Source organism: Hippoglossus hippoglossus, chromosome 8 (assembly GCF_009819705.1).
Source record: "Hippoglossus hippoglossus isolate fHipHip1 chromosome 8, fHipHip1.pri, whole genome shotgun sequence".
Lineage (NCBI taxonomy): Eukaryota > Metazoa > Chordata > Actinopteri > Pleuronectiformes > Pleuronectidae > Hippoglossus > Hippoglossus hippoglossus.
Window position 1 is genome coordinate 10,512,916 of NC_047158.1, and position 144,179 is coordinate 10,657,094.

Genomic DNA, 144,179 nt, shown 5'->3' on the forward strand with positions numbered 1-144,179 from the left:
TTTTACCGAGGACTTGGCCAGATAATAAAACGGTGTTGCTCACCTCCCCTGATGTGCTAAAGTGCGACACAGCAAACACTGTTATCACAGTCTCAGTGACGACAGAAAAGCAACGACAACAATCTCTTCCAAACAAACATGCACAGACTTAGACAGACTGCAACTCCAGCGTCTTGGCTCCACCACGTCCTTCCTCCCTCCATCTGTCTGTCACCACAGACACGCACGCCATTCTAGGAAGCAGTCGCCTGGCAACATGGCTCAGCCTCTGAACATATTTTCCAGTTCGGGTAAGATATACACTTTCAGCTACAGTGTTATTTCATTAGAACAGAGCATGTGGGTTTGTGTTCCTGCATCTCCGTCTCCAGCCACCTGCTTTTATTGGAGCCTGCCCCCGGAGTGTTTGCTGGGGGAATATTAAAAAGACGACTGCCGTTGAAGGGGATATTATGACATAATTAGCAGGGGTTCCGGGCTGGCACACCACACGAAAACAGATGGCCTGCTAATTCTATTAGCAGGGCAGAAATGACCGCATCGCTTGTAGCACTGGTAGAGTGCTGTGACCTTCAAGCCCCTGGAAGTGGCCTGGTGCAGAGACCCCCAAACTATTAAAGATACTCTCACTGACCCTGGGAAACTTCTTATTAGACTTTTTTTTATAGAATAGCAGGACTTGTGCAGGGAAGTTTGTCTCTATGTCGGCCCTGTGATGGGCTGGCAACATGGCCATAATGTACTCTGCCTTTTTTTCTAGTGTCAGCAAGAATTGGATCCTGCCCCCCCACAACCCTCAAAGAATAAGCAGTATGGATAATGGACAGAGGAACAAATTGTATTGGGAAACCTTCAAACTACAGTGCTACTGTTTCACAAATACGTGCGATTAAAATTGTGTGCCTCATTCATGATGTCTTCATTTTCAAGATGTGACTGATTTGCTAAAAAATTCGTGGGAAAGGTAAAATTGCAAAAAAGTTAACGTAGAATTACAAACTGTCTCACAGTCCAGGCGACGGGAGAAACAGATCACAGCAGTGTTTCATTCATGAAAACAACAATAACAATGAAGAAGATTCAGACCCAGACGATCTGCCTGCCGACCAAAGCTCTGCTGTTAAGAGACATGTTTGAGGAGGACGAGGAAGAAGTGTGTGTGTGTGTGTGTGTGTGTGTGTGTGTGTGTGTGTGTGTGTGTGTGTGTGTGTGGGGGGGGGGGGGGGGGGGGGGGGGGGGGGGGGGTTGCACTTGGTTTAAAAGAAAATTGTTATGGCTATCAAGTGTTCTTTTATTTCACGTCTCTATCTGCTTCAGAGGCTGTGAAATTCGTTTTTGAAAATAAGGGGCCAACACTGTTAGATGTTAGCTATTCAGAAACCCCTCAGGTTTTAGAGGGTGTTTCCATTTATTGCCTTGGGTCTTAATGGGGTAAGATAAAAATGTATTTCTTGAATCCATTTGAGGTCAAAGTACTTGTTGACAGAAACGTCACCATAATGGATCCGGATTGGCAACAACATGAGCTGCTGTGTAAACATTAGTAACCTGTGTGACACTTTGACTTATCACTACAAGCAAATCGCATCTCTGTCTGTCTGTATGTGGAGCGCACATCTCCAGAACCCTTCATCTTATCAGCTTCACACTTGGTATGTGCACTGATAAGGGTCGAAGGAAGCGCAGTGTTGACTTTCTTGAGATTTGGACATGTGATACATTCAATATTAATAAACTTTGAAGAAACAGACACCCAGTGCTATGAAGCAGCAGCGACTGGGACTCATCAAGGTAAGTGACGCTGTCGATAACGACAACAGTGGTTTCACAGCGACGGCAAAAACAACCCAATTTCCAGTTCAGGGTCGTGGGTACTGAGTTTAGTTTTACGGAAATTTGGACAAACAGGTGAACAGCTCATAGTGCAGCAGTGGTGGTGCAGCTTCAGGGTCCCACAGCCGGTCTTTACTTTGCTACAACTCAATTACCGCAGGTCACTTTTACCCTTTCAGAGAGAAAGCTGCAACCAGCATCACCACAGGCCAAACAAACAGCCCATTCCAGACAGGCAGGTTTTTAACAGCCCCTGCACTAGTAAAACAAAATGGGAAAAAGTTCAATAAAGCAACAAACCAGAAAAATATAGTCAAATAAATACAGACAAAGGGAAAATAATCAAATAAAACATAAAAACTTGTTGAGACAAGTTTGTTCATGGTATAGTGGACATGGGAAAACTATAGCTTTTGCGTTTCATCCGTCAGACCAGTGTTATCTACTACAAAATTATTTAAATTCAAACTCTGCAGTTCACCATTTCTCTAAAAGTCAGCTCTAGATGGACATTTTAGCTTTTTGCCTTCATGAGAGAATGCACTGATGGCTGCAATTCTATTGAAGTTCATTTGGGTCTGAAGTTATTGTATTTTCAATGATGGTGTGACTGAGTCTGATGGTCTACGTGTCGCTTGTTTAATTGAAATCTAACCATTTAAACTGGGCTCATAAAACATCTTTTGGTCATATACTGCAAATAATGATGGTGAGTAATGTGAAGTTTCATAATAGGGTCTTTTTTAATTTATATAAAAGGGAAGATGAGACGTAACCACATAGGTTTCATCTATTTAGCATCACAATTGACAGCGGAATTAAACATATTACCAGTCTATTCCTGCAGTTTAATATATTTCATCATCTCTATTCAGTTTCACATCCATTTTGGCCAGAGAAGCACTGCAGCACTGAAACCTTATCAGAGCATGAACCATTATATTTATTACATTTTGAAATATTAAAAATATGATCTTTTATGTTTTTATTACAAGACTACATTGAAGACCATGTTCGTGTTTATGAATTTTCATTATTCAAGTAGAGTCAGGTTTATTTCTATGGTAAGTTTCATTCAATAGGGGTGGACTTGATGCCTTTTAAAGATAAAAAGCAAAGAAAAAGATGATATGTTTCTGAGATGAAAAGATTTTAGATATCTGCTTCTGAAAGGCATTCACACACATTTTTACTTAACAAAGAGTAAATCTGGTGCCTCACAGCCTCACTTAACCATAAAAAAATGGCCATCCAATATGTGATACTAGCTATACATCAGATGAGGTCTTTGACTCGGCTAACTGTAACTGTGTGTCAAGTGATATAAAATATTTTATTAGTAAATTATGTGTGAGCATAAACAGATTAAGGAGTAGTGGACTGAAAAATGACCCTTGAGGGACTCCATATGAAATGCCAACTTCAACAGAGGCAATGAAATATCTCAGAATAAGATGAGGCCAACACAGCAGAGAACTGTGCTTCCTCACTGAGGAGGAATCATGTGATCAACTGGATCGAAGGTCGAGAAATACCATGATAGAAACATCATGTTGTCTGAGCTCATTTTGTAATCATTGGCAACTCTGACCAGGGAAGTATCTCTACTGAAATACAGTTAAGAAAAAAAGACTTCTAAGAAGTTCGTATATGACAGTGGTTACATTTCTAATTATTTTAGAAAAGGTGGATTTGAACCCGGATCAGGAACTTAGGACTGTCTGAATAGAGCTCATTTAGTCAAACTCAACAGCTCACGATATTCAGATAATACCTATAATTTGCAGTCTGTGTTTTTGATAAAGCTGAGCTTGGTGGAAGCAGATTGGTTTTATACAGAACAGACTGAATCTGCACTGTTTCACAGGAGCCCCGGCTCTAACCGGCTGAACGCCGTTTGACTGACCACATCCAAACCTCTGCTCTTCTCCAAATACTGAGCGGAGTCTCAGCCTCCTGACTGTCAGTCACACACCCACTCACTTTTCATCTTCACCTCAGCGCCGACGCTCTCTCTCCCAGGTTTCAATATGCTGTCCTTCATCCTTCATTTCTCAGAAGATTCCATTTACCTTCTCTATATATTTCACTGACACCTTTTTCAGCCTTTTTTCGCCCTTTCTTTCAGCCCCCCACCACCACCCCCCCACCCTGCTGTCCCTCTCCCTCTAAAGCAATCATCTTTCTTCCTTTCTCTCTTTATTTACATGACACAGAGGTTCTCTCACAGGCAGGCAAAAGGCTGGCTTTTACAAAATGGTTCAGGTTTAATATCTTCCTCTTGATTTTCATCACAGCCCAAGAGCTTCATAGCAGAACTAACAGTCCTCTCGTAATCGCATTGTCCTTCTGTAAATATCATGGGCCCAGTCTCATCTTTATTTTATTACCACCTCTATCAGTAAAGACCCCCAGTGTAGACCAATATCGTTTAGACTGGAGGTCCAGCCGACACTGGTCTCATATCATCCACCCCTGCACAAAATACATCATCTGAAACACAAAAGGTCCTCATCAATAAGACAGTGACTCCAAAACAATAGTTTTAGGCTAATATGTCAATGTTGATCATCAATCAAGACAATACATTTTAATTATCTCAAAATAAAAACCCAGCCTTGGAAAAAAATAAGTATTATGAAGCAGTAATGGTAAATTGATCAGAATGTGTTAAAGTTACAGAAAAGGTCAAATCTGCTCAGATGTGTTGCTCAACAATTTCCCATCACTCCCGATGGTTCGATCAGTGCCTTGCATGGTAGTGTGTTGCCACTGTTGAGTAGAAGAGCGGTAAAGTTCAGTCCATCATCCAGAATATTTCAACAAATGAGCTAAAATTTAGTTTCAGAATTCAGTTTTAGCAAGACTAGTAAATCAGACAGGCGGCATTACAACCCACACTGGTTACCAGTGGCTGCCCGCATCCGTTTCAAAACACAAGTACTTGCGTACCGTGCTGTGAACGGATCGTGTCCAGTCTACATCCAGGACATGGTCAAACCTTACACCCCAGCCCGTTCACTCCGCTCTGCATCTGCCAATCGGCTTGCTGCTCCCTCACTGCGAGCTAACCACTCATCAACATCACGACTGTTTGCTGTCCTGGCTCCTAAATGGTGGAACGAGCTCCCCATTGACATCAGGACAGCAGAAGGTCTACACATCTTCCGCCGCAGACTAAAGACACATCTCTTCCGACTATACCTTGGATAAAAAAATAAAATAAAAATATTTGTTGCACTTATATGGCACTTAGATGTAGCACTCTGTAGTTTGGCTTTCTTGAATAAAATTGTACTTGCTTGAGTCTTGTTGTTCTGGGTTTGTACCCTCATGGTTGAATGCTCTTATTGTAAGTTGTTTTGGATGAAAGGGTCAGCTAAATGAAATGTAATGTAATGTACTTACACCGCCCCATAATTCAAGGTGAAGTAGCAGAGTAGAGAATAACCCTGGAAACGCCATGTTCTCTCTCAGACTAGACAAAAACAGTAGGTATCCACCGTCTCAGTGAGCTGAGATCAGTTGTGACCACGGCGTTTTAAAATATAGATTTTAAAGCGAGAGTGAAGCTTAATACAATCACGGCTTACTTTAACACATCTCATACCTAGAATTTAATATTTCAATGTATTTAAGACTTTTGAAGGCCTAAAATTCAGGTGATTACATTTTAAACTTTTTAAGACACCTTGAAAACAACAGTATGGACGATGTTCAAGTCGTCTAAATGCTGTGTGGGATTACGCTCTAAACTGAAAACACGATCAAATCTAAAACAACCCAATTACACACACACACACACACACACACACACACACACACACACACACACACACACACACACACACACACACACACACACACACACACACACACACACACACACACACACACACACACACACTTTTCACGTTATATCAACAGAAACAACAGAGAGCTTTCTTATAAATTCCCTCTACATAGATCCAGTACATACCTGTGCATCCTCAGCTCCTCTTGCTCACGTCACTTCTGCTGCAGGTGGGTTGACACCAGGTTTACACCAAGCTGTGGGTTTACACCAGGTTTACACCAGGTTTACACCAAGCTGTGGGTTGACACCAGGTTGACACCATTTCTTCCAAACATCTCAGGAGTTAAATGAGAAAATAAGTTGTGATGTTTCATGATGCTCAATTTCCAGACAGCAAACAAAGCTCCATGGCCGTCATGGATTGTCCAGTAACTCTGACAGTTCAACATGTGCAACTTCACTTTCCACACAAATTCTTCTTCTTTGGCTTTGATTGCAGTTGGCAAACCAGCTGATAAGTGAATTACCCCCACCTACTGGACTGGAGTGTGGATTAGCAAACAGTACAATTTATTTTTACCAACAAACCACAAACTTTATATGCTGCGGACATGAATGATAGATGGTTCAACATAAAGGTTGAGTTAGTTGTACTGGCAACTACTTTGATCTACTTCTACCCTTGCTTATTGTAAATATCTATGCATATGTCATGTTGGACTAAAAGAAACACGGCAGTACATACATTTATATGATGACATGTTTAAAAATGCAATTATGTTAGCCCGGCAGTTTTAAAGAATGGAAACAGGGTAAGCTAGAATTGCATCTAATGGAACACACACCTCTTCCAAGGCCAGACAGTCCACTTAAACTCAATCAAGCTGCACCAAATGGAAAGATAATCAGAGATATCAGTCTTCTAAATGGGCCTGATTTTCATCAAGTTATTCTCTGAGAAACAGTGATCCAGGAACAGTTGGGTTTCAGCTCCGTCAGACTTGTTGTTATAATGAAAACAATAAGAGCGATATTTATAGACGTATAACCTCCTTGACGGAGCTAAATATTGTACCATTAAAAAAATTGAATTACATAGTTGCCACAAAGACACATAGGAGACTGATTTTAAAAAGAGTTAAACGTTCAATATCACATTAGATATTTTGGGCACAATATAAGAAGAAACACATTTAAACTCTGGGGGCATCATAGCTATTATCCATTATATGGTTTTAGAAAAAAAGGTGTGAATGGCATCAGTCTGAGTTACAAGCAGGAAAGAAATACATGTATATAAATAATGAGAGTTGGTTTATATTAAATAAGTCAATGATTCATTCGAGTTAGAAACTTTTAGGGCTCAATCCAATGATGTGTTGTGATACTGATGTTCTGTCGTCTGAATCATCATTTGTCACATGACTGAAATGACACACTGACACATACTGTAAACTGTCTTTACGCAGACCGTGTGTTCTAAAGCAACCCGACATTAACCGGCTCCTGTGCATAACAACAGATACACAGCACATTCACACTGTGGATTTACTTTACACTCTGCCTGAACTTCTTCAGAGGCTGAACAGATGTTTTGTCCAAAAGACATCAGAGTTGAATGTTTTCCTCGGCACAGAGAGAAGAAAGATGAGGAGAGAAAAGTTGGAACAAAGCAGAGAATCCCCATGAGTCTCCATGTGAGCTGTTCCAAATAGTCCAGCCCTTCACACACTACTGGCTATCTAAAGCAGTGTGAACAACAGAAGTCTTTACTTTTGAAAAAGCCCACCGCGGACACACGTGTCACATGTTTGCATGTGTGCAATCGCGAGTGATGTCTCTGAGGTTCCCTTTGTGGGGTGTCTGTCACCACATTCAACCAGCACAGTCACTCTCTGCTGTTGCTGGTTTGTAATGTGCATCATGTCGTCAGCTGTTTATTAATAGATTCCCACCGGAGCAGCACATGCAACTCACAAACTCACTGATTGTTGCACCAAAGGACTGATTTAACCCACTTACTGTACGGCCGGGCTATGAAAGCTTTCACACTGCGCTTCAAATCTTTTCTGGGTAGAATCCTTACGTGCACAGGCAATTATGTACGTTATGTTGTGTTTGGGATTAATAGAAGAAGAAATGATGAGTCTGCGCGGCTCCAGACACCAGAAGAAGCTTCCGCAATAAAAGGAAGAAGCTTCAGCAATAATGCCAAAATTAAAAGTCATGAGATGTTATGGTTTACAGCTTTAATCTATGGTGAACATTTTAGTTTAAACTCTGAGCAGTGTGCAATTATCCTCTCTGAATGTGCAGCGATGGAGCATTTCTACATACAAGGCACTCGTAGACATTAGCCGGAGAGCGACAGTGCAATTAGGTTGATTATTCCCATCACCGCATACACACCTTTGTGCGGCTTTTGTAATTGATTCATTTATTCGTTCACAATGACTCATTTACACAACACAGAGAAATGAAACATATCCCACGAAATGTCTGTCCGTCAGAAACGGAGACGTTTTCATAAACACGCGCCTTCATAGCAGAGAGCCTCAAATGAAATAAAGCGTTTGAAGGAGAAAAGACTTTGCTTTGCTGCCATATCCAGCTGCCTCTATCAAAATGATTTTGCATGCTGGTGTGTTTATTGTGAGGCATTTCAATATTGTTTTTCATGCAAACTTTATTATCAGTTTATTTGTATAAATTACCCTTTATGTATTTTTTTTCTCCAGAATAAGAAAACAACATGTTTCGACGGATTAGATTTTAGCATAAAGTCATCATAAAACAGAAACATCCCATGCCTCTTCTGTGTATTTTAATTGTAATCTATCTTTTTAATATTGGTTTAGTCCGTTGTAGGGAGATGTGCAGTCAGAGTGGGTTGCTGCTCGAGTGCTCAAATGCAAAACACAGAGTTCCCACAAACAGTCAGGGTGAGTTACTGGCCGAGCGCTGCAGAAATATTTGTATTTTCCCCCGCTGAGAAATAACCACACCCCAGAAGCACCCGCGAGACAGAGGGAATGAGCGAGGAACAGGGAAAGACAAACTTGCAAAGCCTTATAAGTCAAGATAATTCTCGAGTGCAGCGGCGGAAATTGGCAGATTGGGGAAGAATAAGTGAGAGAAACAATCCTTTGCATTTTAATGAAAACTTTGAATTGAACGTAAATAAAAGGCACGAATACAGCGGTACATAAACAAAAGAGAGAGCAAAACAGCATCAGCTTTGGGGGTTTTGATGGAATTTTTAACCAGGCGGGATTTTTTTGTGTGTGTGTGAGATTGTTACACACTCCCGATGACGAGGTCGGACACAAACATACCTCGCTCCGGTGTGAGGAGAATGTGCGATGACTTCAGGTTTGGAGCCATCAGCTCACCTGAGCGATCGGGGACTCTTCAGGTGGAGGAGGGCAATCGGCTGCTTGAAGAATTCATGAGGTCCTGACAGAAAACGCCTCTCGCTATTTCTCCGAGTCAGCTGGACAGAGATATTTTACAAATAATGAAGGGTGATGGCCGCAGTGATGGACCAACACTCCTCTCAGTGACCTTTCAGGTTCACGGGAATGTTTGTGAGGCTGTGTGTGTGTGTGTGTGTGTGTGTGTGTGTGTGTGTGTGTGTGTGTGTGTGTGTAGACAGAACAGCACGCCCGATAAAGCGGATAGAGCAAAGCTTTTTGAAGGACGGGTGACCTCATGCATCATGCTGGCATTCCTCTGCACAGTGGTGAAATGAGGGATTTTCTGTCCCACTCCCTTCTGTCCTCTACGAACATCCAAGAAAACCCCCATCACACACGCACGCACGCACGCACGCACGCACGCACGCACGCACGCACGCACGCACGCACGCACGCACGCACGCACGCACACACACACACACACACACACACACACACACACATTTGATATTTGTTCTTCTTTGTTTGCAAGCACCCTCATTACCATAATGCTTTCCCCTGGACTCTTCCCCTCAGCTACATTCACTATCTCTAACCCTTACTTACACATATATAGCTGTGACTCTCGTAAACTCCTCCTCCTCATGAGTTTCATTGGAATGTGAAAGAGCTGCTTGTATTGACGACCCCACAGAGAAATAAGGTGATCAGTGTCCAAGCAGATTGTGCTCATTTGGATCCTGACTTCTTGTTTAATTGTTAATGAAATGTGGGTTTTGCTCAAGAACAGGGGACGTAAGGCAGCAGCAGGATTTGAACCTTCAACCTTTGGATTGGGAAATAAAGTCCTTATCCCTGAAATACTGGCACAGTCGGTGTTGACTGCGTATATTAATGAACAAAAAATATGAACGTGTGTTTTGATGTTTTTGTGCATTTCTTTAAAAGGGTTTGATTCATTAAATTTTCTTGAACAGTTTTTAGTAAGCAGATGCTTCACACTGAATTTCACAAGGATCTGACAGATTCAGACAAGTTGATAAAATCATTCAGACGGTGTAAAGAGGCGTTAAGACAAGAGTCCTTTTTTTAAAAAGTCGAATTTATTACGCAAACTGATAAAAGTGTACTCTTAGTTGTAGGGCCACCTTGAGGCCATCTGCTGCGAGGTTTGTACACTGAATATCGGAGATATATGCAGTTTTTATATTTGGAAATTCTTTCCGGAATTTCACATATAAAGAACACAGCAGGAAGCAGGAAATTTCAAGATAATGAAGATAAGGGGTGGCATCTGGGTTAGCGCATGCAGGACAGAGGATATGATATATAAATTCCACTGTGGTGATCACAAACTACTCAGCATCTTCTACATGTGTGGCTCCTCTTTTTTATCCTGAGATAGTCTTCCAGTTTCGCATCTGTTGCCTGTCATGAAGTTTCCAGACATTGTCCAACTGTATTCTCACATGTAGATGAAATTATTGAACTAAATATCTTCTCTTTTATTCTCACTCACATTCTCTCCAGAGTCTTAAATTGGAGGCTGGCAGGAAAAACTCTGGAGAGTGTCCGCAGCGACTCGTACATTTGCGTCCTCACATACGGCCCCTCTGGATCATTTCAACATCCGGTGTTCAGTACATGTCGGAAAGCAGCTGTATTAACCAGAGAGCTCCAATAGTGATGGAGGTGTTTGTTTAGATGTTTGTTTACAACTGGGCCAGAAATTTGATCACACGTCTCTCAATAATATTGGGAAATTGTGTCTTCTGGCACAGGTCAAAATCTCCTCACCTCCCAAAAATACCCTTGTGGTCAAATACTCACATAGAATGGCACAAAGATAGAGGTACAAACACACACACACACACACACACACGCAGACAGGCAGGTAGGCATACATCCCTAAAACTCAGAAGGTCAAGCTACTGTGGATTTCTGCCTGTTTCCATGACACCGCCAGCCCACAGTATGCACTCAACCTGACTATCAATCAGAACATAAACCATACACAGGACCAGGCCACTGTGGTATAGGTAAGTGGACACGCACACACACACACACACACACACACACACACACACACACACACACACACACACACACACACACACACACACACACACACACACACACACACACACACACACACACACACACACACACACACACACAGATGAATCAGTCTCCTCTCTCCCTGTTGAAGCTCTGTGTATATTAACGTGCAGCACAGCTATCAGTCAGTAATATGGAGATGTAGCCGAACCTCGTCTGAGAAAAGAACCTGCTGATTAGCTCCGGAATTATCATATCAACAGAAATTATTTCACAATGCTCAGCATACAAATGATTCACTTACAAAAGCGTCATCTGATACAACTGTGAAACTTATTAAATCATCTAATTGAGATTAAAGTGGGCTAATTTGACAAACCAGCACTAATCACGAATGACAATAGTACAGTCTCAAGGCCTGAGATATTCATTCAATAAGAGCTACAGCGAGAAAACCAGACCGATCTGTCAGCTCATATTTATTATTGCACATCCAACCCTCCTGAAACTGGTCTGACAACGATTGACGGAGGATCGTCCAATGGGAACGCCACTGAAGCATTTTCATTAACAGCCACGATGGCTGCAGCTGATGTGGAGGTCGGGTGAATCGGCTTTTTAACACAGTAAACAAACTGGAACAAACCACATTTTCTCAAAATGTTATTATATCTCATGAGAATCATTTATGAATCTTGACGAAAAACCATCAGACATGTATAGGGGACTGATATTAATGAGTTTGGTGCAGATTCACATGATCTAAATGGTCTGTATATACAGTATATGGCACCTTTCTAGTCTGGATGACCACTCAAAACTCTTTAAAGTTTTGTTTTTGCCATTCACCTACAGACAGTACATCTATGTGCAGCACGTTCTCTATTACACATCAGGCTCATAGTTGACATAGCCGTCAGGGGGAATTTGGGGATCAGTATCTCGCCCAACAACACTTCAGCATGCAGAATACTGGGCTGGAACCGCCGACCTTCTGGTTAGAGGACGACACGCTCTAACTCCCTAGTCACAGCCGCCACAATCTAGTGAGTTTAAAAGTGGTTTGATAAGGGGACTGTGGGGCCTTGGCGGAGGTATGCGGTCGCTGAGTACCATTCTAGTTGGGTTATATTTTTCAGTCACTCTAAGCTACGTCACAGATTTCGTTGCTTTGGTTGCAGGTCTGTTCGGCGCCCCCTGTATATTGAAAATGAATTGAGAGCGAATGAAGGGACAGAAAGATGAAAGTGCCCCGAGGAAGAAACACGACATATAATGATTTTTTGTGGGAGCAAAAGACAGAAGAGGTGAGATGTGTGTGTGTGTGTGTGTGTGTGTGTGTGTGTGTGTGTGTGTGTGTGTGTGTGTGTGTGTGTGTGTGTGTGTGTGTGTGTGTGTGTGTGCCACAGCAGGTCGCAGCTAAGCACCGAGACGATCAGAATAAAGACACAATTGCTGCCTGGCGAAGCAGACGCACAAAACGACGTGAGACCTGGAGATAACGCAGGAAGTAGCAGAGTGTGATTAATCAGTGACAGCTAACCACTAATTACAACCCCCAATCAATTACCTCAACGCTCATTATCTAGTCAACACACCACCTGGAGAGCACTAATGCGCTTTACTTGCTCTGGGCAGGATCAGCACATACACTTGTCTTTTGGAAGCACTGACACTGAATGGACGGTATGAGAGCTGACATTGAGGGGAAACGTGACCAGCGCGTGGTTCGACGCATGCATGAGCGAGGCGGCGAGTAAATAATCCCTGTTGTGTATTAATGTGTCTTATAAAGAAAGGTGAATATGCAAATATGTGTGTGGCAAGAGGGGAAAGTCCCTGCAGAAGAAGCCTACAGCATTTCTTTACTGTACATTTCGAGCGAGACTAAAGATTAAAGCTCTTCTCCCAGCAGCTCGCTAACAGAGCACCACCCAATTACACCTCGTCGGACCTGCACCACAAACGAAGAGTAAAGAAAGACGAGAGACAAGAGGGAATGGAGATGAGGGAGGCTGGAGGGAGGGAAGACTGGGTTGCAGAAAAAAAGGTAGGCGACTATGTCTTAGCGGGGAAAGGACTGTGAAGGAGAGATTGGTCTGAAGTTAAGGTGAGAGCAGAGTTTGAGGGATGAGTGCAATGCAAAGGGAGGTGTTAAGAACAGAAAGGGAGGGGGGGTGAAATTGAACTGAGAATATCAGAGGCGAGAGGAAAGCAATGTCAGACGTCTCCCGAGGAGATCAAATACCGTGTTTGCTTAAAAGGTGCGACTCCAAATGGCAGAAAGAGTTCACTGAAACTTAAGGACCTGAAAGAACATGAATCGTGCGTCATGCTGTCGGGAGGCAGGACGGATTCCTCGTGTTGTACGATCCGACTGGTCAGAGTCTTTAAATCACAGCGTGTCAAAAAGAGGAGCCACGCGTTCGTTTAAATGTCCAGTTTCTTATGCTGTCTGTCAGTTGGTGGTTCGCACTTAAAAATCTCGACAACTATTTGATTGATTAAATGCGGCACAGACATTCATGCTGCCCAAAGAATAATAACCTTACCACTAAACAGACTTCTCATCTAGTGCCACCTGCTGGTAACATTTTCCCACATTTTTTGTGGTTAGTACTAGTTAACAGATCAAAGCATGATAACATGAGGTTAACAAGACCGTAAATAAAGATGGACGACATGTTTACTCTTTCTTCCTTTGTACAAAAATAAAGCCTAAATATCCCAGTGCCCTCATGCGCATTTTGACTTTGCTGGGGTATCGCTCAACCAATCACGAGTCAGTCTCGGCTGTCAATCATGATGACCTGTTTTTATGGCATCAAATAACAAATTAAAACCAAAATGACAGAAACCATCTTTGAGAAACACGTTAATTTTGACTTTTTAGTTTGGTCCATGTCCCCTCTGTTAACATTCAGAGGGCGGGGTTTATGACCTAAACTGCAGCCAGCCACCAGAGGGCGATCAAGATGATTTGGCTGCACGAGCTGTCTGGGTTAGGGGATGTTCGCATTTTCATTACGTGAGCTTCTTAAGTGATAACTGTCTAATTGCACTTGTTAAATCCCTGGTGACGCATGGACGTAAAAAAGATTGTATCTAGCAGAGCGAGATAAATTCAAACTAATTTAAAGATTAATCATAACGTTACTTTACTGGAGCTCACTGCTCTACATCACAACATCATTATAGTTGCCTTCTGCTTGCTAATGAGTTTTAATGGCTCATAGCAGGTCAAGGGTCAACTGTGTCTTCTCTTCAAACATTCTTCCCAGTTCAGTAAAAACAGTTAATGCTGCAGTAAATGCACAAGACAAGCTAACATAACGTCTTCTTTAGCTGTAAATCAGAGTGTGTGTGGTGGGACTCATTTACACATTTAAGCTCAATAAAAACCCTGTATATTGAACAAATTGTGACTTTCTAAACATCAGTCTTAGTCTCGTTAGACATTTGAATCCAATCCAAAAACATACTATTTTGCACATTAGTGCCTGTTCTAAATCTGCCTGTCTGGAATGAGCTGTTCACTTGTCCTGCGCTGATGCTGGCTCCAGCTTCCTTTCTGAAACTCTACAAGTGACCCGAGGAGAACTGTGAAGCTGCTCTGAACTGCTGCGGCACAAAGAGCTGTTCACCTGTTTGTTGAAATCTCAGTGAAGCTCGAATCAGAAGGTAGAACTCTGAACTGGAGAATCACGTATCGTTGCTGTTGTCGTGATCGACGTCACTTATGTTGATGAGTCCCAGCCGCCACTGCTACAGAGCGCCGCTCGCCTGTTTATTCCAAGTTTAGTTATATTGGATGTATCCATGGGCCTGTAACAATACACAAGGTAAGTCTGATAAGATATACGGAAATAAGATATGCAAGACACATACCGGCAGACAGATCTTTGGAATGAAGGGATGAATGGATGAAGGGATGAATGGATGAATGGATGAATGGATGAATAGATGGATAGATAGATAGATAGATAGATGGATGGATGGATAGATAGATAGATAGATAGATAGATAGATAGATAGATAGATAGATAGATAGATAGATAGATAGATAGATAGATAGATGGATGGATGGATAGATAGATGGATGGATGGATGGATGGATGGATGGACCGACGGATGGATAGATGGATGGATGGATAGATGGATAGATAGATAGATAGATAGATAGATGGATAGATGGATAGATGGATAGATGGATAGATGGATAGATAGATGGATAGATGGTGGGATAGATGGCTGGATGGATGGATGGATGGATGGATGGATGGATGGATAGATGGATGGATGGATAGATGGATGGATGGATAGATGGATGGATGGATAGATGGATGGATGGATAGATGGCTGGATGGATGGATGGATGGATGGATGGATGGATAGATGGATGGATGGATAGATGGATGGATGGATAGATGGATGGACATTTCTCTTCTACAGCCCCACTTGGCTCGTGGATACATCTCCTCGACTCTTTCATCGTGACTTTAACCATCCAGCTGAGTTCCCTCTGGTTGTCAAAGAGTATTCTGCAAAATGAAGCAACTCTCTGAGTCAAGATGAAGTAAACAAGGCAGGCTGAAGGGAAGCAGCTTAAGTGAGATCAAATAAAATTCAGATTGTATTATGGATATTTGATTTTAGCACCAATCTGATAGTTTTTCCTGTCAGTGACCATACATCAGAATTCTAATACGGGCTGGCGTGCCCCTGCAGCGTGTTGCAGACTGACTAAACAGGTGCCATTTTACAAAGAAACTCAGCTGCCTTACGGAGTTTAAGGAACACAAACACTCATCTATCCTTAGCAACAAATGACTGAAACCTCCTCTTCACTTTTACTTTTTTTTTTTTTTTACTGTGAGCCTCTCAAAACGTTCAGAGTAATTATGCAGTTGGTGTTTGTACTTATCAAAGAGTTTGATGCAACAGACCCAAACAGGCAGAGACGAGGAGAAGGAGAGGAAACAGGGAATAGATTAAAAGCGGATGTCTGCTGTCTCTTCCAGCTTAACTTCCTCCAGATAGCACACACTTTACACAGAGGGAGCTGAGTTTATCAGGTCTGCTGCGGGTGACTGATGATGTTGGTTTTCAGAAACCAATACCGATTCATCTGAAAAGTTGCAAGCTTGCTTCCCTGCGAATTTTGTTCTTGGCAGGATGGAACATCATCTGGACGAACATTTGGATCCCAGGATGCTGAGGATTTTAGTTCAAGTGTGTTCCCAGGTGAGTATTGTTTTTCATTTATTATATATTCTTATATTATAATATTTATCATTTTATTAAAGCCCACAAGAGTCAATAGAGAATGACGGTCCATTTTTCTGACACATCAATAAAACCATATGTCACCGCCCATACAAGTGAATGTGCCAGTTCTGCAACTGTACACAATTTCTTTCATTATTTTAACACTGTTAACATATTTCCATTAAAATGCAAAAGATATTCACAAGAATAAATCATACCTGGTTGCTTGGCATGTCATATTACAGCAGAGACAGATTTTGATAAGGTTTAGGGTACTACAGGACTTATGGACATTTTGTTTAAAAAACATTTACCTTGCTTTCTCAGAAAATAATCCATGGATCTTGTTGGAAAAAAAAAGTCGGTGAAATTTGCTGCAGATAAAAATAAAAATCCTGGATGACTGTTGGGCCTCAGTGGAGGTATGTGTTCCACTGAGTGCCTGTCTAGCTTTAATCCTGTGAGTAGGTTTACCATAAAATGTATTTTATTTAATGATTAAAAATATTCACAGAAGTAAATCACGACTGGTTGCTTGGCATATCATATTACAGCAGAATCTATAAATAAGCTAGATTTCACATTTGATAACGTTTGTGATACATCAGGTTTTCATCAGATCTGCAGATGGAACTCACTTGTTGGTGGGTTTATGGGCCAAAAAGCCAAGAGGACTCACACAAGCACATTAATGGAAAACACAAATGCAAAAGTGACAAAACAAACAAAAATGAGCAAAAATGGAGGTTGACCATGAAACATGCTAAGTTACTTATTTGGTCAGCGTTGTTTAAGACGTCTTGGCAACCGTACAAAACCATGAGCTGAGCGGAGTTGGTGATAAGTGTTTGTCACCATGGATACTTTAACATCACACTCCTGATTCATTTATCCATTGTTAATATACCTGGACTCTGACGTCTCTTACATAAGATCCAGGCAGAACATTAAACATATTTCTATCTGTGGAATCAAAGCAAAGCAGAAAACTCGCCCAGTATTAATCATTTCGATGCAGAGGCGCAGTTCATATTGTTAGCAGTGTCACTGTCAGTCTATGAGCATGAGCCTGAATGAAGATCTTCTCCCCCCCACCTCCCTCCCTCCCTCCCTCCCAGTGGCAGCCGAGGTAAAAGGCTAAATAAATAAGGCATGGCTGTGAGGGTCGCTGAGCCATGACCTTTCGGCCCATTTGCTTCTGCAGGCGCAGGAGTGCCGCTTCAGCTAGCCGCTCCCCCCCCCCCCCCCCCCCCTGAACTCCAGAGGGTGAATTTTAATCAGCGGCGTGCTGATGGCTGAGGCCGTGCATCATGCTTAACGAGGCTAAGAGAGGGCTTTCATCTACCCGAGCACAGGTAACAAATGGACCACAGTGCACAGAAGACAACCCTGTCCCCCCCCCCCCTTCCTGTGATGTCCTTTACTGCATCTCTCTCCTGCTCCACAGCTCATCCCGCCTCACAGACTGTGTCATTTATAAACTTTATACACTGTTGCTTTTTATTTTTCGCCCTTTCCACTTGAGCACTGTTTTTTTTTCTTCTTTAACTCTTCACACATTGGTTTTTATTTTATTTTGTGCAAAGCCATTTCAATGTTTGGACCAAGGCTCTAACGGGTTTGCTGTGTATTTGTTTTACAGTGGGGGTTTAGAGTTTATTAGGTGCTCCTTTACAGTCTGATCCAATCCAGCACAGCAGCCCTGCAAAACACACCCGCTCTAATGTGAAACTTTTGTTGACTCCTTGTCGGAGAGGAGTTGATTGAATTCTGTGGTAATAGCTGAATCTATCCAGCAGTTAGTGGGGGAGCTGGATTGGATTGTATTACACTGGAAGAGTTTTTAATATTATAGACCATCGTTCTCTCTGTGGGTCTGCGCATTTCTACTTTGGCCCAAAACCCGTCCGTCACTTTGGTCCAAGCTGAAATATCTCAGAAACTATTGTATGGATTGGCATGAATTTTACAGATATCCATGGAGCCCAGACAATGAATCTTAATAACTTCGGTGATCCCCTGACTTCTCATCTTGTACCACCAGCAGGTCTGCCGAAGTAAAGCCTCACAGAGCTGGAAGCCGTAGGACCAGAGCTCCTGAGAGTGTCTAGACAATTTTCTAGACAGTCTTTCTCAGGATTTCGTCTTCGAACATATGAAGAACGCAGCATGAAGGAACTCGAATCTACGTGTGCGGCTCCACTTTTTCATCCTGAGATATTTAAATTCTTTGGAAATGGATAATGTTGGATAATTTCAGGAAAATGTCCGGAGTCAACTGCATGTCTGAAAGCAGCTTTGGTATTGTTTGTATCTATTGTGTTTTTTCTATTACTGAGTTTATACATTTACTGTTTGACTGTAAACCAAATTGTGCCTCAGGGTCATAAAAGCCCTCGAATACTTTACTCGTCCCATCCTTCCTCTGGTCTAATGCATGCTGGAGCGGGCCCCCATTTATTTTCCATTCATCTCTCCTTCCATTATACTGTATATCTTCAGCCTTATTTGGACAGGATTAATACTCCAGAGGGAGACGGGTAGTAAAATATTTCCCCTGCTTAGTAACTGAGCTAATAATTCCACAGGGAATTCAGCACAGGAGGAAGCTTCGAGGAGAGGACATCGCCTCGAAAAATGATGTGAATGGATTTTCAGAAATAGATCCAAACAAAGAAAAGGAGGTTGAAAGTCAATAATAAGGTTAAGACAAAAACTGGTGAAAATATCTTGCTTCTAGTGGCCTTTCCACAAATCAACATGGCTTTTTAATTTCTACCTCTCCCTGCTACTTCTCTCTACTTCTCTCTGTTGTGATGATGAACTCCTTTTCGCCCCGGCTCCACAGGTCTCATTACAGCCAGGCCAATGGGGAACGCTCTAATAAACAGATGAAGATGACACTCTTACAGCCTGCGCGCACAAACACACACACACACACAACCTTGAAAAAGATTACACCAGGGACAAGTACAAAATAAAAACCTTTCACTTGATTATTTCAGGCAAAATAAATCTGAGTCCTCAGACACACTCCAATCTGAGAGCAAGAAAAAATGTGATACAATAACATCCGCCGTGAGAGATCGAACAAACACGCAGATGCAGATAACAGCGCTCCTTGTTACAGGGAAAATAATGGACACACACATGCACATTCAAACACACTTGAATAATGAAACACATACACCGCGTGGACCTTCCTCTGTTGCGCTGTGCACAATAAGTCTTGCTTCATTAAAGCCAAATCTCATCCACTATCAGTTTACAACCACAGAAGTCGTTTGAACCGCCGGGGAAATACAATTCCATTCTGTTTCGGGGTTATCTTAATATATGAGCTTGTCTCCGTCACATTGGTCTGCGGTTATGAGCTGGGCAAACACCCACAGCACCGCAATATTGCACCGGCACATTCACAGGACAGATTGGTGCACACAAAGCAATTAGCGGCTCATATGTGTGTAATTGTGTCTGCGTCTGAGTGTGTGTGTGCATAATTCAGCTCCCACGTCTGGTTCTTCTTCTCCTCTAATTTCTACATCCGCTGTTATTAGCAAACAGTTTATTGTGGATTGCAGTTTGTTTGTGCACTTCCCCCCTATAATCCTTGAAACAACCCCCTGAGAAAGGAGGAGAAAGGACAACACTCAGGTACAGTACGCCGCCGCCACCTTGTCAAGAGTAAATCGTTCTATGAGTTGTAACTCGCTCGGACACAGCGGCGAAGGAGAAACAAGACAAATGGGGCACAAAGAAGACAAATCTCTCGACGCTGTCAATGTCTGAGGGGCTCCGGCCATCCATCCTCCATCGCTCCTTCATTCTCCATCTGTCTGGCCCCTATCCCACCTGTATGACACACGATCACTCTTCATCCCTCCATCCATCCATTACCCCTGTCACGTCATCCCTCCATTTCTCTGCCCCAAGGCCCCGAGCTCCCCTTTACCTGTCACAGATGATACCATCTAAGTGGATTACTTCGGATATCATGAGGGATATATGGTCAAATATCTCCACACAAAGGTTACAATATGCCTTTGCTGCATTCAGCCGTGACGTACTGACACCCTGATGACAGGGTATCATTTTTTTTTCAAGTACGCACAGTTTTATTTTTACTAATTATTGTATTATTGTTACCAAATCACTTCATAACACCTTAAGGTTTGACGGCCAGTTAGAAAATGCATACATCTTTAGTAAACAGTGTTTTTTTGTCTCTTTTAATGATTCAAAATTAAAGTAATTAATAAAGGCTTCATCCAGTAAAGTCATCAGTCAAGTCTGAGTTTAAAAACATTTACAAGATAAGGAGTCAATAAAGAAAAGCTGTGGTAAACGCTTTGCATCTTTTCTTCCAGCAGATATGTGGTTAAACAGTCCACTCAAGATGATTCATGATGAATTTAGAAAAGATGTAAAAGTTAAGAAAAAATACTGAAACCACCCGATGAATTTTCACAACCTGGCAACATAAAAATTGTCCTTATCAATGTCTTACTGATATTTCTGATTAATCTTTGTCTTATTTACCATCATCACTGCCATTCTGAGTATAGAACGCCTCATTAGGTGGATTTAAATTCATGCAATGTACAGCTGTTAATCTGTATTCTTTTATTAAAAAATTGATCTATGAACATGACTTTGTGGATATAGTTTGTAAAATTGTTTGAATTATTGCTTAGAATGACAAAGCAGTTTGGGTTTTTACAGCCTGAGATTTTACTGCTTTGTTTCTGTCTCAGTGCTCTCATCTGTCTTGTTTCAAGCAGCGGCAGAAAGCTCCCATAAACCCACTGTACGCTGCCTGTCCCGCACCAAACAGTGGACAGATAAAAGTGCAGGTGGAGACACAGAAATAACTTGTCGGAGAGAATCGGGAGGGTGGGCAAAGCAGACAATTGCGTGGGACCCCGAAAGTTGAGAGAGGTACCAAGGAGAACGAATGATTAAATTAGTTCATCGCAATGACAATTTCCTGAGAACCCCCGTAAATCCCCTTAAGTCCCTTTAAAACACTGCTGATGGATGCTAATGTTTCTGCGTGTTCGCGACATTCGTGTATCACCATAACAACTTTATAAGGTGATAATACGCTAATACCGAGTTTACAGTTTAATGTGCTGCCCCCAAGTGGTTTAAAACATTTAATGAACGCAGACGGATAACTGACAATCCAATAGTTGTTCTTATTAGTGTCTTACTAATTATCAACAATTGCTTTGAATGTAAAGATATTTGCTTTCCAGAACTCAGGCATCAATCAGCGTGTTTACGTTCAACTACGTAATGATCATCTAAACATCATGTAATATGAACACCTTGTTCCTGAAACTGGAGAGGGGGGGGGGGGTTGGATTGTGCAAAGCGGATTTCTCCAGCTCGATTTCTGTAACCTCAGTAAACCGAGTGAGTTTGTGATGATTGACACAAAAACATCAAGAGAAAATTAAACATATGGCGTTGGCAAAGCCCAGAGTTGTTGGAAAGCACTACAGCAAAAATATTTAGTTACTGGGTTGGTGGGTGGAGCTGACATTAAAATACCTGGTTTAGATTTCGAGCCTTTGAACTCATAACCCTAAAAATAACCTTCTCTCCCCGATCCCTTGTCCTCCCTCGTCCTCCTCGCCGGGCGGTGCAGACCAGCAGGCATCAATCTCTGGCCGGCTCTCCCTCCTCTTTTGTGATGGCGGCCTGACAAAGGCGCAGAGCTTGTCACAGTCTTTCACAGCATTGACCTGCCACACCTCGGTCTCCCATCTCCTATAAAAGGAGGAGTGAATGATGGGAAGGCGAGACGGAGGCATGAGAGGAAGAGTTAGGAGGATGGTGGGGGGAGTGACAGACTCATACAGCATGCATAACAACTGAGCACGCCTCTCCACATGCATGGCTCCATCTATATGCCTCCCCTGACTGTCTCATCTAAGGCCAGCGGAGACACACGAGTGCAGAGATACACACACACACACATCGTTACAAAGATACAGAAGGTTGGCTGCAAGCTGCTACACAAGCTGACTATCAAAGCTCGGGGAAAAAAAAAAACCTATCACACCCCGATGCCTCAGATTTCAGCTCATATGAGGAGGGTCACACTGGCCCGACTGCAGTTAACAAAGCCTCTTTCCATCTGAGGGACAGTCCTAAAGAAGCTCACAGTGCTGACATGCATGTCCACTCAGAGAGCACCGTATGCCCGCCATGTTCACACGTTCTTTCATGCACACACACCTTGACCTTTACTGGGGGAAACTCTCCAACTCAGGAGAATTGGCTGCAGGCAGAGTTATCATGCATTACAGAGTACAACTTATCAAACCCTGTTCCTCCTTTTCTGTCTACAGCTTGATTTTATAGTCTCATATACACGAGGCTCAGTGTGATATGGTTTTGTATAATTCTACGTCCACATTAGAGAGTCCAAGGAAATGCATTTTAACATTGTTTGTCATATTGTGACTCATGTCAATAGCCACAAATATACTCATTGACATTGTTGATCATGAATGCTGTGAAAAGGCGTGATCAGTTTAGAACGGCCGAACGTTAGCGTGAGCATCGTTAGCTCTCGCAGGACTAAGCCCAGCATGTCGGTCCAGCGTGGCTAATGCTTGTAGGCTAGTACTAGCTATTCAAGTGTTTTGCATCCTCTGATGCAGAGCCTGGTGTCTTAATTAATCTGTTTTTGAAAAGTGTACTTCTTGGTTCACGCAGGCTAAACAATCGTCCATTGCATCTACAGTCACCTTTTGCTGCGCCTCGACTGTCTCACGTCCTGCATACACATTGTTGAAGTGGTGAAACACACACTCACCTCGTTTGTCCTTGGCTTTTAAAAGTAATCAGTCAATCTGTGAATCTATAGTAGTGTAAATTAAGTCATTTAGTTTGGGATGGAGGTAACTCAAACCTCCATCCCATCCGTTCTTTTTAATGGTGTATGAACTGAACTTTGAGCGTGTTCTTGTTTGGTGCCCATTAATATGTGTACTGGTTTCAGTCATATAATGTGATCATATTTTAGCTTTATGGTTGATCAGGATAACTGGCAGGAATTACATTTTGTACACGATGCAGAGAAAATTTTGACCTCACTTCTCATTATCAGTGATTTATTCTGGTAATGCACAATAAATAATTCTGCTCATATATGGGCGCTGATTCGCAGTATGTCACATATGGCAGTGAATGAATCGCAACATGAATTCCAATGTCTCCAGGTTCAGTCCTGTGCTTCATGTGGTTCCCATCTTTTCCTCTCTCCTCGTTTCCTATCATCTCCCCTCCGCCGGCTCTCAAATTAAAGAAATACAATTCCACCGAAAACAGTACATTTATATATAGCTTTAAAAAATGATGTGTTGATTAACTCCATCATGATGATGCATGATGAAATTGAATCAGACGTCCCACTGACGCTGCATGTGCTCCATCATAAAGCTACACTTTGCTCTCTGTATCCCAAACTGTGGCTTTCCATCAGTTTGATGAGTGCCGGGACGACGGCAGAATATCCCCACAGATCAGCGGTCAAGGCCGACTGTTGGATGAGCAGCGATTTGCAGGGCTCAGGAATGAGCTTCCCTAAGGTCCCGCTGGGCCTCAACTTTGGTCAACACAGAGAAATCCCTGTTAAAATAGTGTCCGAGAGAAAGGGCCAAGTCTCTCGGAAGTGATTACAACCTAGATGTTCTCTAAGCAAGCCCTCGGAGATCAAGTCAAACAGGCCTGTGGCCATGAGCGAGGGTGAGTCCACACAGTGCACTGCTGGGTATGAGCCCCTGTGATCAGACAGGGGGAACAGCACGTGCACTGGGGATTGAACTTTGATCATGACTAGATTAAGCTTGAAACTGAAATGTGTTACTCTCACACACACACACAGATCTGGCAGCAAGTTGAAGGGGGGGGGGGGGGGGGGGGGGGGGGCATTAATGAGTCACTAACTGACCAAACTGCATAATGAGCAATAGTGAAGATATCAAAGATGAAAAAGACACTGTCACAGCCAGATAAAGTCAAAGAGCCTGTATTTTACAGGTTCACTAGACAAAACGTTTTTTCAGGCCTTGTCTACAACACTGCGGGTCTTTTTTTGAACAGAAATTTTGCCATTTGTTTAAAAAAAAAATTCCATCCATACATCCATCATTGTACAAAATATGTTTATTTAGACAAGAACGCAAAAACGAATACAAACGCTCAAACAAGCTTGTCAGGCCAGCAGGTGGCGATGAAGGCTTAATCGACGGTCCGTCAAATACCAGAGAAGAACATTGTGAGCATGCTCAGTGAGCTTTGGTCCAAGTGAAATTGGTTGAGGCCGACACCTGCGAATGCCACTGATGTGGAGCAGTGATGATTGATTTAGTTGCAGACTTAGCGAATCGTAGAGACGGTGGTATATAGCCGCCACTGTTGTTGTTTCTGGTGCATGTTTTTTACACAAAGCAGCATTCGGCATGCGTAGAGTAAACTGTGATGTCATCGCTTCCCAAGAACTCAGTTTTACATGAACACAGAAAGCATTTTGGAAGGTGTTTGTAAAATCGTTGTTTTAGTGACTTAAAAACGCTGTTTGCATGTGAACGAGAGGCTTAAACACAGAGGGAAAAAAACTGTTCTGCAAAACATCTGCATGGCAGGGTGTCAGTAAGAGGAAATGAACTGTTAATTAACAGGTAGATTAAAAGATTGTTTATTTGATATGTTTCTTAAAGCTTGGCAGACACTGTGCTTTTCTTTTCCAATCCTCTAGGTTGTGTTAACTCAAACTGCACGATTTAATCAAATCATTTCAAAGAGAGAAATCCAGCATTTCTCTGTGTAATTCCACTACGAGTGGAAAGTAAAATGCTGTTTTATATCACAGCACCGTCTCGATTAAGACAACAGTTTTAGCCACAACATGTAAACACTGCTACAACCACATTCAAACATCAAACAGCCCTGTAAGAAAGTGAAGTGTGGAACTTCTTAAAGTGCAAGATGGCCGACTTTCTGAATGTCGGACCTGAACAGATCGCACAGGAGACAGTTCATTGATCGTTTGGATCATTAATCAGGTGTCGTGACCGCCCTCAAACTGCATGTCGAACTGCGATTGATCTGAAAGATATTCAACTAGATTTTTAAATTAAACTCAGGCTTTATCCATACACTGTCTGCCCATTTTAAGACATGTTCAGACCAGTCCTCTTTCACTCAAACTGAGAATTGATTATGCCCCAGAAGAACAGCACTTTGCACAAACATCACTTTCTGGATGGTTGATCCTCTTCACTCGGCTTTCATGAGCAGTTTGGGCTTCAAAACTCCAGACGTCGTACGAGACAACATGCCACAGAATTCAATTTACAGGGACTCAACATTGACTTTTCTGTTTCGAGCCAGGAGAAGTTTTCTTTACGTGACCGACTCCCAGATCAAGGCTCCAGCTTTCCAATATCACAGTGAGAGAATATGAATATTCACTTCATTCCCATCTACAGAGATCTGTATTACCTCCTCTGCAGCATCAGTCCCTGTTCTTCCAAGCTGAGTTTTCCTTTAAGTCATATCGAGCCAAGTCCTTTGGGAATCAGTCTTTGGTGTCTCTGGATGCCGTAGGAGCGAGAGGAGGACTGGGAGGCAGGAGCAGTGAGGTCGCTGGTACAGAAGGACCCAGCAGGACTGAGGAGTCACTCTCCAGACCACTAGGACTGTTTGAGGCGTTTCCGTGGGGGGCCCAGGAAGGGGCACTGGGCCGAGGCCAGGGAGTGATATGCTTCTGCCACGAGGTGCGGTTGAGAGATCACCATGGACTTCCAGCCTGACGTGTCCATCACATCCGCTGCGTGACTGCGAGAAGAAGAGGGCAACAAGAGGAGGTATGAAGTAGAAGAAAGTGACTAAATGTTCAGAGAAAACAAACTTAATGGACAAAGTAACGGCACAAACAACTCAAGAGTTGGAGATTATATGACTCCATCTGTGTGGAGTACAGCTCTGAGACATTAAGGATTTGTCATACCAGCTGGCAGGGCTGTTATTTACTTAATATTTTTAAATATTTAACCCCAGAGGTCATCCTTGAGAGAAAAAAACAAAACGCAAATAAAAAAGGCACCAGTCAAAGACCATAAATATGTGGGCATGTGATGAGCAAGTGTGTTTAGTCACAGTTGTGTCACATCACATCACGTCATTTCTCTTTAGAGCCCTGGTTGAATCTTTTCCTTTATGATGACTATTTGCAACCCCCCATCGCACATTACATATGGTTATGAGCTGTGAACACTTCAACCAAAAGATTATATTCCCTTCACACATTGTTTCATTCTTATAGTTCTTTCGAGTTCAGAGGAGGTAAAAACTCGACAGCATTTTACACAGAAGAAAAGGGAGGAAAACTGCAACAAAAAACAACATATGCTTCTAATGATAATTTTATTTTTTATAGTTTTTTTCCCCAGGCTTTTTCTCCCATCTCTCCAACACTGTTAATTACTTCACAGCCCCTTGGATTTTGTTTGCAACCCTTTAGGGGAATCCTAACTGACTTTGAATGAATTTATTTTGTCAGGATTTGTAAACCAGCCTTAACTTTTTTTGATATGGTGGAAATATCATATATTAAGTATTGCAACTAAGATATTTGTACTCTACATATTTCAATATTTACAGTGGATGATACTTTACATTTCCACTCCACTAGATTTCAAATGTACTTTTTTATTTTGCTACTTATACTTTTGCTAATTATGATTATTCAAAATATACAATGTGAAGCTTTATTAAGATTAACTATCAACTACCTACCGCCTAACAACATAAGACAGTAAAAAATGACATCATCTCTACTGCAAATGGAAATGGATTAGTTTTAGACTGCAGCTGTTTCTGCTTTTACAAACAATGGACATTTGAATACTTCAATCTGAACAGCGAGTCCTGGTGTCAGGTAATAAACAGTATTTGAGGTGATGCTGGAAGCAATAAGCTGGTGATTGTGCAAAAAATCAACACACAAACTACTAATTGCAGATTCTTAATTGACATTTTTTCATGATTCTTTGTAGGTTATGGCCATTTTAAAGCTACAGGACTATTTGGATTACCTGTGTTTGTGGGGAAATAAAAACTAACGGAAGCCACACAGCCCAAGAAAGTTGGAAAAATCTTGTAATTAATTGCTGAAAAGTTTGACTGGTGGTCATCATCTCAGACACTGTGGCAGTCCTGACCCCCCCAACACCCTGAGGGTGCTGGGCTGCACTATCACGCGATCCACTGTGTGGCCTTTAATGACATTCTCCATGTTTCATTTTGAGTAAATACACAACAGTGTTTGTGTGTTCACATATATTTATGTCTTGGCATGTCTACCAAAGTGTGTTTCTGTGTGTGTGTTTGTGGTCACACGCTCTCCACACAGCAGCTCCAGACCTCCAGCCAACCTCTGACCCTATTCTCTGTGGAGGATGTGAACCCCTGCTTACAGTAATGGCTCGTATGCTGAGGCTGAGGCAGCGGGCCAGCGAAAGGGCACGAGGGGAGCAGCCACAGCAGGAGAGGAAGGAGGAGGGGCGGACGGAGGGAGGAGAGAAGAAGACAGCAGCAGTGACAAAAAAATAAATAAATAAATAGCAAGGGAGGTGAGTAATGAAAGTGCAGAAAGAAGGACAGGAGGGGGCCGAGGGAACAGTGATGTGAAGGTAAATTAAAAAGAGGCCAAACCATGACCTCCAGTCAGCAGATATAATGAGGCAAACTGCCACAATTATCAAATATACTAATTTCAGAAAACCACAGGTTATTTTCCGCTTTAAAAGACCCTTTGCTTCAATTACTCATGTTGCATTCGCACAACTTACCGGGATTTATTCTTCAAATATACTCGAGCCTAAAGATTCATGTTCGGCAAAAAAAAAGCGTGTTAACTCTTTTCTATAAACAAAGTGGATAAGGAGAGTTTGGAAGGCTTCACTTTCTGCTACACCTCTGGAGGGGATGAATAAAGGAGAGAGAGGTGGGATGAAGAGGACTCCCATTGTCTCGACTAAATGACTGTAAGCTGCTTGTAAAGACTGGTCTGCAAGGAGGTTGAGATGCTACTGGGGGGGGGGATTATTGGCTCCTCCGTGTCATCTGTTTTCTGTATTCGTCCTCTAAATTGATTTTTGTTTTGTTGCTCTTGTTGCTGTCGATTGTGTCCGCGGGAGGAGGGTTGATAAGGCTTTGCTGGCCAGGAGTCCCCCGTGGCCAATTTCCCCACCACCACAACAACACTCGCAAATTAAACTGTCATAACGCCCATAACCACAATTAATGACAGGGATTAGGGGCAGAAATCTGCATTACTGAACACCTTTAGGTACACATGAGCTCTTGAGCACAGAGCAGGAGAGGGAGAGTAAAAAGGGAGGGGAAGGAAAGAAGAGGGGGAGCGAACAAGAGGAGAGAGGGAGATGGAATCCGTTCGGGAACAAGGCCAGGAGATGGAGTCAAGCTGCAGAGGGAGGACAGACGAATGGACAAAGGGAAGTGAAATGTGTCTGGCTGTGAGACAGAAAATTCAGATAACAGATTGAAGGTGATGAGCAATTTAGGTAGTGACTGTGAACAAGCTCTTTGTTTCAACTGGGCATTCAAATACGGGATCAATCACCTCTCCGTGGACATAAAAAGGAGTCATTGATGCCAATAGGACTTTTTTTTACCTAAACGGGCTGCCTGCAATGTGATTAACATCGGCAGTTGAGGTTTATTGCTCAATAGCCCAATGTGATCTGGCAGCAAAATGTTCTGATCTTTGGATTCAATTAAACTTCCTCTGGAAACAAAAATTGCTCCCTCTAAATTAATGACGTGCTGTGTGTGAAACAGAAAAAAAAAAAGTGTTTGCATAAGAGTGGAAGTAGTTCGGCAGATGGATGATTTCAGTGCAGACGTGTAACTCGCCAGTTGATGAAGTCCACAGCCTGTGTCTTGAGCTGGTCAGCGCTGTGCAGGTCGGCGAGGATGAGGATCTCTGCGGCGTTCTCCACAGAGAGACTCGTGCACAGAGCGTCCTCGCACATCACCTTCAGCCGCTCCAGAGCATACTGCCGGTGACAGAGAGCGCAAGAGAGGGAGGGGGAACAACAGGTAAACTGAATTACTTAAACAATGCTGCCACTAACAACTGTTGTCGCACTGTGTAATGATACGGAAACACAGAATTGCTCCACTGCAGCAGCAGCAAAACAGCGGCTAAATTGAATAAGAAAATATATGACCAAGAGAGGGGAAAGTGACAGTTATGCAGACGGAGTTTCCACTACGTTTGATTACGAAATTGCTGGGAACAATAATCTTCTCTTTTACTCAAGCACACTTCAGGATGAGTTGTAGAGGATCAGCAGAGACTACAGGGGAATCACCACCAGTTTTTCAGTTAAGCAAAGTATTTACCAAAAATAATGACGTGAAAGTGATATTAATTATCTAAATACTAAATACTAGGACTTGTGCGGAGCAGTTTAACCCCCTGGAAACCAACATCCTGCACTTGGCCCCTCACTGACTGCGGGAGATGTATTTTGTTTTGCATGATCCTGTTTAAATCAATAAAATAAAAGAACATAATATCAATAATATTCAAACTTTCTGCAGCTAAAAGCTAAGGCCGCTGTCTTCCATCTCATTAAGTTGTATATGCTCATGATGTCATCATCACCTACGTGCTGATAACAGGCGGTGGCGCCAGGGAGTGGCAGGAGAGGAGCAGAGAAAAATGGGCTTATCTCAAGAAGTTCTTTCTTAATAAAAATGGTACTTTCTTGATTCTTGTTGTTCTGGGTTTGTACCCTCATGGTTGAATGAACTTACTGTCAGTCGCTTTGGATAAAAGCGTCAGCTAAATAAAAATGGAATGTAATAAAAGTTTGAATAACTTGTGTTAAGAAAACTTTGTTCAAGTTTCTATATTGAGAAATCACTTGGATCAATACGTTTTTATATGTTTATTAGGCAAAGGTTAATATAATTTCAGTCCTTTTATAATTTATTATTGCTTTATTGACTTGAAGAACCTTTAAGCTTAGGTTGTACAGATTTTAGGGATGAAGCATTTGAAGATATTCCAAGAAGATTTACTTACACAGTAAGCATAAATACCAACGTAGGGAGTGGCGGACTATTTCTATCGCGTTCAAAGGGTTAAGACACAAAATATTATTCATTCAAGAAGGAAGAATATAAGTAATGTGAGGATATATGAATATAAAAAAAAAACGTTAATATATCCGTTTATCAAAGTGCGGATATGGCTGAGGCCCCGATTTAGTTAGAAAACTCCAAGGCAGCAGTTCAGTCTGGACGGGCAGGAAATGAGACGTTTGGAAACGATGATGTTGACACTTACAATCGCTTGCTGATTGGGTCTTTTGGGTCACGACAGAGCCTTTGCTAATTTGTCAGGCTCCTTTCACATCACCCTCTTCCGGGTAAAAACAACATAAGCCTCAACTCAGGGGCGGCTCCTGGCATAGGCGGTTGCCTAGGGCGCAAATGCAGAGAGGGCGCCACAAGAGGCTTATTTAGCATGACGTGATACATGCAATGTTAACCAGTGCAGTAACGTCACACCATCATCCTCTAACCCCGGGGACACACCGGAGGCAGAAGCGCCGCGAAGAGCCACGAAAAGCTGTCCGCCTCCTTTCCGCACCCAAGTTAATCAATTGGGCTGTTCACACCGGCATCAAAGCGCCGGGAAGCGGCTCGCGATCTGCAGCGATGGTTTCGGGGTCTGTTCTACTTTTTTTTCCACTCGCCGCGAGCGAATCTGGCAAGAAAACACACTGAAAATCGATATTAAACGATATAAGTGATATATTATATATAATGTAAATGATAAAATATGCATCCCATAATTTGTAGGCTTGCGTAGGTCAGTCATCTCTGAAGACCATCATCATTTACCGGGTGCCAATCTGAAAACTCGCCGAGGGCTGCAACATTGCCAGGGCCGGCCCTGCCTCAACTACAGTGTAGAATGCAATGGATAATCAATTGCAAGCGTTTCTGACCCTGTTGTCTTTGCTAACAGCTGTTGTGCAGTTAAATTCTGCATTTTACGATGAAACAACTGTTTGCATGTATAGGAGACGAGCTATTCTCCAAACATTTCCTGCTTACACCTGCACACGCACGCCCAACGTGAGTGGTCACGAGATTTGTGTTTTCAGGCGTGTGAGTAACGACAGGGATTTAAACTGGTACAAAACGCTTGAAAACCCCATTAATATGAGGGCGACGCTGAATCCCTCGACCACCTCTCTAAAACCAGTGACTCAGCTCCTGAAATTTGATACGAGATGGGTTTTTTGTTGTCTTTTGGTCCGTAAATCCTTTGATGAGATTTCTGCTGTAAACATGCTTTAAAAAAACGGGCTCACTTATTAAGTGGATAAATGGCTGCTTCCGTCATAACTGGACTAGACCTGCTGTGAGCAAATACAAGTTGGAAATACAACTCAAGCAGCGCGTTGCTATTAATAAAACAAGGGCAATGATTTCCATGAAGACTGGGAAAACAGTGAGAGTACAACCAATAGAAAGAGAAGAGTGGGGGAGTAAAATATGGGTTGCGATGAATAGAGCTTACATGGTAGAATAAAGGATAGATACAAGGTCAGTTCAAGGGTACATACAATGACGGGTTCATTGTAAATGAGTGCATATACTGTATATACCTCCCACAACATGTTTGGATGAGATTCTAAACGTGTGTGTTCGGGAACTAAACATTTAATGTCTGTTTTAGGGGACATTATTATGCATACTGTCTTGTGAGTAAATATACACAGAAACAGGTGCACGCACGTCCACACGCAAACAGGCTCTCTGTACCTTGTCAGCTGCAGCCAGCAGGTCATCAGCCATCTTGTCCAGGTTGGGGGCCTTGCCTGTGTAGATGAAGCACATCATCTCTTTGAAGACATCTGGCTCCATGTCATTTATCTCCACACGGTTCTGAACGGGAGTAGAGGACAGGAGAGAATACACAGAGGGTTTAACAAAATAAAAGGCGAGGGAGGAAAAAGACGCTTTGACAATCCTTCAAAACCACACGCGGCGGCGGCTGAGTGTTTTTTATTTCATGTCGAGTGTCCCCAAAAACCTGAAAATCTGAATTAAACTCACTCACCTTGTTCTGCACACGCGCACACAGGGACAGTCAGCCATGCAGTGATTCAAAACAAGTTTCAAATAAGAAGAAGAAAAAAAACTTAAAGGATTCTCTGAACAGTCTGAACACGTTTCAGTAAAACTCCATTCTAGTACATTTATTTAACTCTTTTCAGCTGATTCCTGAAAATTAATCCCAAGCATTCATTCCTTGACAGTGCCTGCAGCCAGCGGAGCGGCTTTATCGCTCACTGGCACAGTGACGGTAACCCGAACCTTTCCCTCTGCACAGAGAGGCAGAACAAAGCAGTAAACCAATTATAACTGTGCTTTATCGTCACCACGGTGACCAGAGGCGTTTTAGCGGGGTCAGGTTGGGTGTACCAACAGCTTAGTGCATTTGTGACAACTCTGACCACTCGACAGCAACATAAAGACACAGAGGAATAATGGAGGGAGAGCCTGAATGCAAGGGGTCTGCTTTTACATGGAACTCCGAACACACACGAACATATGTGAGCACGCATTACACAAATCTTCTGCTTCATTATGAACATATTGTTTTTTAAATTAACTACGGGCTCTTCCTTGAGAAGTAATTTTCTTCATCACAGACACCACATTTGATATTGTGAAAACAATCCAGTAATAAGGATGGGGGGGGTTCACGTACAGATGATATAAACCTGACTCATTTGCGCTGCTAATTTTGCGACGGCAGCGTGTTGGAGGGATAATGAAATAATAAAAAGGGAAAAAAAGCACAGAGCAACCACAGCCGAGGTCACATGAGAAAAACCTAACAGGACTTGTTTCACTACTGCGAAGGCGAGCTTTCAACGGTATCTCGTAAATAGACATCACTCATACAGTTACAGTATCTGAAGCCTATTCACAGAGCAGTCATCTATTAGCAAGCTTCTATCTGAGCTCATTTGTCTCTCTTCTATGCAGATGGGGCTGCACGGACACTATAAAAGCATCATCACTGCTGCAGAAGAGTGTTAACCCATCTATCTGTTTTCTGTAAATCGTACAGGGACATGGCCCACCCTCTCTCCCGCGTTCTGATGAAGACGCCCACTTAAACAGCAATTAAGATGCATTTCCTGGCTCTATGCTTTATAATTTCCCCATTCGAGCCGAGCAGGCATCAATATTCCGCTGACGTGACGGCTAAATCACCACGGTTCAATCTCACCACCTCATATCATATGAGCACAACCAACTGTGGCACGAGGGCTCTCTGCATCACACATGTGCACACACACACACACACGGGAGCAAACAAACATCACAGAAAAGCGTGCACGCACTGCATGCAACGGAAAAAGACAAACATATACACTTTTATGCAATGCATCCATAACATCAACTGCACTCAGGGCAACTAAGAATTTAAATCACAGAGGTTTCAATTTAAGTTACCATAAAACCCTTTCAATGCTACAGTACTTAACAATTACAGCAATGAACTCAGATAATAAAGTGCACACAATGGACGAGATGGTTCTAGCCAGAGCTCTATTAAACTGCACATAAAGTGACAACCAACCACTGCACTGAGAGAATATCTTGTGGTTGCTTTTACTCAAATGTAAGTTTGTACAATTCATATCTTAATGTTTTGCTATTTTTCCAATACTTTTTTCAGACTCTTTTGAGCCACTATATTTAATATAGAGACTGTATTTATCGGCCAATATTATCTATTATCAGAGATACAGTATATTAGCATTAGCAAATAAAGCATGTCAGCCAATGGTCATGCCAGGAAGCGGAACAGTGGAAATCATGTCTTCACAAATTATTGTGTTACAGACGTTTGGTGCTAGTGACCATAGACTGTAAATATAGATGGAAATAAAACCAAACCATCCCACAGACAGATGGCGCCATGATTCACATTTGGAGCCAGAATCTGCACAGTTGTGGGGGATAAAGCTGCGGTATCAAGGCCCTCCGATACACATGCTCGACCAATCGGGAGTCCATCTTAGCTTTCAATTATGATGTTTCACCCCGTTTTAATAGCATCAAATAATTATTTCAAACTAAACTTATCAGAAACATATACAGACATCTGTAAAATAACATCCTATTATATGAGCATAATAAATAATTCAATACATTTTATAATTAATCGAATAAAAGTACCTTATTTGACGAGTACTTTGATTTTTTCGTTTGATCGATGTCCCATCTGCTAACACGGAGAAGGTGGACTTCATGACATATACTGCAGCCAGCCACCAGGGGGCGATCAAAACACCTTGGCTTCAATTCTGGGAAGCTGCTTGTGGTCCATCTTTATTTACAGTCAATGGTCGTGACTATTTGCACGGCTTGGTGGAAAGCTATAGCAGCTGCTGAGCTAACTGCAAACAGGCTAACCAGTTGGGAGCAGGAAAAGCTCTCTGTTTTCTATTTTAGGTGGTGGGCTATTTACTTCGTTGTGGCATTTAATCCCAGAATTTTATATCGTTTCATTCAGTGAAGTTATGAAATTGGCAAAAAGCAATGTAACAAGCGTAATTCCTAATTTCTTCAATCAAAAAGACGCATTTAGATCTTCTCTTGAATTATAACTGTTTCTAACCCATTCCTCTTCTTACAGAGCAGTTCATACTCGAGATGAGAGAGTTAAATAATAGTGGATGGTGCAGAGCTGCAAATTGGCTACAACTGCCTCAGCCATTTTGAACTCTCTGTCTCTCTTTTCCCTCAAAGGTCAGAATTTGATTTACAACAACCACACAAGCAAAATCCACAGACTGCAGTGATTCTGTCCAAGAAATTCACTTTAAAAGCTGGTGTGACTTAACTTTGGTGGGGAATGCGGCACAGTAATGCTAATGATATATCGGACACAATTCAACACCTCAGAGAGGACAGACAACCTCATTTTGTGCTGTAAAATGTCCTGCTAGGTGCATGTCACAAAATGTAGGTAATATTTTGGTTACGTGCTTATGATCGAAAACAAATATTGTCTGGGTAATAATTACATTTTTTCTAATGCTGGTAATGGTATTAGTCTCAAATATTTAGTATTGTGCAGCTCCTATGTTGAATCTGAAACTCAGCCCCCAACCCAAATTTCATCCTGGAATCAGAGAAATTACCGAAACTGAGACGGAAGTGTCTCATTTTCAGTGGTGCTGTCTCGTTCTGTCTACAAATAGCACCTTGTGCCTTAAGAACAATTTCAAAGTCCCAGTAATCACATCAAAATTGTGCAGATAGCTGTTGTGAGGACACCAGATAATCGGAGCTGCAGTTAACAAGGCGTGACGGGACACGTGCAGACACTTTTTCAGAGATGAGCACTTCCTGACGCAACAGAGAGAAAGATTCAAATTTAGACGTTTCAACTCGCCACAGAGGAGAAACGGGAACAACAGAGTCAAGTGCTCCACTCACCTTCTTGCTCTCCTCCATCTCGTGTTCAAACATGGCACTGAACACCGGCGAGCGAGCTGAGGCAGAGGGAAACAAAAGACACAGAGAGGGGGGGTTTGTTATTGTGCGCAATGTTGATACACGGCGAGGTCTCTGATATCTGTTAACAGCCTGCCACAGGGCCAGAGCAGAGTGAGGCGGATGATTGACAGCAGCGACAGCAGTAAAAGCATCATGTGGAAAAGGTTGACTGGAGCTCCTTCCTGCTGACAGACTCATGACGACCTCTCAGGTTTGTTTAGCAACTATTTGATGCTGATAGACTTGACTAGACTGGAGCTTGTTTGAAACATTATGCTTTAATTAACGTTTGTCTTCCCTTTTAGAGAACATGGTCAACTGCTGCTATTCAACATAGACTATTCTAACATGGTGGCATAGAGAAGTTATAAGGTTTATTAACTCTGCCATGCAGGAAGTGTGTGTTTTCATCCAAAAACAACAGAATGGATGAAGAAACCTGGTGGAAGGATGTGGTGTGTGTCAGGGAAGAACCCATTAAATTTTGGTGCGGATAGAGCACTTTCATCTTTTCATCGCTTTCTTTGACATTGCGTGTTTTTGCCATTTTCACTCATTTTCCAGGCATATTTAGGGAGCTGATATCTACGAGTTTTTGCAATTTGTTGTGACTTGAGGTCTGTGCTCTACTGAATGCCATTCAATGTTTATGAAATAAATTCACACTTCTCAGGTGATTTTCAATGGGTTTTTATGTCCTTATAAAATCCAAAACTAAATGCTACAGTTACTAAATACTCTTGAGGCACAGACACATCAGATCAACCCATGCTCAAAATGAGAAATAAAATTGTTGACAAAATACAAAAGAGCTGCTGATTATGGACCAAATGTAAAAGAAAATGGTTAAAAAGAATGTTTGCAATGCAGGATGTATTTTTATAATTCCAATTTTCACACAGATTAAAATTTGTAAAGTAGATTTGACATGTTTTTAATATTCAAAGTAAACAAAGATTCAATTTAACAAAATCAGGACTGAAACAGTGACTCCAAAGTGTTTACAACAGAGACAAATGGATGATTCTGGTATTTGAGTTTCAATACCGAAAAGGTGATGTATAACTTACTGAACTGCTTCACAGTATGTATTCTCTCTAATCATCACCGACGTGACCCCCAGATGAAGAAGTCATGTTTAATCTCAAGCACAGACCGACGATGCTCGGTACCTGATCCAACCACTGGGCTTCAAATAACATAAATCACTTCCACTGCTTGAAATCACTGCTGGATGATAATTCCGCAAGCTGAAAGTAATCACCCCCTCTTGTCTGTGCAGTTCTGCTTCAGGCAACGACACCATATAGTTTCCCTATCATCCTATGATGGCGGTTAGTCTCTGCATCCGCTGAGGCTGAATCTCAGAGATGAGGTTGAGGCTGAAGTTGTTCACCAGCGCAGGAAGAATGTGCCTCTTCAAATGTTAGAGCTTGGCCTTTTACTAAGAATCACATCCAAACCAGTGTCCTCTTCTTTTGGTTCACTTTGTTTGATGATGTGCTCACTGGGTTACACTTTATAATACTGTTTTTTAATATGCGCCTAATTAACTAGTGATTAAAATTTAACAAATGTTTAACACATTATTAAGTATGTGTCAAAGTCAGTGGTATGCTAATTAATTTAAGTGCTTAGTAATCAGTTATTAACTGCGGAGCTAGCTACCAATTTAATTACTCATTTGGAAACAGGGTGTCATCCATCAACTCTGCCCAAGCCACAAATAAGTATTACTAGAGCCTTGGCTGAATGGGAGAAATAGCTGTCCCTAGTCCATTATCACTTTCACCACTGTGGGTCATTTCCTTATCTTTATTCAAGAACGTGGCCTTTCAGTTTGAGACTTATTGATTTCATGTTCAGATTTTCACTTAGAACCCTGCGCTTGCACTCTAAGATACCCTAATTGTGCATAGATTTCCTGTGCTCCAGCTTTAGCTCTTCTCACACAGCTTCAGTGCCCACGGAATTGGAGACTCTAAATCGACCATAAGTGTGAATCCGAGTGTGAATGGTTGTCTCTGTATGTTGTCCCTATACGCTGGCAACCGGTCCAGGGCGTCCGCCTCTCGACCCATTGTCAGGTGGGATAGTCCATCCATCCATTAAAGATAATGGATGGATGGACTAAAACAAACTAACATCAGGTTGCAGACAATGTGTTTCAGATAAACTGTGGCTCAGGGTCAGAGTAATGTACAAGGAAAGGAAAGAAACAAAAAAGACAAAAGTTATACTTCTATGTGTCCTCAAAACTTTTAAGGAGTCCAAGAAAAGAAAAAAGAACTTTCAGAATTTTTTTTGGTAAGAAAGTTCCTGTTATTTCATGATTGTGTAACAGATTACATATTTGTCAGTGCCAAGGGGATTGGCTAGCAATCAGAAAATTAAAGTCGTAGAACACTTCTCTTCTGCTGAAAAGGTAAATTGTTTTGTCTACAGGGGAGTCAAGGGAAGCGGGCCAGACAACTTGTTTTTTCTTTTGAACAGTTGATTTGTGGAAACAGTTCAATAGAGATGAAGATTGGTTTCAGAAAATAATAACAGCAAACTAAAAAGAGGGAGTTTCACTTCAGGATGTCTACAAGACAATCAGATTGGCTGATTCTTGGTTAACCATGCCAAACAATTGCAAGAAAGTCGGTTCCACCTATTCATCCATCCATTAGCTATAGTGTTTATCCTTTTCACAGGGGGAGCTGGAGCCAATCCCAGCTGACATTGTGCGAGAGGTTCGGCACACCCTGGTCAGGTCGCCAGTATATCACAGGGTTGACATATATAGAGTCAAACAACCATTCACACTCACCTTCACACCAACACTCAATTTAGAGTCTCCAATTAAACTATAACCCCAGCCTGCATGTCTTTGAACTTTGGGAGGAAACATGAGTATCGATAGAAATCCCATGCCACACAAAAAGGCCGCGGCTGAACCGGGATTCAAACCAGCAACCTGATGAACATGATGTTGGTATCAATCCTTTCTTTATACATCAGGTAAAAGTTTGTATGATTATTCCTTAATACTTTGATCCTTTAGGCTAGTTTGGACATAGAGTAGAGTGAACATCCCAACTATTTGCACTGAAAACAAACTTAGCCCTGAATGCCCAGGTGGACTATGGGGACAAACTTACAATAAGTCTGTCTGGTGCAGCTCAGTACTGGTGAGCTCATACTGCAGCAACAAAAGGAAGGGGTGGAGGAGCGAGAGAGACAAGCTCCTTTTATACAGCGCTTTCAAGGCGGGAATGTTGCACCTTTATTCTGCCTCGCCGATATGTATAAAAGCTATGATAAAGAATGAGGGGGCATTGTTGTTACGCCTTTAAGCTGGCGGCGGTGGAGGTCACAGAGCCGAACCAACATCTGTGTAGAAACGAGACCGAGCACTGCAGGACATATGCTGTTGTGTTACACATCATGCCTTAGATTACAAAACACTAGTGTGCTATCTGAAATCGAACAGGGGAGCAGCATTATACTGGCTTTGTTTGGTTCAACAAGCGAAAGCGGCATAGTGAGGGGTCTTCTTGATGGCATTCTAGAAGGGTCTCTGTATGAAAGAGGCTACAGAGAGTGAGAGATGGAGAGAGGGTCACAGAAAGTGAAAGAAGGAAAAGAAAGAGAAAGTCGCAGGGAGAGGGAAGTAGACAAAGATAGGAGGTAAGGAGAGCAGAGGAAAAATGAGATGAGAGAATGATAAAGAAGTACAGACTGACAGGAAGACAAATAAAAGGATATGTGAAAACTCAAGAGGAGGTAGGAGAAGGGGAACGGTGAATGGTGGAGGAAAACGGAGGAGAAGAAAGTACAAAAAGGAAGAACATTAAAGTAAAAGGCGAAGGAAAGATATTGAGAAAAGGTATCGTAGAGATACAGGGGAGAAGGTGAGAGACAGAGCGAGGCGCTATGAAGATCACATGGCCAACGTGGAGCCAATTTCAGTTGCTCTCCCTCCTTCGTTTGATCCCTCTCTGTCCGTCTCCACGGCGATTAACGGCCGGGAGAGTTGTCACGGGAACGACCAAGAGGGGGAATAACGAGGAGGAGGGACGTCGTCTGGGCCGAGCAGAGCGAAGTAGAGAGAGAGGGCGGAAGGGAAGGGACGGGGAGGGGGAGAGAGGGGGGACCCCAAACCACAGCAGCACATAATTAAAATGGCTGCTCACACACACACATTTCAACAAATCCAATAATGAACAGCCTCTCGTTGCCTCCGCAGAGACACACAGTTCACCAGTTTCCTCAAACTTTTCACTATCTGACGCTGGCTGTCATAAAAGTGTCAATATCTGCAACAAATTGTTCAAAATGCATCATTGTTGTTGTTTTGTTTTTCTCTAAGTGTCTACGTATAGCCATGTTTGAACAATATTGATTCCTGAAAGCCACAGATGAAGAAGACAACACGCAGGTGCTGAAGGTGCCAATAGCTGATTCCTGTATGGATATTCAATATATTCAAATTTAACCATCCCTGTGGCAAGCAGTAGTATTCATTAAAATTAATAATTTGTATTAGGATTTCCTCTGGAATTTAATTCACTGCGGAGAAGCATTTGAAATAGCATTTAGACTGAGAATAAAACTTTGAAATGAAACGCGAGATGATAATGACAAACTCCACCATGAATAATTAAAAACTCCACCACGTGTATTAGTTTGGAGGTGATGTAGAGCTAAAACTATTAGGACTATTATTATGTACCTCACAGTGGTGTCATTCATACTTCATGTACGTTTACATTTTTATATACCCGACAGCCTGACGACACACAAAACCAATATATATGAATTTAGTACTTCCATTATTACATATATATTCAGAACTTAGTTCTTTTTTAAGCCTTGTATTGAATGTAATTTTCATTTTCATTGATATATATATATATATATATATATATATATATTTTTAGCACAGCTTTAATGGTATGTCATCATCACCAATTATCACCATCACTAACACCAAGCATCCACATTCATTTAATTTATCTCGAAAAATCGTTTCCTTCTTCAGGTCTTTAGGTTAAGTAGTGTCACATATAATAAGCAATTGTTCAATGTCTTTTCCTGACGTAGCTGTGAAGACACTGATGGGATAGCCAAGTTGCCGTTGGCTGTTGCCATAGCAACCCAAGGTCATAGAAAAGACAAATGCTTCTCCTCAGGGCCACGAGTTGAACAAAAGTATTCCAGAAAAAGCTGTAGACATCGTAACTCAGGTAAACATGGTGCACTGTTTGGGATGAGGGGCCTTCACATGAGTACGTGTTTGTTTAGTCATATAAAAGCAGATTTAAGTCACATAAAAGTAATCTGAAGATGTCATCTTGGACATATTTTAAAAATAGAATGGGTGGTTTTCACTGTATTCTGCCGTTCATGTTTTACTGCAAAAGAGACTAAATCATACAGAATATTGCTGTATCCTATTATGACCTTGTCAAGAATTATGATCCCGCAATGACTTGAAAAATTCTTGTATATATCATTAACTAAAATCAAAGTACTTCATTTCCATGCATGAGAAGACAGGAAGCCTGTTGAACCTGATACCAAGTTTCAAAGTGTTTTTTTGTGACTGAAAGCTACGTGTAAAGATGGTACCCGTCCGCATTTTTGAAATGTAGCCTAATGAATGAAAGGATATCCTCACCTGCCAAGATGGCTTTGTGCGCCTGGAATTTCTGGCCAGCGACACAAAGGGAGCAGTCTGTGAATCTCGAGTTTTCCCACAAATCCCCGAGCTCCTCTGCCAGCCTGCAGTCAGGAACCTTCACCATGTTCATTGTGTTCTGGCCTGAGATGTTCACAGAGTCCTGCACCACACTCACCTGGAAACACACACACACATACACAGAGAACATAAGCACAAATACGTCAATTCATTTGTATTATTATCTGGTCTGAGTGTTGTTGTTGTATGTCTTGTATTGTATTGAAGTGACAGAGGAGTACTTACACATATAGAGTTATAGTTCAAGGGTGACACACTCACTGGTTCACACAGAGACTAATAAATAGCATGCAATGTTCATAAAAAGACAAGAAAATCTGTCAATCAAACATGCTGTGAATGATTAATGTGGGTTCTCTGCCTCTGTAATCAATACAGAAGCCACTCAGTATGGGGGCTATTCAAAGACAACCTATTTTTCCCTCTTTATCCAGTCAGACTGGCTACACTCTCAAACAAGCCAGAAAATCGGCACTGAAGTCAAATTGGGTGTGTGAGTGTGTGTCTCTTTTTTTTGTGTGCGTGCATGAGAGTTGTCTGTTGTTGTCTGTATGTCTTCCCTGCTGACTTCACCACCTGTTCCAGACAATGTCAACCAGACTCATTTATCTCTCAACAGGACTCACCGCAAACACACACACACACACACACACACACACACACACACACACACACACACACACACACACACACACACACACACACACACACACACAATTACTTAGAAATTTCTGACTGCCTGGATTGACTTGCAGCTTTTTACCTGCTTGCTGTGCCATGGTATCAAAAAATGTATTACGTAGCTGCAGCCTGTCTGAGAACAAAGGCTTAGTCAATTGGCTGGTTAGTTAGGAATAAGGAAAAGTATAAAATATTATAGTGTGGTTCAAACAATTAAAAATGTTTGATGATAACCTATTGAGTATTACAACTTTAGATGGACATTGCACTCCTGCATTTTAGCAGCTTCAAACTTTCGAAAGACTCAAACAGGGAGCACTGCAGGGAAAAACATCCCATCAGCAAGCTAAGTAATCTATTGTGCAGACATCCGTGTTGGTGCTAATGAATGGACTCAGACGCTTCAATGCAGGATTCCAGTTATAGTGACTGTAACTGGACTGTGATTTAGAAGCTACATCTGAAGTTTTAATACTCAAGAGAATATCCTTTTTTATGTGTCTTAATGACATTGTCAACACTGACAATTCAACATTGTTAATTGTTCATCTAAAAACAGCAACTTACAGTTTTATGAAAGTATTTAAAGTTGCTCAGGCTGAGAAATATCAGCTAACACCATATTTAAAAATTCTAGATTAGTTTTAACAGAAGCACTTGAGTTGTGACAACTAACAAATTCATCAAATGCAATGCAATAAGAGAAAGTTGTGTTGAGTGGTCTTGTTCAGATTTTTTACCATTTCAGAATTTAACGACACTGTGTTGCGCAACCTTGTCCAAGGTTCAACAGTTCCTTTAAATTCAATCAAATAACACAGACTTTTTAATCAAGATCCGACAATTACTTTCTTGGAATTGAGTGAAAACATCACAAAGCATTCTATTTCACACTGTAGAAGAAAGTGATATAAACTTCTTGAATCTACTCCTTTGTCCAGATCCGCACCAAACTCTAATGGGGTCTTTCTTGGCCAATGTCCCCCAAACCTATTCTGTATTTTTTGTGGAATCCTGCTGACAAACAAATTAGCAAACAAACAGACAGGGGAGAAAACATGATATCATTGGCGTGGTATCAAATACATGTGGTCTGACTGCCTGCCTGAACTCATCCAATCAAACTCTTTGCAAACACTGATAGGCTGCTAAAAAAAAGTAATAAGGAGAATTTGCTATTTCTCTCTATATATATTTCTGTCTGAGATGAGTCACTTGGTCTTTTCTCTGAACAAAATTACAACCATATAAACCATGATGAAAATAAGGATCCACTTCAACCACTCACTGCTCTTCAGCCCCAGATGTCAAACCTAGATTCACTGAAAAACGTTTCTAATACAGCCCCTGCAGTGTAATGTATGAGCAAGTCAAACCTGAAAGTCAAATTTGCTTCACAAATGAAAAACAAATACAACTATTCATGCATAACCACACTGGTCAATATAATTTAACAGTTGTTGGCTGAAGTTATTTCTTAAGGTTGGCCTTGTATAAACTTTTAAGTAATTTAACGCTAAAAATATCAATTGAGAGATAATATCTTTATGTTTGATAAACCAAACGCAGATGTTTGATTAAACAGCAGTGGCTCTTCTGAAAGCGGGTTGATACAAATAGATTGTCTGTGAACTCTGGTGTCTGTTCTTCATAATAATATTAGAGGCTCATAGGTATATATTGTTTAATCTAGACTTATCTGGCAAACCGAACTTTTTCATCATGCTGAAATTATGCTGAAGCACTTGTCGGCCTCACGCTCTGTGTGATATCATTAAATCATCCTTCTGTGGAAATATGAGAATGTACAGGGGAGAAAAAACATTATGTCTACTTCACAGTAGCTGATGAAGTAGACATGAAGTGGAAGTTGTTTTGTTCAATAATGTATGAAACGGTAACCAATGCAATCAAATCTGAAATATGAGATCTAAATCTGTCAAAATGTCAAATGTGTTATTAAGCTTACAGTAAAATATAACTGGTTAATTAGAGATTCTGTATTATTTATTTATTTGATTTCATCCTGACTGGCACTCAGTAGAGCAGACCTCCACCAAGGCCCAACAGTCCACTTATGAAAGCACATTTAAAACCACTAGATCCGGATTTTCATTTGAATCTGCACCAAATTGCACCTGATTTTTCATCAAGGTCCATGAGTTATTCTCTGATAAATCAATCAAATGTCTCACAATGTAACAGAAAATGAAAAAAATTAAATAAAACTGGAACCACCTGCGGATTCGGATCCACACCTAAATTTGTTTGGGTTCTCCCCTGACCCATACCACATCCTTCCACCAGGTTTCCTGAAAATCTGTTCAGTTATTTCTGTGTAATCTTGCTTCCAAACAAACAAACAAACGGACAGGGGTGAAAACATAACCTCCTTTGAAGAGGTTATTATAATTACTAAATATATTTTCTATTTTGAAAATGTGACCCAAAAAAAATTCACACAAGCTGTTTTAAGTTTATGTTTTATAATGATTTCCATCCATTCAAGGTGATTTGTTTATCTTTATGTTGCATATTGTGCTACGTGTTTTGTATATGTTAGAGATTTAAAAAAACTAAATAATGTTTTTTAGAACCTTTTTTCACATCGTACTACATTATTAAAAGGAATTTTATTACATTAAAGAATACTTTAGAATTATATTCTATTCAGCAATTATGACATTGTCAGGTAAGAGATAACACTAGAAAAAGTTGGAGCACATTCTCACACACAAACACATTCAGTGCTGTTATCAAGAAAATGGCAACAACATCCTTTCAAATTGACCTTGCTGTTTAAGCTTTAGCAAGGGAAGCTGACACCCAACTACCCCACCCATCCAGCCTTCTGCCCGCCCACTCGCCCAATGCCACATCCATCCACCTATTCACCTCGCACAAAAACAGACCTGAAAAAGTAGGAGCAGCGCAAACAATAGAGAAGTGCGTGGCAAGCAGGAAATTGAATGTCAAGGAACTTGTTTGCTCCTGATGGAGGTTTGAGGGTTAGCCTGAAAAGGACAGAAAGAGAGAGAAAGAGGAAGATAATACAACAGAGGAGGAGTGGAGTGTGAGAAAGGGGAGGAGAGGGGGAAGATATAGGGATAATAAAAGGCAAAGAGAACACAGATGCAGAGATACCAAGTGACAGTCGGACAGAATAGAGTGAGGGAGAGAGTGGGGGGAGAGAGAGTGAGTGTGAGGGGGAGAGTGAGTGTGAGGGATAGAGAGAGAGAGAGAGAGAGAGAGAGAGAGAGAGAGAGAGAGAGAGAGCGACCATGACACACAAAGAGGGACGGAAGTGTGTGCTCTAGCTATTGGTGGGATCTACAATTGGAGATGGCCTCTCATAAGCAGCTGCTCATTTCTGAAATTACAGGCACACAGAGACGAAAAATGTGATGGATAAAAATATCCCTGTGTGAGTGAGTGTGTATGTGTGTGTGGTTCCTGTTTTTTCACCCCATTGGTGACTTCAACTTGAATACACACTATCCTATGATAGTCAGTATGGTGGCAGAAATTAAGGTCCCCACGGGTACAGACTGCTTTTTAAGGGTCAGAACTTGGTTTTGGGTCAAGGGTTGGAATTACATTTTGGTTAGGGTCAGGGGTAGCCAGGCTAGTAGTTATGGTTAGGGTTAAGTGGCGTGGAAATTAATCCAAGTCCATGACCCCATTCAGACCAGGTATTAACATCTATCCTGAGTGGTGCAATCACAAGTGGTCACTGCTCAGAACACGTCTAAACGCACCCAAATGCTTACTCAAAGCATCTTGAGATTCGATCACTCAACGTGTGAACCTACATGTGTCCTGGGCCACATATGAAGGACCGTCTGCTCAGCTGATGTCCTCTGACCTGCTACAGTTTCACAATCAATCAAATGTATTTTTACTCTTCTCAGTGCCCACATGCTGATGTATTTGTGGCCACATATCAACACTGATCATCACATGATGATGGATACTTTTCTTAAATTGGTAAAGTCTTTACACCTCAGCTGCCCGAGATTCATTCAGCCCCTCCTGACTCCTCTCTCTCACTGGTTCACGCCAACACACAGACACGAACATAGTGACATCAAACGTCATTTGTCCTTTGTAAATAAAAATGATGCACGTGACTCTTTGCCTATAGAGTGGAATCAATGAGAGATTCAATCTTAGGTTGTCACAGGAGACACAGTGAGGATGTGTTTTAGTTCCAGGTGGGAACAGACGAACTTAACGCTGACCACTAAAACCAGTTCAATGTGATCACCCTAAAAGTGATGCGTGAAAACATGTATGTGTGCAAGTGTATATGTGACAGTCTGGTTTCCACAGCTGGCTCTGTTAATCCCCCTCCAGTAAGGATGCAGTTCTGGCTGACTGACATCCATCCATCCATCTCTACATACTTTCAGAGGAATGCTCATTCACATGAGGAGGAGGAGAAGGTCCCAAGCACAGACACTGGTAATCATAGAACACTGATAAGTGACACAGAAAGGCAGCTGCTGTGTAGAAGGGGGAAGAGTAAAAAAGAAGAATGTGAAAAAAAAACACACAAGACAGACAGACAGATGGACAAAGAGACCGAAGGCTGAGGACAAAAGTTCAGTGAGCTCAAGTTGGAATGAAAAATGGTTTTAGGAGGAGGAGGAGGAGGAGGAGGAGGAGGAGGAGGAGGAGGAGAAGGAGAGGGAGGGTGGTGAGTCCAGCTCCGTGTCCTGAGCACACACTGAGAAAATAAACAAGTGCTGAAATTGGAGAGGAAGCCAGCGAGCCTGGTCAATGCGTCTCGGTATAAATAGCCCAATTAGCATGGGGGAACCGTAGCTGGGCTCACAGACGCAGCATGGTAAAGTCGGTCTAATTACTGGCTAACTTGACCAATTATTCCAGTGTTTAACCAGGCAGAAACTAAATCGCAGCACCTGGTTATTTAGACGCTCTGGCCGCCCTGACAGTCTTCACGCTATTAGCTGTCATCTTCGGTCATTGTCAACCTCCTCCTCTCATTCCTTGCATTTCCTGCTTCTTCAACACTCCTTCTCATACTGGACTCACGGACAGGGATGTAGTCAAATAACATACTCTTGATACTGGCACATTTTTTATGGTTGTGTATTTTTTTTTGAGTAAAATGAAAAGCTTATATTGAACAAGAATTATTGTGTCTAAATTATTAACTCACTGTTTGGGTATAGTATAGAGGTCACCTCTGTTCAGGCCAAATTGAAAAGGCTCATTTATGCTCAATGCTAAATACGTATATGGAAACAGTTAGAGCCTAATGCCTGAACTCATTCATTTTGTCCGTATTTGTGCTCGTCCTACTGAAAGCGTATGTACATGGACCTAACAGACAAAATGTAGCAGTACCACTGGAAATCATGGGGAGGCAGTGTAGCCATTAGTTCAAGCGAGACAACCAAACGACACATGGAAGAAATTTTAACAGTAGAAGAACTTCTTAAGGAGAGACTTTTCTCTATGCTGCCCTCTAGTGGATGTATTGACGGTTACCTTTTCGTATATGTAAAGGCAGCATAAATGAGTGTTATGATTTGATTAAAGAAAAAGTAGCTGTGCTGTGGTCATCTCCCACTTCAGGTCTGAATGGTCCGGGTGAAAGAATAACACTCTACACACGTAACATACATGCTGCTGTGCGAGAGCAGGGACGAAAGCTGCACACTGTAAAAGACCAAAAAACGCAAGCAAAGCAGGAACGGAAGGGTAAAATAACTCCATGAGCCAGGGCAGCGTGAGTACGAGAAGATATCACATTGCATGAACGGGCGCACAGCAAGCACATGAATACGCACACTCGGAGAGCAGGCTAGGGCAAAAACCTAAGTCTAAGCATATGACAGCTTGCAGGAGTGGGTTACAAAAATGAAAACTGTAAGTAGATTACTTTGTTACAATCTGTAAATGATTTAGGCCACATTTGTAGAGGAATGATTTTGTCCCAAGCTTTTTAATCCCTATAAACAGCTGACTGTAAATACACTGTAGTGATTTCTGATGATTGATAAATTGAGTTTCCGCCACCTCGTTCTCTAATGCATTTATACATATGCTGCAAAAATGTATTACAGACTGTCCTCTCAAGAAAATAAAAAATTCCTGACAAAAAGTCAACATTTGCATCTTCTTGCCATCACCACTCTTGTTTCTCTGTCGTTAATCAAGTGTTTATTATCATAACAGTGATAATGAATGGATTTTGGATTAAATGATGATGTCCTGTTGCTACAGGGCCGTCAGATAAGAAAATGCTTATTTGTGTCGTTCTAAGCGGGCATGGACAAAATCTGTTGAATCTGCTAGCAACGATCCTAAATACTAAAGCATTAAGGGTTGTGTATTTTTCATAGTGTTAAAAATGGAGCTGGTGGCGCTAGCAGAAAGGTCACAGGCTAGTGAAAACTCAACAGGATTTTTCCTTTGGAAGCATGTATGTGCTTGGCAATATATCTGTTGGCTGACATTTTATCAAACGCCTTGACCAAAACAGGGAACAAGTGTCCAAAAAAGAAAGGATTCATCCTCTTGCTAGTATCATGCTGGTAAACTGATATCACAAAGTAATATTTTAAGGAAGGTGCAGGCCATATTGGACTGTAGTGACCAACCCCTTCACAGGGAATATGTGCTTCTACCTTTCAAGTAGAAAAGCCATAGTTGATTATTTATGCTGAATTTGCACAATTGATGACACTAGGACACTTTTCTTTTCTTGCACAATGAACTTTGACTCATGTTTGTCTCCTTGAAAAAAACCCCCAGGATGTATTGTATTTTTTTCCCTGTCATCTCTTGGGTATTTGCTTTAACTGTGGTATTAATGATGTTTTGTATGTATTTAGTAACGCCTGGCTGCAACCCCATTTTCTTTGGATAGGATAACAAATTTGATTTTACAACCAATCTGCTGATTTGAGTTTGTTACTTGTTGTATATACCAGTGCACATAATGGTTTGTGGCACAACAGGAAATAATAATAACGTTATTTGTATAGCACTTATCTAAAAAAAAGTTACAAAGTGCTTCACAAAAAAATCCATGGCAAAAAGATGAATAAACTAAAATAAAAGGTATTTAATTCAGTACAATTTTGAGGGCCAAATCATAACCTTAAAATGTACAGAGAAATCCAAGAGTTCCCACAAATGTAGATGCACTCACCAAAAATGTTTGGGTTCCTTCTGGGGACAAATTTCACAGTAAATGTAATGAAAAGTAATTATTAATTTTACCTCAAAAGTCATTATGAATCACCCACTGAGATCTTTACACATCTATGCCAAATTCCATGGTAACTCAGCCAGCAATGGTGACGATATCATGCCCTCTCAACTGACTGTCTGAATGGAAAACTTATTTAATCCCTGTTGGCGTTAATGGTCATGATGCATTCTGTTTAAAACCCAAGGTAAAGAATAACAGTAATGAAGAATCATTGCCACTGAATCACCATAATCATCATTTGTTTTGCTAATTAAGTTCCCAAGATAAGTACTTGCTAACGTGCTTGCCTCCCAGTTAGATCCACAGACATCAAGATGGATCTGTCATAAGCTCCCTCTCAACCCTCCAGGCAATGCAGAGTTAATATTGAGTTTCGGTGCCCAGATGATTTATTCATAATGCATCAATTCTTGCCTGTTTATGTGTTTGTTTATGGATTTACAGTGTTTTACCATGCGTGAAATAGTTTGAAAAAGAAAAAAAACATCAAATCAAATGAAATTCATTAAGTTATGGAACACTTTTACCTCCCTCGTCTCATTTTTCAGTCAGTCCCGTTCATTTTCAAACACGTAAACACGGGAAGATATCAGGGAGACACACAGACTCATGCACAGACATGGACAGAAACATGCACACACTTACCTCATCAAACTCCACACACATACATCCTCATATGCTTTCACTTGCTGAAGCTGGAAAAGAAAATCTAACTCTTTTCTTTTTATTTGGATAATTTCCTTCTTGCTCTCCTCTTTGCTATTGACCTTAACTAGATGGCAATCAGTATGAGTTCATATCTCTACTGCGACAGATTTGTTAGATAGCTTTAAACTCACATTTTCATGACTATCAACACACCCCATACTAGCTTGTAAAAATTGGTATTTATCATATACTCCATATTAGTTATGACTAACATGGATATAAGCATCTGTTTGACTCAGCAAATATTGTGATTCCATCTTTGGCTCTGATCAGAATCTGAGACTTGTGTCGAAATGACTTGAGACAACAGGTAACTAACTATACAAACAGAATGATGCAAAAATGACCCATGTGCAACTGTTGTTACAGAGGTAGAGTTCAACAGTAAGGCTACATCCAACACATTCTAAAGTCAAGATTAGGTTTGGAATCGCTGCTGGCCATGTTTTCATTTTGAAAACTCCAGGACAGCATTTTAGTCTGGAAGGACAGAAGAGATGTTTGGAAATGAGGATGTAGACACTCGCCACTTGCTGATTGGGTCTTTTCGGTCACGATGTAACATGCGCTGATTCGTCAGGCTCCTATCACATGACCCTCTTCCGAAAGAAAACTACCATCATTCACCTTGGCTACCAGTGTAGAACGCAAAAAGGATAATCAATTACAAGTGCTGCTGACCCAGTTGTCTTTTTTTTTACTTTATTTTACTATATTTTACAATGTTACAACTGTTTACATGTGTAGGAGACAAGCTATTATTGAGAAATCTGAACAAACAACCAAATGCTTCCTGTTCACACCGGCAAGCGCATGCCCAATGTACCTGAGGGGTCATGTGTGCGTTTTCAGTTGTGTTTGTATGGAAGAGGATTTAAACTAATACGGAGACAAAACGCTTGTGTGGACAGAGATTGCTTTAGTTTGAAAACACCATTTTCAAATGAAAATGTAATTGTATGAATGTAGCTTCAGAAGTAGCCACAAGGTTGCTTTTCTCTTTAAGACTCCATCTCTCTTACACACAGACAAACAAACACACGCACACAGCTATACATACCATTGTGCCTGAGCCCTATTATTATTTTCGAGGTATATAAATAACAGCGATAGACTGTTCGCTCAACAAATTTCAGCTGTGTGTCTACAACGCAAAGTCAATTACAGAAGCTGAGGAAAGGTTGACAACGACAACAAAACACAACCCACAGCAAGTCCAGTGTAGCCTACACCTGCTCTGGTGAAATTACGAACAATCTCTCAATTCAAAATTCAATTTTGGCTGTCAGAGTAGCAGGTCAACTGTCATGTGACCTTGGCTAAAACTAATTAAAGATGTGTTCCCTAAAACCTCCAAGTAAAGGTATATTTGAAGTTCTTTTTCAGGCTGTTCACAGAGGTTGCTGTACGTTTGAAATACGAACAGGCAGGGCATTCTGCAGTGTTGGCGTATAAATCCTAAAAGCAGCTTCCCTGTTTTTTTGTGGAGTGCTTTGGTCCCGATCAAAATACCAGCTTTGGAACATCTCATGGCTTTTCTGGATATTAAAAGGTCAGAGATGTATGAGGGTACTGTGCCATTAAGAGCTTTGTCTATAATGAAAAGGGCCTTAAAATCAATTCAAAAAGAAACAGGGCACTTCAGCTAAGACGGGAGTTATGTGCTCTTTCTTCTTGGTCTTGGTTAAAAGTCTAGCTGCAGAGTCGTTACAAACTTTTTTCGCAGGAGCAGTAAAAAGGACATTGCATTATAATTCAATCTACAAATAGGCATGAATTTGTCGTCATCCCGTTGTGTTGAACATGGCTGCACTTGGCAGTGTTTCTCAGGTGCAAGGAGGTGGGTTACACTTTGTTGTTGACACTATGTTCTTTTAGTCCTTTACTTTCAGTTTAACATCAGACAGATCACTGCAACAGCATCGCTCTCATTTGCCTGGCTGGGATCGTAAATCCACAATGTAATTGCCCAGATTAAAAAAAGAATTGTGCACTATAAACAATTTGGGATCTTGTAAAATCCAATTTATTTATATATAATTATTATTATCAGCCCTATGCAGAGTCATTCTTTTTTATGATGTTTTCATATTAGGATTGATTTCTCTTGCTAAGTCTTACATGAGTTTGTGCGAGTCATAGATTATGGAGTCTATTGTTCTCATATACAGTAGTGCTAGTTTATTCAATTTGTTTCTATTCTTTTTACCTGTATATATTCTGTACCTGGATTGCAGTAATAGGCGTATTTCCCCTGTGTGGAATCAATGAAGGATTATCTTGTCTTTTAGAGATCAGCACATTCCACTGAACTGGTACAAATTAAATGTTTGATGACTCTTCAGGTTTTCAAGTGAGATGGACTATTTGAAAAGAAAAATGCAATTTGTAAAACATGCCATGCCGCTGTAAAAGCCCCACAGCACAATGCACTATGCTTCATTGTTAATACAGAGCATCTTTAATTGTTTAACAGTTATATGTGTGAGGTTATAAGAGCGTAACTGGAAACAGAGATGAAGAAAAACATGGACTGGTTTAAGATAAAGTCCAGGCCTGGTTTTATTTCATCATTTGTGAGAGACTATTTTCCTGTTTGCACAACAAAGGACTTGTGAAGAGGCCTGTTTGAAAGTGTCTTTCAGAGGTCAAAGAGAAACAGCATAAATGAGATGTTTACTGAGTCGCAGGACTACATCAGAAACAAATATTTGAAGTAAACACAAGACGTTTTTATTTAATATATGATTTGTGGTTTGCTGCCAGATGAACCGAGGAAATAAAACCAAACTATCTGTGCCATGCTGAATTGCACAGCTTCTTATTGTTTTGCATGGCATCATATCATGTTGAATCACACTGCATTGCAAAAGAGGTTTATCCAACAATATCCCATTATTCTTTGCTTCAGATGCATTTTCAATGTATTGGATTGTTGACAGTGAATTGAGATGCGAGACACAGGTGACGAGAACCTGCAGATTTTTCACTAAAACCACATAAATACACACAACATGCACATAAGCACTTCTCATCTACAACAGCTTAAAAGATCTGTAATCTTTAAACTTGTCTGAAGCCCCAAGCACAGAACTCATCACCAGCTTTTTATAATGCATGACTCGCCCTCCTCTCTCCAGCCAGGCAGTGTAAACAGGCTTGATGTTGGCTCCATGTCACAGATGCACTCGGCAGCTCTCCTTCTCCCCCTCCTTATTCGTTGCTCACGAAAAATCCAGAAAACGTTCAGAGCAATGACAGGATATTTTAGTTAGGAGACGTTCTGATACAGGCATCGGAGTGAGCAGCCCTCCGGCAGCTACAACAGGTCACTGAACCGGTTAAAACTGAGAATAATAACAGAATCTGATATGGTCCTGACATCATTAAACAAACATAGACCCCAAAATCCGAAAGCTGTTAAAGTCAATAAATAAACATTTCATTCACAAGAAGATGATAGAAAAGAATTACAGTTTTTTAATTACAGGCTATTCATTTCAATTAATAATTATTGTTATTCAACCTCCTTATTCAACCTTTAAAGAGAATATTAGAAGCTTTTATTTTTGCTGTCTTCACAGCATAGTGTGTGATCGGTCTTTTCTTTGGTGCACAAAAGATAATTGGTTTTATATTTATGGTTTGTTTAGAGAAAAAGGGAAAAAATATAACCATTAACCTTTTGGGTGGTTAGTCTGAGCAGCTGTGGACACTAGCAGGCAAAGAACAGCGCTTCACTTAACATCACACAACAAATAAAATAAGAAAAAAATGCAAAGTGATCACCACAAAAAGAGAAAAAACTACAAAGGCACTTGGTAAAGTCGAAATCTCCACCAAGGCCAAACGAGTGTGTTGTTGTCAAGACTGTATATAAAGCATCTCAACTTCCTCTGCGCTGTTGTGCTCAGATACGATCATCTTTCACTTTTGACATTATTTGGAGCCAGAGTCTGCTCAACCAATCATGGGTCAGTCTCAGCTGTCAAGCATAATGTCTCATCCCATATTTAGGGCATGAAATCAAGAACATTTTTGAAATATGAAAGTAACTAGAGTGCATACCTCCGCCAAAGCAGAGGTGAAAATGTTGAAAATGCCGTATATTGCAATGTTAAAAGAAAGTCATAAAAGGGAGTGGTCTGATAACCTTAATGATTTATTTGTTGTATCATAACATGTCCTTGATGGACTTCTTGACTTAACCTGTCATATCAAACCACACTTGCTGTCACCATAAAAGACCAACAGTGACACTAAATCAACCGGCACTAAAGTCTTAAAGGTTATAACTTCAAACAACTTGATGAGTCTCGATACTTTTTGCTGAGAGCTGGAAACTTTAAGAAGACAGTCACTGTTCTTTATTCAAATTGAATCTTCCTTCACATAATCACACCACTGTATGTGCCTGTTCATGTGTTACAGTGGTCATTTCATCTGCTGTGTGGAAGGACCTGGCGGTTTGAATCTCATTGGCTCAGCCCATAGAAAGGCAGGTGGGCTTACTATTGACACAGAGGAACTTGGGTGAATCAGTACAGACAGGGGCATATTTCATGCATGATTTGAAGTCAAGCTACTGAACAAGCGATGTGGCCTGTGCCCCGACTCACAGCCAAGTGTGCTGTGTTTGGCCAACCTTGATCTGTGCATATTGCAGGGCACAGGCTTTTTAACATGGGCTTTCAACACACACACACACACACACACACACACTCAGTATTACCACTGGCAGTGCATGAGCTTCAGTGCACCGGGACCCAACCATTTGGGTCTCTTTCTAAGTAGTTTGTTTTCTCTGCTGGAGGAATCACAGACACTATAGTGTTAGCTTTGAGACTCTGAGGTCTGAACTACAGTGCTTGAGGGAAACGTCTGGACAAACGAAATAAATAAATAAATGAATGAACAAGCAGGAAAAGTTGCCAGTTTCTTTCGTTGTGGTTCTTTACGCTGGGAGGAGGAAAGCGCTTTTGATGGGATATAAAAGACCTGTGGATGTGGTGTTTGGTGCAAAAGTGTTGCGAAGACACGACAAATAAAAGGATCCGTTATGGCTAAAAGAAACAGGTGCCGAAAAAGCGATCATATTGAAAATCCCACTGCAAGAGAGGGATCAAGCTTGCACTCTCTTTGCTCATTCTATTCCTGTATTGCGACCTCAATCAGCGTTTTTTATTTCCATCCCCTTGACTTAGATCAACACTTCCCTTTTAAAGGTTCCACCTAATTTTTCCCCTTTCACTTTTGCTCCATTTTCTGTTGTGGAAAATCAGAATTATATAAATATATTTTACCTCATTTCCCACAAATGAGGGATTGTCTCTGCCTTCCTACGAAAAATCCAAACCTCTATGTGCATCCTTTCTCCCTCAATCAACCCTTCTCCTTTGTGTGTGTGTGTGTGTGTGTGTGTGTGTGTGTGTGTGTGTGTGTGTGTGTGTGTGTGTGTGTGTGTGTTTGTGTGCAGGGAGGGAGCAGCTGGAGCATCTGCAGTCGTCTCCTCTGACAGCAGCACAGCATATGGCAGGGCCCTGTGAAGGATGGGTGCTGTCACCCAGCAAAGTGCTTACCCACCGACAGGAGAGGCAAGCCGCACTAACACTATGAGGAAGAGGAGGAAACAGCTGAACATCAGCACCCCACTCATTTATTCTCCTGCCGCCACCGCTCCCCAGGAGGGACACGGTGGAGGAGCCTTTAAGAAAAGACCTCCGACCGGCGAGCAGTGGCCAAGACATGAGTCGCAATGCATTACAGTAAATTGCATCAAAGACAGAGTATGTGCAGAAGATAAATCAATCAGGAGAAAAACACTGGCTCATCTTCCAACCTCCACATGCAGGCACTGATCCTTCATGCACTCATCACCCTTTTGTGTTTCACAGTGGTGCATAAGCCTGCATGACTGCTAATAACCCTATACATGAATACTAGCGAAACATGCAGCTGAACCAAGCTTTTAGCCTCTTTTTCTACCTCACACCCGACAGTTACTATAGTCTAATTATCCCTGTAGTTGAACAATATTTTCATTTTATATATAATTTCACCTTTAAGGCACAGTTATGAAGGTTATGATTGTGTCCCTGTGTCCTCTAAGTTAACATATGTCATATGCCATGTATGCTATGTGCTGTATTTTACAATTTTATATCAATATTCCTCCCTCTTCCTGTAATAAGTAGTTGTGATGAATTATTTGGAACTTGGGGGTTTATAAATAAATTCTGCTGTCAAATTATATATTGGATGACAATCTAACCATGTTCATCACATAAAACCACACATGACTAAACATTGTGAGTCACAGTAACAAGCAGAATAGAAGGAGGTTTGTGTCTCTGGATTTGAATTGGCAAAAAAAGAGGGGAGTTTTAGGTTATGGCCACCAGGAGACACATTATGTTCATATTCAGGTTGATGATTTTAATTTGGTTTATTACTTGAAGAGGTTCACGTGCTCTAATGTTCAGAAAGCACATCACCTTCCTCACACTGTCTATTGCTGCAGCTCCTCTTTTCAGCCTCTGCCTGAAACACTTGTTTTTAGCTCCTGTCTCTGGCCTCCCTCCCGAATAAAGCCCAGTCTGTTCTGATTGGCCAGCTGGCCCACTCTGCTGTGATGGTCAACTGCTTTCACCCTGTGTAAGTGTCGGCTTCTGCTTTCTCTTCACCTGGCTTTGTTAGGGGGCGTGCTAGACTAGCCGCCATGTGCGTAGTGTGCAAATTTGAGGCATCGCAATATCACATGACATCTCAATGATGCTGAAGTATCGGCCGGACAACTAATGAGGTGTTTCAAAAGCTGCAGGAGGTGTTTTCTGTGGGGGAGAGGAGCTCCCCTTACCACTGAATAAACACTTGCGGGAGACTTTAGAGCAATGTGTTAGACAATGCACTCTACCCCAATCATACAAACACCAAATGAGGATATATCTTTAGGAAGAATTTTCCCTCCCAGAGACTTTTAAAATCCCTGCCAAAGCAAAGTGAAACTGCTTTGGAAGCATTTGGTGGACAAACACTTTACTAATACCTCTTTCACACTCTTTTGAAACACGGCTAAAACTCACAAAAAAAAAAAACTTTTCCCACTGCCAGTAGAGATGTTTGCCTTTTCGTTTTCCCCCGGCGAGTCATGTTCGATGCCACTGACGCACTGACAACTAAGGTGCTCACTCACCTCGCTGTCTTACAGAATTAGAGCGTTTGCCCGCTCATCATGTTTCCATCACTGCCGATGGGAGCCGATTAAAACCTGTGTCTACTGCAGTCATTTGACCCGGGAATGCTGACTGAATCCATTCCCATTCCAGTCAAAAGTCAAAGGGCAATCAATATGCACATAATATAGGGGGGAAAAGTCAAGGCACTCTAGTTAAAGAGCTTATATTATGGAGGCTACATTGTTAGAAACAAAACCAGCACTTGACCATCAACTAAAGGATTCATTTCTGTCACACTTTCGGGAATTTGTTTTCGGACATCTTTTGTGGACAATTCATTAGTATGTCCTCAGCTGACACGAAGAGAGATAGTGTGACTTAAGATGGCTAAAGTAAGGTATAACCCTGTGTTGTGTCTGCAGGATGGATACAGGGAGGGTCAGTGCTCGTCCTACATGTGGCTCCTGAAGCCACAGCAGACTGGAGGGGAGGAGAGGTGCTCCTCTGTGAAATAAACCAGATGTGTCCAGCAGCTGTAACTCTCTGACTCGACTTCTGAGGGACTAAAGGTGGACCATCGTGTTCCTCTGCTTTTCACCATCCAATTTAACATGACTGACACACAAGTTTCACCATAAACTTCTTCCTTCCAAAACATCCCCTTCCTTTCCCTTTATTCAATCAAACCAGGCTTCCAGAGCGCTAACCTTCGCAGTGTCAGTCAACACGGCTGTCTGCAGGTTGGCGAATCATGACAGCACAAAGTTGGTGAGATTTTTCAGGAGCCATATGGGTCCCGACGTGTGGGGCTGGTATGGAAAACTTCCACAGCCCCTGCATTACCTCGAGCAAGAACAGCTAGAAAGCAAGCGGTTACCTGCGGTGCTGACAGGGAACGAGAGGTGTGAGGTGAAGAGAGAGAGAGAGAGAGAGAGAGGATTTAACATCCTTTGCATCTGTGTCTCATTAGAGGAGGAATGAGAAAAAAGGGTACAAAAAACGTACACATCCACATGAATACATCCACTGACAAAATCAAATCCAAACCATCCTGCCCTTTTGTTTTTCATCCTGTATAATCTTTACTCTATCTTCTTTGTCTGTTCTTCAGCCCCTCTGCTCTATGCCACCCAGCGTGCACACTTTTGCGGGAAAGGGCCTTTCCTTCAAACTCCTCCTACTGCGTTTCCTTCCCCTTCTTCTTTATCTTTCGCCGTCCCTTATGCCCTCTTTTGACAGCAAGCGCAGCACCTTTAATGTTAGCTATCGCCTCATTAAATACCTGCAGGTGTCTACAGCGCTTTGGCAGCGACAGAGAGAGAAAGAAGAATGGAGACAAAGAGAGATACAAAGAGAGAGACGGAGTGGCAGCTGGTGTTGTTCAGGCCCTCTCTGACATGACATATAGCCAGATTCCCTGCGCTAAATTTGAATTAGTAATGTCTCCAGAGGTAACTGAACAGAGTACAGGGACCAAGGGTCAGGAGGAGAGGTTGAGCCGGTATCCCCCTCTCACAGTGATCTGGCCTCTCCTCACAGCCTTTTCGCCTCTCTGACACTCTCCGAATAAAGAGGGGTGACGAAAGAGGGCAAAGAGGAACGAGGAAAACGAAGAGAGGCAGAGCAGAAGGGGGAGATAAGGGACATGAGAGAGAGGTGAAGGGAGGGGGAAAAAAGTAGGGAACTGGGATGCTCAAAGTTGGAGGTAGCGAGAGATGAAAGGAAAAGGGAAAAGAGGAGGAGGAGGAGGAGGAGACTGGGTTTGAATGAGAGATAAGATGGAGAGGAAAAAGAGAAAGTGGAGGAAATAAGAGAGGGGAGAAGAGAGAGTGCTGGGCTCTGGGGCGACGGGGTTCTCTCAGATGCAGGACAGGACCATCTGGACGAGAGCAGAGCCAGGTCTCTGACGGTAAACACTGGGCTTCACTTTTACATGGAAAAAGACCAAGAGAAGAGATTCAAACACCCACTCCACACTTTCTTACCACCATCCGCCTGCCGCACCCCTTCCAATTCGCCAACTTTGCCAACCGTCCTGCCCACGTGTTCGTGGAAAACACCACCAGACCTCACCATTGGCAATCTCATCGTTTTCTGCACATTTTTCTATAACACATTGCCTTCCAGTATGTTTTTTAATTGATTTCAAACAGTGCTGTGTGTTTATTTTTCACATCTCCGACTCGTTTAACAATATGAACTCTTTAGACCTCGCAGGTCATCTGGTGCCGTTCGGTTTCCTGAATTTAAAAAAAGATATTACGCCATATGCACTGTTTAGTAAACTTTGACCACAGCTCCTGACTACTTTCAAATACAGAAAATATTCTCAGTCTTTTTTAATTATCTAATTTCCTTTGTGCCCGTTGTGGTTTTTATATTAACCACATTGATTTTTTTTTGCTTGTGTATAGAACGTGCTATATAAATTAGGTTTGCCTTGCCTTGTTCATCAACAGGGCTGGCTAATTACAGTGTAGCTGATTATATACGGGGGGGGGGGGGGGAGGAAGTGGCCACCAAGGAGTTGAACCAGCAACCCCCCCCAACTCCCCCTTTAGGAGAGTGGATGAGAGACTCGGCAAGGAAACTAATTTCTCTCTCTTCCAGCTCATTCTCTCCAGCAGACAACCTCATCCTCAAAATTACGTCCCAATGAGACACGCCTTCAGAAATACACACTATGCATGCATAAGATACACACACACACACACACACACATACACACACTCTCTCACACGTACACACACACGCCTCTACTCCCCCATTCCACACGACTCTGGAGAAGCAGTGCTACCCCTCCTACCCCTCTGTCAATAAGCCCAGTTTGGAAACACTTTAAACAGACTTGCACATTGCTCCACTACAAAAAGGAAAAACTTCAAGACATGCTCTCCTCCATACCCGCAGGGTTAATTAGAATTGTTTTAAACAGCCACTGCCATGCTTTTTAAACATTTATGGGTGCATGCATTACAACTAAGGCATTAACATATCCAGAAAGTTTAACCTCTTCTCTGCTCCCTGACTCGCTTTGAGGGGCAGAGGGGAACCAAGAGAGAGACAGAGAGAGAGAGGACAGTTGACCTCTGCTGCCCCCTGTGTTACAGCTGAAAAACAACAAGGGAATTTTCGATGAGGAGCAGCAGCCAGCTTTGGATCAGAGGAATCGGAGCCAAGCCACCATGCAGGCTGCATGACAATCAGCTTGTATGTTAGCAATGAGAGAGAGAGAGAGATCTAAACCCAGAGGCTATGTAGTACCAATAAAAACATACATTATTCACTAACCGGGACATACAGTGAGCGGGGAGTGTTGAATAAAAGGATGAGTGAAACAGGAATTACAGTTGTGATCACTCCAAGGCAAAAGCAAAACTACAAACAAGAAATTTAGATATTTCAACAGCTTTCATTATTATTAAAATTATGTATTCTGGGGTAATCCAAACAGTTCTCAAAATGTAAACACGATCCAGCATCAGAGTGATCCGACTTCAATTTTCATTTTAACGGTTATTCATAGATGTCTGTATTTGTCTGCAATGTCGAGGTACCTCACCTTATGAATAATAATTTTGATCTAGCAATATAATCAGGATTATCACTTTTGACTGTGCAGCCTGTACTCTGAATTTCTCCGGGGGAAAAGATTTAAGGCTTATGAACGAAGACAGGGGGCGATCTTTGTTTCAGGTGAACAGTCGCGACGCTTACCTCACAGAACAGTGTCAGTTTGTCATCGGGCAGCAGACCGTTGGCCTCGTCCAGCAGGAAGTCCCTCCTGATGAACTTCTTGAAACCCCAGTCTTTCCCCTGGACAAAACGGTAGGCCCGCTGGCTCTCTGCGAAAGAAGACACAAAAAAGGTGAGACAAGATTATGTGGAGACTTTCACAGTGTCATTAAACTCTGCATGTGTGAATGAATGCGTGCGTGCGCGAAAAAAGGGAAAGTTTGTTATGAGTCATGGCCATAAGCAGCGGAGGAACAATGGCGAAAGAGGCTGGGTGCAGGAAGTATTGCCTGCAGGGAGCTTTTAACACTTCAGAAGAAAACAGAATCTCTCTCTCCCTCTTTCACTCTCTCCATCCTCTCGCTGCCACATAAAGACTCGTGGTAAACATGAGACAGAACTGCTGTGCCTCTTTGGCCAAGAAGTGAGAAATTGCAGGGATCAAAGCAGTCCAATTATCATGTGTTTATGGAGTGCCAATTATCTCTGACAGTGGCAGGAAGGATTCTGTAACACTCAGTTGCACTACAAAGACACAGGAAAGGTGCCGGAGTTCTTGTGTGTACAACAGTCACAGTGTGGGGGCGGTCACAGCTATCTACAGTCACCTAACAGTCACAAATGCTCGCAATGCAAGGTCCAAAGACAACGGCTACGGGCAATGACTGCCACAGAGATCACAGCAAATTAAAGCTAATTGCCAATAGAGGGGAAACACAGCACTGACACATCATTTCAGCAAGTAACTGGAGCTCTGTTGGAGGGATGTAACACCATTATTTAGAGAAATTACATCATTTGCCATTTCGTTAATGAGAAGATAATGCTTCCTTGGACACTGCTCGGGGATTTCTGAATGTGCTCAGTTGAGCCGAGCTCCAGTGACACAGACGCTTTCTGTGTGTGGAGACATCGTCCATTTCTATCAGGGTAGACATGTCTCACCACCAGACGACAGTAATAATGAAACCTGCACAACGGAACAACCAGAAACATTTTCCCTTTCTTCAATTATTTTAATTTCTCTAGCAGCATCGTAATCTTTCCAAGAACGTGGTATTCCCAGAACATTAACGTGCACTGGATGGTGTTGACACTGAGCTGAATCGCAATCCAGGAGCAATTTCACTGAAGATCCAAACGCAAAAATAGCTTCATTGGACTATTCTGACTGGGAGTAAAAGCAACGTGTGGCCAGTCTACATCCAGTTTATCAACTCCATATATGTAAATGAGCATTTGTGCCTGTATTCCACCAGAAAGCCAACAGGCAGCTCATTGAGAGGGATATGAGTATTAGGAGGGATAGTGGAGTGATGTATCTGGCAAGAGATCCAATTTCAACCTGTACGTGAGGATTATTTTAATGCACATGTTATCATCTTCGTAGATACATGAAATATTATGAAGTGAAATGCAAAATTCTGAAACTGGAATATAAAATGGAATATAAGACCAACATGCTACGAGAAAAAGCACGATGATTAGAGCAAATGTCTAGAGGTGGGGTAGTCAATTAAAATTCGGACAAATCCAGATTGCGAAAATGTCCTGAAGAAAAGGTTGGGAAATATCATAATATACAACTGACTGTTAACTCGTGTAAAGTATAATAAAAGTATGAGTATAATGCAATAATATTTTAACAATAATTATAGTCAGGAGGGATTAAGTACTCTAACAAAATAGAAACGCTCTGTTCTCATGTCAAGTAAAAAAAACTTAAAAACAGTAAGCTTTTTTAAAAATGTACATATACTTACTAAAGAAAAATAAAATAAAAGTTTAAACTAAATCCCCCAGTTTCTTCCCCTTGTTAATTAATTTTCACTTCACAGTCTCAACCAAACTATAAGAGTCTGTCCAGTCTTAAGTAAACACTCTTTTTTTGCCGTCTACCTTTCTCCTTTCAAAGTAGACCATGTGGAGTAACTTTTCTTTCTTTTAGCTGGCTTACTTATCAATGTCTATTCTTCCTCCACTCGTCTCACGCTGGTGTGTGTATCTCACTCTGACTCACTGCTCATTAGAATTCACAGTTTTGATTGGCTGAGTGGCATCACATCAGGATTCACAACGGATGCTATTGGTCTGTTTGAGTTTTCTGGCCTGCTAAACCAGTGCCGTAACAAAACCTGTGAAATACAAACGCTCTGACAAAATTTGATAATTCACATTGATTGATCTGTTATAGATCCGTGTCAAGACGGGACCCGTCTGGGTCGGGAACCGGACTGCAGTCCGTCTTTTAGTGAGCCCTGGTTTAGAACATGTTCCTGTATGTACATACTAAACAACCAAAAGCCCCAATTTAACAAACTGCACCATCCCTTTTTAATGTTTTTATCATTAAGCTGATGATCTTCAAGACTATTTTGTTGGACTTGCAGATGACTTACAGAATATCCATCCACAATCTACATTCATTTCACGTGTTAATACTAGATGATGAAAAACGAGAGGCGTGAGGCACAAAGTGGTAGGAGACTCCTGTTAAAAGCAGACAGAGCCGACGATAAGCTACACAGTCACCACATACCAAGAGGTCATCGACCCCACATCCACACATCTGCAGCGTGTGCACAGCGCTATGTGTTTAGGCCCAGCAGTTCAAACAGACTTCTCTTCAGGCTGCTCTTGCGTAGAGATCCCAACAGGAGATCTGCTGACAGATCACAGTGGGAAGTACTAAGATGAAGTGTCAATGCTAAGATCCTGTGTCAAATCCTCTGCTTAGATCTGAGGGAGCAGGCAGCCAAAGAAGGGATTGGTGGAGGAGTACAGTGCATATGCAGTTATTCCCATGACTGCTCATGCAGGGGGTCCGTCGCTGTAATCCCCTGCCTCTACAGACTGTGTACGCGAAGACGCTAAGAGGAATCACCACGCAAACACACACACGCACTTGCATAATCCTGCATTCAAGCAAAGTGCAGAAAAAAATTACAAATCCAAGCACTGTGATTTTAAAAGCTCCCTACTTAATTCATTGTTCTGCCTCTATGTGTAACAGAAAGGGAGATTCACTGTTTCAAAAAAGACACTCCAAAGATTTCTCAATATATGGAGATAAACTCCAGTTTGAGGAGGGGTGAAGAAAGAGTAGAGGGACCCTGGAAAGAGAAAGAGATGAGTGTACGCTGGAAGAATAACCCGTAGACTCCGGGGGAGAAAGAGAGGTGTGACTTCTATAGCACATACTTTTGACGATGAAGTGTGTGTGTGTGTGTGTGTGTGTGTGTGTGTGTGTGTGTGTGTGTGTGTGTGTGTGTGTGCCCGTGTGTGTGTGTGCCCGTGTGTGCTGAGCTCAGCTAATGTCATGCTGCCATCTCCAGTGGGGCATCAGAAACTTGCACTGGCAGAGAATCAACTGCAGGTCAAATCGCTGGCGTCCACTCTTTCTGTGAGCTCGCCAAGGTGGCGGCTGTGCAGCCACTCTGCCATAAAACAAAAAAGAGCTGGACAGTGATGGAGGGGGTCGGTGCCACTGAAATATCCAATGGGGAAAAAAGTGAGTGATGAAAAATACTGGTATTATAGAAAGATTATCCAGCATTAATAGGAGACTGTGTTAAGTTTAAGTTGTGTTGAGATCATAACGATCTCATTAACATGTGGAGAAAAATTATATAATCCGTGTGAAAAATCACACTTATATTGAAGATATGTATAGACACCATTCAATTAATGAAAGAGATGATTTACAAGTTTTTACCTCACTGTAAATGCTAGCTGCACTTACTAGTTTCCTGGCCGTGAACAGCAAAGTTTCTCACCCTGCCAAAATAAGACTGAAGGTGATAAAGAAGGTGGGGAAGAAAATGAGGTCTGAGCTGAAGACGTATAGAAGACGAAGAAGAAGGAGAGCAGAAGCAATGCCAGGACGTTTAAGTGAGCAGGGCATCCATATTCAGATGGAGGGCTCGGGGGCACGGCTGGCACACAGAACGAGAAGGTCACCAGAAGACGAGCTGGCGTGTGGGGAGCCGGCCGACACAGCGGCCAGAGTCAACATCTCTCTTCCTGTCTGTCACTCTTATGGCCTTATCTTTCACACGTTCAGGTTCAGCAAAGAACCCTGGACTCACCTCAGCTCACTACCACCGACCGACCACACTCACATCTATTTCCCAAACTATTGACGGGAAAGGGTAATTAGCGCAACCACCAGCTGTTGACACCTCAGTCTATACCATTGTATATTAATCTCACTTTGACCCTCTGGAAACAGAAATCATGCGGGAGGCCCCAAAGTGGCCAGGGGAAATAGTTGTTTTCATGACTCTGCTTGAATCAAACTAAAAAAAGATTTTCTTCTACCTCATCACGTTGTATGCTTGTGATGACATCATAGCAATTGGTTACTTGTGGTACGGTGGACCCAGAATGGCAGGAAGGAAGGAGAGAAAATCCGGCATATCTCCAAAAAACAAAAGGAAGACATCAAATAACTTATGGAGTATTAAGAGATATTTTGTTCATGTTTCTATATTCATGTGTTTATTTAGTAAAAAATATTTGTATGTGTTATTAATTTATATAAAAATTTCGATGTGCAATATGTAGAAAAAGACCTGGTGAGCTGAACTGAAGAAGCCCCTTGGATGAGCGATGAATCGTTTCACTTAATCACATGGTGTATCCTCTATAATGGTCTTGAGTGTGACACACTGTCTGCACTGACTCTGACTGAGGTCACATTGTGGTGGAAATGTCTGCAATTACTAGTCAATAAAGACATTGGGCCCTATTTGTGCAAAGTGCAGTTAAATGACCAGTGCGCAGAAAGAGTGACTGTGCGCATGTGGAAACAGGGAGGGATTGAGATACACTGGATGTGTTAGCGGCGGGTTTACCAGACATAGTTCTATACATTTATCCTTCCCTTTAAGGAGGTTTACCCTCCGAAATTGAATCTTTATTTGGAATGGGGATACACAGTTTACAGATTTACCTTGTGACAGCCCCCCACTCACCTCTAAACTGTTGCACAAGTTGTTACATATTACATCTTTGAGTACTTTTATCATTTGTTATGGTTTATTGACCTACATAACCTTTGAGAATAGGGTGTGCAGAGTTTCGAGATTTGAAGATAGTCCAAGTACCATCCCATACATCACAGTGAGCAAAAGATACAGATGGAGGCATTGGTGGACCATTTCTATTGCAGCATTCAAAGGGTTAAAACTTTATTCCCATGTACACGCTGTGATCACACTGGCTGGCATAAAGCAGGCAGATACACATAAACATGACACACAGCCTCTCAGAGAAAATCTAATCCCTATTGAAGATTGAGCTCTATAAGCTAGTGTCAGCACAAACATGTCTATTGACTTTCTTTCTTCCAATGTCAATACCATCTGATTATGTAGAGACTGACCAATAGCTTCTACTCTATTAGCCATGCTCCACTTACCCACACAGAATGCCTGATCACCTCCATCAGTTACCAGGGCCAACATACTCTGACAAGCTCACACCCTGAGCTTCAATTAACTGAATCCAAAAAAAACACAGAATCTCCGGCTACAAAATATAGAGGCAGCCCGCACCAATACCTGCTGTAGATAGACTCTCTGGCCAACTCATACACATAAGCTCACTTAGCCTTTGGCTACAACACAGAAAAAAACATTGTCTGTAGGGGAGACTTAACAAGGAGACTATTTGAATACAAAACAGCTTGCAGCATAGGATGAGAACTGTCCATCTTTCCTCTCCAAGCTGTCAGAACAGGAGTCTGCAGGGGGGCAGCTGTTTTATCTGGCAAAAGGACGAGGAAGGAGGGGGTGTCAAGGGACAAGTTACAACCCACCCGACAGCCTCAGAGGAAAACCAGCACATTAAGCCAGGGAGAGAAATGATGTGGCCGAGCCGAGAGTACGGTAGTGCGTCGTCGTGAGGAGGGGGGCGGCGGGCTGCCAGTACTATTGCTGCCTGAATCTATCTCCATTAGCAAGTACGGACCATCAGAGGATCCAGACACAAGACGCACACACTCTCTAGTGGGGGCTTCGGGGCTGACTGATGCAGATGGGGTGTTTCATCAGGTATTGTCACCCCTTTCCAGACCTGCCATCATAGCACAGCCTTCATATCTCCCACTGTATTTATGCCTCTTCTTTTGACTGCTGCACAGAATCCTCAACAAAATCAAGATTTATACCTTCACAGAGTGGGTAAAGCGTAACAGTGCCTCTCCATTAGTGACAGAGACTGGTTTGTAAGTGAGAGTTTGCCTCATCCGAAAGCTTCAAGAGATTGAAATTCAAACAGACACCTCAAACACAAACTTCAGCCATTCAGAACTTCAGCTTATTACAGAGGATTTCCATCCGTTCGATTTTGACACGCACCTGCGAAAGCAATGTCGCTTTGCTATGCTTCAGTATGTTGTGCTCACAGTTTCAAAATATATCTTCTACACTGATTACTCACTCATTGTTCTAGCTTACTATTCTGGTTTAAATAACAAAAGAATTAATATGCATTGTATTAAAAACTGTCCCCACAGGGACGTGCTACATAAACAGTCCACATCCTCCTAGCTTTCTTAATTAAGGCACTTTGTTTTTTATTTGGCCTTTTTTCCTAGAGGCCTGGATTAAATTGGATTCTAAATGATCCAGAACCAATAGAGTGATCTTTACTGCCATATTCTTAGATGGAGTGCTCACTAAACTGTCACAAATATACTGGCAGCTGGGTAATTTTCTCCTGTGACAGGGCAACCATAGTGGAGGGCCCAGGTCTCCCTAGGGGGATTGTGTGAAGATTGGAGGAGGGCATATGGCAAGAATGGGATGGGGTGTGCACCATAGAGCACGCCATTTATCGGCAAAAGCCCCTTGGGACACAAAAAGAGAGGAGAAGCGGAAAATGAGAACCTCTTCACTCAGTATTCCTCTTATTCTGGAATTTCTGTGGTCATTTAGGGAAGCAGTGCTCAAGAAATGGCCATGGAGTGAAGTCTGTTTATTGCTCATACCCCAGGAAAAGCCTCTCCACAATACCACATAGCCACGAGCATAATGTCAGGAAAGACAGATTTAACGACTTAAACTGCAGTGAGGTTCAGTTTTCTCGAGCTTGCTGCTGAGAATTAAGAGGTGGTGTTCCAATATTAGAAGACTGAAGACGAAAAGAGGGTAATAAAGGAAAAAGAAAGTGACATTGTGGATGTGGCAGGGAGGAGAGAGAGGTCTGAGTGAGCAAATGAGGGGTGGAAAACACACACAGGGGGATGGGGGTGTCAAGTTCACGTGGGGGAATGTTTCTTAGCAGGAAAAATGATTTCCCTTTCTACACAAGCTGCACCGCAGGGGGTTGTACACAGTTTCACCGCACATGCCTCCGATTCAAACACACTTCCTCCTCCCACCTCTCCTTTCCTCCCCTCTCCACACCTCCCACCTGCACCGTTTTCCCTCCTCCACGCTTCCTGTACAGTATGCTGCAGGGTACTGGGAGAGAGGAGGAAGCCAAAAAGCCTGATAACCAGGAAGCGGCCACATCTGGCCCTCACTAATTCAATTCCACACAAGTTTGCTTTTCCTCCCCATAACATAACCTAATTAAAAAAGCAGGAATTGGAGGCGCATTCATTTCCAATTCATCAATGGGGAGAGATGCAGAGGAAGACTTCTAAAAAGGTTGGGTCTTTTTTAATTAAAATCAAAATTGCCCCACGCTACTTTGAATTATATATTTACCAGAAATGAATCCAACCAGCAGTGATTACACAGGCCCATATGGCTATCAATACTTCACATTATTAGACACACTTGGCGTATTAGACACACTCCCCACCTCCTACATTTACAAATTTCACCGACCCAAAGACTCAGGTGTGACAAGAGTTTTTAATTTTGAAACTTTGAAACTTTGTGATATGCTCAGTTTTCTGCTGAACGTAGACTTGAAGGTTTGGCCTTAAAGGTGGGGTAAGCGATTTTAATCCAATGCTTTTTTTGTTTTCTGCTAATATTTACTCACTGTCTGCTATAGCTGTATGTTCTGTGTGTGCACTGGAAACAAATCCAGTGTAAACACAGATCCCTGGCTCTGTATTTAAGAACCAAAGAATGCTGGACTATACCCAAATAGCACAATGCTAATTTAGCAAATCAGCAACTAGGGTATTCGGGCACGTGCACAGGAAAGGGCAGGGTGAAGGGGCAGTAGGAATGGAGCAGAAGAAAGCAATTTCCATGGGAATGGTCATTAACAGTGTATGCTAAGGATCCCTTTGGCGCAATTTATAAAATATGTGGAAATACGTGTTACACCTTAAACAAGATAATGTCATCATTCATCTGCCTTCTATTATCGAAGGATGGGAGGACAACCTGAAATAGAGGATAACGTACACTGCTATTACTGTTTCAGAATGTAACAACTACAGTTAGCCACTGTAAATGCCTTTCTGTTACTGCTACGGCACAGGACGTTATACAGCCCATCATCTTCACAGTGGGGCTCAAAATGCTCTGAGCTGAAGAACCACACACTACATCTAATGCAAAGAAGATAACTAAAGAACAAAAGGGCGAAGACCCGTATAAACACCAGTGAGCCGTTTCAACAGTGGAGGGACCACCAAGAGTGGAGAGGGATGAAAAAAGATGAAGAGGTTTCTGTTTGGCAGGTTCTTAGGCATTCATTCTCTTTTGTTCACATTTGGTTCAGTATTGTTTTGTCTAATTTTTAAATGTTTGTGGTGGGTTATTCCAACTTTTTGAGATCAGTGGTTCGCCTTGGCAATGGTCGTGCATGAATGTAGAGGGTGGAGCTTCTGAAGGACCAGTAAAGGGAGGCGTGTATTTGTTTTATTCTTGAGTTCAAATAGCAACAGTCATTCCCTAGAATCACTTACCCCACCTTTAAATCCTTTGGTTAGTTAAAGGGATATTTGGCTGCAACGCTGTTTACCCCTGAAATTCTGAAAGTGTTTTGTGGACTCATACACTTTAGCATAGTGGTGAGTAGATATTGAATGAATTTGAATTTTTGGGTGAACTATCCCTTTAAGCCTGGGATTGGTTATGAGCTGGTGGCTCTGACTTACCCATGGCTTTGGTCTCTTCTCCCTTGGCATTGAGGATAGAAAACTTAAACTTGGCGCGCACCTCACTCTTTGGGCAGCTGACTAAGAGCAAGTAAAGTGACAGATAGTCTTTGCTCTCCTCATCCAGACCTTTAGGATTTACACGTAAACACCTGAGGGAAAGAAAAGGAAGAGACTGGTAAGAGAGATAAAGCTGAAGGGTGACCTGATGCTTCAGTGCCTAGAGGCCTAGAGGCACTTTTCTTCATAATTGTATGCAATGGTAACATTGTTATAAAAATGAAAATTAGGCTATTTGTGAGTATGAAAATACAACCTCCGCTAAAAGAGCTGGAAACAAAGCCATACTCTATTTAGTCACTTTGTTTCACAGATTTTCATAGGAAGCTGCAGTACAACACTGTGGACCAAACAGGAAAGTCTTTTTAACACAAACACAGCAAACCTAAACACATGCCAATATTTCACTGTCAGCAGCAGCAATAATCTGGCAAAAGGCTGAACTGCCAAAAGCAAAACATTTCACAGCTCAAGCGTGTACACGGAGGGCAGGGCACACCTCTGCTTCAGAAATACAACAAAAAATGCTGGTTCTGGAGTATCAATATGGTACAGTTACCAAGACTGTAACACAACATTGATTTTTTTGGCCCACAGTGATTTCTGAATGGGGGATAGCAACTAGCTTTCTAGCTAAACTGAAAACAAATACAGTGAGCCAATACACTCACAATATATTTAATAACTTAGATTTGCTGTGCTCAGTTACAGTACATCAATGCTTCAGCTGAGTCATTGTGTTTTTGTGGTTACAGAGAGCAGACTCAAAAGAGTCCGAGCTTTGCACACTGTCTTTGTAACATATGGTTTGTTTGTTGCACATGCTGTTATATAGTTTTAAAACAGTAAAAGGAAACACAAGCCCATATGGACAATTACTTAACATAAGAAGCATCTGGAAGCTGGGGTTCTACTAAAGCACTTGAGACAAAACATTTGGAAGTGTCCTCATTAATCCAGTCATCCATCTATCCAGCCATTCATGTCTAGGTCACAGTGACAGCAGAACAAGTAGAAGTCCAGCTCCACCAGGGGGTTCCCACATCTCAGGGTATTACCAGACCAGGAGGAATATGTAAACCCTCTAGCATGTTTTAGATATTCTCTTATCCTTTCCTACCCATTGAATATGCTTCCACAGGAAGACCACCAGAAAGTATCAGCTCAGTGCAAACCACCTTAACTCCGTCCAGAGCAAACTCAAATCATATTTTCCTGCTGGTCAGAGCTTCGATTCCACCACGCTGTATGGCATAAGCCTTCCATAGAGGTCGATCACTGTGACAACTTGACATGTGGATGATACTTTTTTTAAATGTGAACCTCCCCTATCTTACAAGCACTGCCCCAGACCTTCACATGATACTGAAGAGGTGCGTCAACCAAGACAGTCAATATGCAGAGTCTTTAGAATTAATTTGTCACTTTGGTAGAACAATACGCAAAGTAGCCTGCATGTCCGTTTACCTAAATACATCATCCATCTTTTCCCAGGGAATCCCACAGTGTATTGATGTAAGATGGAATATCTCCTGGAGGCATCCAAGAGGCATCGGAGTCAGATGCTAATGTTACCTCAACAGACACTTTTGCATGCCAAGTAGAAGTGTAGAGATCTAATCTGCTCTGGGGGAACTTGAATTACTGTTATTTTTCCATTTCAGGGCAAATCTGGTGCCACTGCACCCTCCCTCAACGACGTCTATTCAAGACATGGTCAAGGCTTCCCCAAATCTACAGAGACATTTTTCATGAAAATATACAATAAGTCTGACTTAATGAATTGCATTTAAAAATGTCTCACCATATTAGTATATATAAATTAAACACATTTCTTCACACTCTGAGGCTAATGCAACATGACAAAAAAAGGTAACGCCAGATTTGTCGAAATTCAGGCATGACAATGACACATAATTTATTATTTCGAACACACAAGTAAGTAAACGTCAGTGCTGATTCAGAATATATGAAGGGACAAAGGATACCACTAGAGCAAAAGGATGTAGAGGTTGATGAATTTACTCTCTAAAAAAGAAAATGCTCTATCTCTTGAATGAAGACAACGAGTGGATGAGCCTGGAGAGAGCTGTTTGAGTTCTCAGAGATCTCCTCTATAGATTCCAACAGCTCCACTAACCAGCCTTTGACTAACCATTTGAGTTTGTCGTTGGCTCCGGAGGAGAAAGTGGAGCTTTTGATGACCTCTCCCATCTCCTCGCGACAAAAGCTGAAGTTGTTGATGGTCCACATGTAGGAGAACTTCACCACTTTGATCTGCACAGAGAGGACACAGGAAGGGCTGAGACCAGACCTCTTTATTTATATATTTATCTATTCTATATGAGTAAGTGGTGTTTGGTCAGCCTGGACTTCAAAACCGCACATCAACACTGCCTTTCATCTAAATAAACACAGACAACAAACGAATGGAAAGAAGAAAGGATATTGTTAAAGTAGCAGCACAAAAAACCAAACAATTTTACAAGGACAGAGATGAAAAAATAGACATCATCAATGACATAGTTTATCTACCGTGGCTCCTAACAGAGGAGTGATATCTGAACTGGCAAGGTCTATACTGCAAGGACTGAAACAAAAACAATTTCACAGTATAGGTACCTTTCAACAAGTAAATAAGTGAAATGACACCAATGTCAAAATTATGCTCATAATACTCGCAATCAGAAACTGGAAAAATCCAGACATGGTTAATGTCCATTCAGCTGCTCAATTGAAGGAGCAAATTAAATCACATAAAATACAAGGTTTTCTGACTAATCACATTCATCTTCATTGACCTTCTTCTGTCTCGACTTGGCTTATTTCAAGAAGCAATGCCCAAAACAGAGCAAGAGAGTGAAGTAACACGTTTGAGTTTTACTCAAAAATATATAACAATTCTCAGCTGAAATCACAGTCAGTTCCATCCCCTTTTTATACAGTCTATGGTTCCATGTAAAACACTGAGCAAAAACTGACACATAAATGGGGTATCAGGTCACATCCACATTGTTGTGTTTTAGTGTTAAAACATGTCACTATTCCTTTGTTTATGCCCGACGTCAACACTGCAGAGTTTTCAAGCGCCTAAAGAGTTGGGAATGGTGCTGGCCCCATTAAAGTTAAAGAAAACATCCGGGGCTGTGTTTGAATTTGAATATGCAGATGGAGGCATTTGTTAAGAATGACAGAGTCATCAACATATGCTTCCTGATTAGTTCTTATCAGCCCTGACTCGCCTACCTGCGTTGTAGGCGAAACGCAGCTAACACTTACTGACACACTAACAGTTCCACCTCGCTTGCTCTTACTTCTCATCATTGTTGTTTCTTGATCCTGGTATTTTAGAGAGTAAAGGCAATCTGCTCCTTGTTCACACCGGCAGACACATGCACTGTGTACGTGAATAATAACTTCCCATGCGTGTTCAGGTGTTTCACACTTTGTCCACGTTAATGCGGATATTTTGCAAAACAAACCTTTTCCTCTGTGTTTGGGCCTCTCGTCTACACGCAAATGGCGTTATAAGTCACTACAACACTGTTTTGGGAAACGATGACCCAATGTTGTCCTGTGTAATGAGCATGCACCAGAAACAACAACAACAATGGTGGTTGGATACCGCTGAAGGTCAATGAGTTCACTGAAGAAACTCACAATGTTCCCTGGTATTTGATGGATTGTAGGTGTAGACATTATCGCCACGCTTGTTTGAGTGTTTGAAGTCGTAATTGTGTTCTCGTCTAGATGGAAATATTTAGTTATTCTTTAATGGAGGGGAAAATATACAAAATAATATCTGCAGCAGTGTAGACAGGGCCTCAGTGTTATGCGCTCCATGCAGCAACTGTCCCACACTGAGTCAAACAACTTACAAATCTCTTTTTAATCAAACAGCAAATACACATTTATTTACACAGAACTGATGACAGCCCTTTATGAAACATTTTTCACCACTGGAATTCAAGCACTAACACCACACATCCAGAAGTCATGCATCCCTCCTCACCTGAGTGTAACACCAGCTCTCAGCCACGGGGCCGCTGGACATTTCTGCCGGGGAAGGGGGGCTTGGGGCTCTGGACATTGCCAGCCTTGATGCAGAGAGCACCTGAATGGGGCCAGAGCACCAGCCAGGTGTTGGGTGAGGTGGTTCAGGGTGTGTAGAGGAGAGGAGGGCCGATAATAGGTCAAGCTGGCAGCCTCCTAAACAACACCATCCGTACTGTGAGCTGCAGAGAGATGAATCCAGTACAACAGGACGCGCAGACTCCAAATTACCCACGGGCACCCTGCAGGGACACAGAAATACAGTCATTCAAATAAATGTGACTTCATACGAGTGGCACATTTCTGTAAAAAATGCGTGACCTTGTGAATGTTGTTGTGTGTATGTGTTTGTATTTGTGCACATCAAGGCAATTTCTAATTGAATGGTGTAATAGAGCGGTATTTCCCAGCAAGTAGAACGCAAGGGCTCTGAATTCATTTGTTTTAAAAGAGGCGTCAGCATTCAGAGCACAGCAGTGGCCCGCACTCTGCTTTAGTGAGGGAAGCCTTCCTTAATCTGCGCGTGGTGTCGTCTTTGTTTTTGCTTTGAGAGGAAAAGAGTGCTGCGCCAGTCATCTGATTCCAGCCAGGCTGCACCCGTCTACTGTGGCTCTGAGTGAAAGGGCAAGACGTAAGACTTTCATCTCCAGCTGCCGGTCTATATTCATACAAATACAAGGTCACACAGTTCTTTCAAAAGGCAGCAATGGCTAAGGAAGCTTAAAATTTTGTTTTTTTTATAAGCACCCGTATCCTGGACTTTTTTTGTATGCCTCTTGTTGATAGCCGTGGCTGGAGGCATCATGTTTGTCTGTCCGTCTGTCCCATTCTTAGAAACACAGTATCTTAGGAATGTTTTCAAATTCGGGCAAAAACATCCACAGTAACTACACAGAATTTGGTGGTCATATGTCAAAGGTCAGGGTCACTGTAGTCCGACTCACTGGATGCATTGGGACCTATTTTAGGCAGAATTCTCCTCCCCTTCTGCTGCCGCCAAGTTCCATATTCAAAACCCCTGTTGCTACAGTAAACAATCACAGCGACGTTTGACCTGGTACAAAGTGAAACTGAATTGAAAATGAAAGTTTTGAAGAAAGATTTGGATCTTGTAATCACACAGTCGACATGTACGTCTTTCACAGTTTTGTTTTAACCTCCGCCAATGAAGTTATGTTTTCGTCTGCGTGATAGCAGGATTGCGCAAGAACTACTGGATGCATTCTCACACAACTTGATGGAAAGGTGCCGTATCGGTCAGGAGCGAACCCATTAAACTTCAAGGTCACCGTGATCTCACAAAACATGTGTTGGGCTCTGTAAATGCCATATTTCACCAACACCTTGAAAAGGTTTCTTAACTTGGACTCAAAGGGACTGAATAGATTTTGGTAGTCAAAGATCCAACATCACAAAAGAGAGCATCAGCCATTATTCAAGGATTTGTGCACTAATTAAGTAAAACTAAGTTTTCTGGGAAATAACTGATTGGGTAAAATTATGACATTATATAAGTCTAATGTTATAGTGATTTTCAGCAAAAGACCAGTTACTGGCCATATACCGTGACTCAGGAAAAGAATTTAGATTGTGACCACATTTCCTGCAACATGATTTTCATTCTCAAGTTTCATTCTGAAATGCTGCAATTGAGATTGGCACTGCAAAGGCCACATCATGTCTCACGTTCTGTTTGTGGCAAAGGGAAACTTCCCCATTATTTTTATCTAATGTTGTTTCCTTTAAAACAAAAGCAGCCTCATGGGAAAATCTTGAAAAAAAAGGCACACGTGAAAGTTTGGTTTCAAAGCTTCATTTCTCTGGTACCTAAATCCCCCATTTCCGCTGGATTCATATCCCTGCTCCTTTCATATTCCTCCCCAGACATTTCATACCCAAGTCATCACAAGGTCTCAGGATTTGGCTTTTCCCACTCAACCTGCACATCCTTACAATCTCCAGCCAAAGAAACCATCCACTTTGTTGCTTAATTAATGGCTGATTGAAAGAAAAGTTCAGGACCTGTGGAAACCTGTCAGAAATTAGAGTATGAGAGCAAGAGTGCATAAGAGATGGAGCAAGAAATGAGAGAAAGGTATAAAGTGAGAGCGACCTCTGTCTTTGCGAAAGGATCGGAGACGACAGGGGCGACGCCGAAACCTCGACAGCTCCAGACCGAGACATGGCTTAATTAATGTTTTGAGATAACGCCTGGATTTGATCTTTCTCAAGTCGGCGTCCCTCTTTTCTTCTTTTGTGCTATTTGTATCTGATGAAAAACACTGGTGGCATTTTCGCTCAGTAAAACAATAAAATATTAATCACAAAACTTGGGAGAACAAGGCTGCCCTGATTTGCAATTTAAATTACCTGAGACTTCCTGGCAATTAATTATAGTTTATATGAGTGAGTGAGAGCGTATACGCATGTGTGTTTCTCTACGTGTGTGTGTGTGTGCGTGTGTATGTGTCATCATTCAGGCTTTGTTTCACAGCATATCCCAAGCACAATTTACCAAGTGCTCCTCTCGTATACTGTCCCTTATAGAGCACCATGAATGCCTAGTAATCACAAGGAATCAATTTAAGAAAACATGACAACACTGGCAGCACTGCTAACAGCCTCACAGCTTTCTAAATAGACCCAGATGACACTTAACCAGAGTAACGCTGAAGATATTTATTTTTTTCATCCTTTTCATGACAAACATCAAGAGCACAGCGGCAGAAGGAAAGCTGCAATAACGAGTCAGCGAGACCGAGTTGATGTGTGCTAATCAACGGCCCCCCCCTCAGTAGAAATGTCTTCAGACAGTTCATTTGTCATGGGAAATCAGATGATGACACTGTGAATGGGAAAAATGACTAATAGGTGATAATGCACAGTGCATAGAGAAAATAAATATTGTCAAATTACAGTGTACGTCTGGAAGAGATTTGCAAAGACTGTGTTTCCCCTCCAAAAAGGCAATTAAACGACCATGGAGGTAATGGAGGTGCCGTACTTCAGATAAGGGCTGAAGTGTTTGATGCAGCTACTTGGATGTCATCAGCACCTCATAGGCTGGATTAAAAAGTAGTGGAAATTATGATGAGGGTTCGAAGCTTCGCGACGTCAATACAGAAAGAGAGCAAACAAGGAGGAATTATAAGCAGAATACGCCTTAATCTCCTCGCCAGCAAATGCAGCAAGAAGCACACAACAGCTTATCGCATTGCATACATATGCATACACAGGCCCTGCAGTGGATTCTACATTGTGAAGCCTTTCCTGTTGAGTTCTTACTGGGATTCAATGCAGCAATTCATGAGGGCTGTTGTTATACTGATTATACTATAGTGGAGGCTGTATTTTTCCTCAAGTTTAAACAGCCATTCAACATCATGAGCTACACAAAGACGCATTAGATTGTATGAGTGTATGTGACAGACTGCAGCTTTGTACAAAGAACAACTGATGCAATATTGTGATTTAGTGTAGGATAACAAGTGGTTTTAGATTTTCTCTCTGTCTGTCTGTTGGTTAGCAGGATTACACAAGAACTGGATGGATTACCATAGAACTTGGTGGAAGGATGTAGTATGGACCCGTTAAATTATGGTGAGATGACCCAGCAATAACAACCAAACAAATGCAAAGATTTTCCTCCTTGAATAATTCATGGGTCTTGATGAAAGAAATCTGCCATGTTTATAGAGGCCTGACATTTATGAGCGTGTGCAATTTGGTGGGCCTTGGCGTAGATATGTGCTCTCTGAGTTCTAGTGTTAATTATGATTAATCTGTATATATTTTTTCATATAAATAACAAATTTATAAATTTTATTAACCAGATGCATTTTTTCGACTTTAATGATTAATTGATTAACAAAATTGCAGGTGACTATCTGTCAACTGACTAATGACTGTTTCAACAATGACATGATATAGTCACGTCTTCCACTGTTATATGTGAATATTTGGTCCGTTTATCTCAGGAACCAAAATTGATGAAGTTTGGTCTCATTTGCTTCTACTTCTTCAAGCATGATTTGCATACATCGTCGTAGGTGGAATAGAAGAATGATTGGTTGAGCTTAATATTTTTGGTATCACACATTCTTAATAAAAAAAAAAAACACTTTAAACAGGTACCTTGACACTATTTCATTGCTACGTTGGCTGAACTGGGACGTAAGAAACAGAAGAGCCTTCACCACAAAAGGAGCACATTTGCATTTTTGTATGTGTTCTGTATGTGCAATGCAGCAAGTGTGCAAGCATATGTTAAGAGGGAGGGGAGGAGGATGGGCAGCCTCCATCCTGCATCTTAGGTCCCATGCCTGCTTTCAGGGAGGGGGAGCCAGATGAGGAGAGACAGACCTGGAGCCCATTTATATTCATTACAGAGAGACAGTCCGCTCTCACTCTGCCAGTCCAGCCTCCATCTCTCTGTCGCACACCTCAGCCCGCCGGGGAGGAGGGTCTGACAAACCAACAGACAGATAGATTCAACTTCCTCTGTATAAACAAGAGCTAAGCAAGATGATGGCGGATCTGCCTCCCCCATCAGGATGAGAGCTGGAGGCTGCCAGCTGCCCAGTGTACTGACCACACCACGTACAGTCATTGCACCGCAAGCTCATGTTGCCCACCGAGTCCACACATCAGGTCCTGGTGTTGTAATGCTTGTGCTGTGATATTAACTCCATCTGTAAATTTTACATGGTGATAGCATATATCTCTGCGCATATGTTACCTCCATCTGCAAATTTGATAACATGAACAGCTTACAATGCATATTTATACTCCAGGACAAATTTCTGTTCATTTGTTTTTCCATCTGTGCTCGTGACAATCCGGATCGCTGGTGTTGCACACGTTGCCTGCACAGCTACCGCGACCTGACAGTCTCTGAACACAGTGCAGTACAACTCTTATGCAAATACACAAACACTTGCTGTCCCTTATGGAAACCTGGTTCTGTGTTTAAATTAAAGGCTGCAATCTAAATTTATGGTGTTACCAACGAAACAGTAACAGAAATAAACATGTTGACACAGTGGCCTCTGAGATTGTAATGCTTAATACGCACCAGAAACAAAAGGATCTAGACAACAAAAAATGGAGCCACAACATTGCTATTTTTAGATCTGTGCCACAAATGAGGCTACATACTTCCTGCCTGACGAAGGCACGGAAGAAAGCCTCATTTACACCCTCATAATTAATGGTCTATTTTGTATAAACTATAAATCCTTTTGTAGCAAATGTGTGATTTTGAGAAGTTTTGATTAATTTGACTTGACTTGTCTTGTCCTATTAACTAAATCTAATAGGTTTATCCTCTGTACAGTGGCGATTTGACAGTATTTCTTCATCTTGTGCGACTTAGATCTACCCTGTCAGACGAGGATGAGCTGTCAAAGCTAAGCCTCAGCTGTACTTAGTCTCAGCTGCGCTTTAATCTGCGAGCAAATTTGCTGATATTAAAATCTTAGACTAAACGTGAGCATATTAACATGCATGTTGAGGCATTAGCTCATACAATTAAAACATGTCCTCTTTCTATTGGCTGGCTAAAAGTGGACAGGGCTTATCAATTAACTCAGCGAACTCTGTAAAGTAAGTGCTCATGCGTAGCAGAGTTGCAGAGTGGACTCTATTGACCTACTGTTGGGCTGAGAGAGAGAGAGATTAGACCTGTTTGCCTACCCGTCTTTTGCTGAGAGCTGTTAAGCCAACTGCCTCCAGAATGTTTTCTCTTGGAACAGCCGCAAAATTCGAGCAAGAATATTTTCAGCAACATTGATTGGGCAGGGTGATTGTTGGATGGCTGCCCGAGCTGGCCTCTGATGTCGACTCAGGGCAATCCCCCAAACAACCTATTGCTCAATTTCTTTTTTTTCATTTCACACTATGAAAGCTGCCTAGATTTTTCACACAAGTTTCCTGCTTGTGACAACTGCTGCACCTTAAAGGTGATGTTTTCAGTTTTATTTACCGTTAACTGACCAGACACAGACACTTTGCTTTAGCCCAATTATTTTTTCTGTTCTGTTTTTTGTTAATTACTTTCCTGTCAGTGTCTTGCAGTCCACCATCCTCCCAGCAAGCTGGTAAAGACTGAGCTGCTGCAACACAACAGCTTAAAGGGATAGTTCACTGAAAAATAAAATTCGCTTATTATCTATTCACCACTTTGCCGATGGAGGGGTGGGTAAAGGGTATGAGTCCAAAACACACTTTTGGAGTCTCGGGGGTAAACAGTGTTGTAGCCAAATCCAATACAATTGAAGTACTGGTGATAAATTTTTCAAACATAATAAAACATCAGAAAAAAACACATCATGCATGTAACATCCATACTGCTCGATGCTAACACACACCCCGCAAATGCCCTTGGGCGAGAGCCTTGTGTGGGTCGTGTGTGAGTTTACGGTGTGTGCGCGCAAATGGGAACGCGGCTCCGAGGAGGATATCAGAGGACATTTAGGCTAAAAACATGGTGTAAATGACGCTGTTTCGAGCTGAATATGAATGAGAGGCATGTTTTTTTTCTGTTGTTTTATTACGTCTGAAGAAGGAGTCAAATATATTTCAATTTCATTGGATTCAGCTGCAACAAAGTTTACCCCTGAGACTCTTAAAGTGTTCTTAAACACTTCACCCACCCCTCCATCGGCATAGTGGTGAGTAGATAATGAGTGAATTTTCATTTTTCGGTGAACTATCCCTTTAAGTAGAGGAGGCTGCATGATTGGACAGCACCATTCGGCTGTAGACCGAAGGGGGTGTTCTCAGGAGCCACCTTCATCTGTGCCACAGCAGTTTAAAAAGGACTGTCTTTCCTTCCCCGCAATAATCGATGGACTGGTCAGCATAGACTATATAAACCTGCAGTTAGGAGCTAACATGGTGTCACTTGGTCTGAGGAGCGGTCAGTTAGTTATGTTCTGTTTTGTTGACTTATTTTTAATAATCTTAAACTTGGTAAATACTTTGGGTGAATCAAACCCTTATTTTTCCACTAATCCCTGCTCTACTAGTTTTTATGCTTACCCTGGTCCTACATACTGCTATTCCTTCAATAAGATAATATATGAGTTGACATAAACTAAGACTTATTTATAATTTGTGTAGTGTTACATGTGTATATGACAGCATTACAGATCAGCACTATGCAGACTCTGGGTCCAAATGACATAAGCCCCACAAGATGGCGGCGTTCATATCTGGGATATTTTGGCTACATTTCTGGATAGTGGGAGGAAGTGGAGATGTGTTATTCATCTTTCTTAACTATCTGTGGTCATACCAATCATGCTCCAAATGTGTCATGTCTGATATTTTCTGCTAATAATGGTAAAATACTAAATTTGTACTACCACTAAAATAAGTCACTCTCGAGATAATACTTTCTTCTAAGATAATGTAGGCACCGCTTTCCTCAAGATCAGTATACGCCCATTACATGATGATAAGTGCATTATATGTTAAACCAATGGATTTGTATGAAATTGTCAAGTTTGTCCCAAAAAACCTTCACTAAGGCCATATGGCAGGGACTTGAGGCGACCAGGCCTGCTGTGGAGTAGGAGGTGAAGACTGACAGAATAGAGCAATGGATATCCTCCTGGAATTCATTACAGCTATTGCTCAGATGCTCAACAGAAAATAAATTCATTATAAAAAAGGAAAAACACAAAAACACACTCTGCATGCAAGCACCCACACACACACACAAATATGTCTCTATCTAAATTCCCTTTAACTTGCAAAATGAAAGGGAAACATCAAATACACCGAACCACCCACTAGCCTCTCCCTCAGGGTCCCTCTTACTGCTGGGAAGAGATGAAAATGGGTGGTACGGTGCCGAGACACCACCACCAGGTGGACAGAGGGTGGAGCTGCGTGATTTTGGATGCTGGAGAAAAGGCTGCGATCACAGCAGCTACCGTGAAGTGTTTGGAGGGTCACCTTGTGAGGCAATAGGCAGCGAGTGTAACAGTGAGGTACAGAGATGAGCTGCAGGGTTTAGAGAGACAAAGTACAAGAGAGGGAGTGAAAAGAATACCCCAAAAGCTGAGGCTAAGTGACAAAGCGTTGCAGCCTTGAGCGTATGCATGACGCATGTCTGAACGTAAATCAAACACCCACATGCTAGCTCGCTTTTTACACGGCTGATAGTCAACCGTGTGCTCTTCAAACAACCCCCCTCTCCTCTCCCATCACCGCCCTCCTCCTTTCAGCTCTGGTGAGAAGTCTGACAGAGGGTTAACGAAGCCTGTTCATTATAAGGTCAGATTCCATTAAAGGCAGACTGCAGCTCCAATGAAAGCTTACAGGCAGCATGTGCGAATGCATCCGGGGGATCAGCAAGACTGATCAAGTGAAGTAAGCTGACCCCCATTTCTATCAAAAAAATTACCATACACAGCTGGACAACTGGTGCACGTCCTGTCAAATATGCACTTACACAGGAGTTGTAAGTGTAAGATTCAGGAGTTTTGGCAGCCGTCAGGCAGACGTTGGTGAGAGAGGAAAGTAACTTGGAGTTGTCTCTGACATTATTGGCAAGAAAATCGAAACTATATTAGAAGCTGCCGCAGGTGAGTCTGGCAGGCAAAATTGACAGAAGAGGAGAATCTTCTCTGAGGTGCAAGCGAAAGACACACACACACACACGCACGCACGCACGCACGCACGCACGCACGCACGCACGCACGCACGCACGCACGCACGCACGCACGTGTGAACAAGACGGGATGTGGAGCATGTATGAAAACACTTCTGCTCTCGAACAGTGTCCGTCCATCTTGCCCCAGGCACTGCTGAAAGCCCTGACACTCACTGAGAGAGAGAAAAGGAGGGTGAAAACAGGGATAAGAGAATGCCAGGACAAGTGGGCACACATGCATGACAGGGCTGAGCGCAGACTCGGCGGCGGTGTTGAGGAGACACTGGAGTGTGTCGGATCCAGGGCCGCAGGAGGTATGATGGATTAAGAGGCGCTGGCAGAGACAGAGGCCCTCTCTGAACCGTGGAGTTAACCCCAGTGAAACAACATCACCATCCCTCTCCATATCACTGATGGTGTCTTCTCTGAGTGTCTCTCTTTCTTTTCCTCTGTCTTGTTATTTCTCCCCATTTCAAACCATCATCCAGACTTTATAATTTTCACTCTTAAACCTACAAAATTGCTAGAATTCCAGGCAACCTTGCCAATGCCACACTTCTTCCTTAATGCTATGATTCGATCGCATTTCCTGCTTTAAAAGATAAAATAAATATTCATCTGTGCAGCGAAGATAAGAAAATAAAAAAGTGAAACAATGAGTCACAGTGAGATCGCTAAGCCCAAATGCTAATGTTAATATCATTGATTCACTTTAAAGTGTTAAAGTGAGTGGTAATATCAATAACTTATTTCGGTGTTATCAACGATATTTAATCGTCACTAAAAACAAATGTTAATGCTTTATCTCACATTTTGCCACAAAGCTGCACTTTGTGAATGACTGCCTGATAAATAAATAGTCTTGGGTTCTTCATACAAACACAAATACCTTTATACTGCAATGACTTCTAGTCTTAGTGAATCACATTACACATGCAAATCGATCTATTTGCATACTCCTCTGCAGTTTTTTGCACACTCAGCTAGAAATATCAGATATTACTTATTCAATAAGACTGACCTAAAAAAGAACCCTGCACTGCTGCTGTACTTATTTCACAGCAGTAACAGTTGCATGTGGTTTTCACACACAACCGTTGTAAACAAAACCCAGTGTATGTGTACATTAGCATCCTGGAGCCTGACGTCTGAAGCCTTTCAGTCTGCGCTCTTACAACCTGTCCTGTACTCAGTGTGACCAATTAACCATCTATACACTCACAGCACAACACAAGCACATAACACACTTACAGCACAGAAAATCCACAGTAATTTGAGAGTTGAAAGGATAAAAATGATATACTCTGAAGCAGACATCAAACTGCAGTGAACACGTGTAGCTGAGTTAGCAGCAGACAGGTGCACGACAACATGATACTGTCCCCTTCTCCAACACAGAAATCAACTAAAACAAAGCAAAATCTGAGAGTGACTATCAAAATAAAATTATTTTAGACAGCATACACCAATCAGCAACAATGTTTGTATATATATACATATATATAATAATATATATATATATATATATATATATATATATATATACACACACATTATGTATTATACAAAACATATATAATGATCATGGCCATAAGTATTCCTGATTAAATTATTAGAACAAAGACAAGACATCAGTTGTTAGTCAGCCTGATTATTATTTTTCTTGGTAATGGCAGAGACCCATTATCTGCTGTTTATAAGCAGCAACATTTCAAGGGGGTCCCCAGGAAAAAGGGACCGGGGAGCCGCTACATTGAACCAAACTGAGCCCGCCCTCCAATAAACACATGATACAGGATAGACATTCTAGTCCTCAACCAAACCTCTGAAATTACAGTGCTGATAGCAAAAAGCGGGAGGCAGGGGGGGGAGGGGGCCCTCTCCGCTCGGGCCCAAAGGTCATTGCCTGCTTTGCCTTTTGCCCCACCCCTGTTTCTACGACGTGCCTCCCCCATTCTCACAGTGAGAGAGAGAGAGAGAGAGAGAGAGAGAGAGAGAGAGAGAGAGAGAGAGAGAGAGAGAGAGAGAGAAAAAGAGAGAGACGGGTTTCGCTCCGCACATATGGCAGAAATAATAATTGGAACTAATAATTCTTATTCACCATGTTGGAGTGTGAACCAGATAGTTACTGCGTCCCGATGGAGAGAAACGGAAATTATTTAAGAAGATTTGAATTGCTTTACACGTTATCATAGCGCGACACCCCTATAATATATGCATACTTATACATGTACACCCACACGCATCATATATATGTTGTGGCTGGTGAGTGATCAGAGGGCCTCTTCATTCCCCTGAACTAAGATGATAGACAATATACTTGTGCAGCAATGTTTGTATTGGATGTGCTCCTGCGGGGTTTTGTTTTTTTTACCCTCCCTGTTTATTTTCTGCCCTGCAGAGGCTCTCTGCATGAAGTTTCATTCTCATGAAATGAGCCGAGCTTGAAGCAAAAGGGAGGAGTGAATGGAGGGAGAGGGATTTGTTTTGTTACTGCACTCAGTGCAATGATGCAATTTATAATTAAAATGCAAATAGAAAGAAAGGGAGTCTCTCTTCACCTTGTTTCCACTTTACTCCAGTATTCTCAGGGGAGGCCCATCTCTGCGCACTATCTATGTGTCCAAGCCAGTAAATCAATTTTCATATGAAGCTCTGAAATCAATTTGAGATTCGGGCTGTACAAAATTTTAAGCACAAGCCACTGTGAAGCTGAGAGAAAACTTGCACGGACAGAAACATCCAGCCTGTGGCTATAAAACATTTTCTACTTTGCTAAGATGATGTGTGAGGGATTTTTAGAAGCACATCCTTAAACTGAGGGCTAAAAGCAATTATTTCAGAAACAAGAAAACACAGGCTTGTCTGACATGCACGCCATTGGCCTGTCTCTGTTTTGACTATAGCTTATCACAATAGGTGGCTCAAATGTCCTCTAAGCTTCAATCTTGACAAACAACAAAGACAAATGCCATGGAATTAATCATTTGGGGGAGTTTTATTCCAAAAGTGAGCCTGACAGAGAAAACAGGGGGGAAGTGGAGAGGAAGCTTTTTTCATTGGTTGTCCTTCAGTGTGACTTTGTCATGTAACACATTTCCAGCTCAATTATCTGCATCCAGTGGATTTCAAACACGTTTAGCAAGGACCAGAGAGCTTGGTAATTAGCAGGAGCCCTGGATCATAAGGGGACCAAAAACAAAGCCTGTCTTTAGCTCTATCTTTATCCCTTCCACTTGTCTAATCTCTTCTGATCCTTCTCTCTTCACGAAGGGTGTTGGACATCATATATGCACGGAGTCAATACCTTTATATGCCAAGAGGTTTCAGCTTTGATGAACTAAAGCATGATGCAAAATTAGATACGCGACCCATAAGAACAGGCTTAAAAAAAGACAAGAACCTGTTTTATGGGTTATTATTAATGATACAGTTCACCTTATAAAACACATTTAATGCTTAAAATACTGAGTAAATTAATTAAAATTGTTTCTCACATCACAAAATTGGGCAAACCATATGTCTCCACATGTCTCCACTTCCTCCCACTAACGAGAAATTAAGCTAAAATATACTGGACACGAATGCTGTGTGATATAGTGATAGTGGGACAGAGCCGGGGTATCGGGGGTCCCACCGACACATTAGCTTGACCAATCAAAAGTCAGTCTCAGCTGTCAATCGTGATATTTCACCCCCCTTTTTTAAATAGCATCAAATCAATCAATCAACTAATTAAAACCGAACTTACCAGAAACACTTGAACATCAGTGTGATAAGAATGAGCTCAAATGACAGGAAACATGTTTGAGAAAATGGATTTGATGTGTATTTTATACATATATCTAAGTTAACCAACCTCCGAATACAGCATTGGGTGAACCACTCTTGATGAAACAGATTACCTTTGCTATAAGCTTGATAAACTACTAGCAACTACAAAGCAAGTCTAATATTTACATCTCCAATATTTCCTGTAATGTTTTCCTGTCAAGTAATCAGAACTTGTGTGATGACATTTAACAGAGTAACACAACATTTTTGCAAAAATCGATTCGGTGTTTAAAGCATGTCATGACATTATTAGAATTATACACATAAAGGTTAAGACCATGTCAGACTTTGGTCACCAATCTCCTCCTCGTGTTGTTTTCCATTTTAATTACAGTTTGAAATCATGTCAGCTTGGTTTGGCACAGAAATGTAGCCTGAGGTAAAACTGCTTTACATCCATCTCCAGACAGCTATAAAGGCTCATTTCAGTCTCCCCCTTCACTATGGTGCTTTGCTCAGAATCGCTCCTCATTAATTTGCTACAAAATATACCTTCATCAATTTTTTAAGAGTCTAAATTCTTTTTTTAACATACACAAATACAAGCCATTCAAAAATCCCCAGAAAAACATGCAATTCAATTGCTCACTTCTGCTCTTAAGATGACAATTGTGCCACCAAATGATAATGCGTTAGTAGTCTATGAAAGCTCACAACAGAGTGGAGGGAGGACTACTGAGTTTTTGAAATGTTTAATTTGTGGAGAGTAGTGGATGAGCAAATATGGGAGCCATTTCAGAGTTTATCCTCCCTTACTTTTCATTTCCTCCTCACCCTATCCTCTCTTCGCTCCAACAATTATAATGAAGCCAGTGAATTTGTGAGATGTCATCTTAAACAGAGGCACAGTGAGTCGTGTGGGCAAAAGGAAAAAAAGAGGGGGAGAAGGAGCAATAGTGTAAGAAAGCTGGTGTGAATCGATTCTACTCCAGAAATGTCGAAATGTATAATCAAATAAAGGAAATATGATTGACAGCAGGGGGCACGAGACCATACATTAAGCTGTTTAGGATCCTCTCACAGATCCAATGTAAGTCTGCCTCTGGAGATGGAAGACCCAGTCAAGAGAAACATCACTGAACCAAATATCAATAAAAAGCAATAAAATCTTCTCGTGGAATCAAAGGCTTTTTTAATGCCATAGGAGGGAGAGACGGGGTTAAAACTGCCATTCGTCCGTGCAAAAGCATATCTTCACAGCAGGGAGCAATATTCCTGCTTCCTACCAAATGTCACTTTTAATATCCCTCTCCCTGGAGAAGCTTACATCTGAGACCATTCAGCAGAAACCACTAAGACAGAGAGCCACTCTGCAGGGTCATTGGAAGCTGTGGTCCTGGTTCACCCTCCCAAGAGAAACAACAGAATGTTGTATGTTTATGTTCAGGTCGCAAAGCTTGGTCCTGGTGAGCAACGAAGAAAATTGGGGTGACGTTACGGAGCGACAGTGACCACGCAGGGAGATCTGTTTGGACCAATGACTGCATATAAAGATGGACGACACATCTCCACATCCTCCAACTGTATAAAAATGAAGCCAAAGTATCCCGGCTACAACTTTTTGTTATTTCAAATTTGTAATGTTTGTGTACAGATGTTGTCGATTGAGGCATGAGATCAGTGAAAATAGTAATATCAGACATGCAAGAACTCCAAACAAAAAATGATTTTGGAAAAGTTGCATCATGTGAAATGCAATTATGTGTTTCCATCTGCTCTACTGAGGTGAATAAATTGGCTTTCTACAGACTCGACAAGGAAAGTGTGAAGACGTCAGGAACACAAATACAAGAGAAGATGTTATTCTTCATGTCTACTGATGTGAGGCCACATTTTATCTCACCCATGTATTTCAACATCTACAAAATAAAAATAATAATAAATAACAATAAAGTAATGTACAACCGAATGGTTATGAAAACACTATCTTTCTAATTAAAAGGAGTGAATGCACCTATCTCATTATTTAACTCATAATTTGTTAAGAAATATTTCTATTCAAGCTTCTCTCATTCACTACAGTTAAAGCTTACAGAAATACACTTCTACATAGTGGAAACGCAGTCAGGAGATTTGGAGAGAGGAAGACAGTTGCACACAGTGCTCTCTGTCTTATTGCTTTGCTGTTGCTCTTTTCAGTAAAAGGGAGGGAGAGAAAAGGTAGCTGCGCTAATAAGTTCAGTTCTATCCATCGGTTGCACTTGGTACGACAAGGGTTACTCCTTTGTGTGCCCCGACGTCACTCTGCCTCCCAATTACCACATTTACACACATATACACACTCACATTCACACTCATTTATATTCAGGGAGAATGTTAAATGTTCTCCATTAAATTCATAAAAGATGGATCGTCTTTTGAAACCAAAAGTGATCTCCTCACCTTTTATACATTGTTATCTATACATTAAATAGCACTCACATTATACAGTGAGGGCTGTAAATGAGCCATCTTAGTCTGAAAAGTGTCTGAAAAGAAATGCCAGTTAGAGTAAGCCCATAAAAATACTGCTGGTCAGATGAGAACACAAGTGCAAAAACATAAACTTTTAAAATGGAAACATCAGCAAAACTTGGCTCAAGATACTGATTGGATTTTTTATACAAGTGCTATTGAAAATACGTTAGATGCATGAGCCTATACTCGTTACTCAGGAACAAATGGTCGAAAGCACACAGAGCAAGTGAATTCGGCTTTTGTCCAATACCACCTCTGCTAGTTAAACACAGACTATATATAAAAATGGATAACACTTACCCACTTCCTCCCACTATCGAGAAATGGAGCCAAAATATCCCGCATATGAAGGTTAAGGGTTAAGGGTAGTGTTAATTGTCCCAGAGGGGCCATTTGGTTAGCAAACAGTAGTCACACAACCAACACACAACCCATACACATCATAAGAGAACATATAATGAAGATGCAGCCATCATGAAACAAGTTAAATAAAAAAAAGACACTAAGAGTCCTGTTAGTCCTTTGTCAAAATGTGTGTGTGCAATACCACCAAGGCCTTGCTTGATGGGACCATCTGAGGGGACAAAAGATCTCAAATATCTAATTTATTTGGTCTTCCCAGAATGCTACCATTTTGCACCGATGTTGTCATTTGGAGCCAGAGTCTGTGCAGCTGCAATCGTCATATCAAGGTCCTTCCAATACTGACACTCAACCAATAACTAGTCAGTCTCAGCTGTCACTTTCACCCTGTTTTCATATCTACTAACTGGAAACATGAGCACCTGAACAAACATCCATGTGAACCACCTAACCTGAACTACCTAAAATGACTGAAGCCATCTTTGAGAAAAAATCCATTATCCATCTGCTAACACGGAGGAGGCAGGGATTATGACCTACACCGCAGCCGGCCACCAGGTGGTGATTGAGATGCTCTGACTTGTATACAGTCTATGCTATGACAGAGGACAAATGAAGGTCGCAGCACACGATGCATGGTTTAAGAGCTAAAGAGGGTTGTGCTTCAAATTAGAATTTGGTGTGGTGCCATTTGCCAGCCCCTTTAAAATCCAGTCATGTTTGCACCTTGGCAGATTAAAATTGTTTATCTTATTATGATGGTTTTAATGGTTTAATTAACACTTTTCTGCAGAGGAAACAGGTCGGCAATAATTCCTGCTGCACTTCCCTGTGTGTACACGGGTTGTGCACCTGCCTATATGTAGACACATATTACTATCTTGATAATGTGCCCTTAAAATAACAGTGAGGCCTTTGTTGGTAAATCATATAATTACCTTCCACTACCCATTTTTAAGACCAACACATCTATGAGCTCTAAGATGGGGACAAGTGCGTTTGCTATTTACACAACATGAAAAAACTGCATCAGTCTGAAACTAGCTAAGAGCCTTGTGTTGCACTTGGAAGCTCTATTCATATACCTGGTGCAAAGTGATGTGTTTTTTACACATTTCTTTCTAACTATGCATATGCATTAAAAGTAAAAGTACATCCCATTTGTTTGGAGTATAATATGTAAATGTGGCTTCAATGACTCCACTTTATGTTTTAATGTATATCTGTATGTAATTTTCTTTTGAGGAGATACATGGCATTAAATAAACTACAATTTTCTACAGTTTCAATATTTACATAATTTTCTAGTGACATTTTCAATATGCACTCCCAGGAGAGCCCTAGTTGAGATAGTGGTGGGCGGTTGAGTGCCTGCAGTCGCACATCTCGGTTTGGCTGCTGGCACCTAAATGCCAAACTAGATCCTTGCAGAACTGAAGTGGAAAAGACTGAAAAGTTGCAGCCACAAGCTGACAACTATGTGAATGTGTCATATCATCTGTATTAATCAGCCACCAGCCTGATTTTATATCAGTTCATTACGTGCATACAGGGACTCATAGAAAAGCCACTATGGAAGAATCAAATCCAAACCCACACTATTAAGATAACACCCACAAAATAACTGGTGGCGTTGGTAAAGGTGATGAAACCGTGTCTGTCATCCTACAAATCCATGTTGTGGTAATTCCTGTTAAGGTTACATGAATTCCCCCTCAATATTCTTTGCAGCGCAGCGCCTTTTGGAGGGTCATCAGATGGTGCCTGGTGCTGTACTCGCTTCTGAAAGCAGGAAATGCCAGGCCGATAAAGCTGCTAGACTACCACAAACACACACACACACACACACACACTGACATTTCACACTGCCACAGTAAATCTGGGACCGTAACCAACAGTTACGCTCTGAATCAAAGCCTTCCTAATTCATCCCCCTTCTCTTTTTACTATATCTGAGAGCACTCCAGCCAATATCAAACTTCTAGCCCTAAAACTCGTCGCCTCTGCCGATTCTGCCATTTAAAATGACTTGTGTTAACTTTTCCACACATTTCGTCTTTTGTCTAAATGGCTCTGACAAATCAGTCACATCGGGTTACCTTTGGTGGAAACCACTTCATAGATTATCACCCCCTAATGGAGTAATTTGAGTCCGGAACTCACATATCTCTGAACGCTAATCAAAAAACTAGAAAGACTTTCTGTGCAGTGGCAGATGCCAAGACGGTGGCAACAAGAGGCAGTGATGGACGGACAGACAGCAGCAGATACACAGACAAAGAAAGTCGGCAAGAGAAAAATAACAGTGGGGAGCCAGGCATATACTGTATACGCCATAAGAAGACAGGAGTACAAACGAGCGGTATGATAAGAAAGAGGAAAGAAATGCAAACAAGCACACAAAATGTGCAGGGGATGGTCCTCGGTTTTTCTTACACTGATATATCCAAACAAAGGAAGGAAAAAAAGGCTGTTCAGTCCCATGATGCATCTATATTGAACTAGCAGAACACAGTATGTCATCTAAATGAATTTACGCTTCCTGTAGAGGTGCACAATATACAAGTCAGCCCACGTATCATGGAATTATTGCCCAAAATATCTTATGCTTTGTCATTTTTGGGGCTTTCAGGGAATATCTGTACTGCAGAATACTGAATTGCTAAACTTTACTTCCTCCCTTTCTGTGTATCTCTAAAAACTGAACATGATGAACAAGTGGAGGATAATTCCCTGCTTTGATATTAAGAACAACAAGTTTTTCACTTAACACAACACTAAGAAAGTCAGCATCTAACTGGAAACCTTTCAGGGATGCATCTGCTGCGCAAAAAAAGGACACATTTCTTTTCCTGCATGCGAGTGGAACCAATTTGTGCTCATCTGCTTTTGCTGAAAACAGACAATTCAGCACTTAAAAATGTCTGTACTAAGCACTACAGTTGTAGTATAATAAGTGAACTCTACTGGTACATGGTGGTATTACTGTGAAGTTAAAAATATCGGCTCAAATGGTTAAAGTAACAGGTTACATTTACGTTAGTATTTTAAAAGCATTCATTTCGCTTATCAAGTATTTTAATTCAATCATTTCACTTTGCTGTGAATTTAAATAATTAGAAGTTGTGATAAATTGTGTGAGAGCGCAACAAATGAAAAGAGCCAAATCAGCAGCTGCAGCGGAGAAGAAGCTGCTGATTGGAAGCACCACCCGGCTGAACGTGCCCAGTGTCCCAAATCAAAGACACCTGCCACGTTGCGTGACCAACACATGCATGCTGGCTAAACTCTTCATGCTAATGTAGTGACGGTTGATCCTCTAGCTGTGACTTCTACGTTCACTTCCTCTGCCAGTGAGGAATGTAGCCGACTTTCCACTGCTGTGGAGTTTCTGTTGTTTATACATCGCTGTTTCTGTTGCTTTATTCTGCCGTTAAGTGGCAGGTTATTTCGTTTATCTAGCTGAATATTGCTTTAGAGTTAATGGACACCCGCCGTGGTGTCTGTGGACTTGTAATTATCAATTATTAATTATCAGTTCTAAGCACAGCCTGTAAATGTGGAATTTATTGGTTTTCATCCAGGGACGGCAGATATGCATTGAAATATTAACGGCAGCCGAAAGATGTTCTTTAATTTATTAGTTTTATCATACATCATTACCACTACACAACATTTTACTCCTCCCCTTTTAAATTCACTTTAACTTACTTACTTTGCACAAACCAAGTACATTATAATACAAGTATTAGTATTATTAAAATCTTAAGATGTGTAACAAATGGATTGCATGTGTGTGTCGAATTGGATTCTTCTCTGAAATAGTTGAACCAAGAGTTTGGCTGAACTCCATTAAAACTTGATCTGCATAAAAACAAACAGACAAGGCACACTGAGCAAACTAATTTGCGTCTGCCATTGGATAGGCAGTGACGGTCCACCTAGTGTCCTTGAATGACCACAATTTACTGCATGACTGACGGCTAGCAGTGGCAGTCTGCGGAGTCATGAGAAAAACAAGAAAATACAACAAAACAAGAAAGCGAGGGGGAGATAAACCAAAGAGACAAGTCAGGACGAAAGCAAACAAGTAAGCAGGAAATAAATAAAATAAAGATACAGTAAGAAAAAAAGTCAAGAGTGAAGACATGTATGGCCCAGCAAACTAAATCCTACTGGGGAAAAAAAAACAAAAAAAAAACATAATCATTAACCAACTCTGACGCACTTAACAAGGAGCTCAGAGAGACGAAGGGGGAGGCATAAAAGTGGAGGGAGTTGCTGCGGCAACTGAAATTAGAACCTGGGATAACAAGAGAAATGAGATTGTGTGAGAGGATGTAGGTGAGACAGACAGAAAGACGGGAACAGCGAGATAGAAAAATTGACTGAAAGAAAAAGAGGTCTGGAGAAAAAATAAAAGGGCTGACTACACTCCTATGAGCGTCACGTATACAACAAAGTAATAAATAAAACACACAAATCTGAAAAAGGTATGGCTGTGGCTAATTCAACATAATATAACTATAAATGGGTTCTCATCTAAATTGAATAAGATAATAATACATGCTCGCATACTGCAGCAGGATCATTGGAGCTGTGTGGAAATTGCAGGAAATGTTGATATTTAATCATACAGTGTTCCGAATAATACAACTTCCAGTTATGAATTAAGTTAATTTTATGTGTATAGCCTCTAATCACAGCGAGTCTCTAAGGATTTCTCAACACCCACACACAAAAAATAAATGAAAACGACGATTTCCAACCTCAGACCTACACGGAAAATGAGGAGGAAAAAAGAGCTACTCATCAGTAAACACCAGACATGATATACTGACAATAATTTTTACAACACCGTTGATGTGAAAGCAGCCATTTCAACACAGCTGAAAGACACAAATTTAGCCGTGAGCAGATATCAAGCACCTTTCTCGTCTGGAGGTTGCCAAGAGACAGATAATGCCAACCAGAGGCTGGCAGTTTATAAGGTCTGAGTGTTAAGACCTAAAATGTCAATATTGGTCCCATGGGAAGGAATAATTAAGGCATAAAGATCTAAAAGGCTTGTCACATATGGCTGGCCAGCTGTCACATCTGTCTGTTCATATTCATGCCAGTAATGACCGAGCCTACACTAAAGCAGCGGCAGAGGATGTAATGGCCGAGCATTAAATGTCAGCTGACTGAGCTACAACTAAAGGCTTGCACCAGAACTCACACAGAATGAGGAGAAGCCTGGCATTTCAAACAATACACAAGCCCTACTTCTCATTTTAGACGTTCGCTCCCAAGTGGGTTGTTTCAAAAAGATTTATTCCCTGGAGTTCCCCTCAACACATCCCCAGTGCTCAGTGTTGTGGGATGACGCTGCGCTGAACCAAGAGAAGAAAAAAGAACCGTATTTAAGAGCAAACTGTAGAATTCCTGCAGGATGTCATATTGGCAAGTTACAGTGACTATCCCTAAACTTGCCAATTTGCCACTGAGCAAGACATTGAGCCATTTGTAATTTCCCAGAGAATGGACTGTGCTTATGTTGTAGTAGAGGCCACATGCAGCACTTTTCTATCACACGCCATTAACACACTACCGCCAAAAGTCCTTAAGGGGCTTCAGTGCAAAACGACACGTAGGAATGCAGACTGAAGGAGCCAGGGATTGAACCACCAACCCTCTGCTAAACTGACGACATGCTCTACTTCCTGACACACAGCAGCCCTTAGAACAGTCCAATGCCTAAAACCTACCTACACAAGTTCACATGTATAGCCAACAACCCTTTGCTATTCATGTCAATAATGGCTGTACCCGAAATATGGATCACTTCCACACCAAGGCCCTATCTCATTTGGTTTCTTTTAAACATGAGCCCAATATTTTCTTAACCAGGTAGTTTTAGTAGCTTCAACTTAACAAGACTTTAACTAAACACTATAAACCCTAAACCCTCATATTATTACCGTAGCCAGGAAGTTATGCTTACATCAATGTTTTTCTCTATGTTAGTTAGTAAGATTACACAAAAACAGTTGAACTGATTCTCGTCAAATTTTGTGTAGGTGTGGGGTACGAACCAAAGAAGTAGCAATTCCATTTTGGAGCAGTGAGGAAATGTTTTACTTTTTACTTTCTTAAACATGGACGTTACCTCTAGTAGAGGTCCGAACACTTTGAAAAGTACAATAGACTGTATACAAAATAGTCGACGCCGATCCACTTCCTCCCACTATCCGGAGATGAAGCTAAAATAACCCAGATATGAACATCACCATCATCTTAAGCATTTGAAACCAAAGTCAGCGCAATAACGATCGGATAGTTGTGCCGCAGTAGCAAGGTCCCTTTGACATTTGCCGTCAACCAATCAAGAGTCAGTCCTCAGCTGTCAATCATGAAATTTCACTTCCTTTTTATTTCATCCAATAAGTAATTAAAAACAAATGTGCAAAAAAATGAACACTTACGTATGTGAGTGTGATAAGAACTACCACCAATGATAACCCATCTCTGAGACATACTTTTAATTTTTAGTTTGGTCCATGTCCCATCTGCAAAGATGGAGGAGGCAGGGTTTATGACCTGTACTGCAACCAGCCACCAGGTAGCAATCAAAACACTCTGGTTTCACTTTTGGGGAGCAGTGATGTGATCTGTCTTAACATACAGTCTATGGAAAGCACTAACAACCTATTCTTTTCCTATATGAGGTATCAGGACTTGCTTGTCTTGTTTCTGATCGTGTGCTTTGGCCAAAGGTAAAGAAAAATCTCTGCAGGGAGGAGGAAGGTTTCACATTAATGATCTTTGCAAACATTGCTGAGTTAGTTTTCATCCAAATCAGGGGACAAGTAGTTTCTTTTTTGCTTTATTTAGTGGTTGCTTTTTTGAAAACCACAGACAATTTTCCATTAAGCCATAAAATATCAACAAAAGCCATGTGGGAGGCAGACTAGACCAAACAAATCCAATTGCTGTCCATGTCACTTTCGCTGAGTATTGTGTGGACTTACAGTCTTGGCTCTTTGTTTGCACTGAGCTTTATAGTTTATAAATGTGCCATGTACTTAAGACATTTCACCGCATCTTGAGTGTAGGTTTGCCCTTCGTTCGTTTTGTTATGCTTGGCTTTTCAAGCCCGAGTAAGTATCAGCTATCAGATGACAATATTCATCTCCTTGCAGCCATTAAACTCCATTGCAGGGTCACATCTTTAAGATGAAGGTCTAACTCCTAATAAAGAGTTATGCAGTTCACTAGAGATACATATTTCTGAGGCGTCTCAGTAGAGTTTTATGTGATGCTAACTCACCTATCTGAATGAAAAACTAAATAAGCACAGGTTCAAATACCGACGACAAAGCTGACTAGAAGGACCCTGGCTCAGACTAAAACTGGAAAGGATCTGATGATGTGGGTTGGCGTGGGCGTATACTGCGCGTCTCCCCTGCAGAGATTTGGGGATGGTAAATGTAAAAGTGGACAATGTGTGGAGGATGTGGTGGTGTGTGTGGCGGGCTGCTGGCGGTGTTGAGTGACAGATTAGGTGAGCGGCGTGGTCTGTTCAGGCGTGCAGATCCAGCTCCTCTGACTGATCTGAAGTTGCTTCAATTAACTGGAGCAGCCAAGTGTGAGGGAGGGGACCTAAGACAAGCCTCCTGGCAGATTTTGGGAGGGGGTAAGATGAGTGGGGCACTCTGACAGGTCCTCTAATGCCCCACTAACACCAACCTTTCTGCATCTTCTCTAGACTAATTACTAAGTATAAGTATGTAACTGCAGGGTCAGCGAGGACTGTCTGTCACCCGCGTTTCCACACGGGATACACACAACACATCCTGTCTTGTGCAAAAAGAAAACCCATCATTGTTTCCCAAGAGAACTGAAATTATGTCACAACTAAAAAAATCCAGTAACGCAGTACATCCATCTGCATTACCATATCCGTGTTGATTCTGCATGGTGCGCTGTCTGCGTGATAATATAGAAAGGAGATGGAAAATAATACGCCTGCATTTCCCGACAAATCCTACGCACAGATTTAATTTTCATGGATATACAGCAACACTGATTTGAGAAGACACTGCCAGAGTGAAATGCTAGTTTCACTTTGAATATATATGAAGGTTAATCACATTCCATACATGTGGGAAAAGATTTGAACTGTGACCTGGACTTTCTCGTCTCTACATCGTGTTTTGAGCTCAAACCAAAAGGAACAGCAACAAACCTGTACACATCAGCAGGCTATTATATCGCATCAATAATGCATCTATCATGTAATATTTTCTCGTCTCAGCACCAACAAAATAGCAAAAGTCTTATCGCCTCTAACTGAATGGAGTGTGCTGTTTTACACCGTATTTTCCATCCAGATTTTTGCCCTTGCTTTTTTCTTGCTGTCTTGCTGTTCTTGCTAGTTTTACATTACCTAATTAACATAGAAGTTTCGGGGGGGAGGCATGAAACACACAGGCCCACATAATTTCCCCTGAAGGATTTATTGTGTTCTCTTTTTTTCTCATCCTTCTCCTTCTTTGGCCTCTCATGTTAGCACATACTCTGTACCTCTGCCCTCATTTGCCCTTTAAAAATCTTCTTCCCCTTTTCTCGCTTTTTACTCTTTTATTATAAGTGTATGCGATTTCCACTTTTAAATGACAGCTGAATACTACCTGAAACTTCATACCCAGCTGCCAGCGTGATCAACTGTCTTCTGCATCCTCTGTTCTTTTAGCTACTTGGTATTCCTCCACAGGTAGCTTTTAGATCTTCTGTCACCTTCACTCTTTTTGAAGGTTTGTGTGTTCTATTCAAACCATCTGACTTATTTCTCATTCTGCACCATCCAGTTCCTCTTACCCACTATTTGGTTCAGTCCTGGCCATCTGAGAGCTCTGTGTTTGGCGGTTTTATTAAAAAGCAAAGCTAAATGTAGTTTGCTTGAGAACAAATGATTAATTCCTTTTTCAGACATAACCTCTGGAAAAAGTTCTGGAGAATACCTTTCACATGAAAAACACAGCAGGAGAATATCCGGGTCAGACGTGTTCACAACAACGAGATAACTTCCTGAACATTAAGCAGAGGGGTGGCACCTAGGTAGAGCATGCAGGGGGCAGAACATGATGTATAAATTCTGCTGCAGAAATCATGTTTTTTTTTGTTTAGAGCACATCGACACCAGAATTGATTCTTATCATCAAAAAACTCTTGAATCTCGTTTTCCTTTCAAAGTGACTTATCCGTCTGCATCTTCTACATGCACATCTTTTTAATCCTGAGATATTTGTATTATTTTTGTTTTGTGTTCGAAACATCATCAATCGCTTAATCGCTTTGAATTCTCCAGATATTTTACTTGGGAGCTGGCAGGAGAATAACCGGAGCAACTGACTCTGACATTTCCGTTCTCACACACAGCCTCCTCCGGATAATATCAGTAGAAAGTCCAGAGTTCAGTGCATGTCTAAAAGCACCATAATTTACTGAGTAATCATTTTCAACAGCATGTCTTCCAGAGCAAAAGAATAGATAAAAAAACAGTCTGGAAGACTATCAAAGACAAGTTAGGGAATACAGGATTCAAAGGATTACAGCATCTCCAACCTAATTAAACATGTAAATCTGATTAACTGTAGATTTATAATAATACTGATCCGTATACTGTATGTGGGCTGACAATTCAGTGCAGAAAACATGGCACCAACAATATTTAAGATAAAGTAGGTACAAGTTAGTTTAATAAATAAAACATTTCATTGATGTGACTTTGTGGCCTTGAGTTTCAATAGCATGGTTCAAAACATTTTTGAAGACTTTTCCAAGACCTGCACACACTTGGCATTTCCCAATATTGGTACAGACCAATGCCCCCACTTCCCTCGCCCAAGATCCTCACCCTATTTGGTACTCACCTAGATCAAAGTCCCTCGCACATCTGTTCTGCTTGCCGCTGCCATGACTAGCCAGCTGGACTGTGTCCGTCAGGTCTCTGCATCTGTAGGTGTGTCACTATACTGCGTGTCGGTCCAAAGCAGGAGCTTCTTGGCAAGCTGCAAACGCAAACAGCCGAAAGAATCAACAAGACTGCGAGAGTGGGTGTGAGCCAGTGCCTTATCATATTCTTGCAAGCGACTCCTTGTCAAGTTGACTGTTTGTGCGCACATCTGTTATGTAGGAGACTTGAATACAGAATTTTTTTTAGATAGAGTGTATCCGTGTGTTTGTATGTAACTGTTTGACAAGATATTACAAAGACATGTTTTATGAGGACTGTAGTGAGGTTTACACAGCGTGGCGGAACAAAGTGGGAGAGGGGCCCTCCCAATGTAATAACAACCGCCATTAAAACACTAATCCAAACACAAACAGTATCTGGACTGTATCCAAACAGAAAACCAAGTCACAGGTGTAAACAGATCCATGAAGGAAAGTGATCTCATTCCCACAGATCAAATGATGGTGCTAAGCAGATTCAAAGCAGGTTTTAAGCTTCCTTGATACTTTTAAGGGTGTATACTCTGACCCTTAAATAATGTTAAAAAAAAAATGTTATGGATATAATTCTGATATAGGCATTGCATGTTAATGTGATGTGTAAATGGCCCACACACAACCCAATAATAGTCCAACTACCTGACAGAGCAGACCCACGGTGGCGGTCATCTCCAGAGTAGAAGTCTGCTCTGACAGTCTCATTAAAATCCTCCAAGTCTAATTCTCTTTCAGATACCACCTCTATCTAAATAAACATGGCCGTAGACGCTTACTCATACTCCACCAGCCAACCACAGATGAGCAGGACTTCACAGGGGGCAGCTGGTTGTGTCTGGTCAACCATTATTCTAAAAAAAGGTCTGTGGATGGTTAAAAAAACATCTGAAGCTTAAAAACCACACTGATACTATTTGGGCTCATAATAAAGCCAATCCATAAAGATGCCTGACATGAATTAGGTGAAAGGGATCAATTGGCAGAAATTTAATATAAAATAATCCTAGTGATGTTTTCACTAGTGTGTTTGATCTAAATTGTACAAATTGTTGCCCGTCTTTACCCTTTGTATTTAGATACTATATATTTACATCGGGAGCAGGTCCTCTCTACTGAGGCCGCCATGTTTTTTTACAGTAGCCCAGACTGGACAAACTAAACACATTTTGAGTTTTTATGACAACTGAAGGCTCCCACAGGTTCTCTTTCATGATTGGAAGGGGAGGATGAGGTGAGAGGTATTCAGCTGCACCATGACACTTCACCAATAGATGTCACTAAATTCTACACACAAACCTTTAAACTAGAAAAGGCTGCCTTAGTCGAGTTTCAGTTTTATACCAGCTTATAAAGTTCAAAGATTTATGAGTTTTAATACAGGCATGAATGACTTGAAACTATTGTGATACCTAAATGTGAGACGCAAATTGCCTTGAATTGAAATAAATTCCCAGTGGAACTAAAACACTAAACACTATGATGTACTGTGCAAATAATAGACCACTCTTTCACACAGAGGTTCTTTGTATTCATGACCAGTACTAAACCTGCCTGTGGGCTTTTACCTTAGAGAGACAACTGATGATCAACATGAATGAATGAAATATCTTAAGATCCGCATGTTTACACATACATACCACGAAAATGTCAATCGGATGCAAAAACGCAGAGGTTGAGCCCTGAAAGAAATGTCAAAGAGCTAGTCTGACTCTGTGATCTCTGTATGGGCCCAGTGCGGTTTGATCAATAGCTAACCTGAAATGAATATGTGATCATTCTCTTTGAATCCAACCAGACATGCACTCCAAACTTAAAAATAGACTAAACAGACACAACCAAGATCAATAGGCCTCATTTCAAAATCTTTTTAATACCGACCAAGTTTGAGGAAACATTTTCAGCAGGCAGACCAAGTACTGACCATCCTACTTTACAACGATTTTGGATTTTTTTCAATTGCTTTCCATTTTTCTAATTTAACACAAAAGTTGAGACTACGTTACTTCAGTAATCCCCCTTTTCTCTAAGTTTTAAGATCCATTTCATTTGTCACTACTACAGAATTAATAATGAAGCTTATTTTACCAGGATTATAGAGAAAACTGAAAAATGATAGAAGAAGAGAAGTGGTGATGAGACAACTGCTCTTGGTTGTGAAAGTAGTGAGAAAAAAAGAATTGCCAACTGATTCAATGATCAATTATTTTTTTTATATATTAATGAAGCAAGAGATCAAACTGGGTCCAGCTTTTTCCTGCTGAGTATTTCCTCTTTTATATTATCATTAACTGAATATCTTTGGGTTTTGGGCTGTAATTTAAAAAAAACGTTTTTGAAGGTGTCACATTCAGAGACAGTCAACTCTTCCTTATTATTTCATATTTTCTTGGTAAAAAATCATTACCTATTATAATTAAATGAAAATATGATAAATAATGAAACAAAATATTACTTGCAATTATTTCATTGGGCCAGCTGTTTTCATTCTAATACTTCACTGTCCACAACTTGCTAAGCACCAAATGGTGGATGGACAAAGTTAGCTACTTGCTAGTGAACATAGCAGAACATTTAGTACCTAAGGAGCAAGATTTCTTCTCTCAGAGGAGGGTGGTGACCAAACCAGGGCTCAAAGAACTTTAAATTACCACAACCAGGAGGACACAGTTCCAAACTCGACCAACTCCGACTAGTACGATTTTTGTCAGACGAGAGTTTATCGACCAACTGACCAGCCGAACAGGAGACTACAGCTCAGCAATTTCTCTGTCAAATACTCATGCTGGTCAGAGGTGTGATCACTGTGACCACAGGAAATGAGGTATGACCTGGAGCTTGTAATGAGTCCATCAAGAGTTTGGATAAGCAGGACAGGACTTGGCCTTCATGCCCTTCCTGTCTTCTACGTTCACGCTGTTTTCTCCTCCTTTGACTCCGGTAGTCTCAAGTGGTCACTATCGACAGAGATGGATGACATTAGTCATGCCACCAAAACCTGACTGGTTGACCCCAGCGCTGTCTGAGCATCATGAGATGGTGTGGTCTGTCTAGGGAAAACAGAATAGAAAAGGAGGATGGGGCTGCCAGACAGGGATGTGGGAAACAACAAGACAAGAGCAGGGAGCATTGAAAGCAGGCGGATAAAGGATAGGTGGCTGCACAATAGACTGATAACATAGAGCAAGACAGACATAGGGAAAAAGGAGTGGAACAGCAACTCAAACAATACTAAAGAAACAGAGGCGAGAGGAGGCACTCTAAAGGGATGCAAGGCAAATTAAGCAAAGGGCAGAGGGGGACACAATGAGATGGGGATAGCCCCAAAAAAAGAATGCCAGAACCAATTCTTCTCTCAACAGAAGGGAGAATTAAGGAGGACGAAGAAAGGCTTGTTCCTTTCAGTCTCACCGGTCCGAGAACCTGCACAGACTTAAAAAGTCCAATATGTAGAAAGGAGTAAAACGCCAGGAGGTTACACGAAGCACTTGACTATATTCAAAAAGAGTCACAGAGGAAGAATAACCGACACAATTAAGAGAATAATTGTCATCACAGCCAATCAACCCAGTGCTGCCCACACACAGGCACTGAGCAATAGACCTATCATGAAGAAGGATAAAGAGCTGCTGATTCCCCCTAGCAATTCCGCACTGACTGCTTATAGTGAATACCTGATACCTTAACGGCCTACAGGCTACAGCATTTTAATGCAACAGAAACAAGAGACACATGTAGAAAATCATTCCATCACATCCCTGCCTCATTTGCATCCTGAGAGGAAAGCATGACATTTAAATATAATCCTGCTGACATGCAAACTACGTGCAGCCAATTCCATAACCCGCGTGTCCATCAGAAAACAGAATGATGTGTGAGTCTGAAATCAATCACAGATGAATGCACACTCCCGCTCAATAAAATACAAACCAAATTTAATGAGCTCTCAAGCTCCTCCACTGTGACATTTCCTCTTTCATTTCTCCATCTTTTACAACTAACATTCTCCCTACCTCCATTTCTCTCCTCCCCTCCCAAATATAACCTGCCCTCCCTCGCTCAGTTTGTCATTCTAAATCCACTTCTCTGCCTCCGTCTTTTTCTCTCTCCATCCAAAACAACAGCCATTTCAGAAAGAGGGCCATCAATCTTCTTCAGTGATACCAGAGTGCGAGAGAGTGCCAAGGCTACAGCAGATTACTATCTCTCCTTACCTCCACTCAACACTGGATAACATAGAAGGAGAGGGTGGGCAGACGGAGAGGCAGAAAGGGTCGAGAGTGAGGCAAAGAAACAATCTTAGATAGCAGGCGGACACATTAGATCTTAAAAGCCTCAAACAAACGTCCACCCCTGTCAACAGCAGAGGCTTGTCAAATAAAGAAGGACAGCGGCTGAATTAATCCTAACTGGAAACTTCAAACCTGACCCTTGATTTATTTCCAGAGTTCTGCTGATGTAGGAACACAGGCTATACACTTAAGCTTTCATTTCTGGTAAACAGCTGGCTTGGGTGGAGGATCTGTCATTATTATCAAATGTTTTTGAATCAGTAAATCAAATCATTATTTTTAAATTAACTTATGATAGCATGAATCTGTAAAATGTCAATAAAAGTCTCCACCAGCTCACAAAGTCTATGTCTCTTCTTGAGAAATTAGTTAAAACAAACGATCAATAATGTTTCTACTTGACTAACTGACAAACTGCGTTGTGGTTGGACATGGACAGCATTTTATGAAATTTGTATTCAGTGCAAAACCCTCTTCTCTGATCCAAATCCTTTTAAATCTCTTACCAAATTAAATAGGGTTCATCTCTTTTCGCATTTTCCCGTAAATTATCCAGAGCAAGATGTCTGATCACTTTCTTTTGGATGAGGGGGCAGAAACACTGCAGGTTTTAGTGGTAGCTTACTTCATTCATCATGAACTGAAAAAAATGAAACATGCATCTGGCTGTTTTTCAGACATTAACTGGAGTTTGGAGTTTGCCTTTCTTATTTGAAGATAGCAGCAGGAGATTGTCCAAGTCTGGAACATTTGCGTGAATGGTGGCGCCTGGGTAGAACATGCAGGAGGCAGAACGTGACATGTATAAATTCTGCTGTGTTTTTTTAGCACATTAACAATGGTGTCAGCCCTTTTCACCAAAAGCTCTCAAATCTTGTTTCATCAAGTTGACATCGTCGTCAGCAACTGCGATTCTTCTGATTTCACATCCGTCACATGTAAGAAACGTCATCAACACACCCACTCGCTCACTGTCAGTTACTGGTAGTTTTACTCTTGTATTCTCATATGGGCTCACACTGACATTTTCCAGAAATTTCACTGAGGGGCTGGCAGGAAATCTTCTGGAAAATATCCCGAGCAGCTGAGTCGGACATTTGTATTCTCACATAGCCCCTCAGGAAGATTTAAGGGAAAAGGTCCAGACTTCAGTGTCTGAAGGTGGCTTCTGACACAGCAAAATAACAGCGACGAACATATTACTTTACACAACTTTTTTTTAATGGGTTACTTGCTTCAAATGCTGGTGATCCCAATTTATAATTGTTGTTCTGACAGAATTAAAATGTTGATATGATATTCATGAATGAGGAATGGCTAATGAGAGAATGCTCCCTGGTACAATGAGCTAGATCAAATATCTAGAGACTTTGTTTTTCTAATTTAATGGTAATTTAACAACCACCGCAGTTTCATTCAACTTATTCACACAGTGCTTATCTATCATTCACACATCCCATGCAGACACTGCTAGCACAGCCGTCAAGGGCAACTTGGGGTCCAGTGTCTGGTCCAACGACACTTTCAAAATGCCGATGGGAGGATCAAACTGCCGACCTTCCGATTGAGAGACAAGCCGCTCTCCCTCCCGAGCCATTACAGTTCAACAAGACAGCTAGAGTAGCCACTTTGTTGGTTCTTCAACAGTCCCAACAAAACTACCAGAGTAATATGTTTGTTATATGTTTGACATTTTAACAGTGATGGCTGTCAGCACTGGCAAAAGATGTGAAGCTTAAAAAGGTTAAGGAGAGAAGAGGATTTGCTGACAGAGTAATGTTAGCGTCGGAGCTTGACGCAAATAGGAATTGGAGCCAAAATGGAAACCACCCATACTGTTTCAACACTAGCATGCATGTGAGTAAATACAAAGGAGCTGGGGGACATGATGGAGCAGCTGATACTTATTAATTGAAAAGACACCAAGCAAACAGTTAGTAGCGCATATGTGAATGTGTTTGAAAGTGTTAGAGCCTAAATTTGCAGCTTCACGATGCTTAAAAACTCCAGAACGTGTGCGAGCATGTGTGTGACGAAGCACTGGAGCAAAGCAAAGGTGCAAAAGCCAGAGCTGTGACCTTGCAGCGGAGAGGGGTTTTTAACGAGCCACCTCACTGCCCCATGTGTTACACTGGCAATAATCCAGACACACATACTCACACACTGGGTATCAAGTGCGTAATTCTGAGAAAAGCCCATGAGAGAAAGAGATAGGATACATGGGAAAGTGTGGAGGAGAGTTTTTGCAAAGCAAATTCTCCTATTACCAGCTAACGCAAGTGTGGTGTAGTAAAGGCTCTGCGCTCTCTTATTTCTTATACAAATAGCCTTCTGCAGCAATGTGCATCGTGTTTAATCCAAGCACACATAAAGTCCACAAAGCCAGCTTTGACGGCTACATCCGCACGAGAGCATGATAGGGGTAATCGCTATGCAGCTTTTGCACTGTAGAGAAAATACTGAGTCCAAAAGTCTGAGACCACAGGCTCAGACTCCCCACATAGCAGAGTTTTGTCAGGCATAATAAACCCTCCTTGTTTTGTCACACCACTGTTGAAGAGGAAGAGTAAACTGAGAGTTGGTTATATCTGTCCCTCAGCAATAGCAGAGCTCTGAGTGGGGATCAGCACAGAGTGGCTTCTGTTGGGCGTCTGAGCGACACTGTGACAAAGATGGAAGGGGAGGAGGAAGAAGAGGCAGCGGGACTCGGGCTCAACCAGCCTCTTAAGACTTTGACACTAACATAATCACTGATAATTGATTCGGCTGTCATCTAATCACACAAGAAGAGAAGATTCTGAAGACGCACAAATATCATCAAATCACTTTCATCTTTGGACCCATTCGGCATCCTCAAAGGGGCTTTGATCATCAGCGGGCCAAAGAGAGCGATGGGGCACGGGGGCCAAGGACAGCAGAGAGACTGAGAGTGGAGACAGACAGATAGACGAAGCAGACAACCACCCTTCGCTGTTACAGGACGGCCCTGAGATATCACATAATGGGACAGAAACAGTAGAGTTGACCAGCATTAAAACTTATTGAGCATAACCTTGTCAAATACGCTGACCATTACAAAAGAAATTTCAAACTGCAGACTACTTGTTTAAATCAACTCAATTGAATACATTTTGATAGTTATAAAGAAAGTTTTAAAAAGTTTTCCTTTCGCGTATTAAGAACACAGCAGGAGATCGTCGAGGTCAGTCTTGTTTACGATAACAGGAACATTCAGGCGAGGGGTGGTGTCTGGGTTGACCATGTAGGAGGCAGGACCTGACGTATACATTTACAGTGTTTTGTTTACAGCACATCAACTTGTCAGCCCTTCATGGGCTCACTCTAAGATTGTTCAGACTGGAACGAAAAGTTCTGGAATATATCCGGAGCAACTGACTTGGACATTTGCGTTCTCACATACAACCCCTCCAGAAAATTTCGGGAAAATGTCCAAACTTTAGTGCATGTCTAAAAGTAGAGTAAATTTCTGCAAATACCACAGGTACAATTAAACTAATGTTAATGCCATTGGTTAATAAAAAATGACTACAATCATAATATACAGTATATGTAAACTGCCATCCACAACACTCAGAGGTACACTAATAAATCTAAGGTGCTTCTCATTTTAGTTAATAAATACATTTGAACCCGTTTCACCTGTGCTTTCAGCAGAGCCCTGCACCAATTCTAGTCAATCCTCACCTCTTTGTTATTAACGTGTAATGGAGACGCATGAGGTAAGTCTAGTAGCAGTGACTGGGGGTACCTATCTGCTGAGTGAACTGATGAAGACGGAGGGCTCCCTGTAGCCTTACAGTCAGAGCGCGGATAAATTGGCCAGCCTCCACCCTTTCCCCGCCTGCAGGAAGCATGTGTGTGCATGAGAATCAGCATGGACACCTGCTAGACTGGAACTGACAATATAAAGTGGCACTGTCACCGATTTCATGAACACAGGGACGCCAAGAGCACAAATGAGCAGAAGGGCCTTTATTATGTCACAGTATAGGGGTGTGACGATAGTGACGAAAAATGATATCTGGATATCTGGTATATAATGATAAGTAGATGGTATTTTGCATCCTTCAAAAAGGTGCTGAATCTTAAGATATTGATTGTTTGGTGACATGAATCATACAATTTAGGCAGAGCCGTTTGACTGAAATTGTTTTTGGCCAGGCAATGTTTCAAAAATCTCTCTCTACCTGTGAATTTGCTCTGCTTTTCATATTCTTCATATTTTGGTTAGTTTGCAGATGTTGAAACAAGAGCTATCTTTTATGACATATTTGTCAGATTGACCTTTTTTAAGCAACATCTGTCTTTTCAAAGCCAAACCACTGCCATGGGAGAGAGTATCATCCACATCTATCAAGTTAATCTAACAAAAAATATTTTGAGCCTGGTGGTGACTGTATTAAGTCTCCTGTTGCTGTTTGTTCACTAATTTATAACTTCAGTCATGCATGTTGTAGCAGCTATGTTAGCTTAGCTTGTGACCTATACTAGCACACTGTATGCACTGTGAATGACACAAGCTACCTTCAGACATGCAATGAACTCCGGATATCGTCCACTGTTTCTCCGGAGGAGGTGTATGTGTGAACGCAAATGTCCGAGTGACAGACACTATCTGACTGGGCCCCTGTAGTCCACAGAGAGTCCATAGGAGTCAATGTGAGAACAGAGCAGGAGATCCCCAACTGGATTCAGCACGAGCGAGTGGGGGCTTGATGACACTTCTAACACATCAATGACCCAAAATTGAAAAAACAAAAGGTATAATATCTCCAGGTGAAAAACCGGAGCCGTACACGTAGAAGACACTGACGAAGAGAGTTTGTGGTGATGCCGGTGTCGATGTACTTTAAACAAAATCATGTGATCTTCGCAGCAGAATTAATACGTTACATCCTGCCTCTGCCTGCAGTACCACACCTCACCTGAATCCTTCAGAGAATTTGCTGCTGTTGTAAACACATCTGAGCGGAGAACTTGCCGCTGCATTGTGCCTGTGTAACAGGCAAACTGCGGAGAAAGTCCAGAACCAATTCTCCGGTGACCCTCCGCAGGGCATGTCTGAAAACTGCAACAGTGAATGTGTGGACTCTCAAGGTGGGTTTTTAATAGGTTTGGAAAGTAGAGAGAAATACTTGATTATGACAGCTCTAACATAATTAAAACAACAATTAAGACATAATTGTAGACTGTGGATGTCATAGACCCCGGCAAACAGTACACATACAAAGTAATTTGGACTATATGTCCTCCTCCACAGCTCCAAAAGACTCACCTCTCTAAAATTAAAGGTTGCAGAGCAAAAGCAGCATGAGACAGAAAAACAAACACATTTCCACCGTATGCAACAGACATGAACACGCATCATTTTATGTAGAAAAGATTTTAGAGAACCATAGGAGCTCTTTCAGGTAGACTACAGGAGTTGGATATGTACACAGAGAAGGAAGGGAGGAAAGAGAAAAGCTTAGGGCTAAATTATTCTCCCTTGCTGATGTGCACATGGACAACTGTGGACACCAGAGACGCATAGTTGTTCTTATTATAGTACTTAATGTCTGCTTGTAATTCGCTTGGTGCAGACCATGCACAGTTGGTGCCAACGTAGTGTAGCTGTGTGTTTGTGTGTCCAGACCAGCATGGATGGGTCTGAGTTGACACAACAAATTGGACGCACAGTGTGGCGCGTAGCTCTTCTGATGATGACATTTACGTCACTTGGACCCTTGCGTAGATGCAAAAAGTATAATGCTTGCCTGAGAGGAAACAAATTGAGTAAAGGCTGAAAAGAGAGGGAAAGGGGAGCAGGCTAATGACAGAAGGAAGAGAAGAAAAAGACAAGTAAGTGAGAAAATGCAAATGAGAGGATGCCGAGCAAAAGAGAAAAGAGGGAAAAGAGAAAGTGAGAGATTACAACAGGAACTGCTGGACAGGAATCTGAAGAGAAGAACAAAGCTGACGATGAAAAAGTGCGGCAAGAAAGGGGGAGCGAGAGCACAGGAGGAAATGGCAATACATGAGACATGATGGGCACATATCACACAGCTTTTTGCTGCTGAAAAAAGGCCACGTGCTTCCTCATATGTCCTTCAAAACATAGTGCTGACAGCTCCAGACATCACAGCACAATATGTTCCAGGAAAGAGAAATTCAGGTGCCAGAGAAAATGAAAAGATGAAGAGGGGTGGCAAGAAAGAGAGAAGGGTAAAATAAAAAAGATGAAGATGATCCCCAGAGAGATGGTCCATGGCATCTGTTTGTCACAAGCCAGGACCACATGGAGGAAGAGGAGGAGGAGAAGGAGTGCAGACTGCTGCTCCTCTCCTCAGTCCTGCTCTCCCTGGCTGTCCTCCACAGCAGCTGGAGGCTAGACTTCGGCTCCTCCAGCAGCCATTAGGGAGAGAGGCCAGGCCTTGGGAAGGGGTCATTCACAATCACCGACCAAAACAAAACTCAGGGATGCACATCTGCATCATTAGCAGAGAGGCCCAGAGTCTCCTGATGTCTATTCACTGCAAAACAGATCCCTCAGAAATGTGGCCACCACAGTCCCAGTGCACACAAACACCCTCTACACAATTGCTATCCAGCGATGTCAGCCTCCTCTTCATGAATATTCATATGCCTCATTAGCACTCAAGTGGGGGAACACGGCATATTGCATGAGACTCCCCTTACTTGGAGAGAGAATGAGAGTTGAGGGAGGGAGAGGAAGGGGGAAGAAGAGATGGGACACATGGTGATTGTAGAGGAAGCAAAGGGGAAGAGAAACAGAGTAAGAGGCAAAGCCTTCTTTTCACTGCCAGCAAACTTTTTTGAGTCTCAAGAGTGAAGAGGGGGAATGTTCCATATTGTTCCGGGAGCTGATAAATTCCTGCCACTTTTCCTTATGAAGCCAGACTAGGGCAGTATGAAAGCAGCGTCAGCAGCAGGGACAGCACAGCGGGAGCGCAGGCAGAGAATTACAGGCCATTTTACCCAACAAAAGCACCAGCAATAAAAGCTTTAAAACAGCTGCAATTTCGCTGCTTAATGTCGGGCTGTTCACAATAACAGCTGAACTGTTTGAGATATGTGAAAATGCACCTCAACACAAGCTGCAGCTGTACAGGCATTCGTGCAACCTCCGTCTTTGTTCAGCAACAAAACCAACCCGCACGTGCAGCCGTACAAAGCCCGGCTGTCTAGTACGCAGATACTGAGTCTGTCAGTCCAGTCAGTCAGACTCTTTCTCTCTGAGCCACTTGCCAACAGACACACACACGGACAGATACAACCAAACATAGAGAGGGGATTATTTTCTCTTTATGTTGTAATGCCAGTGAATCTCTTAACAGGAACTGCCAACAGGGGAAATCTCCCATCCTGCAGCTGTGTCCTCAGAGAGACCCTGGAAAGTGTAGAAGCAGCGGACTCCATTTCCTTGACTTTTTGTCCCTGTTTGTGGTGACACAGACATTCGGACACTAGCAGAGGAGGACATGAGGTGAAGTTGGACGATGTCCAAATATTTTGCCCCACCAGAGTCACTCTGGTCCTTTAAAGGGCATGGACAAAAAAAACCACGCAACCATAATTGGACCAGGTCTCTGGAAATCAATACTGCTGCTTACATGAGGGGCCTTCACCAAAGCTATTTCATATTCCAGCTTCCACACACACTTTCGGACAAAAAAAAAAAAAAACTTCAATTTCAGAACGGTATGAACTATTGATTTCACAGCCACGGTTCAGACTCGTCCTCCGCCTCCGTCTGTCCTCTCTCTTTGCCAGTCCCCTACCCTTGACACTGCTTTTCCAATCTCTGTTAAAGGGAAACATGAATGTTTATGTTCAGTAGTGAGAGTGGTGGACTCGTCCTTATCTGTGAACTTCATTAGACCACCATTCAAATCCCTCACAAGTGACCTACGGCATTACTTCAGTTGGTCTGGGACAAGGTCATTCTAAGTTTCATCCACTGGTAACATAAATCACTGGGAGGGCAGCTACAGATATCATATTTAAATATAACAAAGTAACTCTTTCTCTGCACAAATTGAATAATGCAGCTACTTACTACTCTTTTTAGATGCATTTCAATGTTTTCACTATTTTTTACATTGTCTGCTCTTTATTTTTGCTTCAGTCAGCAACAACTCTGGTGCTGTTTTTTGTGTGTGGCATAGAAAAAAAGTTTCAACTTTATTATTATTTACAGCAATAATGAACAATTATTGTCATACTTGATTAAACTCTAAATTATTCTCTTGACTAATTTATTAACCGTTTGTTAAATAAAATATCAAAAAATAGTGAAATTGCCAATTACAAGTCAAAAGCAGCCAAGCTGAAATATTCAAATTCACATAAATCCCATGCAATTCTATTAAAGCCTGAGAAAACCAGCAAATACTGACACGGGTTAGGGTTAGGGTTAGGGATTAAAATTGATCAAAGCAACTAGGTAATTGTCTTAATTGTTTCAGTCATTTATTGTCAATCAAATAATCAATTAATTGGCAAATTGACAAATGTGCGGTCATTTCCGATCTAAAATTCTAGACTGTGTTTTACTGTCATTTACGGTTGTGATTCTCTCCTTTCCTCTGCTCTCACTTCCAGTGTGTGTGTGCGTGTGCGTGCGTGTGCTCGCCCTTTCCCACACGCGGTTCAGAGAGGAGAGACAGGTTGAGAACTCCTAATGTTAAGTTAAATAAAGCTTTCCAACAAATGTAACAAATCACTCTTAAAACCAAAAACGGACGGACGTCAAACCCCACACATCTGAAAGTGAGTTCAAAATATAACAGCAATCTGGCGAAAGTGGCGAGGAAGTTAGCAGCTCTGCTGCTGATGGCAGGGAAGCGACTCCTGGCCAGAGCACCAGCAGCTCTCCTGCTGTTACATCTGCACCCCGCCTCCACAAGCACCGGAGGACTGGCTTTGACCTAGCTGTCGGAAAGGAAATACATAACCTCTACAAGACTGATATTAATTAGGTTAGGTGCTAAAGTAAATAAAATGTGCACTTAAATCAACTTCATACAGTCTTTTACCACTCACACCACAAACTGTCCAATTTGCATCTGTACACAACAACAAAATGAAAAAACATGAGGACCCCCCAGAAGCAGTCAAGCTCGGATAAACACTGTTAGCAATATCAATTTACAATCTGCATGCAACAACTATGCATATAAATGAGTAAATAAGTTCAGTTAGATCCAAATTGAGGATGTTATTGTTATTTTCATCTCATTTAACATTTAAACCACAGTTTCTGGCTTCGTGGCTTTTCTTCCTGTACACTTTATCAATATTCTAAACACACTAACCCTGGTTTTGCTTTCAACATTTGACATAAAAATGATATCCTTCTCAAATGCCAAATCAGACAATCTTTCAGCCTCGACAGAGCTGAATTTGGTAATCAAACCATTTGGATGGGTCAACATATTCCAGGCATAAATGCCAGATAATATCAGCAAATTTGGATCTGACTTTTGGGCAGTGACACTTCTATCCAACTGTGTTGTCATTAATTCATATTCAGATGGCTTCCGTGGGTCACACGTTGTGCTGAGCAGCCTGGCGCAGACCAGGGACTTGACCAGTTCAAATCACAGGTCCAAACTCAGCATGCATGCATGATTTAAATACATCTAAATGGCAGATGGCAAGAGAGCCGGCTCATGTCTGGCTCTAAGACAGAAGCAGTGATGTAGGGGGAGGCAGACGATGACGTACTCGAGTGAGGAATGGCTCGGCTTGTCTTTAAGATTACTTCTCCTCTTAAAACATTCACTTCATCTGTGTCACTGCAGCTCCCAACTTGTTATTGGAAAATAGCTCCGTGCAGGAACGTTGGAAAACCATTCGATGCCGGCACTGTCTGCATCAGTCACACGCTGACACTCACATAGACACAGAAAATACATTTCATCCTCCACATCCGAAACAGCCAATAGCACTGGCAGGCATTTGCGACCCCAATCCATATTTCAATTTTCCTTCTCTCATGCAAACTAATGCGATACTTGTTTCCTTCCCCCACAAGTGATCAGCTATGTGAGAAATGAGCTTCTTCTCGTGCTGCCTCTATAAAAAGGCCCAATCAGAGACATTTTTGAGAGAGCCTCTGCCTACATCGATTATGTCTCGGTAGGCCTGCACAAAGGCAGATTCTTGGAGGTAACACTTGAGGATGGAAATCGGTGCTTTACAATGAAGTACAAAATACAAATCGCTTCTCTTCACATTTCCTGTTCTCAGACTGCATTCAGGCCCTCTTACATTTTTAAGACTCTAAAACTACATCGTGTACTGTCAGTGTCAATATCAAGGGCTTAACTACTCATGGTTTCAAAGCTATTAAATAAGCATTAAGTATTAAACTGTGGGTCAGTCCGTGTGAATGAGTAGTTCTTATATGATTTGCTCTAATTTTAGATTTGACCCTTAGAGTGGAATTCAGCTTCAAACATTTATCAGTGCAGATTTATGAAGTTGTAAACATCCCTCAAAGCCAAAGACAGAAATGCAAACGCTGTGGGCTGTGATGCCATCGGCCAACTCTTCTTGGATTCGATCCACCGACGCAGCTCAGGAGACAAACCGGCCACAGTGACGAGCCAAGTTTTAGGGGGAATAGACGTATATCGTGTGAATCAGGCTCATCAGATGGGATCCATTCATTTGGATTCTACAATGGATTTCTGACAAGTGAACAATTTCCAAATGCTCCCTCCTTTCTAACTAGTATTTGATATACTAACTGCTGATGCATTTTCCACTCAGACACCACAGAACAGATCCGCTCATCTTGACATCTCTCCCTGTGGCGCCATCAACAAAGCTCAGACACAAATGATAATATGACTGTAAACAAATACTGTACATGGATAACTGGCTGCGGCAGAGACAAACTGAGAAATGGTGCAGTGCAGAAATATTTTGTTTGATGAAATTCACTTTACAGTTTATTTCTAATCTTCACATTCAATCAATTTCCATCAATACAACAGTACTAAATAAGTAAACATGCAATTTAAAAATAAGGAAATATTGAAATAGTAATAATATATGGCAATGAGTCCAAGATGTCACAGTCAAATCTTTGAAATGTAACTGAGGCTTGATACTGCTTAATCATAAATTCTTTATTATAAATAACTATAAGAGAAAACACAAATACAACCACATATATAGAACTTAAATTGAGAAAATAAATAAATGCAGATCTTTTCTTAATAGGTTATTCTGTAAGATAAAAGTTTTCATATTTGTAAACATAAACCGGGTACCCATACTGTGTGGGAAAAGCTCATACTGGCCGATATTATCTGCCAACGTATAAATCAGATGGGCTCTAGTAAAACAGGATGCACATAGAAAGATATAAGGATTGTATGGACAAAGATATTGCAAGTAGTAAGTATTGCACAGTTTAAATGACATTACACGAGTTACTTATTAGTGCATTTGAAAGTGAGGATCCTGGTGCTTGTGGTCGAGCGGCAACAGCGCTGGTTGTTAATTTCTGGAAGGAACCACCTGCGTTATACCCTGAACATGCAGGGGCATGTGTCCTCGACAAACCGACATAACCATACTCATTTAATGTTGCTAAAATAGGAAAAGATGATTAACAACACGCAGCGAAACACGGGAGTCTGGCTGCACTTTTCCTCACAAGTCATTACCCATGTAAAGGGTGAGGCAAGCAGGTAATAGCGACAAATATAGGGCCTTAAACGACGACAGCTTTACGATGCCTGAGCGGCCACTACGACTCCATTCCTGTCAGATCCTATTAGCTTGGCCTCCACTGTGCGTTTCGATTGGCTCTTGGCCTATTCCCAGCAGTTACAGAAGCACCTCCCGTAAATAAACCAAATGGCTGCATCTTGTAGGGTGTGAAGGGCGGGGGGGACGGAGGGAGGCGAGGGGGGGGGGGGGGGGGGGGGGGGGGGGGGGGGGTCCGGGCAGCTGGGCACTTGTGTGTAAAGAACATCCGACAGAGCGGTTGAATAGTTTAATATACAGCACCGGCCTAAATGGACACAGTCGACAAGAGGGACAGCTCGACACATATCAGTGTAAGAGTTTAAATTTGACTGGTGTTTAAGAAGAATACAAGCAGCCAGGCGAGGGAAGCGCTGTTAAATCAAGACAAGTGGTCTCATTGCACTCCACACACACTCCCATAAACAAAGTAAAAAGTGTATCTGCCAGCTGCCAGGTGGAAGTGGAAGGAAAGGCCACCTGTCTAATAACCGTTTCTGATGCACACAGCTCAGCAATATGAAACTAAGCATCTGGCCTGTCCCCTTCAAACTGATCGTGTTAACAGCACACGTGTCACAGATCCTCACACAGAATTCATTTGGGTGGTTCATCTGAACAGCTTTTTTCTCCCCTCACCAAAAAGATAATTTTGTGTTTTTCAATTCAACCAATTAGGGCTTGGGATCGCAATGTGGTTTTGCCACCAACACTCAGCCAGCCACCAGATGTCCACTGGACGTTTAAGGAAGAGCAGAGAGTGAGGATGTATTGGTTGTTGTCCAGCTAAGCCAGGAGCGTTTTATCCAAGACACTTCTCTTCCTTTCTTTACAAACCAAATAGCCCTGCAGTAAAATTAAATGGATTTGCAAATTCTAGGGACAATTATTAAAAATGCAATGCTTGACATGCTGCAGCTAAATTAGTTTTTTTTTTACTGCATTTGGAACAGGTACAGATAAAAAAAAGAACTGGACTGAAACTAAGTATGCTGACAGAAGAAAGGCTGGCAGGGCTGCTCACAAAGTGAAATTTAATCAGCTATTTGTACTTCAAACTTCTGAAAGAAATAATAATATTCTGGAAGAAATCTATTGGGGGGGTATAAAATATAGTAGCATATATAGTATTTGTGATACTAATTAATATAATAATAAATGAGATAGTAGTACATGTCAGTTGCATACATCTATATGATTGACACATACCTTTGAATGCATGTGATTGTTTCTGTACTGTTCTTTTTCAGACAATTGGATGTGTCACAGCAGGAAGAGCACAGCAGAGTATTTGATACAAATAATGATGGCTCTGTTATCAGTGAGCCATGTTCAATCATAGACTGTATTACCATGGACGCCATGACAGCTCGCCTTAAAGTGTCTCCATCGCCCCCTGGTGGTTTTCTACACATCAAATAAACTTTTCTTTGAGATGGTTTCTGTGATTTTAGGTAGTTCTTATCACACTGACGTATGTCCAGTAACTTTGTTATGGCTTGTTATTTAATTCTATAAAGACGAAATCAGGCGTCAACAGCCAAGACTGACTCATGATTGGTCACACGCATGTATCGGCTACACCTTGTTCCTGCAGCTCCATTCCCCGTCACTACAGCACAGACTCTGGCTCCAAATGCACAAGATGTCAGCGTTCGTATCTGAGATAGTTTGGTTTCATTTCTGGATAGTGGGAGGAAGTGAAGACACGTCGTTCATCTTTATACGACAGTCTGTGTGCTCAGCAGTAGCATCACAGACCTTCATATAAGGGTCACTGAATGCTTCGTATAGTTAATACAGATCAACCTCCTGCAACAACCCTGACCCTTAGATCGGTAGATAGATGAGGATGGGGGGGGGGGGGGGGGGGGGGGGCATCCATTTCATATTGCGACCACATTGTGTTTGTGTTCAACTTTGACACAGTCAATAATTACTCTAGTCTGTGTTTCTTTATTATTTACACCACATAGTGACATTACATCTCATCCTTTTCTCATTGAGTGCAGGCGAGGGACATTTTTTACACTGTGCTGAAGCGACTGAGACAACTGCAGCAGTAAAACTGTAAAATGAAGTCAAATACTATCTGAAAACAGCAGAATGGAGTTTTTTTTCCCCGATGAGCAGCAGCCTTTTAAAAACACTTACACACATATTTCCAGGAACTTTTACACCAGCATAACTCATTTTACCGACAGACATGTAAAGAATGGGATTGACAGTAGGAGAGGAACAGTAAAATGCTAAAAATGCAAAGCCAGTCTACAAGTTATCTTTGAGATTCAAATATTTTCACCCATTGACTGTTATGAATCAAACAAGACTCCCATTCAAAGCATTTCTGAGCTCCCACTTGCCTCTCTACTCATGCATACAGTTCCAGCACAGCTGGGTGGAAAAACACTGTGGAACAAACCAACTGAGACAGCTACTCCACCAACTTGCTCCTCATTAGTCACCACAAATAAGAATTGAGAAGCATTTAACTGTGTTTTTTTAACAGTTATATATTTATTCATGATTATTTCATTATTATTAAGTCATCATGATTTATTTTTACAATTTACCAAATAGGTAATTAGTCAATTGTTCATGACTTGGCTCTATGTGTTTTGTCAATGCAATCTTTTTCTCATTATCAAGCCGTCAATTAGGACTGCAACAAAAAGTTAATAATGATTAACCAGGTTGATACTTTTCTTCATTAATCAATAAATTGCTTTGTCTATAAAATGTCAACACAACAGTCCAAAGTGGTGCATGTGTTCAAATGTCTCCCTTTGTCCAACCAACAGTATAAAACTCAAACATATTCAGTTTAGAATCATGTGACAAAGAAAACTAATATTATTTGAGAAGTTGGTATCAGCAAATGTTTGGGTTTTTAAATAAAAATAAAATTATTATTTGATTATTCAGATAGCTGCCGATTACTGTTCTGTCAATTTACTAATTGTTAAATCAACTAATTGCTGATTAGTTGATCTTGTGTTACTTTGAACTTGTTCTGCAAATAGTGTTGTAACGTTGTCCTAAGGCTGCATAAAATATCATAATTGATTATTATAACAGAGCAGAAGATAATGTGTTATTTAGCCCAAGACAACTAAATGCAGCAAACTCTCATTTTGAGAAGAAGAAACATGACTTGTCAATTATTTAATTACTAAAATAGCTGCTTTTTAATTTCCTGACAATCAACAAAGAATGAATTCAACTGATTCTTTAAGCTCAAGAAGTAGAAATAAATGAATTTTAGTTTTCTTGTCATATCATAAAATGTTCAATCCCACATAATGACATGACATATAAATAACAACTTCCACTGATTGACACTCCTGCTCCAAACAAGAAAAACATTCATTTATAGGAAAGTTGTTTTCTGTTAGAATGAACAATTGTTTTTTAAACCCCTGAAAAAAAAAAAAACTTTCAATCTTTCAATCTTTCGATTTTCACAATACAACACTTCCTCACGCCCTACTTTATGAAATCAGGTGTCAGGCCAAGGACAACATGTCTGTATTGCCCCATGAGGATTTTCTAACCCACTGCTATTGTTATTACACACCAGTCTGTTCCTCAACATCCAATCAGCCCCACATACTCCACAAGGTTTCCATCCCATGCCTTCTGTCGCAGATGTGCTCGGAGCAAGTGTATCTAATATAGACCTGCAACAATCGAATCAATTATTTGACTGACAGAAAATGTATCTTTAAAACTTTTGATCATCGATTAATCATTCGATTTAAGAACACCAGCTTCTCCAGTGTGACGATTGGCTGCTTCTCTCTGGTTTATACCGCTTGGTTTTGATTTTTGAATGGTTGATCAGACAAAACTAGGCATGTAAAGTTCAGTGTGAAAATCCCTTGATAACAAAAATTAACTCAAAGGCGTTTTCTCAAACTCCCCCCCCCCCCATCTCACCGTCCTCCTCGGGGGACTGCGTCTGCTCCGACTGAGGAACTTTGATCGAAGAGGTTTTGTGCCGTCCTCTGACATCATATAGACTAAACAATCAGTGGAGAGAACAATCTGCAGATTAATCGATAATGAAAATAATCTTTGCTGGCAGCCCTTGTCTTGCTGTTTATTCAATTAAGACTTTAAAGCGTCGTAATTGTTGAGTTAAATCACAATATTCACCCTGATGACAGAAAAAGGGGCAATGTATGAAACCGAGTCAATATTCTCTGATTGAAGAAAATAAACCCAATTCATCAGTCTCAAAGCCACTTTATGACGACTTGTTGCACTGGTATCGTGGTCACGTCTCTCTACATGGCAGTGGCCTCTCAGTTCGGACTCCCCTCAGTCTGATCTGCAGGGCTTCTCAGTGTAAAGTGCTGCTGTCCTGCGCTGAGCATGGAGATGCAACACAGGAGGAGCAAACTGCAGCCGGGAGGGGGGTCACTATTTGGCAGGATTCGCAAACTGAGCCGAAAGAGTCAGCGCAAAACGTGTTCTGCTAGCGGGCTCATTATTTTGCATGAGGGAAATTTGCCCGCTGATGTGACGTCCGCATCCATGCAGCGGCAAGACGCGGCAAAATGACAAAAAGCAGCCGGGAAGTCCTTCACAAACCCCCGCAGCACAAATACACAACCCGCACCCTTATTTACCTGCTAACATTAGCCAGCTAGCGGCTAATGTTTACACCGTGTAAAAGTGCTGCGAGCGTTAAATCACGGCCAAACTTACGACATGCGTCAATGCCGGTGATGTATTGTGACGCACAGGGAACCGGTGTAGGAAGAGGCTGTTCTAAAGCGGTGAAACTCACCTTTTGTTTTCGTAGTTCCACGGAAGCGTTGGAGGATCTTTGACAAGTGCTGTCACCGCACTTCCGGGTGAGCCTGTGACGTTTACGGGCGCGTCACAGGCGTGTGGCCATGCTGGGATTGTTTTGATTGTGGAGCAGGTAGATTCCCTGAGGAGGAGGACTCTCGCTGGGAGTCTGTGACTGATTTTGTCTCGGTAATCATGTCAGAGACACTTTTCTTTTTCACGCTGCATCGAACATGAGCAGCAAAAAAGACGTGACTGATTTTGCGTCAATATTTAATATCCCTATTAACTTCTGTGCACTGGTGGATGAAACAATATATGAATGTTTTAGGTCTTTTGGTTGGGTATCTATGTTGCAAGGATACAAACTGGACAAACAAAGAAGTGTCAGGATAATGATTTTTTTCCCTATGTTTTGACAGTGATGAGTTAGATAAAAATGTATTATTATTATTAGTGGGAAAAGTCCGCATTCACAGGAAGAGATGCACTGACTCTAAAACAAAAATGTTGATACAATATTTTACCCTTGCTTTCTCTCTTCTGTTTTTCCATTCTCTGTATCTCTACAATAACGTTGGAGATCTACCCCCTGGAATCTGCATTTTATACCTATACTAAATTATACTTCACTGTAAAATATAGGTATACTTAGGTATCTTTGTCACATTTCACTATTGCTAGGGGTTGGATTAAAAGATCAGCATATAATTAATATACAGACAACAGAAGTGAGACAATATATATATATGACACATGAACATAGGTAGATTTACCTCCTTAACCAATAAAGATTATTCATATATCTGTATAACTCACTCTAAAAGAACTGATTCCATTAAAAACATTAGAAACTCAAAATTGACTGCATATAAGACCTAACTAATAATCAATAATCATGAAACTTGACTGATCCTGACTATATATGTGAATTAGCATATTTAAAATTTACTTGGAGCTGGACATCAGTGTTGAAGCCTAAAAGTAAATCTGTTTTTCTTCCAGCGTACTGTATCATATTTTTTCTGTAGCTGAGCGCCCGGTGATCGAGAATTCATCTTCAATACATTTTTTTTTGTTTGTAGCCAGTAATTGCTTCACTTTATTTCCAGAATTCTGATCATTATGAGCATACGTTTGGGATTTTGTATTTTCAGGGCAAACCCCATTAAATGCAGAAAACTTTGCCACGTGTGTGGTTTTTTGGGAAGTATTGCCCCCATAAAAGTGGGTCATCACAGCAGGAAACAGATGTAAGCAAGATGAGTGGGGATACAATAGATAAAGCATCAAGCAATTAAAAATCTACTGAGAATGATGGAATATATAAATTAGTATACAGTGTCTTTGTGCAGATCTGGGGCTTTGCTGCTCGATGAGTTGACAGGAAAAGACGTGCGATAATATGATTATGATTGTGATGCCAGAATTAAAATTGAAAAGAAGGCTGTGCAGGCTGGTTTATTCTGCAGATGTGTGTAGGCAGTGTTGCAGATATTAAGTCACCACATGTGGGTATAGCTGCCCATGTAGGTTATCTTGGCAATTTCGCGATGTTATAAGAATATCGTAACATGATTTTCTCTTTTGAAGATTTAAATCTATTCATCCAACTTCAACGAAAACACATGGGATAAACTATGCATTTGCTGTGATGCTCATCCAAACGGTTGTCTGGTGGGATATTTATTATAAGGCAAAGTAAATTAGGCAGATAAACAAAAAAACTAGGGATGAAATCTGGCAATTGAATAAAGAAGAGAGAGAAAAAAAGTTGTTAAGACACCTGGATTTTTTTCCTCTCGGGAATGTTTGATCTCTTGAGGATGACAATTGCCGCAATGACGATATTCATGAGATCCTTTTGCTTCTCTGCTGCATGAAACATTCCATCTCCCCACAGATTTAAATCCTATACATCTGTGTTGACACTGTATTGCTGCTCTCATATTGTAAACAGTGATCTGAACTTTTCTTTCCCTTCTGTTTGTTGTTTTCTAATGATTAGTGCTTCCCTTCATGATTCATAATGTGGAATTTTCCCAGGCGGTGGGATGTTTCAGTACATGAAATTGTATTACTGTGTGACGACCCCAGCTTGCTGCACAGGTCTGGCACCGTGTTCAGCCGTGGCTCAGCTCCGGAGTTTTATGCAATTATAAATAAATAAGCATGTGGACGGGAAGAAGACAGGGCCCTATGGGGACAAGCTGAGAGAAAATAGAGGAAGTTTAATTAAAGCTGCAAACTGCACTCCCACACACAGACACACACACGCGCGCGCATGCAGAAACACAGGCAAACCGATAAACTTAGAAATGTTTGTGTATGCATCTCCCTCGCAACTATACAAAAGAGAAAATTATGTGAGCGTGCATGTGCCGTGTTAGTATCCACATGCACGTGCATCTGTGTGTGAACCTGTCTACAGTCCATATCACTGAAGGGAAACGTGAGTGTGGAGTAATCCCATGATGTTTAGATAAGGTCGTCCAAAATTCTTTATCACACAGTTTTGGGGTGTTTTACCTCCCTGATAACAAAGGCGAGGTATTTTAATTGTCTCTTCCAGTACTTCACCCCCAGTCACCTCGCTATCACACCCTCTACACAGCCACAGTGAAATGGTTTGGTGTACGCCGCTGTGTTTTTTGTTACATTATTTTCTGCAAAATGATTGAACCGCCAGTCTCCTTGTAATTACCTAAGGGGTGCAGGCAAAAGCACAGCCAGTAAAAGGCTGATGAGGGAGTATTGAATTTGCACTTCAATTAGAGTGCTTATAAAGTGTGGATTACACAAGGACTCCAGGGCCACAGCTCTCACTCAATTACCACAGTGCACTACGGAAGGAGGGACAGTATATGCAGGAAGGGGTGGACGGCCAATAGGCAGCGGGCTAAAGGAGCAAGGTGACGCGAGAAGACAGGAGGAGAAAAGGCAAGAGATGTCAAGTATTTGTGCCGGCTGAGCCAAGTATTTAATCGGGATGGATCCGTGCAAAGACAAGGACGGAGAAAAGATTAAATGAGGAGGAACAACTGGAGGGAGATCCATCCATGTGTGACTCAGGTCCCCCGCTCTAAGTTCTGGCCTTGGATTCAACAAGGACGTCTGAAAACATGCATCCATTAAACTTCCCGGCGCTTCACAATGTGGCACCACACTGATTCCAAATGCCTGTGTGTGTGTGTGTGTGTGTGTGTGTGTGTGTGTGTGTGTACGCGCGCATTAATTTCCATTCTCTGTGTTGTTTACAAACGTCTCCTTCAAGTTGAGGGGGGTTTACAGAAGACTCTGTTCAAAATGAAGCAAAAAAAAACCTCAACAATGTGTCTGAGTCCCTGAGTAAATTCTCAAATGGATTATTGAGCCAATGAGCGAAAATCACCAGCCATTTAGAGTGGATTTGTCTGCAAGGCAGCGATAAACGGCAGCTCGCCTTTCTACGGCTTAGCTCCTTGATTCTGAGAAGGAGATGCTTGAAGGACATGCTTTTAGAGTAAACAAACCAATGGCAGTGAAGAAAGAGGGAAAATTTCAATTTGACTGCACAGCGAAAGTTATGAAGACGTAGTGAGATGAAATGAATGTGAATAATTAATTGTTTTAGAGCTAAATGCAGGTTTCGCGGTGTTTAATTACTGGTTGTGTTTGCCCGAGGCACGGTGAGTTTTCAATGATTTAAAGATGAAAATGTGTAGAGGAAATCCCTTTTACAGTAAGTTGCATAAGGAGGCTGCACAGACACAGCATGAGAGGGTTGTAAGATACACACCAGAGGGTTTACCTGAACATAAGCTGTTTTCACACATGAACTTGGAAAAATGTCGAGAAAATTGGGTTCCATTTACCCAAGTTTGTCTTTTACATATTAAAAAGGCAGGAGGAGATTGTCTGTGTCAGACGCGAGCACAATGCCAGGGAAATGTCTGCAACATTCAGGCGAGGGGGGGGGGGGGGGGGGGGGTGCCTGAGTAGAGCATGATGGAGGCAGGAAATGACATAAATTCTGCTGCAGAAAGTCGTGTTGAACTGGACCGTTTTAGTGAAGGCGCTTAGCTGCAAGGTAAACTTTTGGATGTACTGGTCGATCTACGTTCCGACCCTCACGTATGGTCACAAGCTATAGGTAGTGACGAAAGGACAAGATTGCAGCCGAAATTATTGTTCTCAGTCGGATGGCTGGCTCAGCCTTAGAGACAGGGTGAGGTGTAGAATCGCTGCTCCTTGTCGTCATTGAGGTGGTTCAGGCATCTAGTCAGTGATGCCTGCTGGCTGCCTTTCCGTTGGAGGTTTACCAGACTGGGAGGGGACCCTGAAATAGACTCAGAACTCGCTGGAGGGACTATATATCCCATCTGGCCTGGGAACACCTCAGGATCCCCCAGGAAGAGCTGGAAGTTGTGGCTGGGGAGAGGGATGTCTGGATATCCTCTTGGCTGGCTACCTCTACGACCCGAGCTTGGATAAGCAGAAGACAATGGATGGATGCGGAGAGCAGTGTTTTTGTTTGCAGCACATCAACATCGACCCATATCGCCAAAAGCTCTAGAATCTCGTTGTCTTTCTAAGTCGACACCTTTATTGGCGTATTCTATGTGTAGGACTCCTCTTTTTGTCCTGATATATTTGTATTCTTCCAATTTTGCATTCATCTCATAAACCTATCAGCTTACCGCAAAAAGGGGATTTTATATCAACACGTTCCTTTAATTTCCCACTTCTTCTTTCTGTTCTCCTCTCCTTCCCCTCCACCTTTCTCTCCCTCGCTCTCTCTCTCTTCCATTGCTACTGTCAACAAAGAATGTGCAGGCTTCCCACAGGCCCTAAAGGAATCTCTCACACTACACTCACATAATCACTTCAGACCCGGCTGTTTAGGCCGACATGTCCACTGGGACTTACCAGCCTCTTGCTGCAGGCCAAATCAGACCACTGAGTAAAAAAAATAAAAATAAAGATTAGTGGGAAAAAATAAAAATCAGCCGCAACGGTGAAACAAAGAAGTGGAAGCCAGACAGAAGAGCGTGACCGGTCTGAGAACATCAAGGATTTGTCATCCGGTGGCTGAATGTCACACTCTCCTCCTGCAGTAATGGGATGATTTGGTGGCCTCCTGTAGGAAAATGATAGACTGTACTAGTCGCCCTTTGAATACACAATACACACTCGCCCATTGTGTGTGAACATGCGTTTATATGTGTCGCTTTGTGTGTGTGGCAGGTCCGGCAGGATTCTCTGTCTGCCATAAGCCCAGTTTAAATTCCATCATCCTTTCCAAAGACCAAATGGGATCCAGAGCTTCATCCACTTATATCAAAGAAGCTGCGTTTAATGACATGTTTAATGACTCCTCACATCGGCAAATGGGCTTTATTTGAAATCTCCAGTGCCGTCAGGAAGAAGCCTTTTCTCCTCCAATTAGAGGCATCCTTTGGAAGACAGACTCCCTGTTCAGAGCGAGGCTCTTTTTTTTTTCTTCGATGGAGAAAGGGGAGCTGTTGATGCTCAGTCACTAATGTCAGACTCAAACAGGCTGGAAATGCATTAAAATATCAAGGTGGGAAAATATCTTTAACAAAGGCAGGCAGCGACTGAAGCCTCGTGGGAGTTGACAGCTTATGAAAAAGAAAAGAAATGAGATAAATGTATCCATTAGATTAGACTCAAGATCGCCTCATTGTGTTTAATGGACATAATCTTCACTTTTCACTTTATTGTGTTGATAATATTTCCACTTAATGCTCCCCTTTCACTTTTCCTACTTTTTTGTTTAGTCAAATCACCTTGAGTGAATTTCCATGTCGAGTCATTTTTGCACTTTGAGTACAATAATGATTAATGACAACAGCAGTTATTAATGATAAGTTAATGATGTATTTATGTCAACATAAATGCTTCACTGAAAAGTTGCACATTTGCAAATGTGTTTTTCTGAATTAGGCAAATTATAATTATGAAAGTAGCACATCCTTGCTGGAAGTGTATTTTGCCTCTATGAAGCAAATTATTAATATCTTAATTAACAACTACAACGTGAAAAGTACGAAACACGTAACGAGAATGAAAGATGCTTGTTTTTCTCGAGCTGTCGGAGGCTGAGTTATGCAGCTCAGTTTGATTGACTCCACAGGCTAATTCCCCTCCAGCATTGACTTGCACAGCAGCATTTGCATAGCAAAGGGTGAGTGTGTGTAGAAGCTGAAAGGTTTTCAGGGTAAACATATGGGAAATACGACATGTGAAGACACGAGCGCACATGGTTTTGAATATTTCTTATGTTATGAATTGTTTCAACATGAAATTGATGATGATCAAAGATAAGACACAGTTCTGTGTTTTAGGTTCAGAAAACAGAAATCATTCCATTTAAAGGGGAACTCAAACTCTTTGGTGATGTTCTTTTATAAAGTTGGACTCAAAGGAGACAGATTAAAGTAGATAATATATTTCCTGCTGAAAATTAGGTGCTTTGCTGAATCCAAATTATGAATGGAACCTCCAAACAACAGCACCACCTCTGCAAATCAAATCCTGAGTCTGTCAGGACAGAACCTGCACTGTCTGGTTACTAACAACAACTTTCAAACGTCACACAATGAATCTGAAAATCTCAACCCCAATGTATAATTCACATAATTTAGTTTAGTTGTACAAATAACAAGCAAACCGATCTTTATGTGTACAAATGTGGGCAAAAAATGAAGCCAAATCATCTTGATTGCCCCCTGGTGGCTGGCTGCAATGTAAGTCATAAACCTTGCCTCCTTCGTGTTAGCTGGGACAAGCTAAAACATTGAAGTACACATTAAATAAATCTTTACCAAAGATGGACATTTTTTTTTAGCTTTTATCATACTACTGTTTGTTCAAGTGTTCATTTTTCCGGTAAGTTTTAATCAAATACCTGATGCCATAAAAACAGGGTGCGACGTCATGATTGACAGCTGACACTGATTTCTGATTGGTCATGCGTGTATATCGGGGGGGACCTCGATACCTTGGCTTGGTCCCCTGATCGCTTCTGAGACTGAGGCTCCAAATGACATCATAAGGTCAATGTCCTGTATATGGGATATTTTACTTCAATGGGAGGAAGCAGAAAAGCATCATCCATCGTTATTTCCTATGAATTAAATCCATCCCAAAATTGAATGGCATAGAAGACAGAAATAGTCTTTCATCACTGTTTCGAGCTACAAATGAGAATAAAGGAAAAACCTGTTAGATCAGTGTAAAATATAATTCACCACATTTACTCTGATGAGGCCTTCTCCTGTGTCCTTTAAACTGCAGTCATTAACTTCAACTAAAGTAGTTTATGAGACAGGGAGGACACTGGCTGTCTTTCAAGGCTTTGACACGCTTGGCTTCATCGCAAACATCTTGCACTATTACTCTGCTCCTAATTCAGAGGATAAACAAGGACACGAAAACAAAATGCCAGAAAAGTAGCTGCATGAAGAGCAAATGGAGCAGCATCCTGTCAACAAACACTCCATTTGTCATTTCATTTAACCACTTCATCTCCGCCTGGCTGCTGTGTCTGCGAAGCCGGCCGCCTGTTATGCAATTTTCTCCCCGCTAACCAGCAGCTAAAGCTCAGTGGACTTGTACAAAACACTTGTTTTTCTGATACAGCTGGGGCATAATGACCTCGTGCCACAGGTCGAAACATCTTTTCTGTCCTCCAACCCCCAAATGAGGCTGCCCCTGGTCATTAGGGAACCCGCGTTTTAGAAGCACAGAAAAACAACCAGCGCCGTGGCCATTAAAGATGCCATCGACTTTTTAATTAAGTCTCATAAAGCGCCTATCAATGTGAGGCCTGTAATGTACAACGGCATAAAGCCAATCCCATCCCATTTCTGTGTTCTTTGAGGCCTTAACAGATCTGTTCTCATTTCACGCTATTAGAGAAGGTCTGGGACTGTAACACTTAACATCTCAGCGGTCCCCGGCCTAATTCCTCATCATGTGCCATAATCCAATTCCATCATTTCAATAGTGGCTTTTTTTCTCTTCTCCGGCAAATATCGTGGCAATGCAGGTTTATTTGTGTGGCAAAAAGGCAAGTTTGTAAGGTGTGAAAAGCCATTTCAAAAAAATTATCTTTTACAGTATTTTAAACAGCACACCGGCGTTTTGTTCCAGATATGAGACGTTTCCAAAGTAAAAGATGTTTTCCGGTGTTTTCTGTTTTGTTCCTCGGAGCAGTGATCAAACCAGCCCCAGACGACCTGAGACAAAGTTTGGAGGTCTGGAGGGTTTGCAACACAGAACCAGGTCACAGATGTATATAATATTTCCATCCTCTGCGAACAAGTGTCTGTTACAGTCTTCAAAAATCTGTCCTTTGACACACAGGTGCCTTGTGCCTTGATCTGAGAACTGAAGTATTGTGCTTTGCTTTCTTAGTGTTAGTGAGTTCTCCCACGATAGCCTACCCAAAATGAAAGGATGGATAAACTTTTCTGAGTCTTATATCGACACAAATCCTTCAATTGATGCTTTATTTTCATGGTGATCTTCTTGATTTTGTTGTATGAATCCATTTCTCGATGCTTTTTTTTTTTTTACAGCTTTCAGTCTGTTTGGTTTTGCAACATGGCCCAGCTGATAAGTCCTATCTGTTTTTTGGAAGGAAATTTACACCATTTGAGTGTTTGTGTCAGATAAACAGGAAGAAAATCAGGACAAAAAAAATGCATGACCTCGATTGACGACTTTCGGTCTCTCCTGCCACCAAACAGACTTTGAATCCCTCTTTTGATTCCCTCTGTAGAGGAGTCATCCGGAGGGGAGGTGATATTGGAGAACCTTCACTCACCTCACACATGGGGCAGGTCACAGTGACCTCAAATCACCGCACATCAAGTTCTGAGCAGCACTGGGGCCACCAGGCTGCAATAAGAAGGCCGACCTCCTTATCTCCAGTTGGCACGAGATGCCGGATCTAATGCTACAGCCAGAAGATGCTGGAAAGTCGGAAACTTTCTAAGGAAGTCCAAGCCAGGAACTGGAACTGGGTGGATTCACTGCAAGATTTCCAAGATGCAATTATCTGATATCATGTCAGCCTGGCAGCATATACTGTCACCTTTAATATTAGTATAATCCTCACAATGGCCTAATGTTGTTATGGTTGTTTTTTGCAGGAAATTTAAATGCACCATTTACCATTTTGCTCATGCTAATACTTAATCTATCACACTTCTGTCTGTCCAAGTAGAAGGATCCCTCACTTGTGATCCCCCCCTAAGGTCTCTGCATTTCTTTGTCTCCTGTTCAGTTTTTTTCCCGAAGGTTAGTTAATTGCACAAAATGAAACACTGCACTTCCCTGGGCCATTAGGAATTCAAATGTGTGAAGCCAATAAGATGAACAGTTTGCGGGGTATGCGTCCCACATACAGACAGAGAGACGGACGTTTGATGATTTAGCAGGCAGATAAACTCTGTGCTGTTGTGTAGTATACTGTATAGTCAGGTTGCTTTGGTTCACGCTTTACTAAATGAACTGCTGGCACAAAGATGGATTGTATATTTTTGCATACTGGGTATAATAAGTGATGGTATGAAATCTAAATCATGACATTTGAACTCTGCAACCCATTAAAAGTGCTGTTTTGTTTTTGGAGTACAGTAGGTGAATAGATTTAACAGCTCTTTGATGAACACATGCTCAGAAGCTCTCCTGACCTCACAGCATAAAAAGTAAGTCAAGCCCCGTGTTTTGTGTTTTGAAAGACAGAGTGCGCCGCTTCTTTTCCTTCTGAACACATTGTGCTGCTCCGCTAATCAAAGACCTTGAGTCGGGTCCAGGACATTATCTTCAACCAACTGCATAAAGGCAGGAGAAAGAAGGTAATAAGGGTTAGCAATATAAATCAGTGCACAAGAAACTCTATTATTGGTAAAGTAATGGGGACCGACGTTGTTTGTAAGCTTCAGCTGTTTGCTTAATTGCAGATCTACAAGCAACGCTGGCTCTCATTTACATATGTAAATCCTAAGCAGGCCAACAGAGCTGTTCTTGGCAATGCTTCTGTTTGCCTGCAAGAAGGAGGAGGGGGGGGGGGTGTGAGGGTGGGGGGTTGCTGTGCGCCAAGAGAAAGAGGGAGAGAGATAAACAAACATATGGAAACTAAAATAGAAAATGGAGATGGAGGGGATCGTTTGAGAAGTGATGAGCAGGGACCGTGACGGAGCTACGGGGTGAGGCGACGGATCGAGCAGAGGTGGTGGGTGGTGGATGACGAGCAGCGACTCATGAGGTCACCTGAGCACACTGTCTCCACGCTCCCCGACACATGGCGGCAGTCAGGACGGGTAAATAGAAGGACATGTTGCTCCTTCGTGTAGGTTAAACCGGAGAGCGCCCCCACAGGTTGTCTGACAGCTCCCAGTGTCCTCAGAGCAGATTCCCCGCTAAGTTCAAGGACTCACACTGATGTACGCAGATGTGCACAGATGTTAGCGTGCCTGGGACTGTGATCTGCTAGCATTAGTGGCACGGTGTGTTACTAATTCATATAGACAGCTGGGGACAGTAGGAGCAGGTCCCCAGTGTATTACTCGCTTCCAGACAGCATGCCATCAGCTAATTTAGCCGGGACCAGTGTGTGTGTGTGTGTGTGTGTGTGTGTGTGTGTGTGTGTGTGTGTGTGTGTGTGTGTGTGTGTGTGTGTGTGTGTGTGTGAGAGAGAAGAGGAAGTGCCGTCAGGTAATAGTAGAACCAAGGAAGAAGGAGCTCGTCTCAGAGAGCAGAGATTTTTGCAGCCAGACACACTTTGATCGTCATTGTACCAGAGAGACGCTGGTAAACAGTGAGAGAGCGTGCCAGCACGGGAGCATGCAGAGAGAAAAGAGTTCAAAGTTTAAATTCACTCCTCTGAAAGAGAGAATTTGGTCACGATGTCACAGAAATAGACACTTGCTTTCTCTCTGTCCATTATTGATCTATATGCGTAGTAATCTCTGTGCCTGATTAAATTAATCAGCAGGATAACAACATAAAATCAACCTATTCCCATTTCATGAATATACATTAATGATTCCAATCATCCACTGACTGTTTACAGGGAAAACTCAGGTGTGAAGGAATTCATGCATTTTACATTTACGACACAGTTTGACTGAAATATAGTTGAAGTAGAACTGCAGAGATGTCCATGGCATCTAACTAAGCTGGTGATTACCAGCAAAATAAAATCTTCTTGCATGTTTTCATTTTAATTGCAAGGGTGATGATGGGCTGAAACCATACGAAGGCCAAAGATAGAAACTGTTGGATGTGTCTCAGCATGCCTGGTAAAATAATCATGGTGTTACTTGAAACGGCATCAGACTGGAGGAATGGAAGCCAGTTACTGATATACAATTAATGCGACCTGGCAGCAGAAGAGTCTGGTGTCTCTCTGGTCAATCTCTCTCGCTCTCAATCTTTGCCTCCATCACACACACACACATACGCATGTGCACATACACGCACACAAAAGGCAGGAGAAATATCAATAAAATTCATTGCCACGTCTCCGCGTATTCCCACTTTGCTCTCCTCCTGTTGACAGACTCCTCCTCTCTCCTTCTGCTGATTTTCAGGCTGTCCTAATTCACAGATCCTCCTGAGGAACCATCAAAGTGCAGCTTCCTGTATTATACGTCTTTGTCCTGCTTTACCCGTTCGTTTTATCCCACTGTGTGCACAGGTGCACTCACGCAGTTTTATACGTTTGGTGCATAGCGGGCACATTAATAATAGAGGGTGTCCAGAAATTAACCCTGCTCCCAGATTGTTACGTTTAAAGTACGTGTTTGTGGATGTGGATGTGTCTTTTTAATAATATCAAATAACCTCCTCTGTTTCAGCCTCTACTTGGGAAATCTAACCTTCATTTAGTTTCACAAGGCCACGGTGTAAAATTGAGAAATTTTATGTGTGTTAAAGGGAAATTCAGATTTTACACATTAAATGTTCATTGTTGGCAAGTACTTCTTCTACTACAGCATATAGAAAATGTGCAAATCCTATGGTGGCTCCCAAGGGAGATATGCACAATCTGAAGCATTGCCTCAAGTGATGTCACTGGAGTCTGCATTGGTCGTAGCTAAAAACTACAAATCTGACAAACGAAAAAAAGATCCTGTGGTGTGGAATCAGAAAGCCGTTATAAGACCTCTGTAGCCCATCACTCATCTCTGCATCTCTGCTGCTAGATCAGCTGCTACTAGCATAACACAAAGGACTCTCTGACCAAACTGTCACCAGTCAAATTGCATTGTAGGGTAATGTAGGTCCCCAATTGTGACATGGAAAAATGAACCATTTACAACACATTATATATTTGGTGCTCAAGTTCATCCATCCATTATCTATACTGCTCGTCATTGAGGGTCGTTGAGGGCTTGAGCCAATCCCAGCTGATATTGGGTGAGAGGTGGGGTTCTCAGCTCGCCAGCGTATAACCTCTTTTCTTATGCTATATTAATTGTTGTCCTTTGATTGGGATTTTCTTTTAAGGCACAAACACTACAAAATATCAGATTCAGCACCATGGACAGCTCCAGTCTGGAATTTGTCCAACGCCAGCATACAAAGAGAATCAGGTTTATTATTTGTTTTCCATCGAGCACTTTATCGAGTCACAGTTAGGCTACATGTTAGGTTTCTACAGACAAATGTGGATCTTTGAACGCCTACAAAAACACATTCCCTCTCTGAATCAATAATCCAATATGCTCAGTCAGAGATAACAGATGATCTGAAGATAGGTACGACGTGCTGCCAAGAGGCGCGTCCATCACGCCTGGCTCACACATTTCAAGTAAAGGGAGGACTCGCCAAAAAGCGTCACCGGGGACTGCCAATCACCTGCAGTAATGATAATACTGGAGACGAATGAAGGCAATAACTAGCAATGGGATTCGGTCTCTACTAAAAGTGTGAACGAGGGAGATTTGGGACATTCGTCTCCTCCGCTACTGTGCAAATATGGCAGTGCAGGTCAGGGACAGTAATGTGAAACGTTTTTTTGTGTATATGCATATTCAAAACCAAAACCAGGCTGAATGAGGTATAGATAAGGACCGTCTCCTGGTCACTGCAATAAAAACTGGATTATACTTATAATGCAATAACTGTCCGGACAACGACATTTTCTTTTATCCACTATCAATCATAAACATCCAGATGTTCATTTCTGTTTGACCTAAGTTCACTTTTTTGGAGCTTCTACGGAAATATTTTACACAATACACCACCAGCACTGTATGTGTTTATGCAGCTGACATCGTTGGCAACATCAGCTCATCGTCTGTTGGTACAACCCGGTTAAATAACATATCCGTCATGTACCTGAAAGGCTCCTGGGGGGGGGGGGGGGGGGGCTTGAGCAAACTTCCCCCTCTGACTGTCAGCCACTTACAGTACGTCCTCCATCAGATGCTCCAGGGCATCTAAAATAGCACCATGTGTTCACAGAGGTGCGTTATCACACCTTGAAATACATATTTCCACATCATTTACCTTGAGCTGATTTTAGGATGTGAGAATCTGCCACATGCCACTTATTACCACAGTGAATATAATTCAAAGTTTTTGAAACCCTCGTTAATTTGGAGAATCTGGAGTTAATTCATTTCTTTTTACATTTTTTATTTCAAACATAAGAAATTCCTGATACAAGTAAAAAATTAAATAAAAGACACTTGTATAAATTAAAGGAATCAAAAGAAAGATTAAGAGAGGTGGTTCGAGCTCTGTCCTTGCTTGCTCTCTTTTGATGTAAATCTTTTAGCAAATCAGTCTGGTTTCAGCTTTAGTTTCACTGTAATAAATATAACAATAAATAAAGAGCTTTTTTTAGAGTGTCTTCAATGCATTATGTAGGGGGCTGTGGCCTTAACCAGGTGATTGTCATCATTTTCTTTGTTAATTAAAATCAGAGTTTTCAGAAACTAACTGAATATCTTACGCTGGTCTATACTCCCAGCACGCAAGGCTTTCATTCCAAATTCAACTTCCATCTCTTTTGGAAGATTTTTCCAGCAATCTAAGATTTTTGAACAATCCCAGAATATATGAGATAAATCTCCCACCATCCCACAGTCCCTCCAGCATAACTCACAACCCATTCATTTATATCCAATACACGCAATTAAGTGCATTGTATTAATCATGCCATGCACACTTTTTCCAAGGAATTGTATTTTTCCTTATGGACCTGTATATCGGGTTTATGTAGTGTTGTGAAGATCACTGTAATAATCAATGTGGAATCTATATTTAAATGACATGTGAGCACAGTAGATTGATACAAACATGTGTGCTTTGAGTTATTGTGGTAGGAAATCCATCCTTTCGGCAGCTTGTAATAAATAACATCTCAAGGCTTTGTCAACAAACAACAGTCATCAAATAGAGGCCAACTGCACATCTATTATGACTAATGATCATAAATAGATGGACATTGGGGTCTGTGGAGAGCTGAGATTAAACCCAGCAGGCGGCAGAGGCAAATGAGACAGAGGCAATGGTGCCACCGCGCACATAAAAAACAAATCAGAAGCAAAATTATTTATGTACCGATCACCTGTTCTTCATTACGTGACCGCTGAGTTTTTTATATGATGAATTTACAGAGAACATAACGTTTGGACTTCAAATCTAAAAGTTAAGCATGTAATGTGATTTTTTTTTTTTCTTTATCCTTGCATTTCACGTGATGTTTTCAAAGCAATATATAGGAGCTTCATTTGCATGTTATTTTGGGTAAGCCGACCACCGACTGCTGCTCCCTTTAAAACTCATTCAGAGATTACAGGAAATATAGAGCAAGCCCTTAAATTGGATTCCTCTTCTTTTGAAGGGAATAAAACTCAAGGGAGGGATTTTGTTTACAGGCAAAGTAGTATAGACCATAAACAACAGAAAGAGTCAGAAGTATAACATCAATACGAAGCAGTATGAATTAAAAGGAGTTTGACCAGTTACTGTATAATGAGCAAGATTTCAGAATGATGCGTCTAGTAGAAAGTGAAATCGTTTGGACAAAATCTCCTGTCCCGGGTCTTTAAACATCATAAACACCAGTATGTTAGTCTGTTTTCTGCAGTTATAAAAAAAAGAATTGCAGCTGTTCAGTGTGCCAAGATGCATTTGTGTTTATGTAGGCAATTTGCATCTTATTTGATTAAATATTGTACATTAACATTACATTTACATTTTAGCCACATATCTCCTGCGGTGACTGAGTGAGACATCAAACTGCATCCGCAAGATTGTCCTGTTACGATCGTCACTGAAATTATAGATCTACGAGCTGCACTTTGCCCTTTTAGTTTTATTGTTTGTGTGCACTTTACAGGGACGTCAAATCTGACAAGAATCTGATTAAATGTAACGGCGTGGGTCTAATTATGTTACGGGACAGACGAAAAGCTCTCCAGGAGACTAATGTGCCTGTGTTTGCTGCTCACTCGACTTCAGATGGGAGCCAGTGGGCCTAATTGGCTGCATACAGCCTAATCTGACTTACTGGATTGTCTTGCTTAACATTTTATCCCCATCCTTGTATCAATTTTCAACTAAATTAGCCTGGTCCACCAGAGATGTAGTAGAATTAGGCGGAGAGGGGGGAGATGCTGGGCTGCTATCATCGCACTTCACTCCAGTGTCACAGTTTTCACAGTGAAACACTACACAGCAGCTCATTCAGAGGCTAAACTGTACAGATATGTGATGTTAAACCTTTCACTGTGTTACATAAGGGGACAGAGGTCCTGACTTGGTTCAAACAAATTTGCAGAGAAGTTACGTCGCCCCCTATAGGCGAGGTCCACTGTGATGGGCAGTACCTTCCTGGTCCGAGACTATAGGATTTCTGAAGCTCCGGGTGACATCACTGCAGCGTGGCCCCTCTACACATTGTGTGTGCACCAATATGCTGATGCTGGGGTGATATGACAATTTTTATGAATACCACAACACAGAGGTGAGTTTCAACCAACATTGTATTTCAGTAATGAACATACTAATATAATAGGCCTGTTGATTCAATCAGATTTTTAAAGAGAAGAGGGCGAAAATGTCAGTTATTTTCATCCTATCACAACGAGGAAGGGTGGTTCAGTTCCCTTCAGGTTGTTTGGTTAGCCCACCATCAGAACAGCTCATTAAAAAAAAAAACCTGACCTATAAAAAAGGTTATAAAATAATTAACACTGAGCAGGTTCATTATAAATCTCTGTTGTGAGCTACAACAATCAAATCAATAAAAAAATATCATTATTTAAAGTAAACATTTACACTTCAAATCACCATTTAGTTAATGTTACAAAGAGCAAATTATTTCATTCACAATTAAACAGAAATATGAACCCAAAATACAAACAAATCAAAAGCCGTTGAGGAGTTTTAAACATATCTCAATTATGACTTCTCAAAGTGGCACTTTCCCAATGGGAAGTACAAAAATAGTTTCAGGTCAAAAGGGAGTAAAAAGTTTTTTTTAAACCGTGTTGACCTGTTAATTAATTCATCTCTAAAGAAAAGTTTGATTTATGTTTAAACACTTAATTTAATATCTTTGCTTTTAAGTGCAAAGGGCTCTATGTTTCCAAAAAATTTGTCTTTGGCGAATATTAAACAAAGAGCATTTTTTTTTTTTTTTTTTTTAATTACAATGTCCTCCTTACCCACAGCCATGAATAAAAGGTCATATTTCTGGCATACGTCTTTGTACAGAGTTTTGAAAACAGACGTCCACAGGGGAAAACAGGTTCAAAAACATGTTTGTGGAGAATCCTCTGGTGAACGACGGCTTCAACCATTTGCGGTGACCCTTGCTGACAAAGGACTTTTGTCCTCTGTATTTTTCTCTCCTCATTTACTGCCACCACTCTTCTATTGACTTTTTCTATAATAAGGTATAAAATGCCCCAAAAATTCTTCAGAAAAAAATCTCCCCACAATTTATTTCCCAGCCCTGATGTTTCTACTGTGTATGAACTCTGAAACCTGCTGTTGCTCCGATTTCTCTCTATATAGGCTAGAGTATAAGTTTGGCTTCATCTTGCTAACTTTACTTGTTGCTCCTTCTCACAACTCACATTGTCTCAAAATATAAAAATGTTTGCCTAATCTGTTGGATGTTTGCATCCCTCTGCTGACGCTCCCACTTCACTTTTGCTGTTATTGATTGAGTATTGAATTGACAGCAGCGGGCAGGAGAGGAAGAGGTCTACAGAAACTTGAGTGCTCCTGATTTTACTTAAATATAAAGTAACTCGATTAAAGTGAGGGGTAAAGGGACGTCAGATGATGAGGAGGGATGAAAGATTTAAAAAAGGATGAAAGGAAAAGATGGAGAGAGCTGTCTGAGCTGTGATGACGAGGGGAAAGGAAAGTTGCCTTGGCTGTGGGCAGATGCTGGTTGCGGTGCCAGCTGGTGGGGGGTGGGCCCACCTGTCTCTGGCTCTCCCTGTCTCCCTCCTCTCCGCTGTGGAGGAAGCAACAGATGGAGTCCGAAAGGTTCTGCTTCTTTCAGTCCAGCTCCCTCCCGCCCCGGCCGGACGGCAACGGGCCAGGGGAACATGGGTACCCTGCCCGGCCCCCAGCCCTCCACCAACACAAGGGTCAACTGTTTACAGAGTGGGGTCACCCTGCTTCCTTCCTCTCCCACAAACACTTTGCTGCCTCCCCGTGGATACAAGCAAAACTACATCTCCAAGTATAGACGTGAGCGCAGGCATTTCTTCACTCAGACAAAACATGCCCTCTCAAGGTCTCTCAGCTCTGAAACTATCAAGACCGGAGTCATTGTGTCAGCTCATCTTTCATTGAGAGAGAGAGAGAGGGAGGGATGCCAAATTGGAAATGTTGTACATATTGACGTGGTTTTTATTATCCCCGGGGAGTACTTTGGTTGCATATTGATGCACGTGGACTGCGTGACAGCAAGATAAGGAGAGGATTGCGATGCAAGGTGGAGGTTAAAGGGTTGTGTCAAAACCCCAAAGTACCGAAGTCCATCACAGCTTGACTCGGTGACCTTTGCGTCTCTGGTTTTGTGATAAATCAATGCATGAGGTCTCTGAAGACACACAGCCAGCTCATTAGGGATCCTTTAAGGAGCGAGCCACCCACACCAGTTGTTCCTCTGGACCTCCTAATAACCTCCTGCTATTAGTTTGTAACGATACACTCGGCGCTCCTAAAAAGGAGCCTATCCGAATAAAAAGGGAAAACTTCAAACTGCTGTCCTTATATAAGCTCCTTTAGACCTCATATCTGTTCTCTATTATCTCTCTGTAGATTCATAAATTCTCCCCTGCTTGGATTTGACCAGAATCAGCCTTGATATTTGTGGGTGTCTGTGTTCATTAGCGGCAGAGCTGCATTATGACTAAAGTCCTCTCTCAGTAAGCAGCAGCAGCCGCAGCAGCAGCATAACTGGGCTGTTTCTCCTCCCAGCAGCCCACACTCATCCCAGAGGTGCCTTTAGAGCGCATTAATGGATTCTCTGCTATTTCAGGAAGGAAGTTATGGTTGTGGCAAAATCTTCCTCTCAGCGATAAAGAAATCGGCACTCATCCTGGGCTACTTATCGATAAATAACTGGCTTCTTAGATCTGGTGTTTTACTGTAAAGAGGTGAAAGTGCCTTTTTCCAAACGATGACAGAAGGGACAATTTAGCGCCCGAAGGGAGGGCCAAGATTCCTCGACAGCACTGCAGACGAGATCGGTCTTTTCTCACAGGAGGGAATAGATTCAGAGGTTTCCTGCACTGGCTTTCAAGGGTTCTTTTACAGCCTTGTGGTATGGTGATACATTGATTTAATGGAAATTATCTGGAGATTTTCCCACCGCATGAAAAAACGAAATGAGTTTTCCACTGGCCTAAAGTATTCAGCTGTGAAAATATAAAGACAGAGGGATGTGTAACAGCAGTCAGTCCGTTTGGTATTATCTAGACCGACAAAGCTTCTCAATTATCACCGAACATGAAATGAATCTAAAGAGACCAATTCTCGCCAAATAATCAAGCCATTATCATTCATGACTCAATCACAGTGGAAATTACCATGTCTCCGCTTGTGCCCGGCAGCACAGAGGAAAAAAAAATAATAAAAGAGCAGACATGTGAGAAAACAAAGGGACGATAATGGAGCTCGAAACCAGTGTGTGGCTCCGGCGGGACCGGTGTTCATGTGCGTCACTGGGGTTTGGCGAGATATGGGCGCTCTGCCATACCTGAGCCTGATTGAGTGCAAATTAAATCTTGTTTCATCATCTGAATGGAAGGCAAAGACGGAGCGAAAAAATGGCCGACAATCTATTTGGAGGCAATAGCTGTAAAGAAAATCATATCAAGGGAGAATTTAGGCAGCGCGTTCGCTCTGAGCTGAGTGCATCGGATGCGTGTTACATCGAATGTTTTATCCTGATGGCAAAAAAAGAACTCTATTGTCATTTTGTTTGTGGTTGGTCTGCTATTTATTTCCAATAGGTTGATGAAATTAGATTTGGAGGTTTTGTGAATGAATGAACGTGGATCTCTCCGCGATCTGATGTCAATAAAAGTGGCATTTGTACAGAAGTATGTGGTGACACCATAAACTGTGAATAAAGATGAACGACGTATCTCCACTTCCTCCCACTATCCAGGGATACATATGCTGCCATTTTTTGCCAATGATGCTGTAATGAGCCAGAGTCTGCAGTATAGTCGAGCGATCATGGAGTGGAGTGGTGGTATCGAGGCCCCGCCAATACTCACGCTCGACCAATCACGAGCTGCTGTCAATCATGGCATTTCATCTAGTTTTTAAAATATCAAATAACTGATTAAAACCAACCTTATCAGAAACAAGAACTACCTACAATAACAGACACCATCTTTAACATGTAGGCTACTTTGACTTTTTAGTTTGGTCTCTGTCCCCGTCCACTAACATGGAGGAGGCAGGGTTTATGACCTGCCACCAGGGCCCTCACATTGTCCATCTTTACTACAGACGATGGGTAACACAGGTTTTTGTCTGACGTGGTGAAGGAGTGATGTAATGAAGGACCCAGCTGGTCCTGCATCATCTTCCAAATGGATTTTCATTGGTCAGTTTCCAGGATACAAAGGGTTCTGTGTCTTTCCCCCATTGTAAATAATGGAATCAATGTTTTAGGAAACACTCTTATTAATTTTCATGCCAAGAGTTGATTTAGATGAGATCGATACAACTCTCTGACTGTATCCGTCTGCCGAATATAAATATAGGCAGGACTATTTCTTGGCCTGAGTCGGCGGCTGCTTGAAGTCTCTGCGTCGCTGTGAGGTTGCCAGGCAAATGGCGGCGAGCTCAGGATGGGGTTTTTTTTCACAGCCAAGAATGTCTGGCACGTATAACTCCTGGGCATAACACCCGTGAAACCACTACGTGTCCATTTTTTTTAAACTTTGGTTATTGTGCAGACTAAACAAATGAGATGAGATGTATTAATTAGTTTGAGGTGGCACAAAGACTATTAAAGTTTGTGAATGGGCCTGACTAACATGTGAGAGCGATATCCATCTTCTCATCCACCTGCTGACTGAAAGAGCTGATCTTAACCAGAACAGGCAGACTCAATTCAGAAAAAGGTTCAAAACACAGAATATTCTTAAACCTGACTGAAATGTTGACTCACAATCCATCAAGGTTATCACTGTCCACCTGCCTTTCTCCACTGTTGCTCAGCTCGAACCTGAAGGCCTCTGGTCATGGCAGTTTTGCTTCCATTTGATTTTCTGCCAAACATGTCTTTGCACATGTTGCTCACTCATTTGAATGTGACGGAGAGATATTTCAGGCACGGCTTCCAAATTAATCTTTGCTCTTGTGCACATGAAAAATATTAATTGAAGTAGTTTTACAGACTGAGGAAGAGATGGTGCTGGAGGCCTGGGGGACACACTGGCATGGTGTGTGTGGTGTGGTTGGGTTCTTGGTTTCACATCACGGTTCGGCCGAGGTATTTCTGTGTAAGACATGCAGCTCATTACCTCCACCAAGGAGGTTATGTGTTCACCCCCGTCCTTTTGTTTGTTCATAAACATGATTATGAAAAACAACGACCGGACAGATAACCATGTAACCCGGTGGAAGGATGTGGTATGGGTCACAGAAGAACCCATTCACTTTTGGTGCAGATTTCCATATTTTAACTTTTTCCCCAGAGAGTAGTATGTGGATCTTCATGAAAAAAAATCTGGCAGATTTAGAGGACTGATATCTATGAGAGTGTGAAATTTTGGCACGACTTCATTCAATTTAAAGGGACCATTTGGCCGTGGCAGTGGTTTCCGCTCTACAGAGTTTGAGTTTGTAATGTGGTTGGTGGATATGTGTGGATATGTTGTTTTGGTATAGTTGGTGGTGTGTGGACATTATGTTTGGACAGTTTCTGGTGTGTTTGGTGGTGTGTGGATATTATGGTTGGACAGTTTTTGGTGTGTTTGGTGGTGTGTGGATATTATGGTTGGACAGTTTCTGGTGTGTTTGGTGGTGTGTGGACATGGACTGTTTTTGGTGTGGTTGGTAGCGTGTGGACATTATGTCTGGACAGTTTTTGGTGTGTTTGGTGGGGTGTGGATATTATGGTTGGACAGTTTTTGGTGTGTTTGGTGGTGTGTGGATATTATGTCTGGACAGTTTTTGGTGTGTTTGGTGCTGTATGGACATGGACAGTTTTTGGTGTGTTTGGTGGTGTGGACATTATGTCTGGACAGTTTTTGGTGTGTTTGGTGGTGTGTGGACATGGACTGTTTTTGGTGTGGTTGGTAGCGTGTGGACATTATGTCTGGACAGTTTTTGGTGTGTTTGGTGGGGTGTGGATATTATGTCTGGACAGTTTTTGGTGTGTTTGGTGGTGTGTGGACATTATGTCTGGACAGTTTTTGGTGTGTTTGGTGCTGTATGGACATGGACAGTTTTTGGTGTGTTTGGTGGTGTGTGGACATGGACAGTTTTTGGTGTGTTTGGTGGTGTGTGGACATGGACAGTTTTTGGTGTGTTTGGTGGTGTGTGGACATGGACAGTTTTTGGTGTGTTTGGTGGCGTGTGGATATTATGTCTGGACAGTTTTTGGTGTGTTTAGTGGTGTGTGGATAGCGTGTGGATAGCGTCTGGTTGCTGGTGTCAGCACGGCTCTGATCAGCTGTTGGCAGGCGGACGAGCGGGCGGTCTGTCCCTGCAGCGGCACCCCGGGTCGAAAGCCGGTTTGAAGTTTAATGATGCCAGCTGCCAGCTCCGCCAGGCTGTGAGTGCTAACGAGCTGGCACTGGCGGCGGACTGGGCCTCGGCGGCAGCACCTGGAAATGTAGCACACGTTTCAGGGGGGCGGGGCTCCACCGGGGATGTGGAGGGGCCTGCTGGAGACCCAGGACGGCACCGAGAGGCCCGCATCTCTTTGAAGAGTGCCCCAATTTCCATATTTCATTACACACGGCTGACTGACAAGGCCCAGCCAGATGTTCTATTTTCAGCTATTTAAATTTTGACCTGCTTTCCTACCATGGATGCAAAAAGAAAAAAGAAACAGATTTGATGGAAACACAGATGCCAGGGATGATGGGAACTTAGATCTGGCATGTCTGTTATCTGTTATCCTCGTCCTCGTAAAGCATTGAGGGAGTAATCACACACCAAACATTGCTCTTTAACTTTTCAATATCTCAACTGTTCTTTTTCATTAGAGACATTTGTTTGACAGTCTGTCCTCAGGGCTTCACTGTCTTGCTCAAGGACACGTTAACAAGTCACTCTGCTTGTTCCAGGGATCAAACCTGAGGCCTTGTATTTATGAGACAGTCTCTAACCATCCAGCCGGGCCGCCGCTGAATTGGCTCCCGAAGTGAGTGATGCACGCTCTGAAACAGCACATAAAGCACGCCCGCACGGCCCCTCTGTCCCTGAGATATCGGGCATGATTAATTCCTGTGGTATTCCTGTTGAAATGGCTGTTAAATTGTAGCGTCCTTACTCAATCCCTCATGCAAAAATACATCGACAACCCTGACCTTTTTGTGCATCTGCTGCAAATGGCACTTTGTCATCCCGAGTGACCAAGCCCAAGGATCAATGTGGTTGTGTTGGAATAAAACTTCCATGATGAACTTGCTGTCTGATTGGCTGTGCGAGTGTGTGTTTTTGTGTGTGTGTGTGTGTGTGTGTGTGTGTGTGTGTGTGTGTGTGTGTGTGTGTGTGTGTGTGTGTGTGTGTGTGTGTGAGCTTCATGAGTTAAACAAGTTAAACTCTTGAAAGAGGAGGAAGGAGGGAGAGGAAAGGAGGGATACAAAAAAAAAAGCTGGGGTGAATACACAGAAAGAACGAGTGGAGAACGGCTCTGAGTCAAACTCCAAATGGCAAAACATGAGAGGCACTCTCTCTGAAAGAAACAGAGGGAAGAAGGCTTTCGCTCATTATACTCAACACAGCTCACAGCGG

General features: G+C 41.8%; 1 protein-coding gene across 2 annotated transcripts; it reads right to left on the reverse strand.

The window, feature by feature from the left end:
• Window positions 1-25,330: 25,330 nt before the first annotated feature.
• On the reverse strand, window positions 25,331-120,755 carry spop (speckle type BTB/POZ protein). 2 transcript variants are annotated; one of them, XM_034593654.1, is made up of 11 exons: window positions 120,688-120,755; window positions 99,738-99,875; window positions 74,464-74,746; window positions 72,607-72,728; window positions 70,392-70,543; window positions 61,301-61,428; window positions 41,690-41,867; window positions 35,965-36,020; window positions 32,263-32,385; window positions 29,329-29,471; window positions 25,331-26,226 (listed from the first exon to the last, which is right to left on the reverse strand). In XM_034593654.1, the coding sequence occupies exons 3-11, from the start codon at window positions 74,539-74,541 to the stop codon at window positions 26,082-26,084; spliced, it is 1,125 nt and encodes a 374-aa protein (XP_034449545.1). In that variant the 5' UTR covers window positions 74,542-74,746; window positions 99,738-99,875; window positions 120,688-120,755; the 3' UTR covers window positions 25,331-26,081. The 2 variants fall into 2 exon arrangements, with proteins under 2 accessions (XP_034449545.1, XP_034449546.1); XM_034593655.1 differs by lacking the exon at window positions 99,738-99,875 and having other exon boundaries at window positions 26,082-26,226; window positions 120,688-120,749.
• Window positions 120,756-144,179: the final 23,424 nt, after the last annotated feature.

Bases quoted from the DNA above. Each gene is read 5' to 3' on its own strand.
- spop (XM_034593654.1), bottom strand. From the start codon at position 74,541: ATGTCCAGAGCCCCAAGCCCCCCTTCCCCGGCAGAAATGTCCAGCGGC. The intron at 61,429-70,391 runs GTAAGTCAGAGC...CTTCTTTCGCAG, and splicing joins AGAAGAGACCAAAGCCATGG to AGAGCCAGCGGGCCTACCGT. The intron at 41,868-61,300 runs GTAAGCGTCGCG...GTGTGTTTCCAG, and splicing joins AACTGACACTGTTCTGTGAG to GTGAGTGTGGTGCAGGACTC.